Source organism: Solea solea, chromosome 20, assembly GCF_958295425.1.
Source record: "Solea solea chromosome 20, fSolSol10.1, whole genome shotgun sequence".
NCBI lineage: Eukaryota > Metazoa > Chordata > Actinopteri > Pleuronectiformes > Soleidae > Solea > Solea solea.
The window spans coordinates 11,789,199-11,933,377 of record NC_081153.1 but is presented as its reverse complement, the minus strand read 5'-3'; the positions used below and the strand labels follow the sequence as shown (position 1 = coordinate 11,933,377).

The 144,179-nt window shown below is 40.9% G+C and overlaps 9 protein-coding genes and 4 long non-coding RNA genes across 23 annotated transcripts; 3 read left to right on the top strand and 10 right to left on the bottom strand.

Moving 5' to 3' along the window:
- Positions 1–18,172: 18,172 nt before the first annotated feature.
- LOC131447580 (uncharacterized) lies at positions 18,173–21,967 on the bottom strand. Its single transcript, XR_009234056.1, has 5 exons — positions 21,392–21,967; positions 19,727–19,762; positions 19,438–19,599; positions 19,240–19,329; positions 18,173–18,523 (listed from the first exon to the last, which is right to left on the bottom strand). It is a non-coding gene; the product is annotated as an uncharacterized LOC131447580 (long non-coding RNA).
- A 39,687-nt stretch (positions 21,968–61,654) lies between these two features.
- Positions 61,655–65,451, top strand: LOC131447579 (uncharacterized). Its single transcript, XR_009234055.1, has 5 exons — positions 61,655–62,232; positions 63,862–63,897; positions 64,025–64,186; positions 64,295–64,384; positions 65,101–65,451. It is a non-coding gene; the product is annotated as an uncharacterized LOC131447579 (long non-coding RNA).
- A 6,935-nt stretch (positions 65,452–72,386) lies between these two features.
- On the bottom strand, positions 72,387–74,605 carry hoxa1a (homeobox A1a). Its single transcript, XM_058619981.1, has 2 exons — positions 73,999–74,605; positions 72,387–73,711 (listed from the first exon to the last, which is right to left on the bottom strand). The coding sequence occupies exons 1-2, from the start codon at positions 74,603–74,605 to the stop codon at positions 73,332–73,334; spliced, it is 987 nt and encodes a 328-aa protein (XP_058475964.1). The 3' UTR covers positions 72,387–73,331.
- Positions 74,606–78,158: 3,553 nt separating this feature from the next.
- Positions 78,159–82,698, bottom strand: LOC131447893 (homeobox protein Hox-A2a). Its single transcript, XM_058619980.1, has 2 exons — positions 79,828–82,698; positions 78,159–79,215 (listed from the first exon to the last, which is right to left on the bottom strand). Exons 1-2 carry the CDS (start codon positions 80,189–80,191, stop codon positions 78,491–78,493), a joined length of 1,089 nt encoding a protein of 362 aa, XP_058475963.1. The 5' UTR covers positions 80,192–82,698; the 3' UTR covers positions 78,159–78,490.
- Positions 82,699–83,495: 797 nt separating this feature from the next.
- Positions 83,496–114,134, bottom strand: hoxa3a (homeobox A3a). 9 transcript variants are annotated; one of them, XM_058619970.1, is made up of 6 exons: positions 113,059–114,134; positions 106,801–106,886; positions 101,229–101,348; positions 91,491–91,551; positions 87,213–87,792; positions 83,496–85,245 (listed from the first exon to the last, which is right to left on the bottom strand). In XM_058619970.1, exons 5-6 carry the CDS (start codon positions 87,673–87,675, stop codon positions 84,458–84,460), a joined length of 1,251 nt encoding a protein of 416 aa, XP_058475953.1. In that variant the 5' UTR covers positions 87,676–87,792; positions 91,491–91,551; positions 101,229–101,348; positions 106,801–106,886; positions 113,059–114,134; the 3' UTR covers positions 83,496–84,457. The 9 variants fall into 9 exon arrangements, with proteins under 9 accessions (XP_058475953.1, XP_058475949.1, XP_058475952.1 ...); XM_058619966.1 differs by lacking the exon at positions 101,229–101,348; XM_058619969.1 differs by lacking the exons at positions 101,229–101,348; positions 113,059–114,134 and adding an exon at positions 106,979–107,168.
- LOC131447902 (uncharacterized) lies at positions 94,196–95,039 on the top strand. Its single transcript, XR_009234092.1, has 2 exons — positions 94,196–94,572; positions 94,707–95,039. It is a non-coding gene; the product is annotated as an uncharacterized LOC131447902 (long non-coding RNA).
- hoxa4a (homeobox A4a) lies at positions 97,707–101,218 on the bottom strand. Its single transcript, XM_058619986.1, has 2 exons — positions 99,421–101,218; positions 97,707–98,893 (listed from the first exon to the last, which is right to left on the bottom strand). The coding sequence occupies exons 1-2, from the start codon at positions 99,836–99,838 to the stop codon at positions 98,547–98,549; spliced, it is 765 nt and encodes a 254-aa protein (XP_058475969.1). The 5' UTR covers positions 99,839–101,218; the 3' UTR covers positions 97,707–98,546.
- hoxa5a (homeobox A5a) lies at positions 107,466–111,127 on the bottom strand. The gene is made up of 2 exons (XM_058619984.1): positions 109,303–111,127; positions 107,466–108,693 (listed from the first exon to the last, which is right to left on the bottom strand). The coding sequence occupies exons 1-2, from the start codon at positions 109,883–109,885 to the stop codon at positions 108,443–108,445; spliced, it is 834 nt and encodes a 277-aa protein (XP_058475967.1). The 5' UTR covers positions 109,886–111,127; the 3' UTR covers positions 107,466–108,442.
- A 631-nt stretch (positions 114,135–114,765) lies between the features above and the next one.
- On the bottom strand, positions 114,766–117,671 carry LOC131447901 (homeobox protein Hox-A7-like). Its single transcript, XM_058619988.1, has 2 exons — positions 116,117–117,671; positions 114,766–115,245 (listed from the first exon to the last, which is right to left on the bottom strand). Exons 1-2 carry the CDS (start codon positions 116,481–116,483, stop codon positions 114,923–114,925), a joined length of 690 nt encoding a protein of 229 aa, XP_058475971.1. The 5' UTR covers positions 116,484–117,671; the 3' UTR covers positions 114,766–114,922.
- Positions 117,672–119,337: 1,666 nt separating this feature from the next.
- On the bottom strand, positions 119,338–121,868 carry hoxa9a (homeobox A9a). Its single transcript, XM_058619985.1, has 2 exons — positions 120,791–121,868; positions 119,338–120,419 (listed from the first exon to the last, which is right to left on the bottom strand). Exons 1-2 carry the CDS (start codon positions 121,341–121,343, stop codon positions 120,178–120,180), a joined length of 795 nt encoding a protein of 264 aa, XP_058475968.1. The 5' UTR covers positions 121,344–121,868; the 3' UTR covers positions 119,338–120,177.
- A 91-nt stretch (positions 121,869–121,959) lies between these two features.
- Positions 121,960–139,405, bottom strand: LOC131447891 (homeobox protein Hox-A10). Of its 3 annotated transcripts, none has more exons than XM_058619978.1 (3): positions 139,313–139,405; positions 126,994–128,022; positions 121,960–126,071 (listed from the first exon to the last, which is right to left on the bottom strand). In XM_058619978.1, exons 2-3 carry the CDS (start codon positions 127,877–127,879, stop codon positions 125,794–125,796), a joined length of 1,164 nt encoding a protein of 387 aa, XP_058475961.1. In that variant the 5' UTR covers positions 127,880–128,022; positions 139,313–139,405; the 3' UTR covers positions 121,960–125,793. The 3 variants fall into 3 exon arrangements, with proteins under 3 accessions (XP_058475961.1, XP_058475959.1, XP_058475960.1); XM_058619976.1 differs by lacking the exon at positions 139,313–139,405 and adding an exon at positions 131,118–131,996; XM_058619977.1 differs by lacking the exon at positions 139,313–139,405 and having other exon boundaries at positions 126,994–128,801.
- hoxa11a (homeobox A11a) lies at positions 132,479–135,481 on the bottom strand. The gene is made up of 2 exons (XM_058619983.1): positions 134,582–135,481; positions 132,479–133,758 (listed from the first exon to the last, which is right to left on the bottom strand). The coding sequence occupies exons 1-2, from the start codon at positions 135,252–135,254 to the stop codon at positions 133,526–133,528; spliced, it is 906 nt and encodes a 301-aa protein (XP_058475966.1). The 5' UTR covers positions 135,255–135,481; the 3' UTR covers positions 132,479–133,525.
- Positions 135,490–143,796, top strand: LOC131447903 (uncharacterized). Its single transcript, XR_009234093.1, has 2 exons — positions 135,490–137,605; positions 139,399–143,796. It is a non-coding gene; the product is annotated as an uncharacterized LOC131447903 (long non-coding RNA).
- Positions 143,797–144,179: the final 383 nt, after the last annotated feature.

Genomic DNA, 144,179 nt, shown 5'->3' with positions numbered 1-144,179 from the left:
TAACTCTAGTGATTAATGCCCTAGGAAATGAAAGTGTTGCCAGGGACGATGTGGGAAACATTGTAACTTCCTGTGTTCCGCCGGGGCTGGGATGCTATGTTGTCCAACATCGAGCCTTTAGCTAATTAGCTAAATCAGCTCGCTGGGGCTTAATTAGAGGCAGCTCGCAGACACACCTGTGTCCAGGGGGTCTTTAATTACCACCAGGTTCGTTAGGAGAGAAGGGCCTTGAGCTCTAATTAACTGGGTCTGTGCACGTGTGTGTGTGTGTGTGTGTGTGAGTCGGTGCTTTCATCACGAAAACGATAATGTTTATCATCTCAGGAAATACTAATATTGTAAATGGAGAACAACATTGTACATAGTGATAGAGATTTTTGCAGCTACTGAGTGACATTTTTGGAGAGGTGAAGAAACAAGAGTGAGGGAGAGTAACAGACTGTGTGAGAGGGGGTTGATGAAGATGGAAGTGAAGCGACTGTGCCAGTGCTGTGTAAAAGAGGAGTGCGTTATCTGTCCTTTCATGGTGGTTGTCAGCCATTAAGGTCAAATGCCTTTATGTTGCCTCACCATGGACAAACAGGAGTAATTAGAGGGACTGGGTGATGGAGTGAATGCACGCTTACACTACAGCGAGCAGCACTACTCTACGACTGTGAGCTGCAACAGCGTGCTTTCGTTATTTCATTACCATGCATTTTTTGATTATAGAATTAGTACACAATTCTATTCTATAGTTCTAATTAGTACAAACATAGATTTTAGTCAGACTAAGACAATAGTTTGGTTTTCTTAATGTCATGTAAACATGTGAGTCTGACTAAAATCGAGCTAGTCTTAGTCGAACTAACATACCTGGATAATTTGATTCATAGTCTGTTTAGTCCTGCGTGTATTTCTTTAGACAACAGAGCAACCACAAGAGCCATGCTTGATCTAATTTGTATCACGAGTAACATGTGCAGCAGGTACGAAACATACAGAACCACAACACCATCCATCTCGCCATTTGCTGTTTGTTTTTCTGCGACATAAAGGTCAACAGGAAACTGATTCAATACGCACTAGTTTATAGAGAGATACAGTGCCACCTACAGAGGCGGAGTCAGACATACACAGTCAATAAAATGCTTTTCTCCTCCGCATGTATACTCAGATTCTGAAAGTTGTCCGATTGTCTGTCTTAGTCGGACTATGGCCTTAGCCTGAGTATGTGTGTGAGGCAGCATGCACAGTACCAGGACACCCTAAATGGAATTCAGCCATGATGAGTTTTATCATTAATACCTGTACTGTATCTACAGTTAAAAAATAGAGATAGTTACTATACTCAAAATAACTTAGTAGTAAAATGGTTCCATGTCTGATAAAAAACTAAAAAATAAAGTGGCTCAGCTGTTCTATATTTAAACAAAGTGGGAAGGAACTGGCAGGTTGTTGTCATACTGAGCCGTGAAAAACAATGTGTGTACACCCATGTTTCTCTGCTGGTAAAATTTCTGTTGTTTATCGTCCTTCACTAAATCACAATTACATTTGTAGCCACCAGGTCTCAGCATGCTTCCCTTGTCACACAGAATGGGAAACTGCTCTCCCTTCAAACCTCCCCCACCCAGGGATTTGGGTGATTGTTACTGCCAGACGAATCTTTCAGTAACTTATACGACCGCCACGTCCACTCCAAGCAGCATTTGTTTGGGTGTGAAGAGGTGAGAAACTAAGCAGGAAGTTTGAGTCATGTCAACCATTAAATAAACTGTAAATTCACCAGACACAACACCACGGTGTCTTTTCTGTGAAATTTAAAACATTCTAGTGTAGGGATGAACCACATAAAATGCCTACCTACTGCAGCTTCTACCACACTGCAGTCTCTTCCCCAAGGACACATCGGCATTTAGACTAGTGGTGCCAGGAATCAAACTCATGACCTTCCAGTGGAAAGACAACTTTATCTACCACTGTCAAACGGGTTCTCACAAAGCAGATTAAGACTATTAGCGTCTCTCTGTGTTTCTGAGTGTAGCCGTGTTTATACCTCATGGTGTCCAGGGACATTCCCACACTGCACAAAGGAAGTGATTTGATTTATGTCGACACAGACGGCGGCAACAGCAACATTGCTCTAGTAAGGCTGCAGGTTAGAGTACGAGGTGCCCAGGAAATGTTTAAGAAGTTAATTCTACCGCTACACAAAAGAATATAAATATAAAAGAGGATAAATGTTTCTTGCCCCTGTGCCCACCCCTGCATTTCTCCTGTGTACACACAAATACTCCCTCAGTCAGGTTTGATAGTATTGCTTGGCAAGGCCAGTTTTCACATGAACGACGGAAGATGAAATAGCAATATTGCAGTACCCTTTCAATTTGTGCCTGTTTATTTGTTTGTTTGTTTGTTTTTGTTTTTTTACCCACATCTCTTGTATTTCTAATCCAAACATTGTCAAAGTTGCCACTGCACACACTGGTGTCTTTAGTAACTCACCTGCCAAGTTTGAAGCCTGTGGAGTGACCTGTTTGTAAGTTGCGGGGGTGGGGAGTGCACACTGTGCACTTTAAGCAATTTCTACTTATCTCATCCATGGGCAACTCAAAAGCCCATCGCAGACCTACAGAGTGTTCAGTTAACCTCTATATGATTTTGGGCAGTGAGGCAACAGTGCTCACACTGGTGCCTTCAGTAAGTCCCCTGCCAGTTTTGCAGCCCGTCAAATCATTGGAAAGTTATGCAATTAACAGATTAACAGATGTTCCCTGCATTTAACTTACCCATCTAACCCATTTATGGATAGATGTATATTCTCTTTCCTGTTCACAAAAACTAAACACAGGCAGTGTAAATGACCTTTAATATGCCACAGTGTATTTTCATGTTTCGTTTCCATAGTTATTTATTTTATAAGTAATCTCCTTGAAAGATTGACTTGTTTTCTTTATTTTACCGTCATTTCCTGTTTTTAGGTTGGTGCTTTTATTTTGATACAGTGCGTAACCGGAAATCAGAAAAAAAAAGACGAATCTGCAGATCTGCAGCGTTTGCACGGCACAAACGAGTCAATTAAAAGTTCAAAAACGCTAAGAAAATGTCTACTAATAATTTCGTTTAGCACCTGGCTGATAAGGGCACAAGCTCTTACGGTGTGTTCAAGGTGTGTTTTATTGGAGCAACGTTAACGTTAATAAACCTATGAACCATCAGTTAAGGAGTTCGACCATCATTCAGCCGGGGACGCTACAGTAAGAGCTTCACCTCATCAGTCCCACCACACTCATGTCCAAGGATGACTGCGGAGAGACTCGATGTGATGGTCTAAGGTTGTGGCACCCACTCATAAAATGAAAGCATCTCTAGACAGTAGCGACTCAGACCAGCAAATGGATATCTGCAAAGACAGCGAAGAGGAGACGCTTCGCCGCTCTGGTCGCCAGAAGAACCCCACGGAGAAGATGCTTGCATTTCAGAGAGAGGAGGCTCACAAAAAGGAGAAAAGGCTCACTCACTTTTATGAACTATGGAAGACCCAAGCACGTAAGACTAGAGAGCAATTAAAGTCAAACATTCCTGAAAATGAGATTGCAGCTCTTATAGACACACTAGAAGAAGGAATGTCGGATGTTATTCGCATCTATATGGAAATCAGAGATCACCTCACTCCATCCAGTGAGACAAGACGTCGGATTGATGCCTGTGAAGCAGTGACGAGGGACATTGTTAGAATTGCATATGAAAGGATAACAGGCATAGATGGAGAATTTGACAGTGAAGCAGTAAAACAACGACTGTGTGAGCTGCTTAACAGAGACTATGCTCGCTCTATCTATGGATCCACAGCCTCACCTTCAAGTCGACACTCCAGCCAAAACTCTGTGAGCTCCATTGTAACTGCTAAAAGGGCAGATGCGGCGGCAGACTTAGCAGCAAAGGAAGCAGAGTATGAAGGTTTATTGGAGGAGGAAAGACAAAAGGAAAAAATTCAACTCCTAGAGGAAAAGCAGAGAAAAGAACTTGAAACTCAGAAACGTGAGTTGGAAAGACTAAAGGCAGAGAAGGATATAAGAGCTGCCCGAGCTAGGTTGATAACCTATAACAAAGAAGTAATGCAGGAAGCTAGTGTCCTTTCCACTGATCACAGCATTGGTGAACAACGGTACATGTCCCTACAGCAACCTGTGTCTTCAGCTCCCATCCAGCAGCCTGCATATGTCACAACGACATCATCACCTCCACAGACAGATGTGACCTACCTGGCTCAAGCAGTCCAAGATAGCATAACTCTGAACAGGCTCCCGATGCCAGAACCATCTTTATTCACTGGTGACCCAATCCAGTTTATCGAGTGGAAAGCCTCATTCATATCGCTCATAGACAAAAGGAATATTTCCTCAGCTGACAAACTGCATTATCTGAGAAAGTATGTGGGAGGTCCAGCTCGAAAGACACTCGATGGTATCTTTTATAGAAGTGATGACAATGCTTATAAAGATGCATGGAACCGTCTCAACGGAAGGTATGGTCAGCCCTTCATTATTCAGAGAGCTTTTAGAGAAAAACTGGCAAAGTGGCCAAGGATTCAGCCAAAGGATGCCGAAGGACTGAGAACATTTGCTGATTTCCTACACTCATGTCAAGAAGCCATACCTCATGTTAAAGGGCTTGATATTTTGAATGACTGTGAAGAAAATCAAAAACTGATTCAAAAACTTCCAGATTGGGCAGCATCGCAGTGGAACCGAAAAGTCACACAATCCTTGAAAGACAGGCAGGAGTTTCCTAACTTCCAGGACTTTGTCGGCTTCATGTTAATGGAGGCAGAGATCGCCTGTAATCCTATCACCTCATTCCAAGCCCTCCACTCATCACAGCCCAGTGTAGATAAACATTATCTGAAGGAAAGGAAGTCTAAATCCAGTGTTTTCCATACACAGACAGTTACAGAGGCTGAAACTCCAGAGCAGTTAAAAACAGATTTAAAGCCACCATGCATGTTCTGTCAAGACTGTAAACATCGCCTGCACTGCTGTCCTGGGTTCAAAAGAAAATCTCTGGATGAAAGAAGAAAATATGTAAAAGAAAAGAGACTATGCTTTGGTTGTCTGAAGCCAGGACATAACGCAAAAGACTGTCGTCACCGACACTCATGTGACAGCTGCAAAGGAAGACATCCTACACTCCTACATGACGACGGCTACACTAAAACCAAAACCATACCAGTTCCAAATCAGATCAGCGGAGACGAAGCAGCAACCACATTGTCTCTCAGCGTGGAAACAGAGGAACCATCGGCTAACACTTCAATGATCGTGCCAGTGTGGGTTTCCTCCATCAGTAATCCAGGTATGGAAAGGCTTGTTTATGCTCTTCTGGACACTCAGAGTGATACAGTTTTCATTGAACAGGAAGTTAACAACAGCTTACAAACTGAGACACATCCTGTGAGACTGAAGCTAACTACAATGATTGGTAAAGATGCACTAATACACAGTCAAAGGGTCTCAGGTCTCAGAGTGAGAGGTTACTACTCCAACATCCTCATTGATCTCCCTCCTACATACACAAAGGACTGCATACCAGTGAACAGAACACACATTCCTACCTGTGAAACGGCAAGGCACTGGAATCATCTCACCACAATAGCAGATGAAATCCCACCACAGCTAGAATGTGAAGTTGGTCTTTTGATAGGCTACAATTGCTCAAGGGCACTGGCACCACGGCAGGTAATACATGGAGGAGATGGTGAACCCTACGCAGTTCGCACAGACTTAGGATGGAGTATTGTAGGTTGTTCATCACCACACCATGACTCACCAAGCATCACCAACATGTGCCACAGAGTAGTTATAAAAGAGTTTCCTCCAGTGACTCCAGCTGATGCAATCAGAGTTCTGGAGTCTGACTTTAAGGATACCAGTAAGGATGGAAAGGCTGTGTCTCAGGATGACATCCTCTTTCTGAATGTGCTAAAGGAAGGAATTCAGATGAACACCCAAGGTCACTATGAGATGCCACTCCCCTTTAAAGAAAGACCCTACCTCCCTGACAATAAACAACTAGCCGTTGTCCGGCTCAGTCATGTTAAAAGAAAGCTGCTGAGAGATGAAAAGTACAAGGAACATTATGTGAAGTTCATGAACGAGGTGATTGAAAAGGGTGAGGCAGCGGAAGTATGTGAGCAAGGAAAGAAAGGAGAGAAGTGGTATATTCCCCATCATGGAGTCTATCACTCCAAAAAACCTGACAAACTTCGTGTGGTTTTTGATTGCTCCGCTAAATACAAGGGAACAAGCCTGAATGACCATCTTCTGTCAGGCCCAGACTTACTGAATAGCCTAATCGGTGTACTCATCAGATTCAGACAGCACCATGTAGCACTGATGTGCGATATTGAAAAAATGTTTCATCAGTTCCATGTGTGTGAAGCTGACAGAGACTATCTACGTTTCCTCTGGTGGAAAAATGGCGACCTGCATGCGGACCCACAGGAGTTCCACATGAAGGTTCATCTGTTTGGTGCTGCATCCTCACCAGGATGCGCCAACTATGGACTGAAACAACTTGCTAAAGATCATGAGACCCAATTTCCCCTTGGCTCTGAGTTCATCATGAAAGACTTTTACGTTGATGACGGTGTCACCAGCACAGCAAGCGTAGATGAAGCTATTCAGCTTGCAAAGGAAGCTCAGGAGCTCTGTTCTATGGGTGGGTTGAGGCTGCATAAGTTTGTGTGCAACAACAGATCAGTACTGGATAGTATTCCGTCAACGGAGCATGCTACTGAAGTGAAGGCTCCAAACCTGGCCTTCAACGATTCAACGCTTGAGAGGGCCTTAGGTATCCACTGGCACATTGAATCGGATACTTTCAGATTTCGTGTCTGCCTTAAAGACCAGCCAGCAACACGACGTGGCATACTATCAACAGTAGCCTCCCTCTATGATCCACTGGGCTTTGTTGCCCCTTTTCTGCTCACCGGGAAAAAGGTGCTTCAGGAAATGTGCAGGCATGGCACAAGCTGGGATGACCCCCTCCCCAGTGAACTGCAACCAGTATGGGAGCGCTGGAAGAATGATCTTGCAAATTTGGAGGAAATCACCATACCGCGCTGCTATGTGCCCGTCGGCTTTGGAAAAGTCATTAAAAAAGAGCTACATCACTTTTCCGATGCAAGCACATATGGTTATGGCCAGTGTTCTTACTTGAGATATGTAAATGAAGATGAAGGTGTTCACTGTGCTCTGGTTATGGGAAAGTCCAGAGTAGCTCCTATTAAAGTCACGACTATCCCCAGGCTGGAGCTGACAGCTGCTGTTGTGTCGGTCGCAGCAAGCAACACCCTAAAGGAGGAGCTTGGTTTGGCCGATATTGATGAATACTTCTGGACGGACTCCAAAGTGGTCTTGGGGTACATCAATAACGAGGCACGTCGTTTCCATACATTCGTATCAAACCGAGTACAGAAAATACACCTCAGCACAGCACCCCAGCAGTGGAGATACGTCTCTACCAACAATAACCCAGCAGATCTTGCCTCTAGAGGTTCAAATGCAAGTGAGATTCTCACATCAAGGTGGCTCTCAGGACCTCACTTCCTATGGGAGAAGGAGATTCCCCCAGCTGTAGATGTCGTCACTGAAGTACAGATTGGAGATCCTGAAGTCAAAAGGATTCAGACACTACACACATGGACATCTGAACAAGTGAGTCTTTCTGATCGCTTGTCAAGGTTTTCTACGTGGTCAAGAGCAACTCAAGCCATTGCTCGTCTCATCCGTCGTGCTAGGGGTGATAAATCAACAGATCACAGCACTGTACAGGAACGAGAGGACGCATGGTGCATCATCATAAAGGACCTTCAGACACAAGTATACCCAGAAGAGATAAAGTTGCTCAGTAAGACTACTCAAGTTTCTTCTCAGAGCAAACTGCATAAGTTAGATGCCTTTCTGGATCAAGATGGACTCCTCAAGGTGGGAGGAAGGTTAAAAAATGCATCCCTCCCTTCTTCAGTAAAGCATCCAGTGATCATACCAAAGGATCATCCCATCACCAAGATGATAATTGCACATTGTCACGAAAATGTTCGACATCAAGGAAAATGTATGACCATCAATGAGGTCAGATCAAATGGATACTGGATCCCAGGAATCAATAGAGCAGTGGCAGCTCACCTGCATCAATGTGTTACATGTCGGAAACTCAGGAGAGTCACAGAAGAACAACGGATGGCGGATCTGCCTTCAGAGCGTGTAGACCCATCACCACCCTTCACATACTGTGGAATGGATTGCTTCGGTCCGTTCCTCACGAAACACGGACGCAAAGTGCAAAAGCGATACGGCCTCCTTTTCACCTGCCTGTGCTGTCGAGCTATCCACATTGAAATGTTAGACGACATGTCAACAGATGCCTTCATTAACGGACTCCGTTGTTTCATTGCCATAAGAGGAGCAGTTCGCCAGTTAAAATCTGATCAAGGATCTAATTTCATTGGGGCTAAAAACGAGCTAAATGAGGCTCTTAAGCAAGTGGATACAAATCGTCTGACCACATTTTTGGCTGACAGGCAGTGTGATTTCAGCATGAACGCCCCTCATTCAAGCCATGTGGGAGGTGTATGGGAGAGGCAAATCAGAACAGTGAAGAATGTTCTTCGTTCCACTCTCTCGCTCTCACCAGGCAGGCTGGATGATTCCTCGCTGCGGACATTTTTCTATGAGGCCATGGCTATAGTGAACAGTCGTCCTCTGACAGTCGACAATCTAAGTGATCCAAAGAGTCCAGAGCCACTAACACCCAATCACCTGCTCACAATGAAATCTATCACAGCCTTACCACCTCCTGGCAGATTCATAAGAGAGGACATGTATGCTCGTAAGAGGTGGCGTCACGTTCAATATCTCTCAGAGCAATTCTGGAGTCGCTGGAGAAAGGAGTACCTCTTTAATATTGCTACTAGACAGCGCTGGCATACTCCTAGAAGAAACCTCAAGGTCGGCGATATTGTCATGGAGAAGGCAGATGATCTGCCACGGAATGAGTGGAAGTTGGCCAAAGTTATAGAAACAGTGACTGATACAGATGGACTTGTGAGAAAGGTAAAGATTCGTGTTGGAGATCAAAAGATGGGAAAGGAGGGACATCGTTCTGGCAAGCCATCCATCGTCGACGTCCTGTGCAGAAGCTGATCCTGCTTTTAGAGACTGTTTAACCACCCTCTTCACTCCACAGATATATCCTTTACAGTATGAAGAGTTTTTCACGGGCATTATCATTGACTAAGGTTTTAAGGGTCAAAGGTCAGATTGAGTCATAAAATTATTCATGCTTTGTACCCCATATTGTTTTGAAAAGCACTCATAATTTGGTGGGAGTGTAAATGACCTTTAATATGCCACAGTGTATTTTCATGTTTCGTTTCCATAGTTATTTATTTTATAAGTAATCTCCTTGAAAGATTGACTTGTTTTCTTTATTTTACCGTCATTTCCTGTTTTTAGGTTGGTGCTTTTATTTTGATACAGTGCGTAACCGGAAATCAGAAAAAAAAGACGAATCTGCAGATCTGCAGCGTTTGCACGGCACAAACGAGTCAATTAAAAGTTCAAAAACGCTAAGAAAATGTCTACTAATAATTTCGTTTAGCACCTGGCTGATAAGGGCACAAGCTCTTACGGTGTGTTCAAGGTGTGTTTTATTGGAGCAACGTTAACGTTAATAAACCTATGAACCATCAGTTAAGGAGTTCGACCATCATTCAGCCGGGGACGCTACAGGCAGAACAACAACAATAATCACTAAAAGATATATATATATATATATATATATATATATATATATATATATATATATATATATATATATATATATATATACATATATTATAAATATATACATATGTATATATGCTTTGATGTTTGAGAACTTTTTCAAACTTGCAGACTCGTGGTCAGATTGCTGCCACATCACATGTGTACATGTCGCACGCATGTCTTTCCGTGCTCTTCACAAAGTGCTGTGCCAGACTGTGTCAGGCCTCGCTGAGACAAGCTTCGTATGGATTCATTGATTGACAGGACGACTGGAAGCTGCCAGGCTTGAAGCATTGAGCCGGTTGAGTCGATTTGTCCTTGGCCGACAGCGAGGACTGTGATGACACACAGAAAGAGCTATCAAAACACCGAGTCAGTGTAATAGAGTGGAGGCCTGATGATGATGACGATGACAGTGGTGAGGTTAATCACCATGATTTAAAATGTAACCTTAGTTTCATCAGATAATCTCATTGAGATTGTGTTCATCGTTGTTTTTTGTTACTACTATTATACTATATTGGTAATTAAAGAACAGCTTATATAGTTTAAAGTTTAAAGTAGTAATTTGATAATGATAATGACATTGGAATTGTGCTATTTTCAGAAACATTTGGCATTTCCATTCAGTCGTTGTGTATCTTTATCTAACAGATAATATCGCTTGTAGAAAACAGTTATCATGTGTGCAGTCAGGGGTTTCTGTAACAGCAGTGAAAGGATGAATGGAACAGGAATTTTTTTGATCACCAGCCGCAAATAAGATGGGAATGTGGATGCAACGCACAGACTTTTGTCCTCCGAGGAACATTTGAATTTGAAGGAGCTCGTTTTATTTTGTTGAAAATAAACCTTCAGAAGATCATCCAATAGAGATGCAGTTATGCTATGAAATGCCAGTAAAACGTCCAAGGCTACGTCAGCAGCCTCAGATAAAACCACAGCTAATTAGTGTCTGAGTTGGTGTCACAAGTTACGGTTGGTAAAGTTGTGGAAGTAAAACCAGATATCTATCAATTCATTATTTTTAGGTATCTAACTAGCTCCGTTTTACAGCTATTTGGAGAAAACAAACATCGCAAGTGCCACACATTAACAGGAAGTCGCACCCTTATTTTGTTCCACGTTCAAAAATAAGGTCTATACTACATGCTGAAAATGAATTTATGCTACCTTTACATACAAAAAGAGAGATATGTCCATTTCTAATGACATTACTGTCACTGCCCACATAGCCCCATGTACCCTTTACGTTGGCAGTACACAAGCGGAAAAATGGCCGCGATGTTGTTGTGTTTTACCATAGTGCCCGAAATATCATCTCACTTAAACTACAAACCTACACTGATCCAAACAAGATATCTGTATCAGCAAATTCTTAGCAGACGTATATAGAGACAGAACAAGTGCAGAGTGAAGACAAAGGGTTCCATCTGTTTCCGTATAATGATGAATGAGCCTTCATGTGACGACTATGATGACACATACATACGTACATGCAGCGTATACAGTATACAGTACGCAGAATGTAGAGGTCTTTTTGTGGCAAGGATTTAGAGATTAACATTGAAAATCACAATAGTGTTTGCGTTGAACGCAACTGAAGAACAAAGACAATGATTAAGTTGACACCGCTGCTAAAAATGATGAAATGCGGGTGATGTATTAATGATGTATATCATAATGACTATGTGGAAACAATGTATGAGGTAAATTAAGCCGTAAATTGAACAGTAATTTTGATGATGAGGTTGATGCAGTTAATGATGACAATGAAGATAAGTGTTTTCAGGTTCAAGCATGCACCTGCTTTGTACTCGAGGAGTAGTAATTACATATTTAGCACTAATCTACTGTACACGACGACTGTGTGATGGAACGGATTCTTTGAGTGTGGCTGATTTCTCTCTATCCCTGACACACACTGCACAACATCGCAGCCTGACAGTCCTCCTTCTCCCACGGAACGCACCTTTAGCCATTCATCAGTGTCATCTTGTCGCCATCGGTTACGGCCTGGGGCCTGTCGCATCTTCATTACGGTCCGAATAAATCTGAAATAAAACCACAGATGATTTATTAGCTTCCGATGCCGTCGTGCCGGTTAGCATGGTCTGCCGCCACTTGGGCATGGGGAGACAGTTCCCCGACATGAACAGCAGAAATCTGGTGTGACAGGGAGACGTTTGTGTGATGATATCAGTCTGTGATCACAAGATCTCCCTGATGAGAGGAGGACAGCATCCGGGAAACTGTCACACACCAGCAGAGTTCATTTGCTGCGTGTGAGCGTGTGATATTTGTCAGTTACACTCAGGCCACAAGGTGCCTTTCGGTGCAAAGCTGTCAAATCTTTTATGTAATCTCTTATGTATCCACTTTATGTATCTAACCCATAGATGTTGTTTTCGAAAGTCATTTGGGACAAAAGTGGTGCTATTTTCCAGCCGATTTTTGATTTAATACATTTAGTTCACATTATGTAGAGGGAGCATGGTCTTATGAGTTAATATAGTGTCTAGACTGAGAATTGTGATAACAAATTAGATGATTTAGATTTTCACTTCAGGATTATTTGGGTATTGAGATTGCAAAGACATTGATAGAAAACTGTCTATCTATATAAATCCCTCCATTTAACTTCAGCTGACTAAATGACATCAGTATGAAATATGAAGGTGAAAGGTGAATAAAATCCACACCATCTATGGTTATATTGGTTTCGTATCAGTCGCGTTCTCATGGTGTTGTTCCCACCATGTTTCACCAAGAATCGCAATACCAATTCCAATACAGCCAAATTAATAAAAAAAAGTCTCAACCTTGCAAGAGCAAAACAATCCCATTGACTGAGAGACAAAAGCAGGAGAAGGAGAGTGATAGAAAAAGCATTAAACTAGAGTAAACCTGAATATGTACGAGGATTAATTAGGTGTGGAGGCTTCTCAAACGACATGCAGTTCACCTGCTTTCTTCTGCATCAGTTAGTAACGTAACTAGCAATGCATCCATGCTGTCACATTCTTTCCTGGGCAAGACACTTACTCCTACAGCTGCATGTCCATGTGAATGTGCATGAAAGAAAGTGACACTGAATGTGTGGGTGGATGGGTGAATGTCAAAACTGTGGAAAAATGTGCTGTATAAATACAAACCATGTACCATTTTGTTCAAGTTGGGGGTTTTACCAGTTGTTTCCTGCTTTGTACAGCATGCTGCTGGCATTAAGTTAGCCACAGTGCTAACTCTGGGACTGGAAATCAACGATTGAGCTATGTTGGAAGAAGCAGGACATGATGAAGACATAACAAAATATTCCTCTTTTTGGGCCCAAAAAAACACCAACAGCACTGCAAAGGTTTGTTGGCAAACCAACAGCCCTTTGTGCAAAGCAGTGTTTTTTCCAAACTGTAATTTTTATCCGATGCACATTTCATAGTTTCCGCTTGTTAACAAATCAATTCATGAATAACATTGTAAAAAGGTTAGTTTACCTCTTCTTCTCTGCTTCTTGTGTTTCCTCCATTATCTCCAGAGCGCTGTTGATGCCTCCTCATTAGCAAAGAGTCAGCGTCTGTACCAGCATCCAGCCACTGCTGCATCTTCACAACAGAGACCACACCAAAGTACAACTAAAACTACAAACTACAAGACACAAAAGAGGGAGCTTGGTGATGTTGTTTCTAAGAACATAGCAGTCGCCACTACTGCACTCCAGCTTTCCCAGGTAGGCTACCCTTCATTGTTAATCTGTGAGGAGGGTTTTATCACAATCCACTGATGTCTCCTCCTCCTCCTCCTCCTCTGCAAATATGATAATGAAACATGATTTTAAAATCAAACAAACATTGAGTATTTTTATGGTGAAAAGCATTATTTCTTTCAGACACTTTTTGGCAAAGGCCAGGCACGTATCACAAAGGGGATATCATGAAATTGACAGGCACTGATTAAAATGACTGACCTCTCATCTTTATTTGTGTGCTTTATAACGGAGGCGCACAAATCAAGACAATTCATAATATAGCTGGTTTTGGACATTTTAATGCAGAGAGGTTACCTTTAAGGTTGATGGTGTAAAATGAAGTGCACTAAAGGCTTTTCCCTTAATCCTTTGCACAGCCTTAGTCCTCACTGTAATATTCTAAGATGGATGTCATGTAATCTCTTTGTCTCTTGTTGCTTCTGTCAAGCTAAAAGACAAAAGGTTAGGATTTAGAATGATATTTGTGCTGTGCCCGGTGGAGCCTCTAACCCTGGATCTGGTCCCAGAATGACCATCCCTGGCCGAGGCGAGTCCGGATGACAGAGCTCCAGCTGACTCCAGGCCAGTTTAGCAGGGACAGGCCCAGCTGAGACCTGCAGGTGTCACATTGTCCTGGTTGTCTCTAACCCAATTACACCCGGACCGCTGGGGACAGACTCACTCCGGCAAGCAAGTGACATGTCACCACACACATACATACACAAACAGGTAATAAACACATGCACATATGGAAAAAGAAAAAAAGAAAAGAAAAATGAACGTGCACTAAAGGTGCAGATGAGGTAAGCCTACAAAAAGAATACCCATGACATCCAGGATATTAATTTCTTACTTGTCGTTAATTAATTATGCATTAGAAAACGCAAATAGAGTGGATGATAGCAAGAGAAATGAGACATTAAAGCAAAAGTGGATTTTCAACGCCCTTCTACCCTCGGTCTATGTCCCATTCCTCCTTTTTTCATCATTCTTTCTTTGTGAAGTTCTCCAGTCTTATTGCTCTTTTCCCTTCAGCTTCAGCCAATACGTCTGGCAGACACTCTCCACCACTCACAACGGTGTGTGTGTGTGTGTGTGTGTGTGTGTGTGTGTGCATGCATGCATTCAGCTACACATTCATACATATATTTGATACTTCTCTCTCTCTCTCTCTCTCTCTCTCTCTCTCTCTCTCTCACACACACACTCTGTGTGTGTGTGTGTGTGTGTGTGCACTCTAATGGTGTTTAATGCCCAGACTAATGGTTTCAGCAGGGAATCCTTGTGAGGAGCTTGAGTCCAGGCTTGGGCTGATCGCTGGCAGGACCATCCCTCATCCTGATACCACATGGAGACACACACACACACCACTTTTTACTAGTTTGCTTGCTCACACAAACAGATTTTCCTCCTTTGTTAACGACCGAGGATATTATTTTCTGTTTCTGTTCTGTAGCTAAAGATACCGAGATACCTCTGATAGAGTTTGTTATCAAAGAACTATGGAAATCAGCAGCGCAGTTGCAACATCGCAGCATGGACATTGTTGTTTATTTTCAGCCAGTCTCTGTGTATAGAATATAGGTGATCTGTGAAGGAACTACACCCCTCCAATTACTCTGTCAACTCCTTGTCGAGTTGATAGTGTATTTACTAAAACCTGCAGTGCTGAGCAGTCAACCGGCTTTTGTTTAAAATGACACATGTTCATGGAACCTGTGGTCTTGTGGACAGGCTCTTTAAAGCAGAACTATGCAGGATTTTTACCCTAATTTAACAGCTTCGGAGTCATTGTGATGGTGAAATGGCTTGGGGGGATTGAGGGCTGTATCCACTTCCCCCACCGTTTGTTAACCCGGAGAAAAATCAGAAGGTCTTGCAAGAAACACAATTTGTTTAATGTCACTATACACACACAGCCAAGTACCGGCTATAAGATCAAGGTAGCGATAGCATTATTTTAATCGTTCATTGTGGCAGAGCGGGCGAAAAAGAAACAGAATAAAACGCTGTCAGAGGAAGAGGAAACGACTGTCTGACCGAGCGAGGGGCCACACACTGGTTAACATCGCACCGGCTTTTTCCGAATGGCAAGAATTGATAAACACAGACGCATGCAAACCGGATGCTGACCGGCATGGACATGGCTCCACACACAGCTTGAGTTTGTTGGTTCTGTTGAGAAAAAAATGTACGTGGCTAAGAGGCCTCAGCGATGGGTTTTTACAACAGTGAGGATAAAGTGGTAGACAGCGGAATGGAACAAAGGCAATGAAGTGACCAGACTTGCAATGTTCCACTTTAAGTAGATGTGTTGTAGATGTTACTAATGGTGTTTTGCTTGCATTTACTGACAGATGATTGTCTTTTCATTTATTGTTTGTGTTCAGCAGTGTTTTGGTTTCATCGTTTCAAGTGCAATGTTCAAAAATGTAAAAATTAATATTTCGTTTTTTGAGTTCTTTGCTCAGTTTGCTAGTGCAGGTCTTTTTTGGACCTTGCGTTTGCCTGTTTCCAGGATTAAATGCTGTTTTGGGCCATGGAGACCTGACATTTGCCAGCAGGTGGAAGTGGAAGTATGCTGTGTATGTTTTGTTGACGTACCATACAGGGTTAATGTGTGTACATTAGGAAATGAAGAACTCATTCTATGTACATATGTTGTGCTTTTACTGTTTGACATAATCCTTAGGGGATAAAATGCAGACAGTTGGTGGTGTTGGAGTCTGTTGCAAGGACCAGCATATGGCAAGTATGACAGAAAAACACAGTATTTTAGGTCTATGTTTTTGGGTGTTTGTACACATAATCTTATAGGGAATAGCGCTTAGGGGCAAAGGGTGCAAAGCTGCAAGGATAGGATCAAAACAGGGAGTCTTTGGTTAACATGGAGCTGTGGGCTTCGCAGAAATGGCCTCAAAAGGAAAGGTTACAGAAGTGAAGTGAGATGAGGCAGTGCAGAGGTGGAGAGAGCAGAGCACTAAAAATACAGTGGGGGATACTAGACCATGAGAAAGGGGGACTAAAGTGAGAGGGTGGGCTAAAATAAAGCAGGAGGCAGTGAAGTAAGGGAGTCAGGACCTGTGTGGAGGGAGAGGAAATAGTAAAGAGTGTTAGAGGCAAGAGAAGGGCACAAGGTAATGGACCACTGGGGAGGGAGTGAGGTGGACGCATGTGGGTGTGAGTGGGTGTGTGTATAGGGGGTGTAGGTGGTATGTGGGTACATTGGAGCAGGGCTGTGGGGCTAGGGGGGTGTGTCAGTACAGATGCTCTGTGACCGGGTGTCACAACTCGGGCCAGGAAGCTGAATCCGACGATTAATCACCGGGCCCCTCCGCTTGCAATCAAACAGGCTCTGGCTATGATGTATGAGCCATGTCACAATTACTGACTCACTCGCGCACACGCACACGCGCACACACACTGCACTCAGAGTTGATCATGTGCACACATGCATTCACAGATCTGTGAGGATGAATAGGCACACACACACACACACACACACACACAGAACGCTGAGCAACCTCTGGCGGCTCACTAGAATTATGGCTGTCTTCCAAGAGGCCACTGGGGCAGACTTCAAAGACACAAACATAAACATCCTACAAAGCCAACACATTATAATCTTAGTCAGCAAACACGGTGGAAGCAGAGGAGAGAGTGTCAGCATAGCGATATACAGGGAGAGAAAGAGCTAGAGGAAAAGAGAGAGTCAGTGGGAGTTCAGGACTAATGAGGAAGACAGATATACTGAATAATGGGACTAGAAGAAAGACAGATGAAAAGATGGGAGAGGTGAGGTAGACTCAAAAGTGGGAGTGAGGCCGAGCGAGGCTGCAAATGAATGGATCAGGGATGAGATAATGAGAGAGAGGGAGAGAGGAGGAAGTGAGGGCTGAGGAGGGGATGAAGAGGTGAATCCGTGGGGACGGGAGTAAAGCTTTTGGTCAGCAGGTTTCCACAGCGATGCTGGACAGAGCAGTTGACAGGATGAATAATTTAGGATGAGGTGTGGACTTCGATCCCACGCTGCACTACTGCCTGACCACTGTCCCGGGCACATATTCTCAGACAGACACACATTTTGGTTAGAGGCACAGTTCTTCAAACACACACACACACACACACGCACACACACACACTTAACACCCAGTATTCATTCTCATTCATGCACTGTAAGACATTTTTAGGCTGTTCAACTTGCAAACGGAAGTTCACCTGCTGCCTTAGAATTGCAATTCAACTCAACTTAAGCATTATCCTTGTTTTGACTAGTAAACTCAAGTTAATAAAGTTGAGTAAAGTGCAGTGGTATAGTTATCTCAACATTCTTCTATTAGTTATAAAGTTGATTCAACTTTCAATCGCTTTGTGGTTCAACTCGTTACAGCAAGTTCAAACAAATAAATATCCTGTATTTACAGAGATGTAAAAGTCACTTTCTGCATTATAATAAATTACAATTTCAAGTTGATACAACTATTTTATATTATATTGACAACAATCAAGTTAATAAAATTTAAATTTCATATTTGTTTTAATTTGAATGTCTATTTTATTTTGACTAATGCTATCAAGCTTAATGATTTGAAATAATCACAATCGACTCTTGCAGCTCATGCAGTCATTTATTTGAACCACGTTAAACAGCAGCTTAAAAAACAGCTGTGCTAACAAAACCAGCCAAAATGTCTAAACCACACCAAAGACAAGTTGTTAAGTATCATACATTTCCACATTATAATTTGGCCCAATGTGGTGTGGGTACTGGAGGTTCAGGCAGTATGTTGCTCCCATCAGCATGGCGAAGCCTGTGGGCACATCCTGTAGGTCATGAAGAATGATTGTCTCTTATACCACCACAGCCACGTTGAAGACTTTGAGAGCAAATGCACCGTGCAGAGACTCCTCATGTCCAATTAACAGTCCAACCTGCATTCCTCTCATCAAGGGTTTCTCCATGAGCCTGATGACGAAGATAAAGACAATTAAAGTCTCATAAAGGAAAACATGTTTTTTTTTCATTTTTATGAACGTCAAAATATACTGATAGAACAGTTGTGACATCTCATTATTTTATCAATACTTAAACATTTTACAGACATAAACCCCTTTAATACAGCCTATTGAGGGCCAGGTTGCTGTATCTTTCTTAAATTGTACTGTTTTGTATAACATGTACCGATGCTGAACAGTGGTTGAACCTTTATTCTGACAAGGTCTGCACTAATACCCAATCTCAAATAAGATTGAGATACAGTATGACATTAGCAAAGTTTATTACTGTAAATTCTGTGTAGAAGATTTTGTTAAATATGTTAAAGACTGACAGTTTCAGATTAGTCCTTGGTAGTTGGAATATTGTAGATATTTTAATTATGGCAAAAAAAAAATCTGTATAAAAGACTAGGGCTGCAAATAACAACTATTTTCAAAATTCTTGATTAGTCGTTGTTTCATCAATAAAATGTCAGTAAACATTGAAAATGTTGATCAGTGTTCTTCAAACCTGGAAATTATATTCCCAGTGAATATTCACATTTAAGAAGCTGAAAAATCAGAAAACTTATTTTTTCTTATTTAAAGAAAAATACTCAAACCGATTAATCAATTATCAAAGTAGATGAAGATTAATTTATTAATCGAGTAATTTCTCCAGCCCTAGTAAATACATTGACTTACATCACACATCCTTATTACATCTGACGAATCCTCAGCCAGATAGTGCAAACGACCAAGTAAGGCAGCTGTTCTTTTGTGTTGGTTTGTGTCCTACACAAAAAAGGCAAGAGTATGTAAATGCAATAGAATCCTCTATAATCATCTTATTTTGGTACATACTTATAAGAAATTAGATTTGTTTTCCTGAACAGTCCATACCTCCTGTTGAAGACACTGTAGAACACTGCTCAGGTTTGACCTCCTCTTTGATGCCACCCCAGCTTTGTAGATCTCCAACAGACTTGCCATTGTGGCATCTAGTCCTTCCAGAAATGACTCCAGCAGGTTTTTGGTGACAACTCTGTCGAACTCGGCACTCAGCTGAAACAAATGACAAAATACAGAAAAGGGGGCATGAGAGAAAGAAATTGGAGCTGCATAAAGCTTTATAAAGACAATGAAAATACATTAAAGGCTCCTTGCGCACTGAAGAATGGACAAAACTTACATTTCCACTTCATTAAATGCCCATTCTTGCAGATATCTGAAAATTGGGAAAAACATATATTAATTGTTTATCTGTAGGCATATTACACAAAATTATCAACACATTTACTTTTGTTTTATGCAGTGTTGCTGTTGGTGACGGAGACAATAGACTGATTATAGATAGACTATAATAGACTTAACTATATCATGAGTGTGACTACCAGTCCCACAGCATCACTGACCCTCTTTCTGCTGGCTAAGACACACGTCAACAGACGGAACCAGTTTAGTCTACAGCAACATTCGTTTTAATTCAATAGTGACTGACGGAAACATCAGGTGATTACTAGTGTTGTCAAAATAAAAATATTTAATTGCGATTAATCACATTAATGTCATTGTTAACTCGCAATTAATCACACATTTTTATCTATTCTAAATGTCCCTTGATTTCTTTTTGTCCCATTATTTTTCTCATTTCAAAGCTCTTATCAACATAGAAAAGTGGATCAGCTTACTTTCTGCAAATGTTTTTTTTTATTTTTAAACAATATTGGCATATACTGTAGTGTAGGGCTGAACAATTAATACAAATGTTATTGAAATAGCAATACAGCTTACTGCAATTTCAAATTGCAGGAGACGCAATATTTGTTCAAGCCAAAATGTGTCAAAATATTATTTTAGATTAATTATTATTACACATCTTATTCTACGAAGAGACATTACATAGCACATATACATACATGATATCAGACATACATTAGCCAGCCGCAGGTTAATATCTCTGTCACCTTGCATATTTTTGAGTTATTCCTCTTATTGTGAGAGCCGCACAATAATAAGAGAGGCTGTGTATCACCCTGCAGTGCTGTGAACAAAGTGCAGTTCTTCAACGCAGACAAAGTCCCACGATTTAGTGTGTTGTTGCCGTAACGAGCTAACCCGAGCTAAAGGAGCTAGCGGTCTTTGGACGTATCCTTACTACGGTTTGGGGGGGTCTGCCAGCTTAGTTGATAACACTGCATACATCATTACTTGGATGTAGGGAGTGCGGCGAGAAATGATCCAGGCTGTGTTGGATACGCAGAGCCCGCTTGGAGACGGAGGAGCGCTGTCATCCACTCAAAGCGTAACGTTCACCTACTACTCTTTCCGGTCTAGCTATATCCGGTGTGGTGTTGTAGTTTTTTTTAACGTTACTAGTTGTTGCAACAGTAGGTGAAAAAACTACAAATTTTGCTCGGCCAAAAGGAACGTTGATCTCGCGATAAAAAAAAATTGCCGCCGTTAAAATGAGGTTTGCTTTTACTCCGCTAATAACGTGTTTAACTGACAACACAGGTTTACATTGGAAAAAAAAAAAATGAAAAAAAATTAAACGAAGGTCTGACGCAAATGAATATCTCCTCTCTCCGTCTAGCTAAAAACCAGGCATATTAAATATATATAAAAACGGACCTAATTGGTTAATGTTTTTGAATTATGTAGTTTTTTAGAAAAGGCGCGGTTAAGGAAATTTGCCCACAATGAGTCTAACAAGGTCACGGTAGTTAGCTTATTATCGACTTCAATTAAGTTTTCAGCTACAGTTAAAAACTAAAATCTACATTCAAACATCATTTTACACAACATTAAGATTGATTTACACATACTTAATCAAAAGATATATATAAAAACTCACCTTCGGTAAGGTAAATCAGTAGGAAAGTTCCTCTCCTTTAGGGGTCCTGCTGCTCCAACTCGATGAGAAAATGAGTCCGCCTCTATTCACAGGTTGTTATCAGGTAGCGCTGCATATTATCCATCCGCCATGGAAAGTAGTCCTCTTTTGTTTACCACTTTTTTTCTATATTTATAGATTATAGATTCATAATTGTGAACACAAAACTTAGCTGTATGTGCAGACAGGTTATTTTATATACCTTTAAACTTTGCCACGGTTTAAAGACGATTTTCTTTCAAGATTAAAAGTAATAGCTGCTTTTTTTTCCATCTTGCCACCTGCCATCCCCCCTCACCCCTGCTCAATGAAAGCCCGCCCTTTTCACCACCCACGCACAATTTAATCATAACTCAGAAATTCTAGTTAAGTGAACACATCAAGATCAGCCTAAGGTGTCAAATTGTCAACACAACATAGAACTTAAAGTTTAAATTCAGAAAACGTGCACACTTAAGTTTAAAATCCAAAACTTGTCAGAGCTCTTTGAGTTAAATAGAAGTATTAATTTGACATAACTAAAAGGGGCTGTAGCGTTTTACAGTGTGGAAGTTAAAGGCACAGTGTGTAAAGTTTGGGAACATTCACTAGTAAAGTTGCATGAATATCCCTCACCTCACCTCACCCTTCCAACAATAAGAAAACCTATGTAGCCTTAAGTTAGCACACTCAAAATATGCTTAGTGTGTCTGTTGTGTGCTATTGTAAAAAAATAAAAAATATAAAATAAAGGGATTTTATATTTTTACACAAAAGTATGATAATCTTTCATTACATTTCTGCCAAATGAAAATAACGTAAATACTCAATTCTACACACTAGACCTTTCAAAACAAAATAAATAAATATTAATGAAATAATGTTTTTTCAATATTAAAGCACAAATACGGATCAGTATCATAACAAAAGAAGGACAAACACTATTCTCTCTCACACACACACATCACATGCAGACAGTGCTGACAAACACTGATGGCTGCGAATGCTGCTGACTTTCAGTAGCCTCCTCTGCGTTAAGTCCTTCCTGTTTTCTCAACTAACTTCCTGTCTACTGCAACCTGATACTTCCTGGTTGAGTCAGATGCCTTTGACCCCGCAGGTCTGCCGTCCAAACCAAACACTGCCACTTCCACCTCTCCTCTCCTGTAGGAAAAAAAAAAAAAAGAACGGCTCATAATGGGAGAGGAACATTTTTTTTTTTTGATACGACATTTACTTGCAAAATATCTCACTGTGCAAATCAGCGCAATCAAATTGGTGATTTAAATATTTTATTAGTTTATTACGTTGTTGGAATTTATATTAAACATTGGATATGATTAACACCCGCTGAAATAGCAGCTTTACATTTTTTAGCGACATTTCCTCAGCCCCTGGCACAACACAAGACCATTTTTAACCCTGTGGAACAATGTTTCTCCCAAATCTCCCCAGCTTTGCAGGCACCTCTCTTCTTCATTCATCATGCAGCCTGAACAAGTGACCGGGGAATGACCTCACTTGCACACAGACGCACGTACACACACACACACACACACACATCCACAAACACGGTATCAACTCACACAATAACATGATCCATTTATCACCAACGATGGATACCTTGGAACGCACACTCAAACATGCGTGTGCATACACCTACACACAGACGCACGCACACTCACACGTAGCGTTTCCTATCACATCCGTTACAGATGGGCTCTCCTCCTCCTCAGTCCTAAATGAATATAAATGTGTCTGTTTGACATCATTCATCTGCCGGAGAGGAACGCATTTACCGTTTCCAGCCGAAAGAGGCAGTGTTACCCTCTCCTCTGCTGCGATGTGGAGAAAGGGAAACTGGAAAGTGGAATGGGAGCAAGGATTAAAATAAAAGGACTCGCAGAGATAAGGATGATTCAAGGGCATCTAATAAGACTGGTGCAAATCCTTAAATGAAAGTAAATACACTTTTTCTCACACTCACAGACGTGCGGAGAAACAAATAACATTCTCTCCCCTATTTAAACACATTTGATTCCACGGCTGCAGTTGTGTACTAATCAAATCTCCCCCGATCTCCCCGCTCTTGACAGGTTGCATTCACAATAAAGCATTTGAAAGCCCTTTAGCTCCACTTCCTCGCGCCGCACATGCCAGCAGCAGTCTGATATCATCAGTAACAGTCCACGGGAAGATGACATCCAGACAAGTGAGATGTGGACGGACTGAAAGGGCTGAGAGGAGGAAGCGATATCTGTGATGGGAACAAATTGAAACAAAATGGCGGGTGATATACCGCTGGGAGATGCTTAGGGAGATGTCGTTTGGGCCAGTGGCAAGAATTTACAGAAGAGGGCATATCATCATCATGTGGTGTCATTGACGGGAATAGAGTTAAGAAGTTATCCTGTGCATTTCACTTGAAACTGAAAAAAAGAAAAGAAAAGGAAAGTATTACACCTGCTGACAGCTGTTTACATTCAGATGCTAAGACATGTCCAGGCCACAAAAAGACTATCATCTGAAAGCCATTACAGTTCACCAGCTCTGACCTGTGTCCTGACTCACCATGTTTTCCTAATGTACTGCTTGCAAAGCCCTGAGGGAGGCGACAGTGGTTTCAAAGTGAGCCGGCTCCTGCTGCAATCTGTGCTCCATATGTCATTAAGCCCATTAAGGAAACTCTAGGTTAGCATTACTGCCACAGTAACAGACTTTGCCATGGGAGCAGCCATGGGTCCACATAAAAAGCAGAGTCTCACGTTGTCTCTTGTCCTCTCTCTTCCTGTCTTTGTCTGGCTGCTTGTATTAATAAGCCATTGTCTATTTCTCACCACTATGCTTTCTGAACTGCATCCTCAATTTCCCTGCCTTGAGTCATTTCTCTTTCACTCAGCCCGGTCTCCTCTTCTTGCCATTTCACCTTCACTGGCCTCAAACTTGGCCACTGGGGGCAGTAGAGGAGAAGATGTTGCCTTTTAAGAAAGCATTTATGCAGTAGTGTCTGTCAGCATGGAGTAATGAGAGAACACCACTCAGAGATGATGTATGATACAATAGCAGGGGAAGAGCTGATGATGTGCAAAAAAAAATGAATGGTTGCTAAATTTAAATAAAATAAATGTATTTGTCTGATTCTTCAGTCACGGAACGGGCCTCGTCTTTGTTTCATCAAAAACAACCAATCGTATTTTTTAACTCCAGGAAAGCAGGAAACCAGCATGGCATGTTCACCTAGAGGTCAGGTGGAGGTCAGTGTGGCGTGTCATGCCTCCACTCACCATCTCACCCTTCCTTTCCTTCCCCATTCCTCTGACAAAGAGATCCAGTTTGGTTGCCAAGGAAACAAGCTTTTTCCACAGCGATGTTGGAACACGTGGGAAGGGCAGGGCGGCTTTGTTTCGCCTGTGATGAAGGATTCTCCCCATGCATGTTTAATCGCCAGACTTATAGTCCCAAACCCAAGAGCTGAGCCCATCTACCACAGCCTGATTATGTTCAATGGAGCTTCTGACACCATCATTCTGCCAGTTTTATCACGCTGTGCAGCTCCCACCGCGGGCACCTTAGCTATTGTTGCGCTGCGCTCCTGATGAGTACAGCTGAGACCACAGATAGTCAGACCAAACAAGGACGGTACACACGTGTCTCTTCTGCTGTAATTGAAATACGCCTGATCAAATAAACACACTCACTTCACCTACGTGCACTCTGAAACACACACATAAGACAGTGCACACAATCCTTTTTGTCCTTTTTTTTTTGTATCTCGACACCCACCCACCACTGTTTGGCTTAGAACAGCAGGGGGAAAAAATGGCCGATCGCCATGGTAACGGTGTGTGCCGTTCTGCTACAGCTGTGATGTATGTGGTGACACTTTTGACCCTCCTGTGAACTCTGTAATGCAGGAGCTGCATGCAGAATCCAGATTGACTCCAGCTTTCCTGGCTTGTCCCTGCGAAGTGCACCATACACTGTTGTCCATTGGTCGTGTTGGATTTACATATCCAGCGCACAATGACAACAGATACTGATCCAATCACAGAGGATGAGGACTGCATGCCTATGTCATGTAAGGTAAATAAAGAGTTACTCGACACCATTTTGCTGTGGCAACAAGAATATCTAGTATTACATAGAGGTGAGGTTTCGTCATGGTGATTTATAAAAAAATCTGTTGCATCTGATCAATGAGCAGTGCCTTGAATGGATTTAAACATTTCATTTCAGCAGAAAAAAAGGCGTCAAATGTTGACGTCAAATACAAATGAGTGTCTGCCGAGCTGTCTGTCTTCACGTGTATTGACAGGGTAAAGGCTGTCAGTTTGGGAAGTGTGATAAGATTCAGGGTTTGTTGGGCCCTCATGTGTTTGCGTGTGACTCACCTGTCATTTGTGTATGTCCTTTATTGTCACACAACACGACACAACAGTCGAGGACCTCTGTTGGCATGCCATTTCCACTGACATTTACAAAATTATGCACGGCGTCTCAGACATAGTGTAGAAAGGGTCAAACGCACGCAGACGGTGCGCACACGTGCAAGTGTACACAAAGTGCCGCCGTTGTTTCTAGTGATGCACAAAGACACGTCCGTGAGCACGTGCATTGTTGTGTGATGAGACAAACAGATACTGAAAAGTCACACCGCCCTTTGCCACCACACAGAGTATACACAAACACAACACATGTCACTGCCATTGCAAAAACACAACACACAAAATCAAGATTCCAAATAGAACAATATTCATGCACTCAATCTCCCTCTCTCCCTCTCTCTTTCTCTCTCTCTCTCATTCAGCACTAGCCCCTCTTCTTTCCACGTTTCCACCACTAGGAGTGCTGCAGCTTTGCACAAAACCAGCGCTCCTAAATCTGCCTCAGCTGCTCCTGCTGCTGCTGCTGCTGCTGCTGCTGCTGCCTCACACTGAGCCGCTGTGGACCAGAGGAAGGGGAGCTGACACACAGTAAATGCACACAAGCAGATACCTTCTTTATCACTCACATTTTTTATTAAAAAACAATCAGTTCCATATGGTACCAGACCCACAGTGAGCATATGTAATATATGTGACGTGCAGATAATGCAGACAAGTGAGTGCGCTCACTCCTAAAATATGTCCTGCTCAGGAAGACAACAATCACATGATAAAATAAAAAATAAAATAAAATGTAGCTTTCTCTGTTGCAACACAGACAAACTGCATGAGCTTTTGTGATTTTTTTTTAACTGTCACATAATGTTTCTTGTGTAAACGCCGCCTCATTTGTTGCCAAGAAAATGTTTCCTTCGCTCTGGCAAGTGAAGAAGGAGGAATTTTCCACCTTTTCAACCAACAAAAAAAAAGTGAAACAAAACAAAAGCTAAAAAGGACATTCCATGTGCGACTGCAGCTCCTCGGTCCTGTTTGTCCATCTCACAGTCTGTGGGGGGGTCATGACCTCGTAAGATACACTGAGACCTGTCATTCTGAGAAGCCAACCTGCAGGTTGAGAAAGAGAGAGAGAGAGAGGTCAATGCAGCACAACATGAAGTAAAACTCAGTATAAAAAAATGCATGTTCTGAATATGTAGTCCTGTAGTTCAGCAGATAGTAGAAGAGGCTACATGTGAGATTATTCCTGCATTAATCTCTTCATTAACAGCAGTGAACAAAAGGATCATGAAGTGACCTAAAGAAAGATGTGTTGTGCTTACAGTGGCCTATAGACTTATATGAATTGGAGTCGGGGTCAGATTTTCCACAAAAATCTAAAGGATGTGACGTCATGCAGTGATTAGAGAGCAGCAAGTGACTTGCCGTTTATGGGGTAATGGTGTTTGCAAATATCAATAAATGAGCAGCACCCAGTAAAACACACAAAAACTACACAAAAACTGAAAAAAAACAAACAAACAAAAAAAACACTTTTCAGGCCAAACAGGAAGTGGATGGATAGATGGACAGAGAAACAGAAAGACCTATAACTAGATAAATAGATAAAATAACCATTGAAATAAAATAAAGCACAGAATAAAAGCTATATGTGAGTATGAGTAACAAATATTTATATTAAAATACACCCTTTAGAGCAGGACTCTCAAAATTCAAATGTTGTCCGCTTAGTTCAGTTAAAAGTCAAACTTTTGAGAAAAAGACATCTAAATAATAATATGTATGATGATATTTCAAGTGTTTGTTTTGATATGGAACAATAATTAGATCACAATATAAACATAAATGATGGTGTACAATGAATCTATTCATGCAGAAATAGAGATTTGCATTTGTTGTGCGAGTTTAGTAAAAATAATACATCTTTTGTGTTCACTGGATACTCCCTCGTGGCCGTCCTTAGTGTGAGTGTGAGTATATAGCAAAGAGGCTGCAGTTCAGTTACGGTCACACATGTCACTGCAGAAAACTGTTGTAACCCCTTTACTCTTAATCATGGATCTGAGGACAAAGGATCTTTTGCTGTTGCCTGTTTCACAGATATTGTTTTTTAATCAGTGTTACCACCACTATTTGGAACAAACTGGAACAATCCTTGAAGCAATATTTGCTTTGCTATATTTCTCCATATCCATAATTTGTCCGAGTGGTTGTCATGCTTGGGGACAGTCCTGTCACACGGCCACCCCTCCCCTCCCCTCCACTCCCCGCCTGTGGTCCTGCCACTGATGTTGAGCGGGTGACCTTTTATCTCAGCTAATCCACACCAAAAAGCCCTAATTACTGTTGCCGCTCCACCAACCTCCCCTAGCCCAATAATCAATACACCCCCATCAGCCACCAGCGCTTTGCATGTAACTCAGTGTCTACATGTGTGTGATACAATCATATAGTAATGGCGTTATTCATAATAAAATGGGATCAGAGCGGGGGGGGGGGGGGGGGGGGGGAATACAACCAGAGACAGAATAAGCAGGATTTGTAGTGACTGCAAAAGCAACAGACAGACATACGGAGCATGACTGCAAAGTAGCCATACACACACACACACACACACGCGTTCCTCCCTCAAGTCTGAATGTTTTGACACCAGTTGACCTTATTGAGCTGCTGTTGTGTAAAGAGTCCCTGATTAGAATATCTTCCCTTTAACCTTTAGCAGAGTGACGCGTCTCTTGAAATCAAAGAAATAAGCCATCGGTTTATGCAGAGAGGTAAATGTATTCTGTCGCTATTTCATTAAGCTGTGGCATTTCAGCAAACCTCCTGATTACATTACTTTTCACGACGATACCTTTCTCTTTCTCTCACTCTTTATGTTTCTTTTTTTTTTCATGGACATGCAGGTGTGCGCCTCTTGAGATGTACTATATGATGATCTGACAGAGTAGAATGTACGCTGCCCAGAGCACTCGCGCTTTTATCACCACTCGTTCTCACCTGCGTGTGTTTATGTGATACATCTGTGCATGTGGAACACCCGAGGACATCTCAAGAGCAACAAAGAGACCGGCGAAATGTTATCAGAAAGGGAAAAAGGAAGTTTAGATGCAGCTCTAAGGGCTGAGACATACAGTAGCGATATGACAAGAAGTGGGCAATCTCTCTCTCTCTCTCTTTCCCTCTCTTTTTTTCTTCCCTCTCTCTCTCTCCTTCTGTCACTCTCGCTGACAGTCTTTGATTGTATTAGACAAGTTAATGAAAAGCAACACAGAAGAGACGACTGGCAGCCCTTCATGCAGCCTGCACCTGCCATAGGCCCATGTCTGTGAGTGCATATCTGCAAGTGTCTGTGTCTGGCTGTCTCGTGTCCTCCGGCGTGCCAGCCAGTCAACACCATGATGAGACAGTAAGAGAGTGATGAGAAGCTCATCCATGCCTGCGGGGTGGGGTCCTGTTCTGCAGACATGAAATGGTGATGAATATCAACTACACCAGACACTAGCTGCAGTACATGAAAGCTTTGAGGGGGGGCGAGTGATACTTAAATGCGACACCGTCATAAAAAGCCCATTAAAACAAAGTGACAATACTTAATACATTTTACGGAGTCTTTACATTAGAGGAATGATTCAATCCAGTGTGTCATAATGGTGCATGTCACTCCATCAGGAAAGGGTATACTTAAAATAGTTTGTTTATTTCATGGAGCCTCAGATACATTCTTGCACTTCTGTATTGTTTCATGACTGCCTCCTCCAGCCTTTACCCTTAACCCTTCACTTTTTACCCTCTTTCTCACAAAATGTACCCATTACTTCTTCTCTCAGGGGAGTCTGTTTGTTTGTTTGTTCTTGGTGTTTTAGGGCATTTTGCGTCCTTCTGCGATCTAATATAACTTCCTTCTTCTTCTCTCATCTCCTTCTTCGACGTTACTTGGCAAATCAAATGAAATTGGGCTGCTTCGGTTGGATCTCTTTAATGTGGAGTCACAATGAGCACGAAGAGTGTGTGATTTCATGCATGCTTGTTCACGACATGAGTCATAGGGCCGTATGGCAAAGTGGAAGGGATTCCACCTCACAATTTATGGTCCAGTGTCAGGAGGGAGTGTGTGCTTAATGTCGGAAGGTCAGAGTGATGTTTCGGGTGTGCACTACTGTATATTCATGGTATCACACACCTGCAACTTCCCTTAGACTTCATTCATTGAAAAAAACAGTATTACTCAAGGGGTTTGATGATGAAATTATTATTGTGTCGGAAAATATCTTTCAGGAAAAAAAAACACAAAGCAGGCACAACTATCCTGTCCAATTTAATTTTATTTTTTATCGTTCATCAAAAAGTGATTGCATGCCATGTTTCCATGGGCTCCATCTCAATAACCAACATCTACGCTGTGTTCGTCCATCACCATGGGTTGCTGAGATGACACCTTCACTGTGATATGTGGTCAACTGTGGTTAATCTGTCAGCTGTGGCCGGCGACCAGGTCAGGGTGAGTCAATAACACATGAGTGAATCCACTGTTATGACACTCTGTAGCCTATTTTAAAAGCACATTGATGTTTTTACAGTGTGTCTGCTGTTGTATGGTCATACAGTCTGCTATAACCAGAGAGTAGTCATCGATGATGAAATGGGAAACTCTTTCCTTTTCAACTTCTTGGCTTGAAATTAGTACTTTACTTGTTAAAGATGCAATAAATACAATGTTTACTGTCTCACAGCAGTAATGTAAAGTTAATAGAATCAATAGCAACCTCTGAACATTTGTTCTGTAGATACTAATTTCTGTCTTTCAGTTCATTGTGCTATATCTAACATAACATAAATTCTAAATAAGTGGATTTTGCAGGTCAATGTAGAGGCTTCTAGGGTTTAAAGTGGAACTATGCAGGGTTTTTACCCTAATTTAACAGCTTGAGAATCATTGTGATGGTGTGGAAAACCAGCATTGCAAGATCGGGGCTCCCGACCCGGAGTCCCAAGAATCAGGAGGTCTCGCAAAATCTTGGGTCTCAAAAGAAACACACATTTATTTACGGCACTGCACACACACACACACACACACACACAATAGCCAGGTACCAGTTCTAAGATTAAGGCAGCAGAGCCGAGAGGCCACACACGAGTAAACATCTGACTGGCTTTTCTCAAATGACGTGAAGCATGCAAAATGCAAGGCTCCGTGGCTTGTGTTCGCTGGCTCCGTGCACAGTGCACATATGTAGCACAACAGTGAGGATAAAGCAGTAGACAGTGGGTGGATGGATGGATATTTAGTGTGGTGTCATAAAAATTTGTGGTCCAAAAGTGTAGGGGGAGCTCCATCTCGACTAGACTTGCAAAGTTCTGCTTTAACAGCACAACTTAAACATTACACAAGTGTAAACTAGTGTCTCACAAACAAAAAAAGAATAGATGGATGGATGTATGGATGGAGTACAGACAGACAAACAGACGTCACTGAAAAAGCTTTTAAGTTGTAAGGAAGTATGGTAGGCCACTCCAGGAACCTGAAAAAACAAAGAACCTCAGACCTTGATATTACAGATAGTCTTTCATGTCCAGGGTCATGTTCTTTTGCCTGAAGTAGACGTCTTTGTCTAGTGGTGGTGTCCACATGTGAGAAATCCTTACAGTCAAGTCAGTGAATAACGCGTTTTCACGATTGTCATGCATGATAGCAACTGGAAAAACAAGCCTCAGTATGACGAAAACTGGAAACTTCCTTCTCGCTCAAATACTCCAACGTTTCCATGGCAGCATAGGCACACACTGTACATGTGTCCCTGTGCATATACTGTAGGTGTAGCTATGTGCACATGTGTGCATATGATGGTCGACTGAAGACATGCAGCTCCACAGAGAGCTGCCCCAGTCAGCCTGGCCTGCTGAGTGAAACCCTGCGGTAATGTTTAGCTTAAAGGGTGAGAAAGAAGGTGATGGGGGGTTGGGGGTGTGGGGTGGAGGGGCCGACAGAGTTGGGGTTCTGTTAGCAGACAGCAAGTGAGGAGAGTGAAGAGGGTTTGCGGTCGAAGGGAAGGGAGGGATGGGTCATGGGGGAGTGATGGGGAGAGGGGGGGGAAGGAAGGATGAAAGGTCCAACCGGGACGGAGCAGGAGAGGTCCCGCTTGGTCTTGTCAGTCAGTCGTCTCTCTCTGACACCTGAACCTCCGCTGACCGGGTCGTGACTGCCTCTCTGGCATAGGAGATATCACTGGGGGGGCTGACCTTTGACCCCTCACCTCCTCATCACCACCACTGCTTTGGCCACGCCTTCTTGAGAAGCCCCTCATACGCTTCTCAACCTTCAATTTCTTTTCAGCCCTTTCTCCTGCGCCCCTTTCACTAACAACGTGGTTTACCCAAAGAGCGACACGTTACTGATCACTGTGCGCGTTCTGGTCCTCGCTTAACTTTGATTCGTCTTTAAAATTAAAAACAGAATTCAAAAGCATTTTTTTAATTATCCTTGACTAAATGTTTTATTGACACAATATGATTTCACACAAAGAAAACTTGAGACCATGTTCAGACAGGCGTAAACCACAGGCATTGATTTCATGCACGATAGAGAGCTCATGAATCCACAGGCAGTTGTGATGATACGTAATGGAGAATAAGCAAAGCAGAGTCTTAAAGTGGTATTTTGACATTGTGGGAAAGCAGCTTTTTTAGAAGTGTCTTGCTGTGAATTAGCTCAGATCATTACCACCAATAATAAAGAAACGAAGAAGTTATTTTGCTTGAATCTGCAGTGCGTAACGCTTGGTGATTTTTGTTATTGATGTCATTCTGCCTCTGTTTGGTCTTTGTGATTGGAAACATAGTAGCATTATTTGTATGCCGCTCTGTCAAGCAAAACTATCCTGAATGAGGAAGCATCTATTGGTGCAGGGGCAGCAGGGGACGAGAAGCATTTATCCTGTCAAACTGCTGAGCAACCTGTTCTTTGAGCAGTTTAATTCTCTTCTGAAACTTTTAATTGGTTCGTGTTTTTGTAACCTTTTTTTTTTCTGACGCCATCTCGCTTTACTGGCAAAATGTTGCTGTTGCCTCTGTCTGTCTTGACATGAAACAAATCACTTCCTGTGTGCAACACGGGGCTGTCGCCGCGTGACACAAACTCTAAACACCGCTAGTTTTTTTGACAATGGTTTTCATTGTAACAGACATGTGATCTCACACTTCTGAACCAAAAAAACACTGCTATTTATTTCCATTTCCATATGAATGTTATAGTGTTTGATACCACTTGTGATGCTTTTGGCTAAATTAGGGAGTTAATAACCGTTAATAACAAAAAAACAACAATAAAATAAAATTCTGCATTCAAGCTTTTTTTTTGGTCTGTACAGAATGTACAACATTTCCCATGGTTTGCAGAAAATAAAATAGTTTTTCTGGAAGACCGGGCTGGGAGATCTCTCACGTGGCTTTGTCAAAAGCATTGACTTTGTCCATAAATTGATATTTTGGTTGTTTCTTCAAAAACAAATGCACAGAGGAATATTTCTAGCCTGGCAGACACACCAGTGATTCAGCAATTTAAAAACACAGAACAATACTTCCTGGATTATAAACCGCTGTGTTCTGTTGTCAGATACAGTTTCAAACTAATGGATTAATTTGTCAGATTAGCCTCCAGGATAGAATTTCATTGTCTCACCAGTTTTTGAAGTGTGATGCCTTTTGACATTTTTATAGATGTGAATAATATGTCTGCATATTTATACACAGACATGTTCACAGACGGCAACCTTTTTAAATGGTGAGCTTACTCACTTTGGACAACACACACACACACACACACACATCCCCAGAGAGTTTGATCTAATCCCAGGTTTACATTGTTAGGACAGCAGGGATAATCCTGCTAACAGGGTGTTTATTCTGAAACTGCGACCACTGAATCCCCAACACACACAGTATTGACCCGGAGAGAAAAGTGGCAAGGGGGGTAAGACGGCAACAGATAGAGGGTGAGTAAGACAGGACAGACATTAGAAGTGAATAAAGAAAAATAAAGAAAAAGTCAATAGGAAATAAAAGTAAATGTCAATAAAATGGGAAAAGAAGTGGAGAACAGGTGAGAACAGAGAGGGAGGGAGGAGAGACGAAGGCAGGAGAAGGTCTGTGCTGTCAGGTATGCAGATGAAAGTGTGCATGGTGACACGGATAATCAGAGCAGGAGTGGACACAGTCAGTCCCTCAGGACGACACGCACACACACACACACGATAGGAGAGCAAAGAGCATATAAGCTTGCATTAGAAACAGCAAACACGGATGCATAAACAGAACACATGTCAATACAATAAGCTAATAAGGGTTGGGACTTAGTCTGTCTATGGTCAAACCCTCATGAACCTATAACACAAAACCTGCACATCACATTTAATGGGAAATGTGTGTGTTAGTTGTTGTTTTTTTTCATTAATTGTCTTTACTGCTAAGTGTTTAGTGATGTTCTAATTTTGTATCTGTGCAATCTGGTGACTTGTACTGGCTTACCCCACCCCGAGCATGCTGGGATGGGATCCAGCGTTAGAAGTAGATAGTGCTAAACATGGAATTTACATAAAAGACAAATAAATGAGTGCTCGAGCACTAATGCAAGAGTATCACCTTCACCCCAAAGTCCCAGTGTGTCGCTGCTGTTTGACAACAACGTGTTTTGAGCCGCTGCTTCATTTGTTATATATCAAAATATCCAGGACTTTGTATTACCTGCAAATATAGTAGAGTAGTTGTATGTGGCAGAATGGGCTCAGCTCCTGAGGGTGCTCATTAATTAATGCAATCAGACCAGGGATTTAGCGAGTGTGCTGTACGGCCTGTACCAGAACAAAGACACATGCAGTGTCACTCCAATCGTGAACACACACACACACACACACACACACACAGACAAAAGCTCAAGGCATGAGATGCTATTAGCATAATAACAAACTAAAACAGGAGAAGTAACAGTGGAGGAAATACTCAAGTAACATTAATGGTCATTTGGAGTCAAATTTAAAGTTGTGTAAGCAGGTTAAAAGGAAAATAAAACTCACAATTGAAAAAGACACTTTTGGCTTTTCTTTATTATTTATTTATTTATTTAATGTATAATTAAACAAAGTGTAATGGCAAATAAATGACACCATTCCTGTTAATGTTGGTCATCTATAAGCCTTTCTTTCACTTTTCTATTCCCGTTTAACCCAAGCTGGTGTTTTTATATACAATTCTGAGGAGTGGTATTAAGGTCTTGCCACTGCTACATCTTTACCACTGGGAGCAAACGATATAATAGACTAGGAAATAGTGTAACAAAAAGGTCTTTGTTGCCATTTTAAATTCAAATTGGTTGGAAAAACATCTAACACTGGATGTTGCTTGTGTTCTTTTGAAATAGAGTCGGGGCTGGGTTTCTTACAAACTTACAGGAGTGTACTTGTTGTAGGTGGCACAAATGTGTGTATGAGATAAGATAAGATAAGATAAGATAATCCTTTATTAGTCCCACAATGGGGACATTTACAGTGTTACAACACCAAAGACATTAAAAGTATAAACGTGTATGTCTACATCTATTAATGTAGACAATAGAAAGATATAGACTATTAAGATTATAAAATAGAATATAATTTACAGTGTAAACATTAGATAAACAGTATGAGCTTAATATTTACAGTGTAACCCAGGATTGCACATGCGGTCTACTGACTGCAATACTGAGGATACTTGTCATATGACATCTTGTGATGTAGTCCTTCAGGGGGGTGGGAGAGAATGTCCATCATAGATCATCCTCCTCTTTCCCAACACCTCCACTGGGTCAAGGGGGCATCAAAGGACCAGTCTTTTTTCTTTTTTCTTTTTTTATCAGTCAGTCCAGAATCTTCCTGTCTGCTGTTGAGATGTCACTGCTCCAGTCGACCCCTGCAAGACAGAGGGCTGATACCACTACACAGTCACAGAAGGTCTGAAGGAGCTTCTCTTGTACTGTAAAATACCTGAGTCTCCTCTACAAATAGAGTCAGCTCCGATTCTTCCTGTAGAGAGCAGCATGCTCAGTCCATGGTGCAATTTAATGACGTCAATTAAGAGTGCCAATAGCTGTTAACAATTGCTGCTGAGCGCTATTTGCTTGTGCCCTAAGTCGAGGAATGTTGTGGTTTCCTCATCAGTCCACACATTTCCCCTCATGTTCTCTGTGTCCACTACTTTTCCAGTGCAGCGGAAGCAGGAGGGACATTTCAGTCTTAACTCACTGAATCTGTTTCCATTGCACTCTTTCATAATATAATATGATATGATGTTTTTTAATGATTATACTATATCATTAAAAAGTATACTATATTATACTATAGTATGACATTTTTGGCCGATTTTGGACGACATACTATACTATGCCTTTTTTGACCGATTTTGTACGACATACTATACTATGACTTTTTTTAGTGATTTTGGACGACATACTATACTATGCCTTTTTTGACCAATTTTGGACGACATACTATACTATGACTTTTTTGACCAATTTTGGACGACATCCAATACTATGACTTTTTTGGGCAATTTTGGACGAAATACTATACTATGACGTTTTTGACCGATTTTGGACGACATCCAATACTATGACATTTTTGGGCAATTTTGGACGACATACTATAGTATGACATTTTTGACCGATTTTGGACAACATACTATACTATGACTTTTTTGGGCAATTTGGCACGAAATACTATGCTATGACGTTTTTGACCGATTTTGGACGACATCCTATACTATGACGTTTTTGACCGATTTTGGACGACATACTATACTATGACTTTTTTAACCGATTTTGGACAACATACTATACTATGATTTTTTTGACCAATTATGAACGACAAACTATACTATGACTTTTTTGGACAATTTGGACGACATACTATACTATGACTTCTTTGGGCAATTTAGGACGACATACTATACTATGACTTTTTTGGCCGATTTTGGAAGACATACTATACTATGAAGTTTTTGACAGATTTTGGACAACATACTATACTATGACGTTTTTAGACAATTTTGGACGAAATACTATACTATGAAGTTTTTGACCGATTTTGGACGACATACTATACTATGACTTTTTAGACTGATTTTGTATGACATACTATACTATGCCGTTTTTGACCGATTTTGGACGACATACTATACTATGACTCTTTTGACCGATTTTGTATGACATACTATACTATGACGTTTTTGACCGATTTTGGAGGACTTAATATACTATGACGTTTTTGACCGATTTTGGAGGACTTAATATACTATGACTTTTTTGACCAATTTTAGACGACATGCTATACTATGCCGTTTTTGACCGATTTTGGACGACATGCTATATACTATGCCGTTTTTAGAAAATTTTGGAAGACATACTATACTATGACTCTTTTGACCGATTTTGTATGACATACTATACTATGACGTTTTTGACCGATTTTGGACGTCATACTATACTATGATGTTTTTGACCGATTTTGGGCGACATACTATACTATGACGTTTTTGTCAGATTTTGGACGACATACTAAACTATGACTTTTTTGACCAATTTTGGACGACATACTATACAATGACTTTTTTGGGCAATTTTGGACGTCATACTATACTATGACGTTTTTGACCGATTTTGGACGACATACTATACTATGACGTTTTTGATCGATTTTGGACGACATACTTTACTATGATGTTTTTGACCCATTTTGGACAACATACTATACTATGACGTTTTTGACCGATTTTGGACGTCATACTATACTATGACGTTTTTGACCGATTTTGGACGACATACTATACTATGACGTTTTTGACCGATTTTGGACGACATACTATACTATGACTTTTTTGGGCAATTTTGGACGACATACTATAGTATGACATTTTTGACCGATTTTGGACGACATACTATACTATGACGTTTTTGACCGATTTTGGACGACATACTATACTATGATGTTTTTGACCGATTTTGGACAACATACTATACTATGACGTTTTTAGACAATTTTGGACGACATACTATACTATGACGTTTTTGACCGATTTTGGACGACATACTATACTATGACGTTTTTGACCGATTTTGGACGACATACTATACTATGACGTTTTTGACCGATTTTGGACGACATACTATACTATGATGTTTTTGACCGATTTTGGACAACATACTATACTATGACGTTTTTAGACAATTTTGGACGACATACTATACTATGACGTTTTTGACCGATTTTGGACGACATACTATACTATGACGTTTTTGACCGATTTTGGACGACATACTATACTATGAAGTTTTTGACCGATTTTGGACGACATACTATACTATGACGTTTTCGACTGATTTTGGACTTCATACTATACTATGACTTTTTTGGGCAATTTTGGACGACATACTATAATATGACATTTTTGACCGATTTTGGACGACATATTATACTATGACGTTTTTGACCGATTTTGGACGACATACTATAGTATGACATTTTTGACCGATTTTGGACGACATACTTTACTATGACGCTTTTGACCGATTTTGGACGACATACTATACTATGCCTTTTTTGACCGATTTTGGACGACATACTATACTATGATGTTTTTGACCGATTTTGGACGACATACTAAACTATGACGTTTTTGACCGATTTTGGACGACATACTATACTATGACGTTTTTGCGCAATTTTGGACGTCATACTATACTATGACGTTTTTGACCGATTTTGGACGACATACTATACTTTGATGTTTTTGACCGATTTTGGACAACAAACTATATTATGACGTTTTTAGACAATTTTGGACGACATACTATACTATGACGTTTTTGACCGATTTTGGACGACATACTTTACTATGACGTTTTTGACCGATTTTGGACGACATACTATACTATGAAGTTTTTGACCGATTTTGGACGACATACTATACTATGACGTTTTCGACTGATTTTGGACTTCATACTATACTATGACTTTTTTGGGCAATTTTGGACGACATACTATAATATGACATTTTTGACCGATTTTGGACGACATATTATACTATGACGTTTTTGACCGATTTTGGACGACATACTATAGTATGACATTTTTGACCGATTTTGGACGACATACTTTACTATGACGCTTTTGACCGATTTTGGACGACATACTATACTATGCCTTTTTTGACCGATTTTGGACGACATACTATACTGTGATGTTTTTGACCGATTTTGGACAACATACTATACTATGACGTTTTTAGACAATTTTGGACGACATACTATACTATGACATTTTTGGGCGATTTTGGACAACATACTATACTATGACGTTTTTGACTGATTTTGGACTTCATACTATACTATGACTTTTTTGGGCAATTTTGGACGACATACTATAATATGACATTTTTGACCGATTTTGGACGACATATTATACTATGACGTTTTTGACCGATTTTGGACGACATACTATAGTATGACATTTTTGACCGATTTTGGACGACATACTATACTATGACGTTTTTGACCGATTTTGGACGACATACTATACTATGACTTTTTTGGGCAATTTTGGACGTCATACTATACTATGACGTTTTTGACCGATTTTGGACGACATACTATACTATGACTTTTTTGGGCAATTTTGGACGTCATACTATACTATGACGTTTTTGACCGATTTTGGACGACATACTATACTATGACGTTTTTGACCGATTTTGGACGACATACTATACTATGACGTTTTTGACCGATTTTGGACGACATACTATACTGTGATGTTTTTGACCGATTTTGGACAACATACTATACTATGACGTTTTTAGACAATTTTGGACGACATACTATACTATGACATTTTTGGGCGATTTTGGACAACATACTATACTATGACTTTTTTGGGCAATTTTGGACGTCATACTATATTATGACGTTTTTGACCGATTTTGGACGACATACTATACTATGACGTTTTTGACCGATTTTGGACGACATACTATACTATGACGTTTTTGACCGATTTTGGACGACATACTATACTATGACGTTTTTGGGCAATTTTGGACGACATACTATAGTATGACATTTTTGACCGATTTTGGACGACATACTATACTATGATGTTTTTGACTGATTTTGGACAACATACTATATTATGACGTTTTTAGACAATTTTGGACGACATACTATACTATGACGTTTTTGACCGATTTTGGGCGACATACTATACTATGACGTTTTTGACCGATTTTGGACAACATACTATACTATGCCTTTTTTGACCGATTTTGGACGACATACTATACTATGACGTTTTTGGGCAATTTTGGACGACATACTATAGTATGACATTTTTGACCGATTTTGGACGACATACTATACTATGACATTTTTGGGCGATTTTGGACAACATACTATACTATGACTTTTTTGGGCAATTTTGGACGTCATACTATATTATGACGTTTTTGACCGATTTTGGACGACATACTATACTATGACGTTTTTGACCGATTTTGGACGACATACTATACTATGACGTTTTTGACCGATTTTGGACGACATACTATACTATGACTTTTTTGGGCAATTTTGGACGACATACTATAGTATGACATTTTTGACCGATTTTGGACGACATACTATACTCTGACGTTTTTGCGCAATTTTGGACGTCATACTATACTATGACGTTTTTGACCGATTTTGGACGACATACTATACTATGATGTTTTTGACCGATTTTGGACAACATACTATACTATGCCTTTTTTGACCGATTTTGGACGACATACTATACTATGACGTTTTTGGGCAATTTTGGACGACATACTATAGTATGACATTTTTGACCGATTTTGGACGACATACTATACTATGATTTTTAGTTCATAGTTTTTTTTTTCTTTCTTTTTAAGAGTTCAACATTGGTGATTCTGTATATACAATCAACAAAAGACTGATTGATCGTTTGGTCTAGTGGTCTATGACTTGGACCTTTTCTTGGAGCCAGCCACTCCCCAGGGCAAGAGTTCAAATCCCACCCTTGACAGAAACTAACATGTTTTTGGTGTCATTCTGGACGACATACTATACTATGATGTTTTTGACCGATTTTGGACGACATACTATACTATGAAGTTTTTGACCGATTTTGGACGACATACTATACTATGACTTTTTTGGGCAATTTTGGACGACATACTATACTATGAAGTTTTTGACCGATTTTGGACGACATACTATACTATGACGTTTTTGACCGATTTTGGACGACATACTATACTTTGACTTTTTTGACCGATTTTGGACGACATACTATACTATGACGTTTTTGACCGATTTTGGACGACATACTATACTATGACGTTTTTGACCGATTTTGGACGACATACTATACTATGAATTTTTTGACCGATTTTGGACGACATACTATACTATGACGTTTTCGACTGATTTTGGACTTCATACTATACTATGACTTTTTTGGGCAATTTTGGACGACATACTATAATATGACATTTTTGACCGATTTTGGACGACATATTATACTATGACGTTTTTGACCGATTTTGGACGACATACTATAGTATGACATTTTTGACCGATTTTGGACGACATACTATACTATGACATTTTTGGGCAATTTTGGACGACATACTATACTGTGATGTTTTTGACCGATTTTGGACAACATACTATACTATGACGTTTTTAGACAATTTTGGACGACATACTATACTATGACATTTTTGGGCGATTTTGGACGACAAACTATACTATGACTTTTTTGGGCAATTTTGGACGTCATACTATATTATGACGTTTTTGACCGATTTTGGACGACATACTATACTATGACGTTTTTGACCGATTTTGGACGACATACTATACTATGACGTTTTTGACCGATTTTGGACGACATACTATACTATGACTTTTTTGGGCAATTTTGGACGACATACTATAGTATGACATTTTTGACCGATTTTGGACGACATACTATACTCTGACGTTTTTGCGCAATTTTGGACGTCATACTATACTATGACGTTTTTGACCGATTTTGGACGACATACTATACTATGATGTTTTTGACCGATTTTGGACAACATACTATATTATGACGTTTTTAGACAATTTTGGACGACATACTATACTATGACGTTTTTGACCGATTTTGGGCGACATACTATACTATGACGTTTTTGACCGATTTTGGACAACATACTATACTATGCCTTTTTTGACCGATTTTGGACGACATACTATACTATGACGTTTTTGGGCAATTTTGGACGACATACTATAGTATGACATTTTTGACCGATTTTGGACGACATACTATACTATGATTTTTAGTTCATAGTTTTTTTTTTCTTTCTTTTTAAGAGTTCAACATTGGTGATTCTGTATATACAATCAACAAAAGACTGGTTGATCGTTTGGTCTAGTGGTCTATGACTTGGACCTTTTCTTGGAGCCAGCCACTCCCCAGGGCAAGAGTTCAAATCCCACCCTTGACAGAAACTAACATGTTTTTGGTGTCATTCTGGACGACATACTATACTATGATGTTTTTGACCGATATTGGACGACATACTATACTATGACTTTTTTGGGCAATTTTGGACGTCATACTATACTATGACGTTTTTGACCGATTTTGGACGACATACTATACTATGACTTTTTTGGGCAATTTTGGACGTCATACTATACTATGACGTTTTTGACCGATTTTGGACGACATACTATACTATGACGTTTTTGACCGATTTTGGACGACATACTATACTATGACGTTTTTGACCGATTTTGGACGACATACTATACTATGACTTTTTTGGGCAATTTTGGACGACATACTATACTATGACTTTTTTGGGCAATTTTGGACGACATACTATACTATGACGTTTTTGACCGATTTTGGACGACATACTATACTATGAAGTTTTTGACCGATTTTGGACGACATACTATACTTTGACGTTTTTGACCGATTTTGGACGACATACTATACTATGACGTTTTTGACCGATTTTGGACGACATACTATACTATGACGTTTTTGACCGATTTTGGACGACATACTATACTATGACGTTTTTGACCGATTTTGGACGACATACTATACTATGATGTTTTTGACCGATTTTGGACGACATACTAAACTATGACGTTTTTGACCGATTTTGGACGACATACTATACTGTGACGTTTTTGACCGATTTTGGACGACATACTATACTATGACTTTTTTGGGCAATTTTGGACGACATACTATAGTATGACATTTTTGACCGATTTTGGACGACATACTATACTATGACGTTTTTGGGCAATTTTGGACGACATACTATACTATGAAGTTTTTGACCGATTTTGGACGACATACTATACTATGACGTTTTTAGACAATTTTGGACGACATACTATACTATGACATTTTTGGGCAATTTTGGACGACATACTATAGTATGACATTTTTGACCGATTTTGGACGACATACTATACTATGACGTTTTTGACCGATTTTGGACGACATACTATACTGTGATGTTTTTGATTGATTTTGGACAACATACTATACTATGACGTTTTTAGACAATTTTGGACGACAAACTATACTATGACGTTTTTGACCGATTTTGGACGACATACTATACTATGACGTTTTTGACCGATTTTGGACGACATACTATACTATGACGTTTTTGACCGATTTTGGACGACATACTATACTGTGACGTTTTTGACCGATTTTGGACGACATACTATACTATGACTTTTTTGGGCAATTTTGGACGACATACTATAGTATGACATTTTTGACCGATTTTGGACGACATACTATACTCTGACGTTTTTGCGCAATTTTGGACGTCATACTATACTATGACGTTTTTGACCGATTTTGGACGACATACTATACTATGATGTTTTTGACCGATTTTGGACAACATACTATATTATGACGTTTTTAGACAATTTTGGACGACATACTATACTATGACGTTTTTGACCGATTTTGGGCGACATACTATACTATGACGTTTTTGACCGATTTTGGACAACATACTATACTATGCCTTTTTTGACCGATTTTGGACGACATACTATACTATGACGTTTTTGGGCAATTTTGGACGACATACTATAGTATGACATTTTTGACCGATTTTGGACGACATACTATACTATGATTTTTAGTTCATAGTTTTTTTTTTCTTTCTTTTTAAGAGTTCAACATTGGTGATTCTATATATACAATCAACAAAAGACTGGTTGATCGTTTGGTCTAGTGGTCTATGACTTGGACCTTTTCTTGGAGCCAGCCACTCCCCAGGGCAAGAGTTCAAATCCCACCCTTGACAGAAACTAACATGTTTTTGGTGTCATTCTGGACGACATACTATACTATGATGTTTTTGACCGATATTGGACGACATACTATACTATGACTTTTTTGGGCAATTTTGGACGTCATACTATACTATGACGTTTTTGACCGATTTTGGACGACATACTATACTATGACTTTTTTGGGCGATTTTGGACGACATACTATACTATGACTTTTTTGACCGATTTTGGACGACATACTATACTATGAAGTTTTTGACCGATTTTGGACGACATACTATACTATGACGTTTTTGACCGATTTTGGACGACATACTATACTTTGACGTTTTTGACCGATTTTGGACGACATACTATACTATGACGTTTTTGACCGATTTTGGACGACATACTATACTATGATGTTTTTGACCGATTTTGGACGACATACTAAACTATGACGTTTTTGACCGATTTTGGACGACATACTATACTGTGACGTTTTTGACCGATTTTGGACGACATACTATACTATGACTTTTTTGGGATATTTTGGACGACATACTATAGTATGACATTTTTGACCGATTTTGGACGACATACTATACTATGACGTTTTTGGGCAATTTTGGACGACATACTATACTATGAAGTTTTTGACCGATTTTGGACGACATACTATACTATGACGTTTTTAGACAATTTTGGACGACATACTATACTATGACATTTTTGGGCAATTTTGGACGACATACTATAGTATGACATTTTTGACCGATTTTGGACGACATACTATACTATGACGTTTTTGACCGATTTTGGACGACATACTATACTGTGATGTTTTTGATTGATTTTGGACAACATACTATACTATGACGTTTTTAGACAATTTTGGACGACAAACTATACTATGACATTTTTGGGCGATTTTGGACAACATACTATACTATGACTTTTTTGGGCAATTTTGGACGTCATACTATACTATGACGTTTTTGACCGATTTTGGACGACATACTATACTATGACGTTTTTGACCGATTTTGGACGACATACTATACTATGACGTTTTTGACCGATTTTGGACGACATACTATACTATGAAGTTTTTGACCGATTTTGGACGACAAACTATACTATGATGTTTTTGACCGATTTTGGACGACATACTATACTATGATGTTTTTGACTGATTTTGTAAGACATCTTTACTATGATGTTTTTGACCGATTTTGGACGACATACTATACTATGATGTTTTTGACCGATTTTGGACGACATACTAAACTATGACGTTTTTGACCGATTTTGGACGACATACTATACTATGACTTTTTTGGCAAATTTTGACGACATACTATACTATGACGTTTTTGACCGATTTTGGACGACATACTATACTATGAAGTTTTTGACCGATTTTGGACGACATACTATACTATGACGTTTTTGACCGATTTTGGACGACATACTATACTATGAAGTTTTTGACCGATTTTGGACGACGTACTATACTATGATGTTTTTGACCGATTTTGGACGACATACTATACTATGATGTTTTTGACTGATTTTGTAAGACATCTTTACTATGATGTTTTTGACCGATTTTGGACGACATACTATACTATGATGTTTTTGACCGATTTTGGAAGACATACTAAACTATGACGTTTTTGACCGATTTTGGACGACATACTATACTATGACTTTTTTGGGCAATTTTGGACGACATACTATACTATGACTTTTTTGACTGATTTTGGACGACATACTATACTATGACTTTTTTGACTGATTTTGTATGACATACTATACTATGCCTTCTTTGACCGATTTTGGACAACATACTATACTATGCCTTTTTTGACCGATTTTGGACGACATACTATATACTATGACGTTTTTGACCGATTTTGGACGACATACTATGCTATGACGTTTTTGACCGATTTTGGACGACATACTATACTATGATGTTTTTGACCGATTTTGGACGACATACTATACTATGCAGTTTTTGACCGATTTTGGACGACATACTATACTATGATGTTTTTGACCGATTTTGGACGACATACTATACTATGATGTTTTTGACCGATTTTGGACGACATACTATACTATGCCATTTTTGACCGATTTTGGACGACATACTATACTATGATGTTTTTGACCGATTTTGGACGACATACTATACTATGACGTTTTTGACCGATTTTGGACAACATACTATACTATGACGTTTTTGACCGATTTTGGACGACATACTATACTATGCCTTTTTTGACCGATTTTGGACGACATACTATACTATGACGTTTTTGGGCAATTTTGGACGACATACTATAGTATGACATTTTTGACCGATTTTGGACGACATACTATACTATGACGTTTTTGACCGATTTTGGACGACATACTATACTATGAAGTTTTTGACCGATTTTGGACGACATACTATACTATGACGTTTTTGACCGATTTTGGACGACATACTATACTATGAAGTTTTTGACCGATTTTGGACGACAAACTATACTATGATGTTTTTGACCGATTTTGGACGACATACTATACTATGATGTTTTTGACCGATTTTGGACGACATACTAAACTATGACGTTTTTGACCGATTTTGGACGACATACTATACTATGACTTTTTTGGGCAATTTTGGACGACATACTATACTATGACGTTTTTGACCGATTTTGGACGACATACTATACTATGAAGTTTTTGACCGATTTTGGACGACATACTATACTATGACGTTTTTGACCGATTTTGGACGACATACTATACTATGAAGTTTTTGACCGATTTTGGACGACATACTATACTATGATGTTTTTGACCGATTTTGGACGACATACTATACTATGATGTTTTTGACTGATTTTGTAAGACATCTTTACTATGATGTTTTTGACCGATTTTGGACGACATACTATACTATGATGTTTTTGACCGATTTTGGACGACATACTAAACTATGACGTTTTTGACCGATTTTGGACGACATACTATACTATGACTTTTTTGGGCAATTTTGGACGACATACTATACTATGACTTTTTTGACTGATTTTGGACGACATACTAAACTATGACGTTTTTGACCGATTTTGGACGACATACTATACTATGATGTTTTTGACCGATTTTGGACGACATACTAAACTATGACGTTTTTGACCGATTTTGGACGACATACTATACTGTGACGTTTTTGACCGATTTTGGACGACATACTATACTATGACTTTTTTGGGCAATTTTGGACGACATACTATAGTATGACATTTTTGACCGATTTTGGACGACATACTATACTATGACGTTTTTGGGCAATTTTGGACGACATACTATACTATGAAGTTTTTGACCGATTTTGGACGACATACTATACTATGACGTTTTTAGACAATTTTGGACGACATACTATACTATGACATTTTTGGGCAATTTTGGACGACATACTATAGTATGACATTTTTGACCGATTTTGGACGACATACTATACTATGACGTTTTTGACCGATTTTGGACGACATACTATACTGTGATGTTTTTGATTGATTTTGGACAACATACTATACTATGACGTTTTTAGACAATTTTGGACGACAAACTATACTATGACATTTTTGGGCGATTTTGGACAACATACTATACTATGACTTTTTTGGGCAATTTTGGACGTCATACTATACTATGACGTTTTTGACCGATTTTGGACGACATACTATACTATGACGTTTTTGACCGATTTTGGACGACATACTATACTATGACGTTTTTGACCGATTTTGGACGACATACTATACTATGAAGTTTTTGACCGATTTTGGACGACAAACTATACTATGATGTTTTTGACCGATTTTGGACGACATACTATACTATGATGTTTTTGACTGATTTTGTAAGACATCTTTACTATGATGTTTTTGACCGATTTTGGACGACATACTATACTATGATGTTTTTGACCGATTTTGGACGACATACTATACTATGCAGTTTTTGACCGATTTTGGACGACATACTATACTATGATGTTTTTGACCGATTTTGGACGACATACTATACTATGATGTTTTTGACCGATTTTGGACGACATACTATACTATGCCATTTTTGACCGATTTTGGACGACATACTATACTATGATGTTTTTGACCGATTTTGGACGACATACTATACTATGACGTTTTTGACCGATTTTGGACAACATACTATACTATGACGTTTTTGACCGATTTTGGACGACATACTATACTATGCCTTTTTTGACCGATTTTGGACGACATACTATACTATGACGTTTTTGGGCAATTTTGGACGACATACTATAGTATGACATTTTTGACCGATTTTGGACGACATACTATACTATGACGTTTTTGACCGATTTTGGACGACATACTATACTATGAAGTTTTTGACCGATTTTGGACGACATACTATACTATGACGTTTTTGACCGATTTTGGACGACATACTATACTATGAAGTTTTTGACCGATTTTGGACGACAAACTATACTATGATGTTTTTGACCGATTTTGGACGACATACTATACTATGATGTTTTTGACCGATTTTGGACGACATACTATACTATGATGTTTTTGACCGATTTTGGACGACATACTATACTATGACGTTTTTGACCGATTTTGGACGACATACTATACTATGAAGTTTTTGACCGATTTTGGACGACAAACTATACTATGATGTTTTTGACCGATTTTGGACGACATACTATACTATGATGTTTTTGACCGATTTTGGACGACATACTAAACTATGACGTTTTTGACCGATTTTGGACGACATACTATACTATGACTTTTTTGGGCAATTTTGGACGACATACTATACTATGACGTTTTTGACCGATTTTGGACGACATACTATACTATGAAGTTTTTGACCGATTTTGGACGACATACTATACTATGACGTTTTTGACCGATTTTGGACGACATACTATACTATGAAGTTTTTGACCGATTTTGGACGACATACTATACTATGATGTTTTTGACCGATTTTGGACGACATACTATACTATGAAGTTTTTGACCGATTTTGGACGACATACTATACTATGATGTTTTTGACCGATTTTGGACGACATACTATACTATGATGTTTTTGACTGATTTTGTAAGACATCTTTACTATGATGTTTTTGACCGATTTTGGACGACATACTATACTATGATGTTTTTGACCGATTTTGGACGACATACTAAACTATGACGTTTTTGACCGATTTTGGACGACATACTATACTATGACTTTTTTGGGCAATTTTGGACGACATACTATACTATGACTTTTTTGACTGATTTTGGACGACATACTAAACTATGACGTTTTTGACCGATTTTGGACGACATACTATACTATGAAGTTTTTGACCGATTTTGGACGACATACTATACTATGACGTTTTTAGACAATTTTGGACGACATACTATACTATGACATTTTTGGGCAATTTTGGACGACATACTATAGTATGACATTTTTGACCGATTTTGGACGACATACTATACTATGACGTTTTTGACCGATTTTGGACGACATACTATACTGTGATGTTTTTGATTGATTTTGGACAACATACTATACTATGACGTTTTTAGACAATTTTGGACGACAAACTATACTATGACATTTTTGGGCGATTTTGGACAACATACTATACTATGACTTTTTTGGGCAATTTTGGACGTCATACTATACTATGACGTTTTTGACCGATTTTGGACGACATACTATACTATGACGTTTTTGACCGATTTTGGACGACATACTATACTATGACGTTTTTGACCGATTTTGGACGACATACTATACTATGAAGTTTTTGACCGATTTTGGACGACAAACTATACTATGATGTTTTTGACCGATTTTGGACGACATACTATACTATGATGTTTTTGACTGATTTTGTAAGACATCTTTACTATGATGTTTTTGACCGATTTTGGACGACATACTATACTATGATGTTTTTGACCGATTTTGGACGACATACTAAACTATGACGTTTTTGACCGATTTTGGACGACATACTATACTATGACTTTTTTGGCAAATTTTGACGACATACTATACTATGACGTTTTTGACCGATTTTGGACGACATACTATACTATGAAGTTTTTGACCGATTTTGGACGACATACTATACTATGACGTTTTTGACCGATTTTGGACGACATACTATACTATGAAGTTTTTGACCGATTTTGGACGACGTACTATACTATGATGTTTTTGACCGATTTTGGACGACATACTATACTATGATGTTTTTGACTGATTTTGTAAGACATCTTTACTATGATGTTTTTGACCGATTTTGGACGACATACTATACTATGATGTTTTTGACCGATTTTGGAAGACATACTAAACTATGACGTTTTTGACCGATTTTGGACGACATACTATACTATGACTTTTTTGGGCAATTTTGGACGACATACTATACTATGACTTTTTTGACTGATTTTGGACGACATACTATACTATGACTTTTTTGACTGATTTTGTATGACATACTATACTATGCCTTTTTTGACCGATTTTGGACAACATACTATACTATGCCTTTTTTGACCGATTTTGGACGACATACTATATACTATGACGTTTTTGACCGATTTTGGACGACATACTATGCTATGACGTTTTTGACCGATTTTGGACGACATACTATACTATGATGTTTTTGACCGTTTATGGACGACATACTATACTATGCAGTTTTTGACCGATTTTGGACGACATACTATACTATGATGTTTTTGACCGATTTTGGACGACATACTATACTATGATGTTTTTGACCGATTTTGGACGACATACTATACTATGCCATTTTTGACCGATTTTGGACGACATACTATACTATGATGTTTTTGACCGATTTTGGACGACATACTATACTATGACGTTTTTGACCGATTTTGGACAACATACTATACTATGACGTTTTTGACCGATTTTGGACGACATACTATACTATGCCTTTTTTGACCGATTTTGGACGACATACTATACTATGACGTTTTTGGGCAATTTTGGACGACATACTATAGTATGACATTTTTGACCGATTTTGGACGACATACTATACTATGACGTTTTTGACCGATTTTGGACGACATACTATACTATGAAGTTTTTGACCGATTTTGGACGACATACTATACTATGACGTTTTTGACCGATTTTGGACGACATACTATACTATGAAGTTTTTGACCGATTTTGGACGACAAACTATACTATGATGTTTTTGACCGATTTTGGACGACATACTATACTATGATGTTTTTGACCGATTTTGGACGACATACTAAACTATGACGTTTTTGACCGATTTTGGACGACATACTATACTATGAAGTTTTTGACCGATTTTGGACGACATACTATACTATGATGTTTTTGACCGATTTTGGACGACATACTATACTATGATGTTTTTGACTGATTTTGTAAGACATCTTTACTATGATGTTTTTGACCGATTTTGGACGACATACTATACTATGACTTTTTTGACTGATTTTGGACGACATACTATACTATGACTTTTTTGACTGATTTTGTATGACATACTATACTATGCCTTTTTTGACCGATTTTGGACAACATACTATACTATGCCTTTTTTGACCGATTTTGGACGACATACTATACTATGACGTTTTTGACCGATTTTGGACGACATACTATACTATGACGTTTTTGACCGATTTTGGACGACATACTATACTATGCCATTTTTAACCGATTTTGGACGACATACTATACTATGACTTTTTTGGGCAATTTTGGACGACATACTATACTATGACTTTTTTGGGCAATTTTGGACGACATACTATACTATGACGTTTTTGACCGATTTTGGACGACATACTATACTATGAAGTTTTTGACCGATTTTGGACGACATACTATACGATGACTTTTTTGGGCAATTTTGGACGTCATACTATACTATGACGTTTTTGACCGATTTTGGACGACATACTATGCTATGACGTTTTTGACCGATTTTGGACGACATACTATACTATGCCATTTTTGACCGATTTTGGACGACATACTATACTATGACTTTTTTGGGCAATTTTGGACGACATACTATACTATGACTTTTTTGGCAATTTTGGACGACATACTATACTATGACGTTTTTGACCGATTTTGGACGACATACTATACTATGACGTTTTTGACCGATTTTGGACGACATACTATACTATGATGTTTTTGACCGATTTTGGACGACATACTATACTATGCCATTTTTGACCGATTTTGGACGACTTACTATACTATGATGTTTTTGACCGATTTTGGACGACATACTATACCATGACGTTTTTGACCGATTTTCGACAACATACTATACTATGCCTTTTTTGACCGATTTTGGACGACATACTATACTATGACGTTTTTGGGCAATTTTGGACGACATACTATAGTATGACATTTTTGACCGATTTTGGACGACATACTATACTATGACGTTTTTGACCGATTTTGGACGACATACTATACTATGAAGTTTTTGACCGATTTTGGACGACATACTATACTATGACGTTTTTGACCGATTTTGGACAACATACTATACTATGCCTTTTTTGACCGATTTTGGACGACATACTATACTATGACGTTTTTGGGCAATTTTGGACGACATACTATAGTATGACATTTTTGACCGATTTTGGACGACATACTATACTATGACGTTTTTGACCGATTTTGGACGTCATACTATACTATGACGTTTTTGACCGATTTTGGACGACATACTATACTATGCCTTTTTTGACCGATTTTGGACGACATACTATATACTATGACGTTTTTGACCGATTTTGGACGACATACTATGCTATGACGTTTTTGACCGATTTTGGACGACATACTATACTATGATGTTTTTGACCGATTTTGGACGACATACTATACTATGCCGTTTTTGACCGATTTTGGACGACATACTATACTATGCCTTTTTTGACCGATTTTGGACAACATACTATACTATGCCTTTTTTGACCGATTTTGGACGACATACTATATACTATGACGTTTTTGACCGATTTTGGACGACATACTATGCTATGACGTTTTTGACCGATTTTGGACGACATACTATACTATGATGTTTTTGACCGATTTTGGACGACATACTATACTATGCCGTTTTTGACCGATTTTGGACGACATACTATACTATGATGTTTTTGACCAATTTTGGACGACATACTATACTATGATGTTTTTGACCGATTTTGGACGACATACTATACTATGCCATTTTTGACCGATTTTGGACGACATACTATACTATGATGTTTTTGACCGATTTTGGACGACATACTATACTATGACGTTTTTGACCGATTTTGGACAACATACTATACTATGACGTTTTTGGGCAATTTTGGACGACATACTATACTATGCCTTTTTTGACCGATTTTGGACGACATACTATACTATGACGTTTTTGGGCAATTTTGGACGACATACTATACTATGACGTTTTTGACCGATTTTGGACGACATACTATACTATGAAGTTTTTGACCGATTTTGGACGACATACTATACTATGACGTTTTTGACCGATTTTGGACGACATACTATACTATGAAGTTTTTGACCGATTTTGGACGACAAACTATACTATGATGTTTTTGACCGATTTTGGACGACATACTATACTATGATGTTTTTGACCGATTTTGGACGACATACTAAACTATGACGTTTTTGACCGATTTTGGACGACATACTATACTATGACTTTTTTGGGCAATTTTGGACGACATACTATACTATGACGTTTTTGACCGATTTTGGACGACATACTATACTATGAAGTTTTTGACCGATTTTGGACGACATACTATACTATGACGTTTTTGACCGATTTTGGACGACATACTATACTATGAAGTTTTTGACCGATTTTGGACGACATACTATACTATGATGTTTTTGACCGATTTTGGACGACATACTATACTATGATGTTTTTGACTGATTTTGTAAGACATCTTTACTATGATGTTTTTGACCGATTTTGGACGACATACTATACTATGATGTTTTTGACCGATTTTGGACGACATACTAAACTATGACGTTTTTGACCGATTTTGGACGACATACTATACTATGACTTTTTTGGGCAATTTTGGACGACATACTATACTATGACTTTTTTGACTGATTTTGGACGACATACTATACTATGACTTTTTTGACTGATTTTGTATGACATACTATACTATGCCTTTTTTGACCGATTTTGGACAACATACTATACTATGCCTTTTTTGACCGATTTTGGACGACATACTATACTATGATGTTTTTGACCGATTTTGGACAACATACTATACTATGACGTTTTTAGACAATTTTGGCCGACATACTATACTATGACGTTTTTGACCGATTTTGGACGACATACTATACTATAACGTTTTTGACTGATTTTGGACGACATACTATACTATGACGTTTTTGACCGATTTTGGACGACATACTATACTGTGATGTTTTTGACCAATTTTGGACAACATACTATACTATGACGTTTTTAGACAATTTTGGCCGACATATTATACTATGACGTTTTTGACCGATTTTGGACGACATACTATACTATGACGTTTTTGACCGATTTTGGACGACATACTATACTATAACGTTTTTGACTGATTTTGGACGACATACTATACTATGACGTTTTTGACCGATTTTGGACGACATACTATAGTATGAAGTTTTTGACCGATTTTGGACGACATACTATACTATGACGTTTTTGACCTATTTTGGACGACATACTATACTATGACGTTTTTGACCGATTTTGGACGACATACTATACTATGACTTTTTTGACTGATTTTGGACGACATACTATACTATGACGTTTTTGACCGATTTTGGACGACATACTATACTATAATTTTTAGTTCATAGTTTTTTTTTTTCTTTCTTTTTAAGAGTTCAACATTGGTGATTCTGTATATACAATCAAAAAGAGACTGATCGATAGTTTGGTCTAGTGGTCTATGACTTATACTTTTTCTTGGAGCCAGCCACTCCCCAGGGCAAGAGTTCAAATCCCACCCTTGACAGAAACTATCATGTTTTTGGTGTCCTTTTGGACGACATACTATACTATGACGTTTTTGACCGATTTTGGACGACATACTATACTATGATGTTTTTGACCGATTTTGGACAACATACTATACTATGACGTTGTTAGACAATTTTGGACGACATACTATACTATGACATGTTTGGGCAATTTTGGACGACATACTATACTATGACTTTTTTGGCCAATTTTGGACGACATACTATACTGTGATGTTTTTGACCGATTTTGGACAACATACTATACTATGACGTTTTTAGACAATTTTGGACGACATACTATACTATGACGTTTTTGACCGATTTTGGACGACATACTATACTATGATGTTTTTGACCGATTTTGGACGACATACTAAACTATGACGTTTTTGACCGATTTTGGACAACATACTATACTATAACTTTTTTCGGCAATTTTGGACGACATACTATACTATGACTTTTTTGACTGATTTTGTATGACATACTATACTATGACGTTTTTGACCGATTTTGGACGACATACTATACTATGAAGTTTTTGACCGATTTTGGACGACATACTATACTATGACGTTTTTGACCGATTTTGGACGACATACTATACTATGAAGTTTTTGACCGATTTTGGACGACATACTATACTATGACGTTTTTGACCGATTTTGGACGACATACTATACTATGAAGTTTTTGACCGATTTTGGACGACATACTATACTATGATGTTTTTGACCGATTTTGGACGACATACTATACTATGATGTTTTTGACTGATTTTGTAAGACATCTTTACTATGATGTTTTTGACCGATTTTGGACGACATACTATACTATGATGTTTTTGACCGATTTTGGACGACATACTAAACTATGACGTTTTTGACCGATTTTGGACGACATACTATACTATGACTTTTTTGGGCAATTTTGGACGACATACTATACTATGACTTTTTTGACTGATTTTGGACGACATACTATACTATGACTTTTTTGACTGATTTTGTATGACATACTATACTATGCCTTTTTTGACCGATTTTGGACAACATACTATACTATGCCTTTTTTGACCGATTTTGGACGACATACTATACTATGATGTTTTTGACCGATTTTGGACAACATACTATACTATGACGTTTTTAGACAATTTTGGCCGACATACTATACTATGACGTTTTTGACCGATTTTGGACGACATACTATACTATAACGTTTTTGACTGATTTTGGACGACATACTATACTATGACGTTTTTGACCGATTTTGGACGACATACTATACTGTGATGTTTTTGACCAATTTTGGACAACATACTATACTATGACGTTTTTAGACAATTTTGGCCGACATATTATACTATGACGTTTTTGACCGATTTTGGACGACATACTATACTATGACGTTTTTGACCGATTTTGGACGACATACTATACTATAACGTTTTTGACTGATTTTGGACGACATACTATACTATGACGTTTTTGACCGATTTTGGACGACATACTATAGTATGAAGTTTTTGACCGATTTTGGACGACATACTATACTATGACGTTTTTGACCTATTTTGGACGACATACTATACTATGACGTTTTTGACCGATTTTGGACGACATACTATACTATGACTTTTTTGACTGATTTTGGACGACATACTATACTATGACGTTTTTGACCGATTTTGGACGACATACTATACTATAATTTTTAGTTCATAGTTTTTTTTTTTCTTTCTTTTTAAGAGTTCAACATTGGTGATTCTGTATATACAATCAAAAAGAGACTGATCGATAGTTTGGTCTAGTGGTCTATGACTTATACTTTTTCTTGGAGCCAGCCACTCCCCAGGGCAAGAGTTCAAATCCCACCCTTGACAGAAACTATCATGTTTTTGGTGTCCTTTTGGACGACATACTATACTATGACGTTTTTGACCGATTTTGGACGACATACTATACTATGATGTTTTTGACCGATTTTGGACAACATACTATACTATGACGTTGTTAGACAATTTTGGACGACATACTATACTATGACATGTTTGGGCAATTTTGGACGACATACTATACTATGACTTTTTTGGCCAATTTTGGACGACATACTATACTGTGATGTTTTTGACCGATTTTGGACAACATACTATACTATGACGTTTTTAGACAATTTTGGACGACATACTATACTATGACGTTTTTGACCGATTTTGGACGACATACTATACTATGATGTTTTTGACCGATTTTGGACGACATACTAAACTATGACGTTTTTGACCGATTTTGGACGACATACTATACTATAACTTTTTTCGGCAATTTTGGACGACATACTATACTATGACTTTTTTGACTGATTTTGTATGACATACTATACTATGACGTTTTTGACCGATTTTGGACGACATACTATACTATGAAGTTTTTGACCGATTTTGGACGACATACTATACTATGACGTTTTCGACTGATTTTGGACTTCATACTATACTATGACCTTTTTTGGGCAATTTTGGACGACATACTATACTATGGCTTTTTTGGGCAATTTTGGACGACATACTATACTATGACATTTTTGACTGATTTTGGAAGACATACTATACTATGACTTTTTTGTCCGATTTTGAAAGACATACTATACTATGACTTTTTGGGTGATTTTAGATGTCATACTATACTATGACGTTTTGCTCACATTTTGAAAGGCATACTAAACCATCACTTTTTTGTCACAATTTGGATGCCTTTGCACCCCGGTCGCTCATTTCCACTAGTGTTTTTTTTTTTTTGATGTTGTTGTGTTTTCTGATTGTCTTGTCTTCTGTAATGTTGTGTTTTCTGTAATGTTGAAATGTCATTACGTTTTTTGTAATGTTGTTGTGTTTTGTGAAATGTTCTTGTGTTTTCTGTAACGTCATTGTGTTTTCTGAAACGTTGTGTTTTTTGAAATGTCGTTTTGTTTTTGTAAACCGTTTTTGTGTTTTGACCTTCAGGGCCACCGTACTACACCCAATTTTGTTTTAATCTGTAAATCAAAAAATGACATTGCACATTGTAACAGGCTGATGTAAACATTGTCGTTGTTTAAAATGTAACAGTTTAAAAAATTGTAATATCTTTGTCAATCCGTGTGTGCACAAAAACCTCAGGCTTTAAGTCCTTTGGATGGTGTTAACTAATGCTGTGGGATATTGGCAAGATGGCGGCATGCTTTAGCATGCGTGTCAGGGCCGGGGGACGCTCCCTGAGCCAAATGCCAGTCTATAGATCGCAGAGGAGACTAAAGATCACATCATCGTCCACCCGGACACGGGTGACACCAGACAGCAGAGGTGGGAGAGAGGGAGGACCAAATGATCCCTGCCAGGACGAGCTGTTATAGACAGCCGCTGTCATTACAGGGCAAACGTGCACAAGTTTTAGTGCGCAAGCATACACAGGGTAGCACACACACCCAAGGCGTGACAACGAAGTTATAGACAAGTGCTGTCATTAGAGGAGTCTCTGTGGAGCTTAGATTATAAGGAGCAAAAGGGAGGAGGTGAAGAGAGAGGGTGAATGTCCAGCTGCCTGCAGGTGAGCATGTGGTGTTGGAGAGGTCAGTGCACACACACACACAATGGACACGTGTCTCTGTTACGATTTGTGCTCGTCTACTGATGTTAGATGTTTTTCCAGTTCACTGGATCAAGGCTAAGATACTTGAAATTAAATTAAAACTATTTCTTAGAATGTCACATTTACTTTTATGACCACCAACATGTTTCTACACTTTTCTAGATCCCACCAGTGAAAGTTTTGCTTAGATCACTTCTGCTGCGACTTGACAAACGTGTTACCCTAAAGCACAAAGTGAGAACTGGCCTGAGACTCTGACTGCTGACAGTCCATATTGGCTTCTTAAATAAGTGAGTGGCATCTGCATTTCATGCAGGTGCTGTCTCTGTCATTACATTAACGCTCCTTAATGAGTTCTGTCAGGAATGAGAAATTCTTCATCACGAGAGTATAGCGTAGCACTCGGCTGCTATAAAAATGATACGCAAACTGGCAAAATGTCCAAGTCAAATGACCTCAGAGAAGGTACACACACAAAAGAAACTATTCATGCTTGGCCTGGATTCAAGGGCAAAATGTTGAATAAGGATAGTGCAAATGGATAGAATGTAGTCAACAAAATAACTGCAGTGAGCTTCTCTGTTTCAAAGTGTTGTACAGTCATGCTTCCTGGCAGAGCTGATGAACAGCTGGGGGAATTAAAAAGATAGGAATGGTAAGAGAGTTTTTTTTTTGGGATGACGCAGTGGGTGCATAAGTAGCTCATGTAAAAGTAGTTTTAAGTTTTAAGTTTTAATTGCTGCAAAGTCAATAGTGAAGCAATTTAAACAAAGAAACTGCACATAAGCACTTCAAATCCTCAACAACTGAAGTGAATAAAACACAATATGAGAGAAAGACAGGAATAAGTTAAAAAACAACGCTAATTCTGCAAATCAACAATTTAAATCCTGATTGTATGAGTCCTGTCAGTATTTGCAAAACAACTGCATTCATTCTCAATCCACATTTTTTTTTAAATTGTATTGTAATTGTAATTCTTTGTGTGCTTTCTTAAATAATGCATTATGCACTCAAAAGCTTATTTTACAGCATAGCATCAAAAACAGAAAAACACAACAAAATCTCCAAATGTTGGTGTTTAAGGCCACCTCTGACAATCACAGTACAGTAACTATGACAGGAATATAGAAGAAAACAAACCTTTACAACATTATGATTTATGTCAGGTGATGTTTTACGATGGTTACCGATGCTCTGTCAGCATCTCAACACCAACAGTGTGATAAGACGTTTTTATCTATCTGTGTTTACACAGCCGTAAAAGCCAGGGTATCTCACAGATTTAAACTAGAATCAATTTGTCTCACTAAGCCTTTTTGTTACGAGTGTTGCAGATTGAAATCTAGACTGCTTCTTGCCTAAAGGGGACAGGCAGCCTATGAGTGCATAGTTTCACTCTGCCTCTGAGACTCCCACAGTGTGATGGGCTCCAGGGCGTGTACAACAGCGAGGCGTAGAGTTACACCAAGCCTTATATCTGTCACTGAAACATCTCTGTCATTTTTTACAATAACAAGCTGCTCTATTAACGCTGTCTATCTTAACATGCATGCTGGCTTTGCAACTGTGTGTGTTCTATGTGTCACTGGAGCAGTCGCATGCAATTTGGCATCTGTAAATGTGACTTGGTAACACTTTTACAGCTCCGTAACAACATGGAAATAGTATGATAATGCATTTGCAAGAGAGAGCTAATATTATATCATTTATAATGCAACTTCTAACTTGCTAATAGTGAGATAATAAAGAGATAATATTACAGTAATACATGTTATTCTTGGTAATGTGAATTAGTATAGGTTATCACCATACTATTCAGTTGGAATGTATTCTCCCATATGTGCAGACAAATTTTTCTTATTATTATTGCTACACCTTTTCAAAAGTCATTACCATACACATGTCATATCATACAGTAACTATTACAGTTACTGTACTGTAATGTTGTTACAGTGTTACAACAGAATATGATATTATTTAAATAGAGACAATACACAGTTAACACAGTTCAAAACGTTGCTGGAAATGACCTAAACTTCCTCATGTGACCTTGTCAGCTAATCTACTGTATGTCAGTTTCCATCAAAGAGGTCGAGCGCACCATTTTGTGTCAGTTAGCACACAAATTGCTCTCTAATTCCTCCCAGGTTGTGTTTCGGCCGGTCCTGTGTCACAACGCACGTGAGTGCCGTTTCTTTTCCGATGAGAAAAGCTGACAGGTGGTTATCAGGTAAAATAGCATCGGGTGAGCTCAAACATCCCGACAAACGTTGCACGTCGCCCCCAGCAGAATCCACTGCTCACAAATGTCTGCACCCTTCCTGCAGATGTTCAATCTGAGGTGCTGAAACCTTTCTTCTGCCCCAGAGCGGCATGTGGGGGTGTGCATCTGTGTGAAAAAGAAGGAAATGTGGTTCTGTGGTTCTTCTTTTGTGACATAATGGCAATTATCTCCTGCAGGCCATTCTAACACGTGCTACTTCGCCTGTCGAGTTATGCATGAGACCAAAGGCTCAGAGTCTGTGATATCAAAGGTTTGGCTCAGGCCTAATCATCACTTATCGATGAGCACTCAAGACTGTACACTGTAAAACGCTACAGCCCCTTTTAGTTATGTCAAATTAATACTTCTATTTAACTCAAAGAGCTCTGACAAGTTTTGGATTTTAAACTTAAGTGTGCACGTTTTCTGAATTTAAACTTTAAGTTCTATGTTGTGTTGACAATTTGACACCTTAGGCTGATCTTGATGTGTTCACTTAACTAGAATTTCTGAGTTATGATTAAATTGTGCGTGGGTGGTGAAAAGGGCGGGCTTTCATTGAGCAGGGGTGAGGGGGGATGGCAGGTGGCAAGATGGAAAAAAAAGCAGCTATTACTTTTAATCTTGAAAGAAAATCGTCTTTAAACCGTGGCAAAGTTTAAAGGTATATAAAATAACCTGTCTGCACATACAGCTAAGTTTTGTGTTCACAATTATGAATCTATAATCTATAAATATAGAAAAAAAGTGGTAAACAAAAGAGGACTACTTTCCATGGCGGATGGATAATATGCAGCGCTACCTGATAACAACCTGTGAATAGAGGCGGACTCATTTTCTCATCGAGTTGGAGCAGCAGGACCCCTAAAGGAGAGGAACTTTCCTACTGATTTACCTTACCGAAGGTGAGTTTTTATATATATCTTTTGATTAAGTATGTGTAAATCAATCTTAATGTTGTGTAAAATGATGTTTGAATGTAGATTTTAGTTTTTAACTGTAGCTGAAAACTTAATTGAAGTCGATAATAAGCTAACTACCGTGACCTTGTTAGACTCATTGTGGGCAAATTTCCTTAACCGCGCCTTTTCTAAAAAACTACATAATTCAAAAACATTAACCAATTAGGTCCGTTTTTATATATATTTAATATGCCTGGTTTTTAGCTAGACGGAGAGAGGAGATATTCATTTGCGTCAGACCTTCGTTTAATTTTTTTTCATTTTTTTTTTTTCCAATGTAAACCTGTGTTGTCAGTTAAACACGTTATTAGCGGAGTAAAAGCAAACCTCATTTTAACGGCGGCAATTTTTTTTTATCGCGAGATCAACGTTCCTTTTGGCCGAGCAAAATTTGTAGTTTTTTCACCTACTGTTGCAACAACTAGTAACGTTAAAAAAAACTACAACACCACACCGGATATAGCTAGACCGGAAAGAGTAGTAGGTGAACGTTACGCTTTGAGTGGATGACAGCGCTCCTCCGTCTCCAAGCGGGCTCTGCGTATCCAACACAGCCTGGATCATTTCTCGCCGCACTCCCTACATCCAAGTAATGATGTATGCAGTGTTATCAACTAAGCTGGCAGACCCCCCCAAACCGTAGTAAGGATACGTCCAAAGACCGCTAGCTCCTTTAGCTCGGGTTAGCTCGTTACGGCAACAACACACTAAATCGTGGGACTTTGTCTGCGTTGAAGAACTGCACTTTGTTCACAGCACTGCAGGGTGATACACAGCCTCTCTTATTATTGTGCGGCTCTCACAATAAGAGGAATAACTCAAAAATATGCAAGGTGACAGAGATATTAACCTGCGGCTGGCTAATGTATGTCTGATATCATGTATGTATATGTGCTATGTAATGTCTCTTCGTAGAATAAGATGTGTAATAATAATTAATCTAAAATAATATTTTGACACATTTTGGCTTGAACAAATATTGCGTCTCCTGCAATTTGAAATTGCAGTAAGCTGTATTGCTATTTCAATAACATTTGTATTAATTGTTCAGCCCTACACTACAGTATATGCCAATATTGTTTAAAAATAAAAAAAAACATTTGCAGAAAGTAAGCTGATCCACTTTTCTATGTTGATAAGAGCTTTGAAATGAGAAAAATAATGGGACAAAAAGAAATCAAGGGACATTTAGAATAGATAAAAATGTGTGATTAATTGCGAGTTAACAATGACATTAATGTGATTAATCGCAATTAAATATTTTTATTTTGACAACACTAGTAATCACCTGATGTTTCCGTCAGTCACTATTGAATTAAAACGAATGTTGCTGTAGACTAAACTGGTTCCGTCTGTTGACGTGTGTCTTAGCCAGCAGAAAGAGGGTCAGTGATGCTGTGGGACTGGTAGTCACACTCATGATATAGTTAAGTCTATTATAGTCTATCTATAATCAGTCTATTGTCTCCGTCACCAACAGCAACACTGCATAAAACAAAAGTAAATGTGTTGATAATTTTGTGTAATATGCCTACAGATAAACAATTAATATATGTTTTTCCCAATTTTCAGATATCTGCAAGAATGGGCATTTAATGAAGTGGAAATGTAAGTTTTGTCCATTCTTCAGTGCGCAAGGAGCCTTTAATGTATTTTCATTGTCTTTATAAAGCTTTATGCAGCTCCAATTTCTTTCTCTCATGCCCCCTTTTCTGTATTTTGTCATTTGTTTCAGCTGAGTGCCGAGTTCGACAGAGTTGTCACCAAAAACCTGCTGGAGTCATTTCTGGAAGGACTAGATGCCACAATGGCAAGTCTGTTGGAGATCTACAAAGCTGGGGTGGCATCAAAGAGGAGGTCAAACCTGAGCAGTGTTCTACAGTGTCTTCAACAGGAGGTATGGACTGTTCAGGAAAACAAATCTAATTTCTTATAAGTATGTACCAAAATAAGATGATTATAGAGGATTCTATTGCATTTACATACTCTTGCCTTTTTTGTGTAGGACACAAACCAACACAAAAGAACAGCTGCCTTACTTGGTCGTTTGCACTATCTGGCTGAGGATTCGTCAGATGTAATAAGGATGTGTGATGTAAGTCAATGTATTTACTAGGGCTGGAGAAATTACTCGATTAATAAATTAATCTTCATCTACTTTGATAATTGATTAATCGGTTTGAGTATTTTTCTTTAAATAAGAAAAAATAAGTTTTCTGATTTTTCAGCTTCTTAAATGTGAATATTCACTGGGAATATAATTTCCAGGTTTGAAGAACACTGATCAACATTTTCAATGTTTACTGACATTTTATTGATGAAACAACGACTAATCAAGAATTTTGAAAATAGTTGTTATTTGCAGCCCTAGTCTTTTATACAGATTTTTTTTTTGCCATAATTAAAATATCTACAATATTCCAACTACCAAGGACTAATCTGAAACTGTCAGTCTTTAACATATTTAACAAAATCTTCTACACAGAATTTACAGTAATAAACTTTGCTAATGTCATACTGTATCTCAATCTTATTTGAGATTGGGTATTAGTGCAGACCTTGTCAGAATAAAGGTTCAACCACTGTTCAGCATCGGTACATGTTATACAAAACAGTACAATTTAAGAAAGATACAGCAACCTGGCCCTCAATAGGCTGTATTAAAGGGGTTTATGTCTGTAAAATGTTTAAGTATTGATAAAATAATGAGATGTCACAACTGTTCTATCAGTATATTTTGACGTTCATAAAAATGAAAAAAAAACATGTTTTCCTTTATGAGACTTTAATTGTCTTTATCTTCGTCATCAGGCTCATGGAGAAACCCTTGATGAGAGGAATGCAGGTTGGACTGTTAATTGGACATGAGGAGTCTCTGCACGGTGCATTTGCTCTCAAAGTCTTCAACGTGGCTGTGGTGGTATAAGAGACAATCATTCTTCATGACCTACAGGATGTGCCCACAGGCTTCGCCATGCTGATGGGAGCAACATACTGCCTGAACCTCCAGTACCCACACCACATTGGGCCAAATTATAATGTGGAAATGTATGATACTTAACAACTTGTCTTTGGTGTGGTTTAGACATTTTGGCTGGTTTTGTTAGCACAGCTGTTTTTTAAGCTGCTGTTTAACGTGGTTCAAATAAATGACTGCATGAGCTGCAAGAGTCGATTGTGATTATTTCAAATCATTAAGCTTGATAGCATTAGTCAAAATAAAATAGACATTCAAATTAAAACAAATATGAAATTTAAATTTTATTAACTTGATTGTTGTCAATATAATATAAAATAGTTGTATCAACTTGAAATTGTAATTTATTATAATGCAGAAAGTGACTTTTACATCTCTGTAAATACAGGATATTTATTTGTTTGAACTTGCTGTAACGAGTTGAACCACAAAGCGATTGAAAGTTGAATCAACTTTATAACTAATAGAAGAATGTTGAGATAACTATACCACTGCACTTTACTCAACTTTATTAACTTGAGTTTACTAGTCAAAACAAGGATAATGCTTAAGTTGAGTTGAATTGCAATTCTAAGGCAGCAGGTGAACTTCCGTTTGCAAGTTGAACAGCCTAAAAATGTCTTACAGTGTAGCTCCCGGGTGTTTTGCTGGCTGTGCAGTTTAGGGTTTGGGATAATGTTTTGGATTAGTGCGTTAATCTCACTTGTTTGGCCCAATAACAACATTACAAGCAGGCTTAACAAAAGGATTGCTGAATACATTGTGTATATGTGACTCAATGAAGAGTACAGTAAATACAGATTGTTTACATATCATTTGTCAAAGTAGTCACAGAGGCTAAGGGAATGATAGTCTTTCATGGTCAGTTATCTACTCTTTTTTTTATTACCTATCATGACCTGTTTTTCTTGTTTTTGCATCAGGGAGAATATGTTCCTGACACACCTGTGTAACAAAAGGTTCACAGATTGGTGACTGCTCATGTCACATTAGTAAAAGCACTGGGTCAGAATACCACATGGTATAGTGCAACTTGTTTTTTTTGCTGTTGTGCTAATGAATATTTTAAATACAGACCATCTTACAAGGGTATCACACCAGACAAGTAAGATAGAGACATGCCAAAGTGTTGAAAACCACCTTCAACCACACAGGACACTTACAGACTAAACAAAGCATTATACATAACCTTAACCATAACCACAATTCAAATCTTAGCCCGAAACCTAACCAGTTTCTCAAAAATTAGGTTATGTCTCATTCGGACCAGTAATTGGTCTCCATGTGGACAACTGGTCCTGACAAAGTTATTGTTGTGGCTGGTAATAACTTGCCCAGCACTGTTGTTATATGCTGCAAAAAGACATAGATTTCCTCATTTTTTATTATTACTGATTTGACCCCAATGTCTGAACTTGTCTAAAATGACTGAATCTGTGAAATAACAACTGAAAGGCAGAAGCTTTTATTTGTCATTAACGAGGGAAATTCTTATTTTATTCTGTCTATGAGACCTTATCCCATGCATAAAATATGTTAAACATTATTTATTTTGCACCACTTAGACACTGAGTTGCAGCTGTTTTGGTCTCCAATTTCACTAATTATCGCTTCAAATCATTCCACTGAAAATTCTGAACTTTAGTGTTTACTTTTTACTCATATAACATGTTTCGTACACCCTTTGTCTCCAATCCTGTTCTGTCTCATTTAGTCATTGAAAGCAGCTCAAACTTGGAAACAGGATGTTCCTTAGTGGTTTTTCCTGTCAGGTGTGTGTGTATGTGTGTGCATGTGTGTGTGTGTGTCTGAGAGAGAGAGCGAGAGAGAGAGAGAGAGAGAGAGAGAGAGAGTGAGAGAGAGAGAGAGAGAGAGAGAGAGAGAGAGAGAGAGAGAGGATGAACAGCCTGTCTGTCAGGTGTTGGTACTCACATTAGTCATGTAAAGACAAAGGATTCTGGGAACCAACAATGGCCGACACAAAGACCATCCAGACTCCTCTTGGTGTCACCCGATCTCTTCTCTTCTGTGTGTGCGTGTGTGTGTGTAGATAAGTGCGTGTGTGTGTGTGTGTACACGTGGGGGGCTTCTTTCTTAAAGGGGGTTCGGGCGCCTCATTGGCTGCCATGCGAAGGTCAAGCAGAGGTCAGGACATGTGTGATGGATGGATCTCTGTCTCCAGACTACTGCCCCTCTCCCAGTGCTCTCTCCTCCTCTGGGCCTCAGACCTGCTAAAGTGTCCTTGCCGTGCTTTCCTGTTCCCTTGTCTGTGTGTGTTTTCTGTGCGTTTTTTGCTCCAGTTGGCCGAGTACGACTACTTCAGCAGACAAAAGGAGCTGAAAAGAAAACTGCAGACAACACTCTGAGGTGAGTTCTGTAGTGTAGCCGCAGACTCTCCGGTCGGCCTTTAACCCTCCACTTAATCCCAGATTCTCCTTTGGTTAACTCTCTCATATCGCAGTCTAACCAGTATCACAGACATATGCAGAAGCAGCAGGGCAGACTTCCATTGACCACATGATGTCATCTCTCCTCCGGTTCCCCTCTTTCTCTCCCTCCATCATACTGTCAATCGCTCCATCGGCACCGTCCTTTTATCGGCACATGGAGACGCACATCTGTCGATGGAGGAATTCATTTTGGCTGCCAATCACACCAGGGGAGTGGTCAGTGAGTGCAGACGTGCCAATACCTCGACTACCATGATGAGTGACTTCTGTCCGTCTGCCTTTGTGACCGTGGTTGTGGTTTAGCTAAAAGACAGAGTCATTTTAGCAATCTGAGAGTGGGAAACTTTCTAAAGTTCTGATTTTACTGTGGTCAAGTAAGTCTGAGTACTGCAGCTGACTATATACAACATACTATGTACTGCAGCTGACTACAACATACTGCGTACTGCAGCTGACTATATACAACATACTGTGTACTGCAGCTGACTATATACAACATACTGTGTACTGCAGCTGACTATATACAACATACTATATACTGCAGCTGACTACAACATACTATGTACTGCAGCTGACTATATACAACATACTATGTACTGCAGCTGACTACAACATACTGCGTACTGCAGCTGACTATATACAACATACTCTATACTGCAGCTAACTATATACAACATACTATGTACTGCAGCTGACTATACAACATACTATGTACTGCAGCTGACTATATACAACATACTATGTACTGCAGCTGACTATATACAACATACTGTGTACTGCAGCTGACTATACAACATACTATGTACAGGAGCTGACTATATACAACATATATGTACAGGAGCTGACTATATACAACATATATGTACAGGAGCTGACTATATACAACATATATGTACAGGAGCTGACTATATACAACATACTATGTACTGCAGCTGACTGTATGCAAACCACAGCCAAGATTTAAGTGCAAAGGCTCAGTCTGATCCATGCAGGTGTCACTGCAGACGACTCCAGAGCACACTGACTATATCTGTGTTCATATTTTTGCAGCCCTCATTTGCATAATGTTCTATCGGATTTCTCTATTATAATAAGGAAATGAGGCTTAACCATGAAAGCTTTGGTCAATGAGGTTTATTGGCAATGCCAAATGGATATTTACTGTGGGTGGTGTAATGATGTGGTCTTCGGAAACACACGCTTCCTGTGTTCTTTTTTTTTATAATTGTGCCTCAGCTTCATCAAGTTTCCCTTTGTCTTTTGCACAAAGACAAAAATACATACACAAGGTGAAATGTCAGGGGCTGAGTACACAGTGTGGCACCACAGGGGGTGACAGCTCATGAAAAGTAGTTTCTCTGTCTATGTCCCTTTCTTTTTTTCTCTGTGCATGCATGTGCCACCATGTCCTTGGGACATTTAAGCGCAGGTATGTATATGCATTTCTTCATAGCAGCCTCAGTACAAACACTGTGTTGCTACAACATAGTACCGGGTCTCTGTGTGTCAAGGTGAGCTATGTGGTTCATAGATAAATACCTCTGCTCTTTTAAGTGGTGGCCCCGTGAATCCTGTTGTCAATTTTACTTCCTTTTGCTGTCCTACAAATCACTGTGCTGCATCCTCACTGTTGGAGAAAGTTGGTCATTGTTTAAATCCTTGCATTCATCTATAAATTGTGTTTTGTGTGTGTGTGTGTGTGTGTGTGTGTGTGTGTGTGTGTGTGTGTGTGTGTGTGTGATATAGGTATCTATGAACATAAAAAACTAAGAAGTATGACTTTTGTAGAGAAGAAAAGCAAACACACTTGAGGAAGTAAAATGTTTCCTTGTATGCCTTCCATAACAAAATTATATTTACAATATTTCTATTATTGTTCTATTTAGTAATATTATAACTTTTTTTATAATGGCTAAAATTTGAACTATATTGAAGTTAGTCGTATTATTGTTGTTGTTATTATATAATAGTTGTTATATTTAAATATATATCTATACATATATAGTGTATTGTATTTTTAACACAAAAATACAATATACAACATCTAATACATTTTTTAAATATAAAGTAAACTATATGTGAATAATTTTTATCTCCTGTTTTTCGGGGAAATAAAATATAGGTCATTGTTAATATTTACTCCATTTATGAAATGCGCTGTAAAAAAAAAATAGAATTTACCAGAATAGCAATGATATAAAATCAATGTCAAAAAGTAATTTTTTCCATATGTAACAGGCCTGTTCCAAAAAAAAAATAAGTCTAGTGCACGTCTATTTTAGGCCACATCAAGGACGCACGGATGAATTCTTCATCCAATTTCTGCGTCACCTTCTTAAGTCAAGAGCTTCAAATGTCTGCCCTTCTTTTCGCGGAACCTTAATGGTTTGTGTCAAACATCTGTCATCGTGCGCGTGTTTATTTGAGGGCCTTAATGGGAACCATCAGCCTCGCAGGACCAGATTCGGGCGGTGGGACAACGTCCAAAAATTTCAATGGAGTGAACCAGTGAGGTCGTTTCTGTGCTTTGCGACGAGTCTGGACGTCTTTTGATCAAACAGAGTGTTGGAGCTGGACTGTGACCGCGTTGTTGAGATGCTTGTTTGCCCAGTGCCGTGTGTAAACTGTTGTTTAGGTTTGTGCGGCGCTGAGACAACAAGCTCTAACTGTGACCGATGGTTGACCCCGGGGTTTCTTTTGAGGATCAGCTGCATTTCTAATCCAGTCTGTGAGGCTCCTGCAGAGCGAACAGCACAAGGGCCTGAATTCACGGAGAAACGCCGAGCTTAAACTTTTCAAAAAGATATAAGGAGAACGAGGCCGCTCAAGAAATAACAGATTACGCTTTGAATTTCACTGATTTATCCAAATCACGCAAAAATGCATCACTGAGCACAATGTAAATTAAACTGTTAAATGTTACAACTTTTTTTTTTTATTTCAATTTAAATGGACAGACCATTAATATTTTTTTCAGGTTTAGAAATACAAGTAATATTTTAGTCGATCCCTACAGACACAACTTGATTAGTAGCTAAATAAAAGGACGCCAGATGTGGTTTTAGAGGGACAGCTGTAGAAAAACGATATCATTGGGGCTTCTTGTTTACGTTTTTGTGTCATTGTTTTGCTTTTTAATAACGTTTCGTCCAATATAACGATGCAGAAAAGCAACTTGTGTATTTATTTATATTTATTGTGTTCAAGATTGTTCGTGCTTTAACAATGCGTTTAGATTTTTTTGACGAGTTTTGTGGCAACTACTTTGTCCGAAAGAATAATAAAAGCTCGAGGTCTTGCCACGAAATGACAAGATACAAACATAAACACTGAATTTGAATTTTGAAACAGCATAATCACATTTCAAAACATTCATTAATTCATTGTCTACCACTTTATCCTCCACATGAGGGTATTTTAAAACACATGTTGTAATAATAAAGATTCTTAACAATTGAATTATTCTGATGCAGCCTGAAAGCAGATATTGTTTCTCGTCTAAACTTTATCAGAATGTCTGTCTATAATAATTATCTTTATCATATGTTAAATAATTTAACAAAAGACGCTCGGATTTAATCGAATGAAGCAAATTTGTTTTTGTCTTAAACGTCTCAAACATTATAATATCTACAATCCACTTAAAAATGTTCCCCATCAAATTTTGAATTTGGAAGAAAACCAAATGAAGCCGGCCTTAAAACTGACAAAAAATTGTTTCGTAAAATAAAACAAAACTTTTCTTTTTCATAAAATATATTTAAACAAATTCGCAATCTCTAAAAAATAATTTTCCTTTCACCTCATTCACATCCAGATCTTCCTGACAAACACAAACACTCTTCTGAGCAACAAGTTCCTGGAACCGAAACTAACCGTGTTACAGGTGTGGCCTTTGTCCTGAGAGTAGAAAACAAACTCTTAAACAGCATCGAAAATGAAGTGGTAAAGGTTTATAAAAGACAAACTGCCAGCACAACTTACTCTCCTTTATTCCAGTGACTGAGGCAGAGTAGCCTGCGCTGCAGCCTCGTGACGCCGCAGCTCCAACAGAGCAGCTCCTGCAGGTAAATATAAGGTAAAGGTGAACGTCGCTCATTAATCATAGCTCTTTGTGCCCATTTATGGGAGGATGGACTCGCATCATGCACACCAGGAATTAAAATAGCAACAAAACCGGGGAATCTCCTTTTTTTTTTCTTTGTATTTTTTAGTTTGAAAATGGGACAGAGGAGATGGGCTTCACTGAAAATGACAAATACATTAGAATAAATAAATAAAGAACTGTATATTTTGAAGTTTAAACTATAGGAACAATTAAAACATGATTATACAGATTTACAAATCAGACGTAATTATATGACAGGCAGAGCTGCAAGTTTTCACATCTTGTCATCAGGTGGTGGTGATGACACCTCCGTGTAACTTGGGGAACTGATGAGTCGACGCTGACAGGGCCAGTGGGGCCCCATCCTTGTCGATAGCATAACCTCGATGTTTAATCAATACGAGTTTCTTTTTTTGTGCCTTCAAGAATCCGAGAGCTCGATGAGGTTGTCATCACAAATGACGCGCGCACAAATCCCATCGCCTCCACGGATAAACACGCTGTTTTTTTTTTTTTTTATGCCAATAATAATTTACCCGGGGGACGAGAGCGCGCACGGACGCATACATTGAGCGGACAACGCGTGGCTTTCTCCAGCGGTGAGAAAACGGACCCGGCTCTTCTCTCTGCAGAGCTTCAAATCAAGGTCTGATGGGTGGATTTACGTGGAAGATATAGGTTAAAATAAAAAGTCTCTCTAAACACAGGAAGAGTTTTTTTGAGATAAACGCACTTTAATATTGATGACTGACCCGTAAACGTCTCTCTGGACAAAACCACTTTTGCTTGTGCTGCACTGGATTAAATAGATAACAGATTAAAGCCTGTGACACATACTGTACATGACCAGTGTTCCTGGTTTCCCCAACTGATAAAACTCAGCCTACCAGCGTCCAGTTGACAATACATGAAAGCATCATGCAAACCTCACACAACAGACTCACAGGCCTGAAACACAGAATGGCCTGTGATTAAGGAGCTACTATAACAATGAACTCTGAAAGGATTCATTCACGAGGTCCCCTCGTTGATTGTGTGATGCCTAATTGACAACATCCAGTGTAACCAACCTGGCCGCACATCTTTGGCACATTTGAGGTATTTCTTTGTGTGGGTGTGTGTGTGCATGTGTGTGTAGGTGTGTGTGTGTGTGTGTGTGTGTGTGTGTTCATTCAGCTCAGAGGCTGGATGAACACACACCATATCATTCGCACCATCATAGTCGATTATTCAATGATACATTTCAAAATAATGTGGACACATTTCAAACATGAAACTACATTTCTTTGTATAGCAATCGTCTCGTTGATGAACACAACATGGTCACAATATAAAACAAATCTATAACCCAGAAATAGTCCATATCATTGTCCACAATCCACATAGTGCACTCACTCATTCTGAATGTCCACACAAGAACTTTGGCTTTGACACACATAACGTGGACACGAGCTTTGGTTTGCACAGGCCGTCTGTGGCCCAGGGAGGCACAGAGGCAGCTGATTTCTTAATTGGATGAATAAGGATCAGCTCCCGTGGAGGACGGCGTGGAGGGTGGGGGAGAAGGAGAGGATGGGGCTGAAATAGACTTCTCAGATGTGGCATCGTCCGTTTTTTCGTCAACGCCCTCTCCCGGGTCGGAGGCTGAAGCTTTGGCTGGAAGCAGCCCCTCCTTCTCCCGCTTCTTCTGCTTCATCCTCCGGTTCTGGAACCAGATTTTGACCTGAGTCTCATTCAGCTGCAGCGCAGCCGCGATCTCTACGCGCCGCGCACGAGTCAGGTACTTGTTGAAGTGGAACTCCTTCTCCAACTCCGTCAGCTGTTTAGTGGTGAAGTTGGTCCTGACCGTGTTCGGCTGACCTCCATAACCGTACTCTCCTGACCTGCCTGTAGAAAGAGCAAAGAATATGGGGAAGTTATACGTAGCATTGTCAACTATAGTTTCTAAAATTATAAACTGACAGACAACTCCTGATAGTACACATGGCTGTGCAATATGCTTTTCCCAACCTCCTACTTTATGCAGGAGAGCACAACAAAGTTTGCACAATAAGCACAATAAGTGTCACATATGAACTCAGAAACTTGTCAAGTTGCTTTTTGACTCACTCATGAACCAGTACAGACATGCCACTGTGCGCCTGTGCCATGTGAGCACCACTCTAGGCACCTACCTGTCTTTGGTGGGTTCCTCTTCACTTTCATCCAGTCGAAGGTCTGTGCCGAAGAAGCAGCTTCAGACAGAGGTGAACAACAAGCCTCCAGGTGAGCTGCGTGCAGAGGTGACAGCGGGTTCGAGCAGCCGGGAAAGGGGGTTGCCTGCTCGTGCCCACCGCCGTAGGCAGCGTGGGCATACTGCAGCTGGCCCAGGGGGGCGCCACTGTAACTTTGGCGATGCTGGGACACCATGGGGGAGGAAATGTTACCCGAGTACATCAATGGGCCGCACTGAGGAAATCCAGCTGTTGAGTCCACTTCCTGGTTGAGCCCGTAAGGGTTATAGGCAGCACAGAAACTTTGGGGTCCATAGCTGGAGCTGCAGGCCGGATGGGCCCCATAGGTGAGACCCAAAGAGCCCACAGTGGATTGGTATGAGCCCGGCTGGTGGGGGACGCCGTCAGGGGAAGACCTGCTCGCCATGAAACGGTCATCCGCGCCGCAGTTGTTTACTGTCACCGCACAGGACTGGAAAGTTGTCAACCCGTGGTCCGAGTGGAAAGCCCTGACAGAGCATGAGCCACCTTCACCGCTCATCACCGTGTAGTCTAGAAAACCGCTCATTGTAGCATTGTAACCAGTACTGAGGGGCAGACACCCTCTGATCTCTTATCCTCTTACCCTGAGTGACCGTGCCAACCTTTACCTATACTCTGTCCTGATCAGAGGGAGGACAGGGGCGCACCGACCGATATCAATGAACGGGTGCTGTCACGTGGGCCCAGGTCAGCCAGTGAGGCACTTGTCTTTATCCCTGTAGCCTGTGACAGATTGGTGTTTGAGTGGCTATTTAAATTCCAGGCGCTCGTCGATCAAGGTGACGCGCGTCGCCACTAATGTATTGGCCGAGCAAACAATGAGCTGTGGGGCAAACGACGGTGGACAGCTCCGGGGTCGCACGAAGCGCAGGGAGCAGAGAACACGCGGTGTACTCCAACACCTGCTGTGCTCGGCCACCCGCGGAAAGATTAACGCGTTTCACCTTCAGTAACCTCTTCAAGTGGACGACCTGACTCTCTGACCTCAGGTATATGTGCTATTTTTGGACTACTGGACTTACAGAGGTTTGTGTGTGTGTGTATGTGTGTGTGTGTATGTGTATGTGTATGTGTGTGTATATGTGTGTGGTGCGCGCGTGCCAGCAGTCGGCAGCTTCACGCCCTCGTCCGCGCGTAACAGCGGTGCTGTCAAATATAATAGTTTCATTCTCTCCTGGATGGATCGGTCATTGTGTGCGTGCGTGCGTGCGTGTGTGTGTAAGTGTGTATGTGTGTGTATCGGTGGACATTTTCCTTAAGAGGCAACAGATACAAAACACTGACCTTGTCTGGACCAGTAGTCCTCATGGAGACCAAAACCTGGTCCTTAATGAGACAGAACCTCATTTCCGAGGATCTGGTTGGGCTTAAGGTTAAGATTTGAATGTTCATTAACTGGTTAGGGTTAAGGTTGGGGATAGTGCTTTGTTATAGGCTGTACAAAAGAATGGAATTCAGTGCAGTGACATAAGAAGAATAGCTGATGGCATGTGTGTGCCTGCGTGTGCGTATGTGCCACGGGCTATCTGGGAGCTGTCTGTGTGTCCCATTCCCCACGCCAAGTGTTTCACGCTTTGACACTGCGAGGGATTTGCTGCACAAACATTGTCACAGTTTGACAGTGAGGGAGAGGCGGTATGGGGTTTCTCTCCTGACACAGATAAAAAGAACTTCACTTCAGTCAAAGCGATATAACTTTGCATCCCCCCTATAAAGGTCGCATTAGGAATGCTTGGCTGCTTTTCATTATACTCGCTTTAAGGTCGCAGGTGATGATGTAACAAGACAACATATTGATCATTAAGATGATGTATTAATCTTTGTCTCTCCCAGGGTCATGTAGGCTACTCTGATTTTACTCCCACATATATTCATTATGAATGTATGCTGATCAAATGATCTGATAATGCGAGGTAGTCGTGGCGCTAATGCGCACATATAGCCCGAGGTGCGAGTGAGGGCTGATTATCCTGTTAAGATCATCAAATCAAGCTGTTAGAGAAATGAATGGCCACGAGAAAGTGGCGACTGCGAGGAGGAGGAGGAGGAGGAGGAGGAGAGGCGAGGCTGTGCGCCGGAGAAATGCTGCAGAGATCCAGAGGCAACCTCTCACTGAGGAAGGAAAAGAGAGGGGAGGGGAGGAAGAGGGAAGGAGGGAGGGAAGCAGGAAGTATCACATGGAGAGATCAGCGCCCCCTTTGGTGATATGTGGAAAATACTGCCAGAAATGTTCCCACTGTTTATTGATTAGATGCATGGATAGCATAGCAAGATGGATAGCTAGATAGATAGATAGATAGATAGATAGATAGATAGATAGATAGATATTTGCGCACTGGTTGGATGTTACATATAGTAAAGTAGTGGCGCAAAGTTCCCATTAGTTTAAAAAACGCATTGGGGTCAATACAACTCCTCCACTCCTCAACCCCCTCCCTCTCTTCTCCAGCTGCCTCTGCGGCCATAGTGAGTGAGTGGGTGGGTGCAGTGCTGCCTGCCTGCCTGTTCCTTGCCTGCCTGTGGAAACTTCGCCAGGCCCTGCAGCTTTCTTTCTTGGCTCTTTGTGTGAACACATGTGCGCAGAATAGGCGCGCTGTCTCGGAATGATTTGGTTACACATGGCCCTTGTGGTTAGTCAGAGAGTGCAGGAACAACCCCTCCTTTTACCCCTACAGGCAAAAGCCTACTCCTTAAACACACACACACACACACACTTATGGACGCACAGAACCCACTTTCCCAGCAGACTGTTCAACCCAGTCGATGGGCTCCTTATGTCTTCCAGATTATTCGATAAACGGCTAAATGTTGGCGCTTATGAATTCCGCACGTATGGATGAGTTTCTAAATCGATCCGCACAGTCCAGTGTTGCAACCGGTGTTTTTTTTTCTTTAACTATTTTCACTTACAACGCTGTGAAAGTGAAACTTCCTATTGAATCAAACTGATAACTAATAACTGATTCCTATACATCAACTCAAGCGCAATACAATAGAGCAAGAGCGGTCATCATGCTTATATTGAACTCGAAGACCTACAGTGCAACACTAACTAATGCTCCAATAATGCTGCAAAAACAGGATAACCACTGCTGATAAAGTAATCCAATCACTGCCTAATGATGTGCTGTGTAAGATATACGTGAGCTATTCTTAGTAAACATAATCTAGTCCACAAGTAGTCTGTTAAGAGCTGAGTCTACTTTTATCACACTGGGAAAGAGTTGCAGCCTCCATAACCTGAGCGGGCTGCTACTGTTGCTGCTGTCGGTGAGCCAGAGTCGCGTTTAAACAAGCTATAAAAATGAATTATTACCAAACGCACGCAGAGACTCGGCCCCTTTTAGCACAGGAATTGGGGAGTCCCATATGAAAATGTAAGTGGGGTTTTATTTGTGCACATTACGCCACAATTGGTCTCCCTAATGTCCGCCTCATTCATGCCACGGAGTGATTTATGAGCTCCTGAAGGCAAACATGGCTCGCTTATTTGCCTGCAACATGCACACAATGTGAAAAAGCCCTGTCATGCTTTGAGAACTGTGCTTTTTTTTTTGTTGCTTTAAAAAATAAGTATACAAAGTTTGAGGGTGAACACAAATAATTCACAAGTGTTTTAGTGCAGCATTAAGCGACCCCGCGGCGTTTGTGTGCACATTTAACAAGTAATTTCACTAAATTAATTTAATTAATAATTTGTAAATTACGAGTTAATTTTCAGATATTTTTCTGGGATTTTAAAAATAATTATTGTACTAATATTTAAAATGGTACAGCCGTTACTGTCCGTTTGTAAAGACACACACACACTTTTTATCCCCCACTAAAGTGATTTGGATAATGTGGAAATTAAGTTGTATAATAAAAGTTAAATTCAAACATGTGGTGCCTTCCGAACACGGTGCGCGTTAAAGTAGTTATACTCATTGCCAACCTGTTGGTATAATTTGCATAATCCGTCTCTATCTTTAGATGCCCTACTTATTTTTATTGTATACAGTTTTTTCTAGATAAATAATTCAAGCGAAAACTGTTCAGCCTGCAAAATAAAGAAAAATAAAGCACTCACAACACGAGGAAACAGATTGTAGCAAGATAATTGTATTCTAACAAAAATATCCAAGACGCTGGAAGCTATACAAAAATAAAAATGACCTGGTTCCTTAGGCCTAATATTGTATAATATTCACATACACTCATAATTTCCATTCCAAGAGATCAATTTGTTATGGTAATTACAAGCCACGTTTGAGCAGAGCTACTTCAGTGATTCATTTTCATCCTTACCTTGAATTTACCGTCAAGTCAAATATCAACAGAATAAATGTGCCGAATATACAAACAACATCAGAGTTAACACCGTCGTAGCTTGATATTTAATGTCCCCAAAAGTTTCTGTCGTTGGCTTTTCTTAATAGTTCAGATGCTGCAGGTCGATTGTAGTTAGTGACTCCGAGAAGAAATAGAAAGTGTCCGCGGAAATGTCCACGGGGCTGTCCAGAGACTCTGACAAACTCGGCGAAGCAGCGTCGGAGAGCTGAAGGCAGGAATCCGAGGAGAAAGGCTGAAAGTCGTGTATAGAAACATCCAGGGTCGGGGGACTGTCGCCATTGTCCGGGCCAGATGCCGAGCCGGGGCCCATTGTTGACATGCAGCCCGGAACAGTGGGTGACGGGTTGGGAAAATGTTTCAGATTTTTGTCATTGCTGTTCAGCGGCGCAGCAGCAAAGCTCATGGACTCTCCATTGTGAAGCTGCTGTGTGGAGCCCAGAGAGTTGTTTTGAAAGGAGCAGGTATCTCTCTCCAGCAGGGCCCCACTCCGCTCGTACAGGGGGGCCTCGTCCTCCTCGTCGCTGTGGATGCTGCCATCGGCACTCGGACCTTTCCCCTCCCCGTTATGGTTCTCCTTGCTCTGAGTCTGACGCTTGTGCTTCATGCGCCGGTTCTGGAACCAGACTTTGACCTGCCGCTCGGTCAAATCCAGGAGAGCCGCTATTTCCACTCTCCTCGGCCGACAAAGATACTTGTTGAAGTGGAATTCCTTCTCCAGCTCCAGCAGCTGAGTGTTGGTGTATGCTGTCCTCAGCCGGCGAGAGCCCCCTCCCCCCCCACTGCTCTCCTCGATCTCAGGCGAGCCTGGAAAAGAAGAAGCATAACGGCCCGCGTGAGGGATTAAAAACGCAGGACACCACCGTTACATAACCCCGCTGCCTGCGAATGTAACACCGAGGCTATCACAGCCCACGACAGAGCGGCTCACAACATGCTGCAGCAAAATGGCCGCTGGAGCTATACTGACCCACTCTCATAGCCTGTTTACCCATTTATTTAAAAATCACCACTGCGTAAAGCTACCCATCAGATCGTTTTACGCATAAATATGTTCAGTTTGGATGTGAGGCAAACACAGTGCCGTGTAAAAGCAGTGAGGTCCAGATATCCTGGTGTGGGATAGTTAATGAATGCTCCAGCTGCCCTCCTCGGCAACGGCACTCCATCACTCTTCATTACTGTCACACATCAAAACTCTGCTACGGCTAGAGGAATAAATCATCTCCCATCACCAAACTTTACCCAAACTTTTCTTTTTACTTCATCACAGCCAAACAATAAACATGAGTCGATTCAAACAGAAAGAACATACGCTCTTTTTTTGTTTGTCCCTTTCGCCTTAAAATAAAAGGCCTGTGTATTATGGGCTTAAATTTAGCAACAGATCGCTGAAAGTGCTGTATATAAATCACGCACCTTTTGGGGAAAAGCACACGGGTCCATTGTTGATGGTGGTGGCAGTGGAGGTTGGCAGGTGGTTCCTCTTGGCGGCTTTCTTCTCCCTCATCCAGGGATACTCCGGAGGTAAGGAGGCGGTAGGCAGCTGGCTGCATCCGTCGGGGCTGTGTCTAGGCCGGCCGTGCCGCGGATGGCTGCCCGGGTTCAGGCTGGGAATGGTCTGCTCAAAGGGAGGAGGAATCAGTGTCGGGCGTGAAAGCGTCGAGCTCTTGATTGATGAACTTTGAAATGAATCAGCGACAGGGGGGAAAGATGTCAGGCACTCAGCAAGCGACGGCTGACTATTGATAAAACCGCTCTCTCGCTCGAATTCGTAATTCATCTCCGCTCCCTGAGAGCCGAGGAAAGTTTGCACGCGTATTTTTATAAATGTTGCGGCTCAGTGAGGACGAGGAAGAAAAAAAATCATTTAAAAATCTCGTGGTGGTTTTTTTTCTATGTCACTGATTACGGCCGTATGGGGACCGAGCTACTATTAAACTATTGAATTCATGGAGACAAGGTTGAAATTGGACCGAATTGCCTGTCACATGATTACCTCTGCCCAATGACAATTTGGGGTTTAATCAAAAGAAGCCACTGCCTGTCTGATTGATCCAAAAAGTCAGATGAAGAACGCCTCGCTCAGCTGGGGGACGACTGTTTTTATTTACATCTTTGTCCGCTCAGTTTATCCTCCTCTCGCCCTCCAGTCGAGTCCACTAAGCAACAAAATGTGTTTTTTAAGAATGGCTGACGCTCACTATTACAGGGAAGGAGCCCAGCCTGGGGTGCGCGCGGATTCGTGCACTCCTCTTTCTCGTATTGTTTGAGGATGTCAGTCGAGAACGCCCCCACCCCACACCCACCCACCCGCACACACACACACAAATACACATACACACACGCCAGTAGCTATTCATGAAAGCAAGAGTCAGGCTTCAGATGTGAAAAAGAAACAAACCCCAAAAAACTGATACGGTGACTTCTCGACAGACACAAACCCCAACAAGGGCCCAGCAGTTTGCTCTGTGAGTGTGCAAGTGTTGTCTACAGAGGAGACGGGATTCCTCTAAGGTACATATTAATGAAATATGCAGCGCATCCATCGACATGTGTTGCAATAAAACGCCCATCCATTAAGTTAATACTGAGGGATATGACACGCTCACGCCATTTCATCCAACATAACAGCAATTTAAGATTAACACACAGTGCAGGAACTTATCAGTGCACATACCCACGCATATGCGCACCCACAGCCACCACTGTTATATTACAGGCTGCTTATGCAGCTGTATAGGGGATGCTATTAAAATAGTATTTCGTTTATTCCATAAAAAAGGGCAGTTTTATGACGAGGTCATGCGCGCCCGTGTGCGTGTACATACCCAGAATGACACACACACACGCACCCTTTGATTGGTAAAATAGTTACATTTAAAACTACAATATGTTTCAAATATTTTAAAATGATTTTCTATTTGTTTTGAAAAAAACAACAACAAAAAAAACAACAGTGACCAGGCTTTGCTGAAAGGACAGTACCTATAATGCTGAGGGAGCCTTTCCACTGTATTTGCAGTTATCAGTTCTACTCTCTAAATTGCGATGAAGCAAGCACCAGCACGGGAATGATCGACCATGTACAACGAGTCCATTTGCAGCGTTATTATGTATATGGAATTGTTATTGAATGGCATTTCCCTGCAGCGTTTGGGGTTTTTATAGCTCCTCCAGAAGAATCTGTGAAAGCCACATTTGGGATGTTTTTCGTCAAGCAGTACATGTTGTATTTCCAAAAGGAAAGAAAAGAAAATATGACTTAGTGTGTAGGAGAGAGGAAGAGGAGAAGTGGTAGGCCTCTCTCAGTTTGTTGCTTATACACCAAACAAAGAGTCCTGGAAGCCTGTGCGCGATCAATCTTACTCGCCAAAAGGTCTGACAGCTCGGTGCCCTCACAACACATTTAAGGCTTCTAACTCTCCCTCGGATCAAATGCAGCCAGGAAGCGGCGAGAAACACTGGCCACTCACATTAAAACCAGTTTCTGTTCACAGTTAGAGCCGGACTGTCGCTGGAGGGATGTTTTAATAGATAAATAAGCTGCACAAGATGCGACCATTTCCCTTTTGAGGAGGCAGTATAATGCGCCATCGGTGATTATAGGGCGAAGCTTCTCCACCTGGCTTTTATCTTCGGTTTGGGAATGTGATTTTACACTACGACATGTTATTTGTCGTTTTTTTGGGGGACATGCAGGCTTGTGCGTGGAGCAGACCGTGTGTTGAAGGACAGAGTTGCTAGGGGAAGAGATGGATGGCTTTTTTTTGGAAATACGCACAGGCTTTGTGTGTAAGGAAAGGAGTGGGTGGCGGCATTTAGTGGACTCCAGCCTGTCTTACACACTTGTCTTTACTGCAGGAGTGATTTAAGAGAACGTTCCCACGGATGGAAGTAAAATGAGAGAAATACAAATCCCTGCTTTGGTTAAAACGCTGTGCATGTGCTACCTGTGTATATGGTGCATATGGGCCAAATCAGTGCCTTGCTGTGTATGCGTGTGCATGTGTGCGCGTGTGTTTTCTCAGTGTGTGCGTCCGTGTTGGATGCAGAAAAACTGTGCATCAGTTTTTTTTTTCTGCTTTGACACACCATGGTTCAATTGTTCTAGGTTTTCCCTGCTAACCATATGTCATGCTTAGTATGTCCATGTCCTCTTGTGTTCATCAGCTTAGTCTGAAATGCATTGTTGGTGCAGAGAACAAATGCACACATCATCATTTTGTATTTTCGAATTTAAGAAAATTAACAAAAAGATGTGAGCACACTTAAAAAAAAATGCTTTGCTTTTTTTTTTCTTTGCTGGACTGTAAATTTATGATTCGGTCTGCTAGGAGACACAAAATGAAAACGAATTCTCGTTTTAAAATGTGTGACAATCTCTCATTTTCCAAAAAAAATACACCGAGGAATACATTTTATTTCCAGCTATCGTCTGTTCATTTCTGTTTTTGCTCGAACCATCCTCACAGCCGAGGCGTTTGCTGTTGTAAACGCTGCCATGTGCAAATCTATAGCAGTAATGAGACAAATAAGCCCGTGATGATTACACTTCAGCCTGTATCCTTCTCTGACCGCATGTGACTGACTCAACATAAATAAATGGTTTTATAGGGAAATATTCTTCAAACGAGTTCTCATTTGGCTTGTTGTCTTCTTGCAGATTCTCCAGGATGGCTCGGGTGACATTTTATGTATTATTATTATTGTTATTATTATGAATGTCCCCGCGCAGATGAGGAGGAGAGAGGGCCACCCGAGTTTTCTTCACATCGAATGAAGAGGAGCAAGGGGAGGGAAAATAATGCGTTTTTTATTCGTGGCCATTTCCTTTTATTTTATTGATTGTAAATTATGTTGAATGATTTGTTTTCACTGCGTAAATTATTGCTGTTATTAATGTATTACTATCGTGCTTGTGTTCTAAAATGTTGTTTTTGTTATGTTGTTTCCTACAGTATGGAATGTGTGCAATAATAAAAATTTAATTTAAAAAAAAAATTATTATTTGGGAAACTATTTATTTTGAGATCGTGTGGAATGATTCGGATGAGTCTAATTTGAAACTGAAGGATGTGCTACAGTTATATTTCAATTCTTTTATTCATCTCTTCGAACTGGAGCAGCATGGAATGTATGACATCGAAAAAAAATGATGATCTGTCCCGGGTTGTTTTTTTTCTTCAATAAAGAAACTGCTAATGTATGTCCCTCTTTCCACTCTTATTGCATGGCTGATTGATTTTACATTGGCTGGGAAAACAGAATACCTCCTCGAAGAAGAAGAAGAAGAAGAAGAAGAGGAAGAAAACATAGAAACATTGGCTTAAATGGCAAACACGGTGTGCTGCTGCTGCTGCTGCTGCTGCTGCAGGCTACATGAATATGGGGTACAAAAGGGCCGAGACGCGAATATCCATCAACCTTCTCCCCACAAAAAAGATCGCAGGGTGTCAAATAATACTAAAGGACTCTTATCTTTACACCAAACAAAAAAATAAATAACATTAGAAAGTCCAATAAAACAAAACACAAGCAAGGGAAGCTGCATTTAAACTCATGACCCCTGTTTCTTTTTTTCTGAAAATGCATTTCCCTCAAATACCAAGCTGGTGGCTCTTGGAGGATTCTTTCACAAGTGCAACAAAATGCAAAACACAATTCTTCAACTGCGGATAAATAAAATACGGACAAATTCACATTAAAATGAATAACATAACGTTCATAATACCCTGTTTGAGTTTCAGCTTTAAAACAAGATTAAAAAAAAAGATTAAATAGACCTATGCATATACTGTGCCCCCCCTCCCTCCCGCTCTACAGTCCTACAGCCCAGATAAAGGTCTTTGTGAGACAATGACACAAGCAAATAGAGAAAAAATCCGAGCAAGTCGTGATTATTTAGCCTACGCTACTTCACACATCAAACTATAGAAAACATAAACAAAGGCAGAGAAGGTGGAAGCCGTGAAGAGGCGCAGAAACAAAGCAGTGATGTGTAGGTGGGTAAGACAATGGGCGGAGTGATCCGAGTACAGCGCCACCGCTACAGATGCGTCAGTTTGGGCGCTTCCTGGATTCTTCCCTGAGAGTAGTGCGGCGTTAGGTCTGTGTACGTCGGTGTCGGATCACACACTCCGTGATGCTGACTGTTGCCCATTGTGATTGCTCCATTGTAGTCCATGTTTGTGGACGGCGGGTGCGGGAGATGGGTCAGACCGAAAACAGAGGCCCCGGAATTGGGCATAGACTCGATGTAACCTCCGCCGACATAAACGGGGCTGCCCTGCATGTGCGTCCCGTAGTTGCCATTGCCTTGGAGAGGATGCGCGTCATACTCGGGCGTGGCCGAGTCGGTCACGGAATACCTCTTCTGGGAGGGCGGGCAGTTGTTGAGGGAGCTGTTCAAAGGCGGGGGATATGACGTAGCCATACCGTATGCATTTTGATGTGGTTTATTGTAAGACGTCGGCGACTGGGATTCATAAGGTACACTGTTTACAAGAGAATGCATAGAGTTGAGGTATCCTCCCGCACCGCCACTGGAGGCAGGGCCCACGGGGCTCCGCGGGGACTGTCCGCCGGGGGAAGGCATCATTCCGACGCCCTTCTGATCCTTCTTGTACTTCATCCTGCGGTTCTGGAACCAGATTTTAATTTGTCTCTCGGTAAGGTTGAGCAGGTTAGCCATCTCCACTCTCCGGGGTCTGCAGAGGTACCGGTTGAAGTGGAACTCCTTCTCCAGCTCCACGAGCTGGGCGCTGGTGTAGGCTGTCCTGGCCCTCTTCGATGCTGCTGACCCTGGAGGACTCTTGTCTCCGGGGCAACTCTCCACTGTCAGGGAGGAGGAGAGGAGACTGTCAATCAGTAATCCATTACAGACAGTGAGAGAGATACAGAGGGAGGTGCAGAGATAGGAAAGTGAGAGTGAAAGCAAAACCGTGTGACGACACACACACATACACAGCTGATAACAACATTTCACCATCAAGAAGGGTGGGGAGCACACTACTAGATACATATGCACTACAACACAACTGCGCATGTGCAGGTACGTGCATGTACACGTTGCAAACACCTCAATATTTTTGATAAATCTGCTTCCTACTGCGAAGCACAGGGGTTATCATCAAAGCTCGGCGAGACAATTAACAATCAATTTGTAGACACTGCGCCTGTGTGTACCCCACTACACTGAGTGCAAAGTAGATGGGGGTTTATCCGCTATAGAAGCCAAGCAACCTTAGATCCCTTACTACAACATATTGACCCCCACCTGCCCCTGTACAGTCACAAATCAAGCATATGCGTAATGCAGAGCATTACTCCTCGGGGTGCACACAGCAGCTTCCATTGCCCTCACTGATAAGTCTCCCCTTCCAAGAGGCTGCAGTTCGCTGCAGAATATCAAGGTGTTGGTCTACTTACTGCTGTGGCAGACGGCCAACACTTAATACATTTCACTACCTGCCGCCTAGACCTGGAAAGGAATGCAGCCCTGGCCCAGTAGAACGCTTTCATCTCTGTGGAAAGCGTTAGCACGTGGCTAAGGAGGAATGCCCATACATGCAGGGCAATCACTCATGATAATGATGATTATTACATCCATTTTATGATAGACACTGACGTGTGTTCACTGCAGGATGAGGCCTCGTAAATGTTAGCACCTCAGCACGTGTTGTTCAAACTAATAAAACACCCTTTCTGACGTTTAGACGCAGCAGAAATGTGTGCGTAAAGCGTGCGTTCAGCGTCTCCCTCTGCAAATAGCATTTCTATCACCATTAAAAACAAACGTACACGCCTTCCAGTTATAAATCACAAGAGCGCCATTTTGCGACACATTTGTAGTTTTTACTGGAGGACGCCACGTGTATGGACTGGGGGGAAAAAATGGAATGTGCGTAAAAAGGTTTCTATACATTTTACCAACTCAAGTTTACCATCTGGCTTGCGTACACGCGTAAAAACGTGCGATAACGCTCTTTCACAAATGTGCGCACTTCTACGGGCTGTAAAAACGAATGGAAACGCTCCACGAAGCATAAATGAAAATTAAGCCACGTGTCTTTGCATTGTACTGCGTAGGCCTAACTATTATATTAGCATATCATGAATTAGAATATCATTCACAAAAATTCCCAAAAGGTGAAGTTTTGGAAAATTACCATCTTTTTAAATGTTTATTCTACCAAAAATAAAGTCACAAACCCCCCCCCCCCCCCCCCCCCCCCACGCTCTGGCCCAACAACTCCCCCTCTAATAAAAACAGCAGGACAAACTGAACAACTGTTGTGTGCGTGTTTGTTTGTTGTCTCTCTGGGAACATTATGTGATCAGTGAAGATGCGTGTTTACAGTAGGGGCAGGTCAGCTGCAGGGCACAAGGGATAACAAATGGTGGAACATACTCCCAGTGCTGGGGCACGTGGGTTTTCCACAACCTTGTAGTATGTTTAGGGTGTTTAGTGTTTCTGGCAGCGTTTTTGAAACTATCAGGCTTGAAGAAACCATAATATAAAGGCAACATTTTATTCTCCTGAATAATATTGTAAAGCTACAGAGAGATGCAGCAGATTTTCATAAATATAGCACTATTTATAATATTTTTACACACTTCTGACACGTAAAGAATAAAAAAAAACAAAAGTGGACATTGTCCTTTTGGGCTTTGCCTTTCTCCTAAACCTTTACCTGGCCACCCAACCACCCACATCCTGAGCTAAACGTGTGCAACTCTGTGGTTAGAGGATATGAAACTGTGTGTTTATGTCAGCAACATCGTGTTTATGTGTTGAGTACCTGAACTGGCGCTACTGGTGGGTTTCTGCTTGGTGTTCTGACGAGACTCCTTCATCCAGGGGAAGATGTGTTTGCTGCGAGCGTTAGAGGTCGGGGAATCGTTCTTGGCACTGGGCTGGTTGGACCCGTTGCTTGCGCTTTGGCTGATAGCACCCGGGGATTGCGAGGGAGGGGGTGGACCTGACACCGGCACCTGCGGTTGATTGCTTTCGGGATGAACCTGGGACTGCGCCACCTGAATGGATGTGGTCCTGTCGCAGCCCTCCGCCATCTCCCCCGGCTTCTGCAAAGCCACGGTGCCGTCAGGAGACTGCAGGGAGCAGGCAGGTCGATGGTACTCACTTTCCACATGAGAGGCCCGGGGATATTGGACCTGATTGGCATCATAACTGAAGCCATTTGCGCTTTGATATGGGTAGCCACTGTAAATTGCGGAGCTGTCGTAGTAGGTTGCCTTTTGCATCTCGCCGTTTCCCAATATTTATTTCAGAAACTGACAGGGTCTTGACACCCTTGTAGAATAACATTGGCACCCCGTGGTCACGTGACGCCTCTCCGCCAATGGCCTCCTCGGGTGAACCTAGGGTTACAAGAAACACTGTGAGGAGAAGAAATGGTGGCGATCCATCTTACTTTTCAATACAAGCCTGACACGGCAGACTATGGAGGCAAGATAGGGCCAACAGTCCTGTAGACTATTACCGTTTACCTTATGGCTTACACAGGGCACAAAGGCACGAACTAACCTTGTATTACCATTTGTGCCAAACAACATAAAAAAAAACCTTTTCAAAAGCATTTCAGATTGCTAAATCAATTTTAGGACCTAACAAGAAACTGCATGACATTTTAAACCTTTGAGTCTATTAACAATGGAAGTGAATACACAGTTACAGGGCAACAAATGGAGAAAAATGCTGTAGGTTTAATAATAAAAAAAAGAAAAAAAGATGGGGCTACAGGAAAGGCTTATTAGTGGGTTACCACACAGGAAAATAATATTTCTGTTACATTGTTATTCTACCAACAGGGCTGTCAACAGTGGATCTGATTTCCTTGTAGCAGCTGGAGACATTCCCCCACTCCCACAAACGTTTCATCTTATTTTTCGACATTAGTTAGAAAATACTCTCCTTCTGTAAAAGCCACCGGGCACAAAAACATAAACATTCGCCTTTCCTCTCTTTTTTTTCTTCATTTTTTTTTCTTTGTTTTCGCTTTTCTTCTTTGCGTGCTGCAAGATAAATGGAAGGGCCACGAGGAAACCTGAAAAACCGGGCGGGCATCCGTGCATCTCCATGACCACAGCGTGAACTTTTCCTTGCAGGCCCATAATAATGGTTGCTGTCGGTGCTGCCTGCTCGGCGGCCCGTCGCGGTGATATATGAGGGTCAGTGGGCCGGCACGGTTTGCACGAAGTGAGCGACCAAGCCCGGGAATGCAGGCGGACAGAAAACTCGGGCATGGCAAACCCACATCCTGCTGCTAAAACCATAATTCACGCAGGTAACCATGGGGATCCGCCTCAAAAAGATTATTGGGGAAACTGCAGTCGACACAGCAGGTCACATTGATGTTACAAATGAAATTGCTGAATGTTAATTGTGGACACCGAGTGTTTTTACCTATTTGAAATAGAAAATATATTATAATTATAATAATAATTATGATAATAATAATATCAATAATAATAATAATAATAATAATAATAACGATGATTAATTCTTTAAAAAAAAATAGGCAACGATTCCCTCTAAAAAGTATTGGATCCTACAATAAAAAATAAATAAGAAAAATAAACAAACAAACTGCAACGCATTTGAATGTTATAAAATCTAAGCTTCATATTTTATCAGCTGAGAATAAAAGGCCCCGGTGTATCTGACAGTAAAACCTGAGTTTGTATAGGTTGCTATAAACAAATAAGGTATTTCACAGTATATATACATATATATGTATACATATATATGTATATATATATATATATATATATATATGTATATATACTTTGCCAGACATGGACTGTGTATACATTTTCACAAATTAGTGGAAGGAAAATGTCCCAACAGCAGTCGGTTTGTGCAGGCGAGCAAAACGCGAAATAGCAAATGAGTCTAAAATGAAGGTTGAGCGCAGCTCAACCACAGACTGAAAGAGTGAATCTTCGCCGTATCTGCTCTCACGATGACCTGGAAAAGATACGAGGGAAAACTCTGTGGTGGATATCTCCAGACTGACGAGCCATGGTGATAGTCAGAAAAGGCAGCGAAAGAGAGACAAAAGACAGACTAAAGCTGAGTGCGTCGCCCTCTGCTCCACGTTCGAGAAATCTGGCTGCCTGACTGTGTGTGTGTGAACTCTTCCTGAACCGAGATCTAAGTCATACGGTGATAAATCACCGCACGACACACAAACTCCGCCATTTACAACCGAGGGGAGCCTATTTCTGGCCTGCTTACCTTATCCTCTGACGACGAATGCAGAGCACCGAGCAATATTTTCTCATTCAGCGATGAAATCGATCAAAGCAGTAATCCAGAGAAAAAGTTTAAAGCCAGGACTGGCTGGGTGAGGCGGCAGCAGCAGACTGCGCCCTGCCATACACCAGGCATTAGCAGCCACAACAAAAAAGGAAGCGCAGAGAGAAACCCCTTTCCTTTTTTCCTGCTCTTTTTTTTTCTCTCCCTACTCGATGTGGATGGGTAAACTGAGATTACGAAAGCAGGCGTGAGCACTCGGGTCAGCGAGATAAGAGTTATCTGGACCCAAGATTTAATTTATCGTCATATAGAGCAGTGGTCAGGACTTCATACCAATATTAAAGCTCAGCCAAGGCTGTGCTGACTGTGTGATCCTTCACCAGTACCACGCAGACACCAGTGAACTGCCCCGAACCAGAGCGTCACCATAGACAAGAAAAATTATGCAAATGAAGTAGCGCCTTGGAGAGCCAGTTCACATCAAGTGGCTGCCTCTCCTCCTCCCCCAACCAAATGAGGTGGTGAGTCTAGAAAAAAACATATATCGTTACAAATAGCATGCAAGTCCATTCCTACAGTGTTTTCATTTTTTTTCTTTTTTTAGTTATTATTTACCCCGCGTCCTGCAGTGGAATTATGAGCCCAATGGATGAGACGTTGGAGAGAGGGGGAATACAAAGGAATAATCAGGCGCTGATCGTGCTGCATTTCCATTTGCATGGAACATAAAGGGCTTGTGTCCACAGCTTAATCATTAGCCCGCATTTTCTGCACTTATGCCTTAATCGTTTGGCACAAGTCGGATTCATTTCTTAGCCAGTGCTTCTGCATGGAAGTCCCTTTCTCTCTAAATACTACAAAACAAAAACAACACCAGATCATGTCTATTTAGTTTTAAGTGTATCAAGAGAAAACCTGACCAGGAGCAGGGTGTGGAAAAATGGGAAGAAGTTTCATCACCAGAAGGCAAAGTGGAGAGGACATGCAGCCAGGAGCAGGGCTGAAGAGAGGCGGCAGCAGGGGGAATCCCTCTGCATGGTGAGGCCAAAAAGAAATGATGAAGGAAAGAAAGAAAAAAACAGATTTATGTCCTCTCAGCTAAACCCGGGGCTACAAACGTGTCCAAGGCTGCAGCTTCTCGCTTGGTGTCAGGACAAAATCCAATGGCACAATTAAAAAAAGGGGGTACAAAACGCGGACGGCGTGGGAGGGTGAGTGGGACAAAAATTCACGCGTGAGGATTTTTTTTAGCTAACTCGGCCTTTTTCTTTCTTATACCAAAGTAGCCACATTGTATAATTATTAACTTCTTTGTGGCAAAATGCTGATTCGTCTCTTTCTTTAATTTGGCCCTGGGTGGAGGGTTAAATGTCAGTGACGGTGTTCGGCTTCTACTGCCGCGCATAATACAAATGTGGGAGACACAAACAAAATCTATGAAAGAGAGAAAGAAAAGAAAAACATTGTTAAAAACTTGCAGTGCAGTAAAGTGTAACACCCAACACGCAGTGGCTTTCACTGAAAGTAGGTTTTGAAAAGAACGAGGCACTTCTCCAAGAGCTGCGATTCCCCTCGTCACTTTTATAGTGACAAATTACACCACAAAGACAAGTGGAAGAGAAGGAATTATTGCTCACGGGTCGCTCATGTTGCTGCTACAAGGAAACACACAGGCCAGGAGCTGCTTCTCTGTCCCAGTGAGTGCTTTGGTGGGCGTGTGTGGTACTTATTAGAAATTGAATAAGGATATCACCATTGAGCATTCATAACACAAATCAATAAAGATATATAGACTCACCGAAGGCAGTTCAGGATGTCTCGGGGACCTTGCGATGGCCTGAATTTAGTTGGCTGGATTTCTGCAAGGAGGAGTGGAATATTTATTTTTTTGAAAATGCATCATGTTTTGTAAATTGCACTGTTGTGAATTCAGTTTTCTAGTAGGTGCTCCTTGTGCAGCTATAGTGCGGTAATAAAAGCATTGGTATATGTTATGCGTTAAATCCTTTTTAAAATGGCGCACACATAACTGGGATCTGTTTTGTTTTTTACTAAATGTGCATATTTTCAAAAAACAATACTAAGGTATATTTTTTATTAACAACATGCTGATGTATTTGTAAAAAACAGCTATAAAACCAATTTTTATAGCTTCGAAATGTGAAATTTAAATTGCGTTTTAGACATTTCGCAATAATATATGAACAAATATCATTAAAAAAAAGACGAGACTTTAGTGAATAGGAATAAACACAGAAATAAAACAAGACGATAGTGCAAATATTATGTTGGGACAAAAACATCACAGCCATGCACAGCAGAAATGCTATATGAAAATAAAATAAAATAAATAATTATAAAGGGCCTATGCAAATAACGAGTTTGTTGTTTCCCTGCTGACCGGTGAGCATTTTCTCCACAAACGGATCGAATAGTCATTAGCTCGTGCGCACCGTCTTCCCCAAGTCCCCGTGCCCATAAATCAAGCAGGAGCGCCGTGACCTCAGCGCGGCCGCGCGGTCCTGGATGGCACTCTGTCTTCCATTATATCCTCGTTTCCCTGGCGGAGCGACACAACCCCACCGCTTTCCCCTACATTTCATGGAGCTCATCTTAATGCACCATTTGCGCACAGAAACCCGGGTAAACACACGAGATGTTGGTTTTTATAGCGCAGGTTGTTCCTTGGAGCGGCCGCGCGCTTTGTTTGGGCTTGGTGTTTTGTTTTTCCGTGGGCGCCGGTATACAAATGGCTGCTTTATTTACAAACAATAAAACAGGCCACTGTATTCCAATTGCAGCTCATGATATTTAATATTTGGTAAACGCGATTGTGAAAATACTAATATTGAGCAAAGGAAACAAAATGGAAGAAAGGTCCCCATGTTATTAGCGAAATGTATTTTTATTATTATTTTTTTGCTACCTATTTCGTATTTTGTAGAAAAACCCGAGACCCGTCTGACCTCTGTCTCGCGCAGCAATAACTCACGACAGTAATGAACAATCGGCGGAAATACCTCGAAATAAAATCCATCCTTCCCAAAGCTCGGACTGTGACTCTGTCCGCGTGGAAAAACATATCCGTCCGTAACAGCAGTATTATACATCCACAGACGCGGGATCCTCTGTGTTTCACTTCGCCTCTCTTCTCATTTTTTTTCTCCCCTCGATAAACAATCTACACGACCCGGTCTCCCCTCACGGAAAGTGGGGGTAACCCGCATATAATCAGCATCATATGGCCAGACCGGGGCTCCGGTTTTCTTCCCCGTGCCATTACATCGCGCAGTATTATGCGCTGCGCTCACGTGACGCAACGTCAACTTAAATCCCTTTTATTTGAGCCCGTGAATCATTAATGGAGGCAGTCATTGCCCCTGAGGAGAAACGGATCAGTTTGGAGGGAGAAAAAAGAGGACTATGTGACACTGCAATGGATCTGGCAGAGGAGCAAGTCTCTTGCAGAGAAGCAGCTTTTCCACGTGTCGCCCATTCACAGGGAAAAAAGGCTGTTGTGTCACTTTTAAAGTGCCATATATTTGGAGCCTGTTAGCGGCTGAAAGAGCTAATCTTGCTGTATTATGGTCAGTTTCAAGTGCAGCCACAGCTCTGAGTGAGCCAGGCTGAAAGTGGAGTGTGTTTTTTTTTTTGCACTGCAGCGTGACAATTCGCACTATGTATGAATGAGAAGACCTTCCCGACAAAACACAATTTAACAGTGACATCATGATTACTCATTGCACTAATAAACCTCTCCTCATGTCTCTCTGTAGCACAGGCGGGCTTGTAAAGTGCATTACAGACAACTCAACTCAATATCGCCCCCCTCCCCGCTCTCGTTGTCAGTCTCCGGCTGTAGTATCGCTTAGTGAACATCATGCTTCTCCATCAGCACAAACCTGCACACTGCTGACTTCACTGACACAAAACGTTTACCTGTCCTACATTATGAGACTGTGTGTTCCGGTGGTCATGAGGGGTGCGTGTCAGTCAGCAGCGAGCGGGAAGTGGAGGTGAAGTAACCAAAGAGTGGCTGCTCGACCTGCTGGTCGAAACGCAGATCCCCCATTAGACTTACATGCACTTGTGCGTTTCCTATGAGCGACTGAGTGATGGTGGAAATTACACGTTTGTGTAAAGAAGAGTTTGGGGAGCTTCTGGAGAGGGGAGGGTCTGAGGGAGTTGGCAAAATAACCCATTTAACCCACAAATCCAGTTTTGGCTTGCTATCGAAATTATAATCCAACGCATATGCAAATAATGTGCCACGCGTTTGCTGTGGAAGAAATCTGGCTCAGCCACTGCTAATATTGACAAAAGTTATTGTCCGGAAGGAGCCTCTCTCTTTTGGGTAACATTTGGCGCTTGTTTTCCATCGTCACCGAGCAGCGGGCGTGGAAAAATCCCACCACAACTATTAATCATTTGGGGCGGACATGGACAGCATCCCCACTCCCACATCAGCCTTTGTCTTCTCAAACTACAACTTGAGCGGTAAACTTATTAAAGACAGCAACAGAAGCAGACCAGCTCTCATTAATTCACCTTCAGCACTACTGACACTGAAAAGGAGGAATGTTAATGTTGAGGGTTAAAAGTTGACATTTTTACGCACAGATTTTAGACGCACGGCATTGGAAAAAGAGGACAGTTTTTTTTTTACTTGTTTAACAGAATGTTGGAGTTTGTCCTGTGCTATTCCGTGCTCTCTTTGTTTTCATACAGATGGAAAAGCTGTTGCCAGGACGATATGACTCGACATGACCGTGCACTGGAGGCTGCTCCAATCTTGCCTTTCTCAAACACACCTGAACTCTTCCTTGACCCGGGGACACAGTCTACAGGGAGCAGGATGTAAAGCAAAAGGCCCTCGGCAGGTATTATCCTTATTATCATTATTTTTATTACTATTATAAGCCATGTTTTAAGACTTTCTCTTTGCACAGAATAAGTAAACGTTGATGTATTGTGTTTAAATCTCAACTGCTCTAACATAAAACACATCTTTCAGAGTTATTTACACAAATCAAGGCTCCTTATCACTGTCAGCAAAGAGGAGTTAGAGGCGCACACCTCTGGACGATGGCCAGTCGGCGGTCCATATCTTCCCACAATGTTGACACTCGGAGCTCTTAACAGCAAGGCTTGGGTTACCGATATACTCAGCCGAAGATAAGTCTTTCTGCTAGGTTTACACCGGCCAACATCAAGGCTAATGCGAAATTCAACGCCTTCAGCCGATTGGAACCATCTCTCATGGACGCTCACCAGCACCAGGGCCGATTAGGACTGGAGATTTATGCCAACATACTGTAGGTGGTTGTAATAAAGCAGTTTGAATTTCCATGCTGGCTCTCTGAACATTTTTTCCAGGACATATAATAGGCTTTAAATGCTAAGCCGTGAAATTAAGGTTTTGGAGGTAAGTGCAAAAATAGATACTATATACTACAACAAAAAGAACGATATCAACAACATGAGTAATAATAGCACACTTTAAAGTCACATAAAGACTTTGTTAATATTTAACTTGTGGGTGAATTGCCCATTGCGTTCGCTCCCATTGAGAGGCTCTTTGAATCCGAGTTGTCCTGACAACTTTTTGAAGCAACAGATAAAACCCTCTGCATTGTCACTGTCACTTTAAACACATTTTCTGCTATTTATGACGAGATTAAGTGGGAAATAATCACAGTCGCTGTTATAATTCACTCAAGACAGCTATTGATCTTGTTGTTACATCCTTACCAACAGTCATTCTTACAGTAATTTCTGCTTTATTTTGATTAATTAGGTCACTTTTCAGTATTAATCCACAAAAAGAATGATTCGACTGATATCATATTTAACACTTAAGCCACATCCCTTTCATTTTAAACACATTTGCACATTTCTTTAAGATGCATTTTTTTTGTCATCTTCATTGTGGTCTTTAGTTAGATGTTCAGAGTTGATCAATAAGACCTGCTGCATGTATCATGTTCTTTGAAAAGTTCAATACAACACAGTGTTTTAGCTCAAAATACGTTCTCATATTATATTGTATTGTAGTGTAATTCAATGTAATAAAATGGCAGTTTAAAATGTTTGGCAATAAAACAGAAATCTGATAATCAGGTGTGGTCTAATAATGATTTCTGCAACCGCAGAGACACAAAGTACAGATCCTATTTCAGTACATTTTTATAATCTACATAACTGTGTGGCCAGAGAGAATAGAACAACTTTTCCCTATTGAATTTCCCATAAAACCTCCAGCAAAATACAGAAAAACAAACAGCCGAGTTTACTCACAAGTCATGGCGGTCTGTGTGCAGCAGACGGAGCGAGCTGTGTCAGGGGAGAAGAGATCTGACTCGCACCCTGCGGAAGATCACTCCAAAATGGAAAATAAGGCAGATTTTCACATCTATTTCTGACCCCCCGGGGGTATTCATTATTCAACAAGTCACGTGGACAGGCGAATTAAAATTTCAGTGCATTGAAAGTGACCTCTATTCTCGAATCAAATGACTTGAAATCTGTAATTTGAAGTTGGATTTGTCGGCGTCTGCGGTGCCAATCAGCTTCAACGCCATCTTCTGCACAGCCTCCATGTCTGCAGCCTGTGCTGCACGTGCTGGCTGAGCCGAGGAGCCTTTGCAGACGCACGCAAAGACATTTTTGCAAATGTTTTAACGTCGTGTATGTATGCAGACGTGCAGTTAGGAAATAGTAAACGTGAAAAAAAAACAATCTACAAAATGCAATTTAATGCGCAGATTTAATTTGAATTTCACTTTTAAATTAATTGACTAATAATTTAATTACCAGTTGCTTTAGTTACTACACTATATACAGTCACTACCATTGTTATTGAGGAGACATTTTGCCAAAGTATAATTTTAAAAAAATCACACCAGGTTATACGCCCTCAGCATATCAGTTTGTTTCTGATCATATCGGCGCTCAGTGTGAGACCTTAACGCTGGTGTCTCTGTGATGAATTGCAGAGGAGCTGTCTCTAAGAATAATTTTGGGAGAATTCATGGCTCGACATCACACCTAGAACACCGTTTTTTGTTTTCGCGCTGTCTCTGTCTAAATCTGAAATAAGAAAGGGGGAAAAAAACTGGCTGAGGTCTCAGCACTGATGTATGGTCTGAACATTGTGAGTGTCGAGAGGTCAGGGGTTAGAAGAAGTGCTCCGAGACGGTGATTGGCCAGAACTGGCCGTGTCCCCTGGTTGAACTCTCCATTGTTTGGATGTAGCAGGTAGTGACCAACACTCACACTCTGGTGCATTAGGGTTGGCTGAAATCTCCCTATAATGGTCAGTAAGAACAATATGTGTGGCCGGATACATTTGCCGATTTGGGTTTGGTCAAATTCTCCTCATAGAAACAAAGCATGTAACATTTGGAGACAACACCTAAAGGCTCAGAGATTTCCAAAACTCGAGGTTTAAATGCAAGACAACGCACAAAGACATCCAGTGCACACGTGTATGGATTAGAATTTCAGATATTTAAGCAATGAAATTCTAAATAAAAAACAATGATTTGGCCTTTAAAACTGCTCTGACCATGTGGAAACATGTCCACCGTACATATCTAGTGTACATGTACAACTTTGCGCAATGATTTACATATTGGTTCTCTCTGAAAGTACCATAAAATACTACATATTGTATTTATTTCTAGTCAGATGGAGATACATTTTAGCATTTTCAAAGTATAGCGCAGCAGATTATCCAGTGTTCTGACACGCTATCCCAGTTTTACGCACGCAACTCTAAATACTGGATGTGTGAAATTATTCTTTAGATATAAGTAAAAAAAAAAAAATGAAATCAAAGTTCACGCACTAACATAGAAATAAAAAACAAAAAAAATACATTTGATTAAATTAATACAATTGCTACAAAAATCTTACATTGAAAGCAGCTAATATCCCATTATTACGCATGGCTTTGACAAGGCATCGAATCGAATATTAGTATTTGCAGTGACAAAATATCCAAAGCCATATCAGCCTTGCAAGTGAAGTACATATTTATTTCACAAGGACAAATTGATCCTACACTAGCCCACATCACAACGGCCATTACTGAGACAACACATACAAATATTCACAGTTTAGAACACAGCACGACATGGGACGCACTAAGACAAATAAAACTGGACCTTACAACAACGACAACAACAACAAACAAACAAAATTCGACTTGAAGAAATGCTTTCCTTATTGTGCCGTCATTATGATTTGTTTATATGTACATTAAATGTGAAAGTCACCTGGACTACATTCAACAGTAAAATCAACCCACTCAAACGCACAAACTACACTGTTACTCTGGCTGATGCCTTTCCTCTAAAACAGCCGCCTGGTTTTCTAAACAGGCATCTATAGATTCTCGCTAAATATCTTTCAAGTATATTAGAACTTTCCATGAGCAAAAATACAAAACGTGAAAATAAAAATAAAAATAAAAAACAATAGTCAAAAATAACATAGAAAAAATGATCTCAAAACTTACTTTTACCTCAATTATAACTGTCATGATAAAATTTGATCCATGTCCTATATGTCTGAGTGTGCGTAATCCTTCTTTCATAATAATAAACAATATATAAACACTTCAGTCGCCACCGTGGCCGTTAAAGGTCAATTTCAAGCTTATATGAAGAGGGAGAGGACAAGCGGAGAGGGAAAGGGTACAAAGGACGTGACAGGGGCCCAATGGCAGAGGCAGAGTGAAAGAGATAACACCATGAGTGTAAAATACTGAGAATTGGTCCAACAAATCCAACTTGTGTTATTTGCCATCTCAGTCTGGACTGGGTTTTTATGGGTCTGGTTCGTTCATGCACTATAGACCTGCGGTGCACGGCGTGGGGACAAGCTGCTGGCCTGTTTTGATCTGCTGCTGTTGCTGCTGCTGTTGTTGCTGGGGCCCCGAGGATGAGGAGGAGGCCGAGCTGGAGGAGCGGATCTTGGTGTTGGGGAGCTTGTGCTCCTTCTTCCACTTCATCCTCCGGTTCTGAAACCAGATCTTGACCTGGCGCTCGGACAGACACATAGTGTGCGCAATCTCCACCCGTCTGCGCCGGGTCAAGTACCGGTTGAAGTGGAACTCCTTTTCCAGTTCCAGAGCCTGCTGGCGGGTGTAGGCAGTGCGGGACCTCTTGGGCACTCCTCCATTGTAACTGGCATTGACTGGAGGAGGGGGGGAAAACAGCCATAGAAGCAAGCAGGTGTTATATGCAGGCTGAAGACGTGTATTCCAAAAGCAAATATTTCCTCCACGGGATGCATTACTGGGGTAGAAAAACTATAAAACATTTATGGGAATTGTGTGGAAATGCAGCCGATCTGTTTGTTTTATTCTCTATCTTGTTTCAGTTTACGGACATGACCTTACTGTGGAGATGCCGAGTGAACAAGCATTCGCATCCAGGGACAGATCAAGCTTAGAAATGATTAACAAAACAGCGGGGTTAGATATTACAGTTTGGCTCGGCTCCAGTGGTGGAGGTAGTTTGGGTTAAAAAGCAACAAAGGCACATGGCCCCGACAGACGAACATAAGCAATAACATTTACGAGGGTCCTTAATTACCGACCCTGCTGCTCGATAGTCGTAAATTGCTGTATGGGCTGCTACCACTGCTGCCTCAATAAGCGTGCGTGTGTTGCAGTGGTTGTTCCTCACTGGTTATGGTATTTAACCATGACGATTACTCACCGGTGGTTGCGTGGACCTTTTTCATCCAAGGATACACCACCGGCTCCTTGCCCTTCGCTACGCCGGGATACACCTCAGTGGCAAGGCTGCAGTCTTTGCTTGCGTTTGCTCCTGCGCCACCGTCTGGGGCCGCGGCGAGGCGAGGACCGTGGCTCTGTGGAACCGGCTGCGGCTGTGCGTGATGCCCGTCGCCGAAATCATCGAGTCCGTTGGCGGGAACGTTACCGTAATCGTATCCCGATTCTGTGTAGTTTGACCTCGGATAGGATGGCTCGTCGTGATGGGGGAAACCCGTATCTTTTGGCCGCTCGTAGTAATCTCCGGGGTTAGGGATGTATCCGCTCTGCTGATATTCGTCGCATGGAGGAAAGGAAGGCTCGATATAGTTGGAGTTTATCAAGTAGGAACTCATGGTCATTAATTTGTGAAGTGCAACAATACTAATTTTTATCGCGCTGTCGTTTTTCTGATCTCCACAAAACCCTCCTACTCCCTGTCAAATGTACAAAGTTGCCTGGTCACGTGTGAAGCGCCACCAATCACCGCGTGTCCTGTGGGCATCATGTAAACAGGAACCAATGGAAAGCATGGCACTGGTACCACCAACGCTGCTCGGACTGGCTTACGTTTGTGTTTTCCTTATTAAATCACAGTATATAAAGCAAAAGCAATCAACTAACTTGTTTACTGCATGAGGCCAAACTTATGTGGGTGAGGTTTTTACTGCATGTGGGGAAAAAAGGAAGGAAAGAAAAATCCACCTCTGAAAGAGAGAGTGAAAATGAGGATCCAGCTCCACAGAAAACACAGTCTGCTGACAAACAAAAGACTGTTTCTGGCAGTCAGTGGCAAAACACGCAGTATAGGAGAAGTATTTGCAGTTTAAAACGCCGTGCATTCGAATCAAAAAAAAAGCACGACGGAATCAAATAAAGCAGCTTCACGCGATCATACAAAGTGTAGGATTGCATACAAGATAATTAAATCACATGTGAAGGAGAAGAGTTAGTGCACAAGCTTCCTGACCAAGCAGCGAGGAGCCGCTGCTGCATATGGACATTACATCCCGCATCGACAACATGATCTGTGCATCAGATAAACCTGGTTATGACGAGCTTATGACATACGTGAACAAAAGAAACTGAAGATGCACCACCGTGCAAAGGCAACGAGCAACATGTATGTGTTCATTTTGTGGTTCGAATTGCAAGGACATTTCTTTTCTGCAATTTACCAGGATATGTCAACAGTTCCAGGCCATTTTCAACCTCTGGTTTTATCTGACACTGACCACATAGTCGTCCCGTATTACTCAGATGTCCTGTACTGACAAGCTCGTCCAAACACTGGACAACACACTCGCAGACATGTGTCGTGCGTTTAAAGCCACAGGCAAAAACAACAAAACGGTGCAGAGCGTTTACAGTCAGATGCCACAGTGCACAGCACAGAGAATAAAATATTCAAAGCTGAATGTTTTTTTTAAAACGCACAAAAATATTTCTCACAAACTATTTTTTTAACCTTTTCAATAAAAGTCTGCAACAGAGGTTTTGCCTTGCAGCAGTATACGTTCATGTCAACATCATGTTAACGTGCATGATGTGCAACCAGTTCCTCGTGTGCCACAGCAGGCACAACACTAAAGTAATATTATAATAACAAAAATAAATCTTATATTTTAGGGTATAATTATAAAACACTCTTAATCCTCGTGGATCCTGTTGGCTCACACATATTTACGCAGTATTCTTTTAATTAAAGCTACACTATTTGCATCTATAGTGGAAAATTAAATATTCTCTGACCGTGCACTTCGCCTCCAGCCATCACGTCCAAGTCCTGTTTCCTCCCCATGTTACACTGTATCTGTGTCCCTCAAAGATGCGGCAGCTGATCCACACTGTCCACGTCAACAAGGCCTCTCTCTGCGTGGAGAAACGAGAGGCCAAACTTCGGAAATATTGAAAGCTTTCTTTTCTCCTCGGGTTTTTTTTTCTTCTTTCCACCGGCCCTCTCTATTCTATTCGCTCCCCTAAACAGAGATAACTTCTGCCTGACCCCAAAGTGACACCGTTTCCATTTTGTTTCTGATTAATCTTGCCCATTGACAGTCTTTGTTAAACAACAAGGCGTGCCCCCCCTCTCCTTTTTCCAAAGAGGCGACATTTTCATATCTGTTAGACGCAGTGACCTGGGATTCACCCCGGACTTGGACTTCAGTATTGCAGGGTGTGTTGGGGAGCACTTAGTGCGGGGTCAGCACCCGGAGGGTCCCTGCAGGAGGTTTTTTTATACACATATATATGCGTAAAAGACGCACAAGTATACAAGGAAATCCCACTTGGAAGTTTGAGGGAGAATCTGTAGAGGGTAGTGGTCTCATCTCCACAGGCAGAGTAAACATTACAAGTTTTTTACTTCTCTTTTTGTTAAAATACTTTTCCATGTTAGTTTTTTTTCATGTAGTATGACATATACCCAGCAGTCATACAGAAGGCCCACCGTTTTTGCTCTTAAAAAAGCTGTAAATACTGTTGCTGAAGGCAGAGCTGCTGCTGCTTCTGTCCCGTGTAACTCATTGTAAATGGCAGCTGATGTACTTTCTACCATATATCCACTGTATCCTATGGCTGAGAGACCACCTGAGAGGCAATATGTCAACATAATGTCAGCGGTAAGACGTCTTCACATGATATCTAAATTTACAGTGTGCTGCTATTCTATTATATATATATATATATATATGTGTGTGTGTGTGTATATAGTCTTTTAGAAATACGGGGCAGGTCATCTGCGCTATTATCCACTTAGTGTAAGAGTTATCCATGTGTGAATAACACTCCTCTTTTCACAGGTCCTTCTACTTGTTGCTGTGTGGACTATTTTTTTTGTCTTTAATCTTGGGCTGAATTTGAAAATATACGAATTTCCAAAAAAAAAAAAGATAACAAGCCTCATACTTGTGTTATCACACACAGGCCTGCAAGGTGCTGCTGCTATAAAACATCTGGAAATCGCCCTAACAGTGTAGCGTATAGCAAAATATAATAGGACGACAACTATGCAACCGACCGTTGGACAAAAAGGCAGCATCTGGAAACACACATTTATCCACATTTATCTATTTTCAGTCATTACGCATAAAAAGCTTTAGGACCCATTTTGAGCCAAAAAGCATTAAAAACTCTGTTCAATTTTTAAAAAAAATATTATTTTTATTTTAGGGCAAAAGGAGCAAACCAGCATACACCGGATAAGTGAAGGTCTATTTAAGCAATATACATCATGCTGACAGTTTACTGTAAATTTAGATTATCAGAGAAGTGCTTTGACGATAGTGACAGATTGCAGGTTGCAGCTCTCACAAGGTCTCTTGTCTGTGCGGATCCCCGCGTGACGGGCGGCATAAAGAATTCTCTCTGCATCAGAGATGTGCCAAGGATTCGGCCTAGAAAACACCCTTTCATATCTTTATGGAAATATTTATGATATGACTAAACACTGGGTGATAAAATATGTTTTGCCTCTCTCTCTTTCTCTTTCTCTCCCTGTCTGTTACAGTGTGTCACACACTGGCTGTGCTCTGCTCCACTTGTTTACTGCTGCAAAGGCTGCCAGAGGAAAAAAGGACCATGTGCAGTAGAAATGGTCACTAAAGCTGATAACGTTAATTAAATTTATAAAACAGTGACATTCAGTGCAGCCACGAGAACGAAGGTGAGAACTAAAAAACAGATTCATCCTTAAGACATGACGCGTGTGTATTGGACATCTTCATGGTCTCACTGAGGGAAGGAGCTGCTGCAGCTACAATAATCTGAATTTTAAGGTTTGCAGACAATAACCGTGACAGTCCTGTTCCAAAAAACGGAAGTCTAAAATTGTGTTTTCTACATAAACTGTGTTGAAATAATCATAATTAGATTGGGCGACTAAGAATCAAAGTTAAATAATGCAAAACATCAGAAATATTGAAGATTGCAGAACCTGGTCATAGCTATTTATAAGCGTATTATTAAAATAAGATTTTAAATTGGTTTTTTTCAACTAATTTAAACTTTATGGAGCAAGTGTGTGATATACGTTTATTTTTTCTTGTTCGGCTGTTTGATTTTTGTGTATAGTTTTCAAAGCGAGGACGTGAACGCCACACGGACGAGACTGTGAGCCGAGTTTATACAAAAGGTCTCGATTTTTTTAAAGATCTGGGACAAAACATTGTGCATTTGTCTAATAGTTTAATTTTAACGTGAGATAAATAAAGTTCATGAAATCGAAAGTGACAATATGATTATTATTTCTATTTGACTTTTGTTTATCAGACCAATTGTAGCAATTCAGTGTGGTTGTAAGTAAAATAAAAAATATTACACTTTATCCTCTGTGAAGCGTTTCTGTTGTGTTACTATTTGCATTTAATGTGTGAACATTTATTTCATACAGTTTTACTTTAAGTTTCTTGAAGATAAATTCAAATAAAACGTTTTCTTACGTTATGAGTCATGTTTTCTAATTTGAATGTATGTTTGCTTGTTTTATTTTATTGTTCTTTTACGCCAACAACAATCCAACTGGTCGCTGGACTAAAAGGCAGCAAATGTTTGACCTTTTTAATTTGCTTTTTAAAAAACAACATATTTTACATATAGCTTACAGGTTCAAAATATATATTTTTAGAGCTTTCTCTGTATGAGTCACAAAAAAACATCTGTGCCATTTCTGTTTTCTTTAAAGACTTCTATTCAGCTTATCAGGAAAAGAGGGGCTAAATGTTTTTTAAGGGGTCCGGGGGCACAACGTGGGGGCCCTGGGCCTTCCCATTACCCTGTGACCGGGTCGAGAGTATCAATCCTCCGAATGCAAATTTTGCCCTCGTCCCCAAACATATCAAATGCAATTTATTCAAAGGAAATTCACCAATCAACCGCCCTAATAAAACGCCAGCCACTCAATCTTGTTGCCGGGGAAGGGTGGATGCATGGTGGTGCTGGAGGTTTGTCCCCCTCCCCCGGTTCCAAACGCGAGGTCACTGCGCTTCCAGGGTTCACCTGGAGTGCACCGTGCAACATATGTAATTCAAAGCTATTCTCTCTTTTGTGTGGAGAGTCAAGATCGCTATTATAAGGCTGGCATCAGGCTCCGAGTGAACAGATGACGGAGACTTGTTCAGCGCGTAAACTTTTGACCCCAATTTTTCCTCCTCTCCTGCAGCTATGCCTCCCTCATCAGTCCCCGCAGCCCGCAGAGACATATCTGCATCTCCCGAAAATGAAAAATTAATTTCACCAAACGCGCATATACCTCTCGCCACTGACACAATCACTTTCACAAATTCCACAATTAAGTGACGATGTCAGAGCTAGGCCTGGAATGCAATTGTAGCTTTGTGATGCTTCCAACGAGGGAAGTGAAATGATCAGTCCAATGGGATCCCACTTAAGACTAATAGGGCCGTAAAATATGCAAATCATTCATTAGCGTTAGAGAGCAACCAGAGCTGCAGAAAAAGTCTTTGTTGGAGGCAACACTTGAAGTTAGAGACTTCCCACTGTCTATGTCACTCCTTGTTAAAGCGAGCAGCATTTTCCTCCAGTGCAGGATGTTTCCACAGGCGCTGCACTCCTTTGGTAAATTCATTTTTACGCATTATGCTTATAGGCAATGCCAAGCCAACGTGTCATTAACGCGAGGGCTCGTGTGTGATTGTGCTGTGTGAGTGTGTGTGTGTGTGTGAGTGGTTTTCCTCTGCATACAGCAGGGTGACAGTGAACTTGGCCTAAAGCGAGCTCTGCTGGTGGCTCTGAGAGGATGCAGATTTATCTTGGTGCTGTGGCTGACCTCCAGATGAACCTACAGCGCTGCTCTCCCTCTCGCTGCCTGGCAGTACGCCGCACATGGGGCCTGTCCAAATATCTCCGTTTGAATTATTGGCAAAATGGGTTTTGATTTTCCAAATAGCTGCGTTCTCTGGAAGCAATGTGAGGCCGTGTTTCGTTAAACTGGTGACTCCTTTACATAGCAATGTATACAATTAGCAGAGCAGAAAAACCGAGGGGGTTTATCATCAACTCCAGATTCTCTGATAGTCAGTGCAAATCTGAGGCTGCTGATTAAAAAAAATAGAATTTAAAAATGTGCTTTCCCAGAATTTATTCTCAGAGGTAATCACATTTTTAATGACTGTTCTAATGACTCTAGCTGTGATAGAAAACGCGTTACACGTTTTGAGGTCTGCAGTTCTGTGTCAGTTAGTTAGTACTTTAAAAAAGTACAATCACTGTTTGATGCGGGCCTTGTAAAATAAAAAATACAATTAAAGGTTACTATATTTAGGTTACAAGTACATGCAATAACAGTCAGTTGAAATTGAAAATGTGTTGAAATCGTCCTGATTATTGGCTGCTTAAACTCACGAGGCAAATAATCGCAGTTTAATATTTATATTTTCAAACATTATTCAGTCTGATTTTTTTGTAATAAACTGGCACGGTTATATTACAAAAACATCGCCATAACCCTACTTCACATCACCAGAAGCAAAATGACACAGAAACACAGAAAAGTAAAAGAAAAAGTGCATCGAAACAAAGTTTTCTGCGATCATTACTCGGTAGGCAGAAGTGACCGCTCCTCTGTCCGGACAAGAGGTCACAACAAAGCGAGAGTGACTTTTGAGGGGTCATCTGAACTTTTCAACCCTAAACACAAAACGACTCGGCTGACACAAAACGGAATTCCCTTTCAGAGTCTCCCCGCTGCTGTTTGTTCCCATGTTGTGTTTACTTGACACTATTTGCAGCCTCTCCTAAAGCCATACATGGTGCCAACATGTGCGGTGCAAACGCAGCGCAAAGAAGGAGGGGGAAATTGCAACTTTTCCCGTAACATGACCACACAACTTTGAAAAAGCCATCAGCACACACAGAAGCCAAATCGAACTGATCTAACTGTAGAATAATAGGCCTTCATTGGTGTTTAACCTTATCAAGTAAATCTACACACTCCACACACACACACACACAGCACTGGAAAGTTTCTGGCTCGCGGTCTGTGAATTCTCCAATGCAATAAAACGACAGCAACTATAAGTTTGTGGGGGTGGAAATGGACACAGATAATTATCCAACATGTAAAAACGGATTATGAGTTACACCACAGATGGAGGGAAACAAGTTACACGGGGAAGGAAGCAATTAAATAGCCATGAGCCGGACCCAACCCTGCGCAACATCTGCCGAGACCAGTATTCAGCACTGCACAACTGACAAATTAGTGTAATGGACTAATAGGGACGGACAGAGGGAGCGAATACAATAATAAGACTGTTTAACACAGGCTGCTTGTTCTCATGCTACCGGCTAGTCAACAGAAACTTACCAAGAGAAGCGGTCCTCATCCTGGGGAGCGTCCGGTCCATACTGAGCAATAGAGACGGACTGTACCGGTCAAGTAACACTTACAGCCTGCAAAGAGAGAGTCAGACGAAGGCTCGCCGTCACTGCGAATATATGTTATGTGCAATATACTGTCAACTCCCCAAAACCATAAAACTTACTTTAATGGCCACCACGTGACCGTTTATGGCCAGTGAGCCTATCTGGCCGCGCTCTGGATGATTTTTACGATCTAATTCATAGACAAACCCCCCCATTCATTTAGCACCCAAATGTCAGAGAGCCAGAATCGGCCCTAATAAAGTTTACAGCCTGAAAAGTCGAGCTGATTCTCCTGGAAAGGCTCAGGAGTCAGTGCGCATATAGGGCGCCCCGACCCCTGGAGCATGTTAGTGGCCAAGGACCCAAAATCCCCCCCCCCCAAGCTGCACAGAAAAGGTGAGTAAAACTGAGATGCTTTCATTAAAGTGGACCTGTTGAGCTCGAGCAGGATTGACTTGAGGAAACTTTAATTTTTGACAGCTCGTACAAGTGACTTTAAAGATTCTGGAGGAAACAGGAAACACTTCTCTCCAATGCGTAAAAGCGCAAATGGCTCTTACTTTTTGGGTTGTTTTTTTTACAAAAAAAGTACACTCGCTGTTGCCGTTGAAGTTGCCGTTCCAGTAAAAAGTTTATTATAATGGCCATCATCATTATCACCACCATCTTTATTAATATTATAGTATATTCTTGACTTCCAGTCTTTGAAAAACATTTACAAAAAGCTTTATCACGATGGAGTTTATACACAGAGGCAATGGAATTTATCGTGGAACCCTCCACATAAAAACAACTATAGAAAACAAAGACAAAAAAACACGTTTTACTAAGATGGTGCGACCAGGTAAACAATACTAACAGCAGCTCCTGCAAAAAAAAAAAAAACTGAACAAAAGAAAACTAAAATACAAGGCACGTCTACTGTACATACAAGACTGAGTCGGCACCTCTGTCCATACATGTGTTCACAACGCACACAATGATCACACAAGGCTTACGCACTCTGCTGGCTCTACTTTTGGAAGCAAGTTATCTGACAAGATGGTACAATACACCAAACATATAAATACATACATATACAAGTACATACATAGAAATCTGAAGGCTAAACACAAAAGGCAGCTCAACCTCATCCTCTTTGTTCATTAGGCTGTTGTCGATCTGAGTGCATTCTCACACAACTTTTACTGGATTTATTTGCGGTGTATGTAGGTAGCATTTCCAGCTTTGACGTTTTTTTCTTTTTTTTCGTCTAAACAAGAAATAATTTAAACAAACATTTATTGGCTCTTTTTTTGTAACTCTATATCTAGACAGAACTGTACATAATGCATTTCTTTTAACTCACAGAAACATTATACCACGGTGGAAATTAAAAGGGAAATAATAATATTAAGGAATATAATGGGACTGGTGTTGGACATACAGTGGGGCTGCGTGGGGTTGTCCCGTGTCCCACACACTGCCCGTCAACAAGTCTCTGCGCTGTTTTTCTTTTTTTTTTGAAGTAGGGGGAGAAGTTGATATGACAATCTTTGTTTTTATTTTCATAGTGCTCGTTATCAGGGCTGCAGGAGTGAATATCAAGGCCTGTAGACTCCCCCGCCTGCTGCCGCCATGCTCATGCTCTTCAGCTTGTTGTCCTTCTTCCACTTCATCCTGCGGTTTTGAAACCAGATTTTGATCTGTCTCTCTGAGAGGCAGAGGGCATGGGCTATCTCGATCCTCCGCCTGCGGGTCAGGTAGCGGTTGAAGTGGAACTCCTTCTCCAGCTCCAGGGTCTGATATCGAGTGTATGCAGTCCTGGCTCTCTTCCCCTCTGGTCCAGCCAAATCTTGTACAAAAACAAAGAGGGAGGAAACGCGTGAGATATTGCAGATATTTTGTTATTTTTTTACAACGTTCTGCATTTTGCATAATATGTTGGCTGCATGATATCTAAGGAAAAAATTTGAAAAGCGAATTAAAAGTTACCGCCAACTATGTTTTAAAGGGTGCTTAACAGAATCCAAAGTAAACTAAAATAAGTTAAATACACACATTTTCCACTGCGTAAAAGATGAAGAAGAACACACTTAAAAAAAAGTCAAATATGTACTATTTGGTCTTAAAAGATATAACAATTAAAATACGTACATCCTGTAATTATTTATATAATATTACTAGCACTTTGACATCCTATTTGTGACAAAATGACCCAGTATACCTGGTCTAAGTTGACACTAACCTACCAAACAGGTGAGACGCGCATGGCGCTGCTTGTCACTTAAAGCAATGCATATTTATTTTTGTTGTTGTAAGAATAAAAATATCGTCAAATTTAGCTTTGTTCCATGCAAACATGTCACAGAATAACATAAGGACGTAAATACTCGCTATTCAAACATTTACACGATGTCAGGTAAATATTATCGATACAAGATCGTTAAAAACAGCACTTTACCGTGACTTATGTGTATTTTCCTCATCCACGGATATATCTGCGGCTGTGACGAGTCGGTGACATTCTGAGGAGTTGTCGGTCCACTTCCCGTAGCCTTCTCGTCGTCCAGAGGGGAAGCTTTGGACACACAGTCCCGGCCAAGCAGCAGCGTGCCTGCGTTGGAGCTCGAGCACGGGCTCGTTATGGAGTTTTTCATGGGTCTCTGTTGAGAGTGAGTCTCGTGGACCGGGGACGCGCTGGCGACCGAGGAGCACGGCAGCGGGTCAGGTGGTGGCGACAGAGACGAGGTCCCGTTGCTGCTGGCGGACTGGGTGTACCTGACCGGCTCCACCGACGGTGTGGTCGCCGCTGAGTGACTCGGGGAGTAGCCCGATGTGCGCTCGTCTCCCCCAAAGTGTCCGGCACCGGCGCGTCCGACTGTTAGGTCCATCCCGTTGTATCCATAGCCGTACCTGCTGGAGTGCATGGCCGTGGAGTCTCTGTATTGCTCGTTTGCCGAACTATGGTCTCCATAATTATGTAACTGGAAGTCCGCGCCATTGGGATAGCGACCGCAGAATGAGTTCACAAAATAGGAGCTCATTTGTTGACAATTCCACCGTGTGCTCGTTGTAGATGTTGTTGTTGTTGGTTTATTATATTTGGAGGTAAAACAGCATAAACCTGTGTGCTTGATTTGTGGCTCTTATGGTTTAGCGCGTCCTATAGCACCCTTGCACAATTTATGATGAATTATGGAAATGAGTGGGACATGGACTTGATTCTCTCTTACGTAGGCACCCAAATATGGGGTACGGCGAAGAATCACGTGCTTTTGTTGACCAGTCGTAAATCCTGCTTGGTGACCTCGAGAGGTAAACTCGTGCACGTAGGAAATACTGGGTGGGATGTAAAGGGTGCGCGCCTCCGTGCGCTCGTGTCTCGGGCAAACTCGGAGTCAGTGCTTGGCTGTTTTGGATTGTCGTGGTGCGCCATCCTCTGGCGCAATGGCTGTACTGCGCTTCTGCGGCGCTTTGTGAGGCGTGGGCTCCAAACGGGGTCATTCAGAGGTTAACGACCATTGCGGCAAAAACCAACTGGCTCCTAAACAATACAACAAGTGACACGCTGCGAGTGCAATCTCTGCGAGGACAGTGTGCAGAAATAATTCGATAAGAATGTGTTATGCACGTTATGAAAGGCGAGGAGTGCGAATAGTCTGTGCAGTTAATAGTATAAAAGCTCATCCGAGTTGTTTTATTTCGCTCATAATATTCTTTTTTAAAAAACCATAAACCAACTAAAGCACATGTGGGAATAATGAATAAATGCGTTTTAGTTTTTTGCGTCAAGATAAACACTAAACATCACATCATCGAATGAAGCCACAGAGACGTTTAAGGCCTGTGCGCCGACGCCATTTCTAAAAATGAATATATGTGAATATATGAACGAACTCTCTCTCCCGCTTTACTGTCTGCACATGATTGTTAAAATTCAACGATGCCAAACACCAGGCATTTAGACGATATTGCAGAACCTTTGCCACGTAAACTGACGCTATTTCGTTTTGATTTAACGACGACGCTTCGGTCGTGCTGTCTTTAAAATAGTCACTCTAACCAAGTTCCACATTCTTGTATTGTGTTTGTTTATGAGACATCAACTCAGCCTCGTGAATAACCACTGGTCTGTTATTTCTTTTCGTGGGACGCTGTGCTATATAAAGTAAAAATATCTTTTTAAAAGAAACTGGTTGAAATGTATCAAATGTGTTTAAAATCCATCATGTAAATATAAAATGTTTTGTTAGATTTGCATACACTTGCCTATCAGTTACATGCTTATTTTTCATATTGCAGTGAATCTGCGTCCGTTTTTTTTCTTTAATTTTCTACTAGAATCGGTCGTATACATATCAACAAAGCATAAAAGGTAAAACACGTTGATCCTGACATCAACAGTCACGTCAAAATCAACTCTTTCAATAATGATAGCGTTACTACATCCAAAAAAACGCCGCCAGGCATCTGGCCAACTGTGCGTAATTTTGCGTAATACACGTTTCATTCAAGTGTAAATCAGCCATCCTCTGCTCTATCAGATCAGAAAAAAATAGCTTTAAACAGAAGCCTCCTCTATCGCTTTCCGTTTGCTTTTCTTCCTGTGGAATTTTTATGGCACCTTTGTCTCTCGGAGGCAGTGACTTGTCCTCCCGTTTCCCCCTCACACAAATTCACCAGAGCCGCACCTTTACCCCGACACAAGCCCAATCCTGTATTACTGACAAAAACACTGAGCTACAGATTATTTATTCTGCTCCAGGTATGTGCGCCCTTTGCGGTAACAGACCCCCAGAAGGCACGGAGAGAGAAACCCGGGCTCCTGCATCCAGTGGGCCCATGCACAGTTAGGGGAGACTTAAATAAGAAGTGTCTGCTCATTTAACAGTCACGCTCCAACAGCTGATTTATGGCTGGCCAATGGCAACAAAGTTCCCACGAAAGTTATTTCACTGAGCTGAGGCAGGAACACACCCAGGAAACTGAACAAGAACCAAAGGAAAGGGGGCAGGAAAGAAGTGAGTTCACGCTGCTGTCATTTAAGTCGTGCCAAAAAGCGAGGGGTCGATGTTGCGAGGGGGGAAAAGGAGGGTAGTGCACTCTGCAGGCCTCTGCGCACACTTGCACTCGCGAGCATTTAAATACACAAATTAAATCTAATCCGTTTGGTTTGCATTTTTCAAGCCACTTTCCATTCCATTTCCAATTTCCTAGACAATTTCCAAGCACACGGTTGCAGTAAGACTCACTGCAGGCTCCATAAAACATTTCATGTTGCACAAGCAAATTCAGCAAAGTATCAGCCTCATAACAACAGACATAGCATATGATTTGTACACAAAATACGGGCAAGGGAAAAAAAGTAAAGGAAAATAACAAACATTGCCAGATGTGTGCAAAAACAAAAAGGGAATATAAATGTTATAGTGACTGTAGCTTATATAGAGTCACTTGTACATTACATTGATATATTGCGAACGAAAAGCTGCTCATTCTTAACATTTTAAGGTCCTCACAGGACGTGTTTGCATGAAGGACTTCAGAATTTATTGCACGAAACAAATCACTGCAGTGTCACAGTAGCAGGCTCGCTGAGGGTCACAAGCACAAATATGCAGAAATGTTGAATTCCACTTTCAGTCACATTCCCTCGAACAGCAGCCACGCTGTTATCACTGTCGCTCCAACAAACATCCACAAACATTATTTTAGCTCGATCGATGAAGCTCAAAAGCATAACGCGTGGCCACAAGGCGAGGGGAAAACAAAATGTAACCCCCGACACGCACCGCAGACATTTGCAGCCAAAACGGGCGGAGATGCAACCACCACATACCCCCAGTGTCTCCACGGGAGGGCGTCAAAGAGCACATGACTTGGCCACCATCCACCCAATGAATGTTGCAGCCGAAAGCCCTTCCCCATTCAAACACAACAACAAACAAATGCAGCGTTGACGCCATGCGTGAAGCAACAGAAGGATCAACATTTTAAAAGATTAAAAAGATGCGTTTAATATCCAAATGATTATTTAGCTCAGCTGTTTAATATCAAGCAATGCATACCGTAATATGAAGCATCGCATTGAGAACGATTAACAAATTGAATCAGGGAAAACGTGAACATAATAAGCAGATTATTATGCATCCAACTATGGAATTTAATACAAGAGTATTAATCAAACGTGCATTGGATGTTAAGTTCCATGTCTTACCTTGTGATGGTTTCTGGTCGTTAACGGATGAGGAGAGGGGAGGGAGCCGGCAGGTGCAGACGTGCAGTGACGGAGGGAAGTCTCCAGCTGAGTCCCAGGACGGGAACCGGGGCTCCCGGGGGCCAGTAACGCACCGGGGCGCATTCCACTCATCCTGCCAAAACGTGTCAGGGCATCGACAGTCGTCTAACACAAAAGATCCAGTCATTTGAATAAGACGTGAAGCTCCTGTGCGTCGACCAAAGAGAAAGAAGAAGAAAAAAATCCCCAAATTCCCAAAAAGGGAGAAGAGTGGGCTTTAAATTGTGGAAGGTCGCTGGTGAAAAGAGCCGCGTGGAAGCTCGAGACCGTTAAATGAAAGGCTCCTCTATTCTGCTATTGGAAATTATATATAAAAAAGTTCATGTTCATGGCTCCCCGCCACGTGACCAGCTGCGGCCAATGAGAGGCCGCGTCGCGTCGTAAAGTTGTATAGCTATGTTGTAAATTTTCATAAACAACGGCGGATTTATGACCCAGCGCGGACAGGGAGATGGGGGACTGAGAAGGAGGGAGGGAGGGGAGGAAAAGGGGGCAGGTCACCGTCAGGCGCCATTTTACCGAGGGAAGAGGGAACGCAGAGTTCAACAGTCATTTCCCTTCATCTGCAGCCTGCCCCTTCTCGCATCCTCATAGCGGACATTCCTCAGCGCCACAGTTTACCCTGAACCATCACAATGGACCGCAGCATCTTTCATTACATGCAACATAATACCCAATACAGCCAGTGCGCACATCGCACTTTTATTGCTCACACCACCACGTATATTATACGGCGATTATTACCAAACGTGTGGAGGCTGCAGCACAAATTGGGCAGATCAAATCTAATCTTAATTCAATTACTATATATCCACGTATATATTTAAAACATTCCAAGATGATTCATATTAATTTGCTCATTTGTGGCTTGTTCTTCACCGTGAAAATACCCTCATTGATTCTAATTATATCACAGTATTCGCACGTTGCGGCGTAAACGCGCTCTCTCGCTTCACGCTGTCAAAATAAAGAACCTGATACTGCAACGCGACGCCGTCCAAATAAGAGCGCGAGCATTTTTTCTTGTGCCAATTAGTATTCACAAGTACGCATGAAATCTTGGACCTAAAATTCTTTAAGCTTAAAAAAGGGGGGGGGGGGGGGGGGGCAATAGCTCATGTCAACATTTCACAGTGGAGATTTACACTCGTGCATTCCTGTTTACAGCACAGTAAGAGTTTGGACGTTGTGGGAATGTGAGGTAGGTTACATAAGATCAAACTGGCGGGGTCAATGCAGGCTTATCGCTATTCTATATGGAATGAAGTGGCTTTTAAAAAAAACAATTATTAAGCCTTAATTACCTTTTGGTGCATTTACCTAACAAAACATTCACTTTTAATCATGGTATTTTCAAAATAATGCATATTTACGCTTTACAAATGCAACCGCCCGTGGAGAAGGACTAAATACTTGAATTTATTTATTCAAAATGATTTTCCATACATGTTGAATTCGTCGCACCGGTGTTTTTCATATTAGTATTTTTTGTGTAAAGGGATGTTGGTTCAGTAGCATCATCAGGTTAAATTACAGATCATAGAAAAATAGAGTTTATATATATATATATAGATAGGTAGTTAATGTCGCCCTTTCATGCAGAGCCTTCCAAGTTTAAATATGAAATGCTGTGAAATGCTTTTACATACAGTAGATGTCTTCAGCTGTCATTCAATTAATCAGGCTCTAAGCTAGTGCATGAATGGTGTCTCTGTTATGTCCCTCACTCAGAGGAACAACAGTGTGTTTCTTTCATTAACGGTCTCGTTCTGTCTCTTTCTCGTCACTTCGCAGACGCGTCCGTCTCCAAACCGGAGCCACCGGTGTCGTCAGCTTTACCGGGGCTTCCCACGGGGGTCTCGGACACAGCCAGGACGCCGCTGCCCCTTTCCACGGGGCTGGACGCAGATTCAACCTTGTGGTCTTTCTTCCACTTCATCCTGCGGTTCTGAAACCAGATCTTGATCTGTCTCTCTGAGAGACACAGGCTGTGGGAGATCTCGACCCTGCGTCTGCGGGTCAGGTACCGGTTGTAGTGGAACTCCTTCTCCAGCTCCAGGGTCTGATACCGGGAGTAGGTCTGCCGACCCCGCTTCCGATTTGGATCTGTGGGAGAGAAAGCGAGATAGCGTGAGCTATGTGTAAATAACGTGCAAAGAAATATCAATGTGATCATAAACCATTAAATAAAGTGGTCTTTAAATGGGGATACGAATACAATCCATGTAGACAACACGGTGTCTTGTTAATTTATTTGTGGTTTGCGCAATTAATTGTGGTTCATATTTTTACGCACTTAGTAATCAGTAGGGGAGATAAGATTTTTTTTTTTTGGTTCATGCATCTGTTTAAAGTAGTCCTGCTGGGGGTGTTGGGCTCATTCCTCCTTTGATACTCTGCATGCCTTTCCAATTAAAAGCCAGTAATTTGCTGCAGAACCGAAGGAGCCATAAGTAAATAAATTACATCCCCAAAAATGTCCTGCTTCAAAAATTCATTCAAGACTATGTGTTTCAAAGTGTTTCGATTTTAAAAACCGCCTGATTTCTTTATACGACCGATCATATCATCACATACGAAGAAAAAAATAAATAAGAAAAACACCAGATCTGAGCCTCTGCAGTGCTGATCCAATTAGTAAGAAGCTGCAGACTGCAAGGGAGCTGATTTACACAACAGGCCGGTCTTTTTTACAACCACAAAGGGGAGAAGAGGCTGTAAGAGTAATAGGAGTGCAGAGAAACCCCCAGCGGCAAGGTCTCTGCGCACTGAACACACAGAAGCGCTGGCCAAATGAATTTATGGCTGCAGAACTCATTAGTTGCGCAGTAAAAGTTTTACGATTCTTTCCATGCAACACCAATGGCTTCACAAAATTAATTGAACCACTAACGGCCAATGTGAGCATCACAATGTTTTCTGAAAGCATTGACCCGAGGGCTTGGAAAATAGCACTAAAGTCAGGATCGGCACATACCTGATGCTTTCATCCAGGGATACATCCGGTACTGTTTGTCCGGCGGCGAGGTGAGGGGCCCCGGCCCGGCATGGCAGCAGCTGTCTGCGAACCGGCGGCTCTGGACAAACGGGCTGCAGGGCAGTGTGTGGTGTGCGTCGTGCACCTGGCTGTAGCCCGAGGTGAGGATGGCGTGGCTCGGGTATACTGCATTATTGACGCTATAAACTCCAGACAGTGAGGGTGCAAACGCAATGGCCGAAGCATTCCGAGTCGAGCCACAGTCCTCTCCACTGGGTCTAATGCTGCAAGAAGCACGATCCACGTTTGGAAACAGAGTAGCCGGCGTATATGTGCTAAGAAGACCATCCACATAATAAGAACTCATTTTTTTTTCTCTGATTTGTTGGCCCAGAATCCTCAGTGTCGTTTTTACGAGGTAGCGTGATATATGACAGCAATACACACTAGATTTACACCAAACCCCATTTTACTCTGGACCAGAGAACATACCACGTGACTCAGGCCTGGGCGCTTCCAGCCAATCAGCAGGCAGGACTGGATTTCATGATGGCGCTGGACTGCAGTGGAATTAACACTTTACGAACACACACACGAGAGAAATTCACACAGTCTCACTGATCAAAGGGAAATTGGCGTAATTTAAGGTCGTGTTTCATATCAACTTCCTCACCACTACTTTGAAAATAAACATCCATTTAAAAGCTGCAATCTTCTAATTTAATGCACTTTTAAGATGGATGATAATGTGCATTCACAAAATATAAAACAGCCGACACGAACATCAAATTATTTTCCACAATATCTGTAATTGTATTTAAAATCGTTCAATTTGAATTGAAAAAAGGTTTTCCCTAGTTTTCATTAAACCAATTGAATACTTCTCGTATTTGAAAAAGTTTACACATGTCCCAGTATTTAGTCTTATATATGTACATACATATTATATTGTTTCATATTATACTATATTATATCATAATGGGTATGTAATTGCCAAAAGTGTAAATAATCCACGGGTTTTACAAACATTATTTCGTAAACAATTAAACAGGATTTTTTTATTATTATTATTTGCACTGCACTATCACATTGTTTCCGTAAAAGTTTTTAAATGACACAATCAAATAATATCTATAATAATTATAACCATTAAAATATTAAAGTATCGACAATACTAGTTCCCTATATTAACAATACTAAATAGTGTTGTTCCTAAATGCATGGCCTGCATTTCATTATTGTTATTATTATTATTATTATTATGATTATGATTATTATTATTGTTATTATTGTAGTTGTGTTTATGGAAAACCGTTATTTTTATCATCGTACAGTGACCATAGTGAAAAGTCGCATTAGACAACATGGGAATTTATTTTAACATATTAATAAACAATTTACATATTAAGGTATTTAGAATGAAAATAGACATGATGCACGCGTTTGATCTGCTGTGGGAAAGTGTTAATATGTGTGTATTACTATGGAAGTTATGAGTTTAAAAAAATTAACATCTTTAGAATCGTAGTGTGTGGTGTGTGTGTGTGTGTGGGGGGGGGGGGGGGTGAGAGAGAGAGATACTTTCTTTGATGTAGAGCCGCAGGCTGAAAGAACACATTTAGCTGAAGGACTTCACAAAAGTATGTGTAAAAATATTTCTCTGGACTTTTAAAATATTACTACCGTTTGTTCTCATGAGCAGGTTCATCAGAGAGAATGGTGCTTTAATGTGTGTGTGATGTTGTGGAACAGTGTCGCCACTCGCTGGTCACTGGCAGGAACTGCATGGTGAGGAGGAATCACTGCTCGGCTGTTTTGAATTTCTGTTGCGGTCTGAGAGATAATAGTGAATGAAAACATCACTAAACTCCTGATGTGTTCACCACCTTTGCAAGCCATATTTCGATATGAGCATCTATGCAAGTCAAGTTACTGTGTTTGAATCGGGCTGCTATAGCTTTATTGCTCATTCTCCTTAAGAATCGGAGGAGCAGAGGGCGGAAGGTTCCCAGGTAGGAACAAAGGATCGCTCCAAATGACCGTGAGTCCTGCGCGTCCCCGTCGGGGAGAATCCAATAAAGCTGATCATTTCCGCTCGGCCTTTTGTCCAGAGCGCAGTCCCACAGAAAGAGAAGAAAAAAACAAATGGGTGCCATTCTGGAAACGGCCTAATTGTGTCTGGACGGCCATAAAGCCATTAAAAGTGGAATGCCAGACAGTAGAGCAGACCAGGCGTTTTATTGCACTGTCTCTGGACGAGTCTTTGAAGTTTGGGTCCATCTGCGTCCTCTAACGCGTCACAACAACACTCCAAGTTGTAGCAGAGTCCGACATACCTGCTAAATAATATATGCGTCTATGTCGGTCTCTGTCTGTGGCTTTAATGAGAACTTAATGAGCTGTAGTATCTGACAGAGCTGTGACTTTGCAGGAGACTTTGCAGCTCGCGAAAGCAAGGTCACATCAGACCTTGTAGCCTACATGCTCCATCTCTTTGTGCCAAATATTTCCCTGCAAACATGCACAGACAAGAGCCATCCTTTACGCACCATACTACAAAAGCAGAGCTAAAACATGACTGTTCATTTCATGTCATCTTAAAATAAAAAAAAAAAGGTAAACCCGTTAATTGTGCTCCACCATACTCTGCTGTCATACTGGGCTTGTTGGGTTTGTTTAAAATGTAATCCAGGTTGAGAGGCCTCGTCATATCTTAGGTGAGTAGAGACGCATCCGCTGCATTATTTTTGGGCTTCAGCTGTCGCAGTCATCGAGGTCTTTTTTTGTTTCGTGTCCTCTCGCCTCGCAGCGCTTTGCACCCCATAAAAGGTTATAGCGGTAATTGTCTTTTATGGCTGTATACAGCTAACAACATCCGCTGCCAAGACGCAGCGTTGTCCCCAATTCAGAAACACACACACACACACTAATATTCACTTAAAGGTGTGTGCATTTATGATTCGAGCTTGAGTGCCTGCCACACATTTAAATAACATGATTTAAAATAAAAAAAACTATATTATAAAATCAAAATATCCTTTTCTAAATTGTGTGTGTTCTGATTTTGTTTGTGTTTACAACAACGACCTTGATATTTGGTTTCAATTACAAATGAACTGCAGTGACGACTTTTACGCAGAAAATATTCGTGAACTTAACCCACAATTAACACCGTTTCACAGAGAACGTAAATAAAAAAATAAGAATAGTTAGTGCATGTATTCGCAGATATAATTTGTTTTATTTAATAAATAAAGTACAAATTACATTTGTGAACCAAAAGTCAGACGGCCTGCAAACCGTGAGGTATTCAATAAGTAGCCTACAGTGTTTTAATTCCATTTCCTCTCACTAACAAACAGTATGTTTCTCTCAAAATGTTACTCCCTGAAATTCAGACATAGATCAGTATCTAACGCAAGCAACTCTACTTTAATTCGCAGTCGGGAAAATCAAAATCATTGTAGGTAGTTGAAAGACACATAGGTAGTCAATAATATCGTGTAATTTAGCTTCTAGAGCATCTTTTAATTCACTACGCATTTTCAAGAGGTCTGTGAGGTTTATGCACCCACTTCAAAACGCAATGAGTGTTTCCTACGGTTCCAATGTTAAGATTCACGGTCACCAGTCATAGTTCTATAGCAGTAAAGGGAGAAACAATAAAATAAACACATTTTACAAACTATACGCTAAAGTGACTCAGAGATAGACAACAAATATAGCATATAGCTACAAACCAGACAACTAGAAACATCCATACACAAACAAGCACAGGGACCAGTTCAACTAATACACTTTACCGAGGTATTAATAAAAATATTAACATAAAAAAAGAACAAATAAAAAAACGAGTGGGCACTGTTAAAATTGTGCAATATAAAGGTAGTCGCAGCAAAATGAAGCCCATCATGCTTTTTTAATAAGACAGTTATGCCTAATAGCCTCTGTTATATAGAACAATAAGACAATGAAGTTTAAAAACAAGATCCAGCAGAGTTAAGAGCTTCCAGAGACAAAGCTCGCCATCAGCCAATATTCTCTTTATCTATACGACACAGTCAGTCGTCTTTTGGGGCGCCGTCTTTATTAAACTTCTTCATCTTCATCCTGCGGTTCTGGAACCAGATTTTAACCTGTCTCTCGGTGAGGTTTAAGAGCCTCGCCACCTCGTACCTACGGTCCCTGGTCAGGTAGGTGTTAAAGAGGAACTCTTTCTCCAGCTCCAGGATCTGGTGCTTGGTGTACGGACAGCGTTTTTTTCTCGTGGCACTCGCGTGGAGCCAGTTGGACACTGGGTTATCTGAAAAGAGTGGGGTGCGACATTGGTGTGAGGGCCCGGAACTGAATGGCCAAATGTAAAACAAAACATCACTCATACTTTTGATTGGCGCAGACCAAAATAAAAACATGTCCTCCTGTATACTCTTCAGAAAATGACTGTGCAAACGCAGCTACACCCAAACTTAAACTCCCTCTTCTGTCACGCTCTCTCCTTCTGTCCGTGTCCACTTCAAAGCTGCTAAAGGTTAATCTATTCATTAAGCAGAGCTGGGTCATTAACAGTCCCCATAAGGAAATAGCACGTTCATACGCGCACCCCCATCACGCACTCATCCCCACTGCTTTATGTGGTACAAGTAACATAAAGGGACTGCATGCGCAGGGACTTACTTGGATCAAGAGCGGGTTTTTCCTCAGGTTCCGCGCTCATGTCCCCCGTTTGGCCGGAGAGTGTGTCCTTTTCAACGGGCGATGTCGTCGCCACATTCCCGTTGGCGTAATCGGAGAGCAGCAGCGCGGTGTGTGAACCCGGCAGCGCTCCTTCCGCCCGCGTCCCCAGACCCTCCGGCTTGATTCCGTAGTGATGAGTCGTCGGTAATCCGGTCATGGGCAGAGAACCGGACATGGGCTCCAGCAGCCACGACTGATACCGACCGTCTGTGTCTGCGCCCACTGGGCCTTGAGGATGCCCATAGTGGTGGTGGTAAACGGAGGATACGGTGCCGGGGAACTGAGCCGGAACGTGGCTCCACGACGGCCCGAAAACCGCTGACTTAGACGGAAAGGTGCAAGTCCCGAGCTCGCTGTGGTCGCTGATGGAGGCGGGTTGTCTGCCATGCTGGAGCCCGGGACCAGAGGAGTATCTCGGCACAGACACCTCGTCGCTCTCGGGCAGAATGAGGGAATCGACGTAGTAACTAGTCAGTGTTCCAGATGTCGACATGGCAGAAAAATTAGACTTTCACATACGCAGTCATTCAACCTCAGATACATGCAAAAAGTAAAAACACACGCGCACATACATACGCCACACACATACACACGCAGTAAACCCAGCCTCACAAAATAACAATGTGGAGAAATCAAGTAGCAACTTGGCCCCACGGAGAACTACAGTGGGGCTAGTAATGGGGAGACAGGCTGCCATGCCATTGGGTAGCAGACACACGTGATCATAAAGGCTGAACAATAAAGGATAAATCAATCCCTTTGGTCATTAAATACTCACCCGCTCTCCTATAACAACCTCCATTTTTTTAAAGATAAGAATTATCAAGATATGAGCAAGATCTGCTGTTTGTGAGATGGAAATTTTGAACTATAAAAACTAAATAAAATCTCTTCTTTTAACAGTCTCTTAACCATTTTCTGTGAGAATTCCCTCCAGGTTTTTTTCTATAACGATACATTGCGTATTTTGGGAGCCTTATTTTACGAGCTGCTTTATAAGCCACGTAAGCACCCAAACACTGCTGCTCACCGAATACGCGCTTTAAACGCCGGTATATTGTATATATATTAAAAACTTTGCAACATTAAGCTCCAACAACGCCTGGATCTCAAATCAGGAGCAGACAAATTACATCTTTATTTACTTTTTCTGCTTCGGCTTCACCAGACTTCTCGCAGTGTGTGCGCACGTCTGCTCGAAATATGGAATTTAATTTACAAAAAAAAGAAATATCACAGATCATATTAAATAGAGCATTTGATATTTAACCAGGAAACATATTTACACGCGTGCAAAATACAGAAACTAAGCATAGGTTAATGCTTATATCATATGGTAATGTTTTATTACAAAAAATATGTTTTGTTCATGATTTTACACATTGCGTAAACTGGGAGTATATCTGTAAGAGTTGATTGCACATTACAGGATATATACATTATAAAGTCAATAATATACAGGACTAGTGTGGTGGGAGGGGTTTAGAAAAAGGTCTTCGAAAAATGAAAAAAATATTACATTTTAACATTTTCAATTCAACTTAATAAACATGAAAAAAATGGCAGGATTGTTTTATTTACAGCAACTCTTTTGTTGCAGTTTCGTCAAATCAAACAATATTATATGCAACATACGGTGGAATCATTGGTTAATAAAACATGTATTAAAGAAGAAAATATAAGGTCGTGTGTGAGACAAAGTGGACACTACATAAACAAATATTGACTATCTTCATTTACAGAGGAAGAATTTAAAAAAAATACAGTGCGCCTATGAACTACAGAAACACTAGCATTAAACACAAGAGCATCATTTTTATTATAATATATAATAAGATATTTAGTGTGTCTATATCAATGGCGGATGCGGGTTTGACGTCGGTTAAGCCGTGAGTCATTTAAGCCGCCGTTATCACTTGTGTATGTTGGTGTCGCCACTGTCATTAACAAACAAAGTGTAACAGCCGTTAGCAGCCATTGCTTCGGTATAACCTTACACCTAAACACAACTAACGCGTAATGTGGTGTTTGTGGGTTTTAGTTCCTTTTAAAAATGGACTAAATGAGTGCGACGGTTTGTAAACAGCAGGCGTTTCCGTATAAATATACTGTGTGGAATGTAGTGCTGCTTTAGAGGAGGAAAATATTAAAGAAATTAAATCAAGAAAGAGCGAGAAAGCTGCCCGCTGGTGTGCAACGAGATTAAATTAAATTGTATAAAATGATATGCATGTTGTTAACTTTAAAGTTTAAAGTGTCATAAAATGCATTCAGACAAAAAAGGTGCTAAAATTGCTCAACAAAAGAAATGTAACAAACTATACTACAGTCTAATAAAATAAGAGTTAATCTGCATTACAGGGGAAATACTTCATGTGAATGTGAATTTTTTTTTTTGTTTTGTTTTATCAGGAGGGCGTCTGCGTGCGCATAAATGCACATTCTAATCTAAACCAAAGTCCACATTGCAGATATACAATACGACAAGCTTGCGTTCTCACATATAAACCCCGCGTGTTTTATTTATTACCAGCAAATAAACGGAGAGCTTGGCCAACACCCCCACAAGGCCACAGGCAATTCAACACGCAGGAATTCACGCCACTCTTGTGTTGCTGTTGCGTTTTAGCAGAGGTGCACTGAAGGAGTCCACACTACAAGGTGTCCATAATGTGCATTCTAGTTTGAGACTCTCACCTCACATGTACGACCTGCATATTACTTGACCAGCAGACATCAAACAAGCCGACTGGGTAAAATAGCCTGTTTGTGCACTAAAACTTAGAACAGTCAAACACCTTTGGAGCAGGAAAAGACGCCATAGTGCAAATGGCTTTTGGGCTGTAAACCTAAACCAGGGTGTTTTTTTCGCCCAGTTTACCGCAGGGGCTATTTACTTCTTTTGCCTCTGCAGATAACAGCCTGTCTGGCGAATCTAAATGTCGCCATAAAGCCCTTCCCCTCCTTTTGTCTGAGCCACTATATTGCGCAGCGGAAGCATCCGGTCTCATTGCCCACGGAGGTCGCTGTTGCCCCATTCACCTTCCCCTTCCCCTCCACTGCAGTGGTCGTAACCGAGGCCTTGTCTGGCGTGTCTGCGTCACTACTACTCACGGAAAACACTCACGGCTTTACTCTTAATCCCAAATCCGCCATGTAGACTGCAGCTGAGCTTTGATCACGCTTAAATTCAGCACACATGGGCCCGTTTTGACGACAAGACGAGTGGAGAACACTGAAGAAAACACTGCAGGAGACAGGTTAGGAATATACACAGCAGCCATGCAGCCAGCCCCCCTCCCCGATTTATCAGCCGTGCAGCTTTTCAACACATAGTCCCAAATCACCTCTGCACAAATGTTCCACAAACCCAATCATCTTTATGTCCCCGGTTTGCTTCCCCGTTCATGTCTCGATGCTTGTAACTGGGGCAATTAAGACAGTTTCATGTTGCAGAGTTTAGAAATGGACCCCAACAACATGAAACTACCTAAACCACACGACAGTCGATCCGGGCCCTCAAGTGAAACCCAATCAGCCAATTCGCAATGCACCGAGGTCGTCGGTTCCGTCATCAAGTGTCCACAAATTCGTCTGCACTGAGAAAGCACAAGTGTGTTGCACACACACTGAAGGTGAATCCTCTGCAACAAGGCGCACAAAGAGACAATTCCTCAATGAAGAACTGACTTACTCGATCCCAGAAACATTAATCCCAGTATTCCAAAACAAAGCCGGTGGTATGTTTTATCCACAAAAAAACGTGCGTACACAGTTCGGGTTTCTAGCTGAGAGCCGGGCCTCCTCTCCGTCTGAAAGGCTCTCCCACGACTGAAGCTGCTCTTAGAGGAGAGGGAGAAACCTCATATACCAGCCAGTCATAAAACTCTACAATAGCCGGCTGGGCATGCAGCTAGACGGCTTACAGCCTAATATCTTAATTATTTCCGATGGCCATTACACATTAGCCCCTACCAACATTTCTAAAAGGGTTCACAGCAATAGGTGATCTCCAGAAGGAGGACCATGTATTATTTTTGGACTTTGTCATTTCAAAACATTTTTTTTTTCTGTGCAACAAACTCTGACCAGAAAATATAAACACAGCAAAGGAAAAATACAAAGTTACTCCTTAATGCGAGCTGATAATTTATTAAGCATTACACAAAAAAAAAACACAATGTCATATTTACACAGAAATATACAATAAAAACAGTCCTCCTTCACTTTGCGCACCGCTTTCGTGTAAACGTCCTTAGCGTGATTAAAGATTCAGTTTATACATTTAGCTCGTACATAGATCTACTGTATATCATTGTGGACTACATTTAATGGCCATAGATGAGTTACTCTTCCCTTGGTGATACATGGGTATTATATTCCAGGGTGGTTTCAAATCGATTTAAAAATGTAGGGAAAAAAAACTTAAGGCTATACCATGCAATTCCAATTAAAATGAAGGAAATTCATAATTATTTTTTATTAAATTTAGATAAAGGTTATTGTTCGTCGGTTAATAAAAGTGGACGATTTTAACCCGTTTTTAGGGCATAAGGTGTGTGTGTGTGTGTGTGTGTGTGTGTGTGTGTGTGTGTGTGTGTGTGTGTGTGTGTGTGTGTGTGTGTGTGTGTGTAAACTGCATTGACTGAACGCCACTGACGACACCATCCCAACATACGACAGAAGTGACAGAAACGTGTCGACAACACAAAAAGACATCAGGGAAAAAAAAACTATCAGCAGAACCTCATGACATTTCTCTCGCTTTCCTCTTTCCTCAGAGATGACGGTGAACTGATATTATTATAACCTCGTCTTGAAATGAAAAAGGAAGTTGTATGTCCCCAACACTGTCAACTGAGTCATGTGGACAAAATGGTGAGGTGTATTTGATTTCACCTATTTTCCCCCTGTGTTTTCACTGTAATCATGAGGTTTGTTCATCATGAAAATCCATAGTTGGACGTGAGCTCCCGGATCCGGTTTTCCCGCGTCATCTTCTTCAGTTTCATCCTGCGGTTCTGGAACCAGATTTTAACCTGTCTGTCCGTCAGGTGGACGCTTTTACTGATCTCTAGGCGGCGCTCTCGGGTAAGGTACATGTTGAAGAGGAACTCCTTCTCCAGCTCCAGTGTCTGATGCTTGGTGTATGGACAGCGCTTCTTCCGGCCGCTTTTCGCCGTCAGCCAGTTGGCCATGTTTTCATCCCTTTTTGTGTCTCCTAAAAAAAAAAAAAGGCAGATTGATGGTTATACGCATTGCAATATGAGGCACTGTGGTGTGTGTGTGTGTTGGGGGTATCTGGGGGGGCTATGTGTGTATACATCTCTGAATTGTGCAGATATCACGGTAACACAACACTAGACTATCTTTAAGTATGTGTGTATGTATATATGTATATATATGTGTGTGTGTGTGTATGTGTGTGTGTATATGTGTGTGTGTGTATATACAGTATGTGTGTGTGTGTGTGTGTTATGCGTGTACTTGTACAAATATAGTGTGTGTGTGTGTGTTATGCGTAAAGTGTGCCTTCTTTGTTAGACCCGCCATACTTAAATGGGCAAAAATTAATGCAAATGTAAATATTACACACAAATAACAATGCATACAACATTTCACATCGGCAGTATAGTGAAGCAAAAAATATTGAGCAAAATTAGTGAGATTATGGAAGCATTGGCCTCTGTGTAAAACACGTACAGTATAAGCCAATGCATTAGTACGTTTTACGCAGCGGTCAAAAGTGACACTGGGCTATAATATATTTAAGTATTATATTACATCAGTATTACATATATATACACATAAATGTACATATATGCACATTTCACAGTGCATGACTGGATAACTGAAATTTAGCTTTCAAGCCCACTCGATTTTAAATGTTACGCACCGTTAATGCCCCATGCACAAATGTACTATTTGTATGCATTGAAATCATATATACTTGTTTAATTTAAAAACTAAACATAATAAAGAGCACATATTAATGACATTTTTTGACCTGCCTTGACTTGTCGCTGCAGCCTACACAGTAATATAAAACCTGGCAGGTGCAATTAAAAAGCTGCCTATACCTGCTCTACCTGCATGTAAACACAACATAGTGCAGAACCACACCTATGCTGAACTATAATTACCTTTAGTGGTCTTTGCTGGTCTGTCTTTGTCATTCTCCTCCGGCTCCTCTTCTGAGGACGCTTCTGCATCCGAGGACACCCTCGCCTCTTCGGCCCCCGGTGTAACGTGAGGCTGTACGTTTGTTTTCGCCGAGGACACGGGCTCCTCGGTGCTCCGCTCCTCCAGCCCCGAAGCTGGAGCAGAAGCCGAGGTTGGTGGCGTGTGGAAACGAGCAGAAACAGTGGGGTGTAGGCCAAAATGAGAATGGGAAGGGTTCGGTTGGGGGCCGTTGGTGTTGTAAAGTTTATGAGAATGTGCGTGCGTCTGAGACAAGCGGAAGTAGCACGGCACAGGCACTGAGCCCCCGCCGCCACCGCCTCCTCCACCACCACCACCACCATCGGTCACTGTGCAAGACGTGGAGCCGAGGCCAGCTGTAGTTAACCTCGAATACGTTAGATCTTCAGCGGTGGAGGCTTTAGGACACTTCGGCTGCTCATACAGGCAGTAGGTGCTCTCTTCCTTAATGTTCTGCGGGAACGAGCAGGGCGCGACCTGAGGACCTACCGGGTGCTCTTGATCCATTCGACATGACCTCTGCGCGTCCATCCACATCTCCATGCTGGACATGTACGCACCAGAAGCTGAAACCATGTTCTGGGCGCCCACCTCGTTCCGCTTACCCATACCTGGGAAGTATCCATAGTTGTGTAGTCCGTAAGGCACTTCTGTAGCGGTGCTATGAGGCACGCACACCGCGCTCCCCGCGTAGTGACCTCCGCCGCTCTCCGTGCGGCCACTGATCAAAGAATCCACTAAAAACGCATTTCCTGACGGGCTGTCCGAACATGACATTATTGTGGTGTATTTTGGCGAAGGGAGAAGATAGCCCTTTCTGGCTGACATTTCTTGTACAAAACATGTTGGATATGATTAGCGGCACCCCCCTCTCCGCCGTGCGAACTGTAAAACCAATGGAAATGCTGGAAGAGGGGCAGTCCCTCCCACTCCAAGGCTACGTAGCAGTCGGAGCGATATCCATCATGGAGCTGAGGCAGAGAAAGGAGACAGCACAGCAATCAGTGTGTTCCCTCACCTCGCCATTACAACGCACAAGGGGCGAGGTCTAACACGATGCTTAGTTTAAATTTACATTGTGATAAAAAATCTAAAGAATTCTTTCAACAACCTTCCCAAATACTTATAATACAACTGCTCTCATCTCCGAACGATATCCGCAGCACTGTACCTTTAAAATCATGCAAATCAAATGTAACCACAGAAGGTTTAGATAAGTAGAATCACCGCATTAAAAAAAAAATAGTAACCAGTGTGCCAACATACAAGTTACTGCCATTTGGGAGGAATAATATAACACCAGTAAAGTCTTCGCTGTGAGAAGTAAAATCCTGCTGTATACTTGTGAGAGAAATGTGGCCTTATGGTGGCAAATGACGTTTAAAAGTACAGGGAGGATAAGGCCCACCAACAAAAACATAAAATAATAAAGTTGTAGGACTTAGTGGCAATAAAGTGTTTTGAACTGCAGGGAAATTTCGCCTTTGGCACTATCACTGAAGACAGTCAGGCTTCTTCCGCACTAAAAAGCAAATTAAGACTAATGCTACCTGGAGGTAGTGGGCAGCTAAAAGCACACAAGATGCTTCTTTCAGATGTGCCTTTATTGTGCACAGGTATCGTCATCATCATCGCCGTCCGCAAATAGCAACTTTAAACTATTTGTGCACTGCCACATTGAGAATTACGCCAAAACAGAACTCCTTAGAGCAAATATTTGTTTATTCCAAAATATTTTTTGACTAATATTTAAACATGAGTCATGCCATACGCAAACAAACTGAACAGGTTTTCTTGTTTTTTTTTGTTTTGGTATTTGCACGAGTGAAATATATTAAATTTGCAAAGACAAATATGAAATATGCTAAATATATATTTATTCATCATAACCACATCATACACTATAAGTTCTTTATTTGTTGTGTATTAATGTTTTATTTACATATGTGTATTAGTTGTGGGTGTATTTCTGTGCATTTTTGCAAATTCATTATCTGGGACAATTGTATCTCTTGCCGCACCGTCGTTACGCATAATACGAAACCAGATTAAACGTGCACGTTCTTTATTTCAAACCAAATTAGAGCAAACATTTAATTTCGTTTAGCTTCAGCGTTCATTTTTATTCCATATTAACATCATAGGGAACGCTGTGCTCAAATTTACTTTTGTGAAACTACTAAAATATTGATCACCGTGTTGTGAGGGGCGGTCACTGCATGAGACGGGGCAAAGCGGACATAAAGCTTGCACACACAAGTCACACTGTCGGTCCAATTTGGGGCAATAAGGGCCACAATAAAACTCTCCTTCCATCTCGTAGTGTCCTTGGACATGTGCACTCTATTGCGCTCTCCAGGTTGAAGTTAATCTCGGCCAGCTTTGCCATTACCAGGCCCAGGTGGCCACTAGCCCCCCGGGTGTATTTGCAGCCGGTTGTACTGAAATGAGCAAATTTGGGAGAAATTCATAAATTGAGCCCATTTAGGTTTTAAAACGCTCTGCCACTGACAGCTCATTTATGTACACTGGCTTAGACCGCTGCGCGTTGACGGTGGACATTTGTCAATCGCTGCTGCTCAAAAATTCACATATTTCAAATGACTTAAATGACCGGTTGCTTGTAGGGTTATTTATGTGTGTATGGATATAGTACAATAACCTGTTTCAAAAGCATAATGATATATTAAAAGAAATGTTTAAAAAAAAAAAGGAAAGAAAAGCACAAACCCGTGTTCCGCTGTGCGGGGGATTTAAAGACAAACGCCGCGCGCCAAGCATTTGTGCTAGTTTATCAAATTTCCTCCCCAAAACCATAAAATAATTAACTGCAGTGTTAGCCCACTAACAACAGACATACTAACAGCAATTGGTCCAAAGTGTGTGTACACTTCCCCACAGTGACGCGTTCCTTAAGGGACATTTGAGCTAGTATGGAAACCAAATACATCAATTAATTATGTGCGCGGAAGATTAAGATGTTTTTGGCCTGCACACTTCGTGGTGTTGCACTGACATGGAGGTCCATCGATATCTTTGTGTTACAGTTATTAATTGTAGCTATTAAATCTTCATTTTCACAGCTGCCCGGCTATAATATCCTAAAACAGTTTACTCTGACCACTGGCTTTGATCAGGCCCATATAATCGTGGCCGAAAAGGCCGTTTGAGTCGTATCATGTTCGTCCCGAGTGCAGTTATGAACAATAATGCGGCGTTTTATTACATCCAGCGGATGTGTTTATTTTTCACGAGAGACAAAGGAGAAAGAAACTCGGTGTGAACGCATTAGGGTCCAGAATTTAGTCACTGGCCACTTGGACTGACACCGAATAGCCTCATTGCGCAGATCTGTGTCTGCGACAGGAAGGAAAAGGGAGAAGCGATTGTTGCCGCGTATCACAATCAACTCGACTTTTCCCTAATATCTGATGTTACACACTTGGCACGCACAGACACTAATGTGTTTTGGAAGCACGTCAAAGGATGTTAGCGGATTCTTTGAAGAGGGGGGAGAAGATGGAGCATACAGGCCAGCTGCCGTGATTTAAGATGAGCTGCATTAGAACGAGAGCCAGCAGAAAACATGAAATCATTTGTTTTGTGTCCAGCACCCACTGCTTACTGTTGTGCCGTTAACATGCTAACTGTTGCTGTGTTTTTTTCCTCCCTTTTTTTTTGAAAATCATTAAGACTGACTTTCCCAAATCCAAAACATTTGTGGTTAGGCTGGAAGGGGCCGTGGATCTCCGCAGGTACAAGGCGGCCATGCTATACTTCACCCATTAAAAAGCCCAAGCTCAGCAAAATGAATAGCACATGCAGCATGAAGGCTTGGCACAGATGTGTTGCCTTATTAGGGCCCCCAGGAAGACTTTCTCCAGCACACAACCCAGTGAGCACAACACAGAAATGTGCAAAGGGAACACAAAGCGGCTCCCATCTCAAACCAGCAGGCCTCGCGTTTCAAAGAAGAGTCTCACGGGCGAACATAAAGCAGCTTTGTTGTTAAAGCAGAGCAAAACTATGCGAGCTCCAGGCTGTGTTGACAACAGCTTTTTTTTACCTGCGTGCATTCGAGGTGAGTGTGGAGACGAAAAGATCCACGGCCGTGACATTGGTCCCAATAGCGCCGCCCAGTGGCAGAGAAGAGTCTGATCCGTGGTGCAGTAGTTGCCACTATACACTGATGTCGAGGTGGACAAACTAGACGAGGGGGAAAAGCCTCACAAATGGAGTCGGTGCAGCCAACAAGCTGAAGCTTTCCCTATCCGTCCTCTCCCTGTCGTTGCTCTCGCCTCCTTGGTAACACAGTTAATAACCTTGGGTCTCAGACGGTTTATTGCACTGCACTCCAATTGTACAAATGCTCCAGACTCTCAGACAGCTTTTATGGCCGCGTTGCTGCGGCAACGGGGAGGATGTCCCGTAATTAGGGACGGAATTCCAGCGCGCAGTAAAGGATGCGCAAGGCAAGGCCGGACTATGGCAGAGAGAGGCAACCATAAACTTCAGCCTCTCTCCCCGCGTTTATGGCCCTTTTGACTGTCATATATGAACGCCAATGCGCTGCGGCTAGCTCCCATAAACACAGTGATAACAACAGCAAATATGGCGATCCTCGCCAAAGGAGAAGGCTGTTGGAAAAGGGTTTCCAAAGCCAATCAGCAAAATGACAGCACGCACGCACACAGACACACACGCACGCACGCATGCACGCACACAAAGACTACAAAGAGAGAGAAACGAATAGAAAGCAAAGTGTACAAGGTGCAATGCTGAATGTTTGGCAACTGCAAATGTTATGGAGATAGATAAGTGTGGAGCCATGAGTTTTCCACACTGGCTCAAAAACAAAGATTTCTTTCAGACCTAATGCAAGAGTTGTACAATTATGTGAAACCTCGTTCAAAAATAATGTAGCACTAATGTAATAAAGTAGAATAAAACAGGAGAATTACAACGGACTATGACTTGTTTGTTGATGTTCATCTCTATTTATATGTCCATGTTCCATAATTAAATATCTGAGATTATGTGGCATTAATTATTTAAATTAACTCCAGGCTCTGAATTCAATTTGCTTGAATCTTAATAATTACACATATTTTTAATTTAAATGAGTGTAATTAATGTGAGCGCCTGTGTGAGGTCGGACTGCAGATGCTGCTCTGAAGCGTCTTCATCGTTTTCACGGACACGAAATGCGACAACGGTAAGCCTGTGTGATTATAATTTCTTGTGCGTATATTTATCTTAAAAGGAAAGCAATGACCAAACATGAGTTGATTTTTTTTTTTTTTTTAATAATAATTGTTTCATTAGATTTTATTTTTATTTGGAAATAGAGTATAATACACAATAGTTTGGGCATACCAAGCAGTTGATTCAATGCAATGACCCTGACCAGCTTTGCCCTGACAGCACACTTACGTAAAATGTAGATTTTCTTTTCCTTTTTTAAAACATTGTTGACTGCAAGTACCAAAGGATCAGGAGTCAAGAAAAAATATTCTGCTATTCACATCTGTATTAAACCGGAGAGGCCCGATGCATAGGCTGTGTATACCTGTGTGAAAATGTTGGGTGTGTACCTCAGTGCAACTCCACACGGATCCAGTGGACGAGCTTATATCTCTGGTTTGGCCTGCATTGTCAGTACTTGCCTGATAGTCTCCCAAAAAAAATAAAAAATCAAAAGGACATCATGGATTTGGGTATTTGAAAGATACTCAAAATATAAATACTCAGCCTTCACTCTGCAGGTAAACAGGAAAAGACGACAAAAGCTTGTTTTGAGGTCAACAAAGACTCAACGAGTCCCAAAAGCCTGTCTGTAATAATGACTTGGTATAAGCCGTGGCATTAAACAACATAGTAAACGAGTGGCTACAAAATAAATAAGCAGACAAAACAGAAACACATTACATTCTCATCCATTTGGATTCATTTTTTGGTCACACCAATATAGATTCAGTTATTAAAGTCATACGTTCGCCATCATTTTTAATCCACCAGCTTTCTGATTTTAAAAACAGGAGAAAAAAAAAGTAAAATATTGTTTTTGATTATAAAATACACTGGCTCAGTCAGTGAGACTGTTATTTTTATTTTATTTCATTTTTTGCCCTCGTGAAAAGAAAATAATCAAGGCGTGTGAGAGGCACAGTCAAGTTAAGATGGGCCTTCGCACGCCACAGTTCTTGGCGAGGACAATTACACTTTTTCCCAAAACAGAGTCGGAAGGTCCAAAAACTGTCTTAATTTCATGCTCACTCTTTAGGTTGTTCACATCATAGGATACTGTTGTCCTCGAACTTGAAATGAACCATTGAGCAATGTCGCTGCTGATGCTATTGCTGGAGCGGCCATTGTGGTGCACAGCGTACACTGGTGAGAGTCACAGCCCGCGGGGGTCAGTGTGTAAACGCAGTCAGTCCCAACAGCAGAGGACTGTTTGGGCTGTTTGGACTCCTAAAGCAGAGGGTTGGACGTATAATACTGTAATCTGTCTCTGTTCAATTTCTTCTCCTTCATGCGGCGATTCTGAAACCAAATTTTCACTTGTCGGTCGGTGAGATTGAGCATCCGAGACAGTTGCAGGCGTTTCTCCTTGTTAATGTACACACTGAAAAAGAATTCTCTCTCAAGTTCTCTGATTTGATATTTGGAATAAGGACACCTTTTCTTGCGGATCCGCTGTCCATCTGGAAAACACACACAAAGAAAAGGAAACTGTGTATCGGTCACAGGAATAATAAACATTTCCTATAAGCCATGACTATGTTTCAAAAATAAAATAAAAAAAGATTTATACGCCCTGGACGTTACCCAGATTACGCACGAGCGGATTTCCCCCACATAACGCATTAATAACATATTTCCCATTTCCACACAAGTGTCACATATACAGATATTATATTACACTGGAAACCCATTTCCTGCTGGTTCACTGGACAATATACTTGGGCTATGACCTTTTAAGTGAAAAGCTCACATTCAAATGTAAGAGACTGGACTGTACTTCAACAAAAAGGGACAGTTTAAATGGAAAAGGGGACCAATAGGTTTTATAGAACACGTTAAGTTAAAAAAAAATACACAAGTGGGAGCACAAACTACATGATAGCTTTAACATCAGAGCCCATGTGTGCTAAACCTTAAAGCAGAGGCACCACCCTCATTACATGCAAATGTTCTCTTAACGCTAAGAAACCGTGAAACAAGCACGTTAATAACACATGGAATGAACACGGGTCTGTATGGGATTTATATTTAAAACGGGGTGCTTTTTGGAATCGTCTGGGAGTGTTAGAATACAGAAAAATTACCGGCCTGTTGTCTTTCACGGCCAATTTCAATTCCAAACACGTGATCCTGCAGTTTATAACAAAGTTTTGTTGGGGGTGGGGGGTCTACAGGCCCTCTATAAACCTTATATGCTTATAAAACAGCATATAAAATTTTTAACAGCAGCGCGCAACATTGCAAACTTTCTCTCATAACCAAGGCGTTGACTTTAATACGTACTGCTGCTGCTGGATTTCTCATCATTGTTGCCGGAAGATAACTCCGGGCTACTTGTCTCATCCCGGGGATCCTTTGCTTCGGTGTCCCGGCACGAAGGTGCGTCCTCCGGCGCAGAGCTGGGCTGCTTGCTCGCCGTTTTGTCCCCTGAGTAGGCGTTTGTGGAGGAGCTCTCCGACGCGTTCCCGTACGCCGTCTCGTAAAACTGATCGAAGGCTTGTGGCAGCACGCCATTTCTGCCCACGTTCCCGTAGAAATTGGCGGCGGAGGACCCGGTGCTCGCATGGTGGTGGTGATGGTGGTGGTGATACGCGGCGGCTGCAGCGGCGGCGGCGGGGCTGTTTTTACCGAACATGTCCCCTACAACTGCGGTTTGCGCCGACAGACAGTCCCGGTGCACCATGTCCTCCGCGCTGGGGTAGCACTGAGGCAAGTTCCCCCGGTGCGGCCATTTACTGGACGGGTCAATGGCTGCATAGTCCCTGAACGTCACTTCTCTGACGGGTTGGACCTGCGGCAGGTTAGAGGAGTAAGAGTATGTCATGGGGCGGGTGGACGGGGTCTGGGATAAAAACGAGGGAAGACCGGAGAAATCAGCCCCCGCCGACACGTAATAAGTGCAACTGGGCAAATACATGTTCGATCCGACGGGGACCCTCTCGTCAAAATCCATCATCGTAGTTCACCCTCTACTATAACTCTATGTTGGGGTTTGAATCCTCTATAACCGCCCTGAACATGGCTCTGAAGCGCCGTGCCTCTTGCCTCTTTGAAGCAGGTTCGCTAAACAGAAATTTGGAGACGTAAGCTGACGTGGAGAGCCATCTCCATCCACTCCACGGAGGAGGAGGTCACGTGACTACGCGGCAGAAATTGACAGATTTTCAGGCTGTGTGTGTGTAGGGGTGTGTGTGTGTGTGTGTGTGCGCGCGCGTGTGTGCGTGTGGCGCGCGCGCGCCTGCCAGTGTGCCAGTGTGTGCGTAAGAAAGTAAGAGACATGACTTCTGCGTGTCCTAAAGCTTGACATTGGTAGTTCATCGCCGTGTCTGATGACAAAAAGAATTTCTTCACATGCAACTAAGTTAGAAGAGGAGAACTTTAAGCAGATGCTGCCTGTTCAAAATAGAGACGGATTTCAATTGTAGTTTTGGTCAAAATGTCAACAACAATTTTCCAGATGCTTGTGTTTCTGTCCTAGGAAAAAAACATTTGTGTGGATTTAAACTCGTTTCATTTGCACAACAGAGAGGGAATCAAACTATTCCACATGGAAACTTGAAAGAAGCGTAACTCTTAATAACATTAACTAAAATTGTATGTATATTTTATTGACCTAATTTTGGAGTAAGGGAACACCTTGTCTCTAAAGCCATTTTTAGACATGTCTTAGTCCTCTTTTGGTGGTTTTACAACATGGCAGAGCCTGAAAACCAAATGCTCAGTGGGCATTTGGTTATCAGGGTCATGTTCAAAGTAGGAGCTAATGTTTCATCAGGTGTCAGCCTTGTGTTTGAAACCGCTTTTGCAAAGACAAAATTTATTCTTTTTTCCAAAAATAATAATGGGTAAAAATCTTAAAATGTGTAAACAGAGTCGCAACTTTATAGAACCACAGTCGAATGGACTTTAACCCACTCTTTATTAAAGTGTTGTAAAACTTATTTATGAGGATTTTTATTTTATCATTGTAACATTTTCCGTCAGTCACAGCAACAGTGAAGCTGACGGCTACATACTGGAAAAAAACAAAGGTTTATTGGGAAAAGCGCATGAATTAAGAGGTAAACACTGACACCAATAATCATTAAAACAGTCTGCTCTATAGTAAAATGTTACAGCCTCTTAAGAAAAACCAAAAAATATTCTATTTTTAAATGATACTTCTTATTGCTTTGTTTTTTTTCCCTCATATTAACATTTAATAGCTACACTAACCTCCAAAAAAGCGCAACAACCATTACGCACGGCTGTTTCTTTGTGTTTTGGGGCAGGTATTAATTCAAATGTGCGTATTCGGAAAAAAATACAATTCCAGAAATAAAAATGATCAATGTAACGTTCTGTTGAATAATATAACACTTTTCGTATTTAAAACAATTTTCCCACAAGGATAGACATTAAAATCACAGGGTAAAGATGTTTTAAAAGATAATGTTACGCATCAAATTAAAATACCTGCAGCTTTATTTTGCTTTTTGCTAAATCTGTATTATATGAATGAATAATCAGTTTTTCAATTAAAAACCATCTAAACCCTGAATGTAACTATCCCAAATAGCAAACTGAGCACAGACAGGCAAACGCAGATAGTTTGTAAAACCAAATGTTCACTCTAGACAGAGAAAGACTGAGTAAGTTCGGGTCAGAAAATGGACAAAAGCAGGATTTATTTCTGTTTGAATTGCTAACCATGTCACAGAGAACACTCCCTGGCTCTCTGCTTTTAGGCCACCGTGGATCTTGTTTTGAAGAGAGCTGCAACCTGACTCTAATGTGCTGTGAATGGGAGACCTGATCGCGGATTAAGACCGCTGCGGCTGGCCTGGCCTCACAGCCCGATGTGCATATGAGGACCTGAGGGGCTCCATGATGGCTCATGTGAAACACGACCTCAAAATATCACACACACTAAGACACCACAAATGCCAACTAACGCGCTGCGAGTGTACGAAAACAGGGGGGGAATGCATGCAGTTTGTGTACTATTTGGTGAAATTGCAGGGACACAAGCGACTGCAGTGTCTTTTTGGGACCACACGCTCCGCCTCTCACTCAATCCAGACAAATTCTATGAGTTGTGCTGAAGCTTTTAAGCTGTAATTGAGCACAGGATGCCCAGGAAAACCAAAGCCAGCTCTGCACAGACGTGCGTTTTTATAGCTGCTATAGTATTCTACTGCGCTTTTTTTTCTCCCCGGCCAGACAGACACCACAAAACTGGCCAAGCGTGATAGGAAGTCGCCACCTAAACGGAGTCAAAGTCAGCAGCTGTGGATTTTCAACAGCACAGAGAGAAAAATGGACAAGGTAAGATGTATTATATCTATAATCATCTGATTAAATCACGTCCAACTTGGTTGTGGTTTTGTTTTTCAAATGTCCTTAAAATATAAATAAGTATCTTAAAAAGTAAGATTACTGAGGTTATTTGCGTTTTGTATTCTGAGGTAATTCAGCTGTTCCTCGACCATCCTCGTTATGCGTTTTTCTTCATCATAACCACAGTCTGGCGCCGAGTAATAAAAAAAAAAGCCCTCAAAGCCAAAGCTTTTTGTCTGAATACGGTCGACTTCAAGTTCGGGGGAGGGATCGACTGTTTCCACTGAGAGTAAAGGGCCCTCATCGTGCCCCGGATGGAGTTCCTTTAATTACTGATGCATTTACGCAGGCTTTGGTTACAGGAGTGGTCGATCTGTGAGTTTGCAAATGTAGACCAAAAACTAAAGTGAAATGGATTCCATCTTCTTCTCGTTATAATGGGAGCCGCAGGACCTTGTTTTGAGTCTGGTGTGTGTCATGATTTAACTCGAAATAAAAGTAAAACACACTCATGGTTGTCACCAAACCTTAAACCAGCTGGACGACAAACTCATCTCACACGTTTGGTCAACATTCACGTCAGATTGTGGACAAATATAATAAACATATGACCAGAGACAGGAATATTAACATAGTGCATATTGTAAATAAAGTAAAACGAACGTCCATCTCACTGTCACTCATTTAGAATGCAGGCAGTGATTTTACTGAGGGACAGGTTTCCTCCTATACCCCAAATCAAACACACACACACACCACATGACATTACTTGAACCACTTTCAACCAAAATGACTGATCCTAAACTAAACTACAGCCGGACCATCACGTATTTTTTCCCCCCTGTAAGGTCAACGTGTAAACACAAGATCAACGCATCATACGAGGGCATAACATATATTAACACTATACACAGTAGTTTAGGCCAAAAGGAAGAATGACTGAAGGGCAGTGACTGTGTCAGGAAGAGAATGCGACAAATAGGCTGGATTGCCCCGTCTTGTGCCATAAAACCTTGTTAGACAACAAGTAAACAAGCCAGCCTGGGGAGGATCTGAAAGTACAGTTTAACACCACGTCAGGTAGGCCTATAGGCTGTAAAGGAGCCTAAATAGGCGCATCCAGTGTCTTGCAAAGACACCTCCTGTAGTTTAAGCATTTAAGTGGAATTACCCAGAGTTTTAGTACAGGCGGTTTTGTTTTCATTTTATGTTAGAAAGAAGAAAAAGAAGCAGCCACCACACTGAAAGCACCTATTCTTAATCTCAACATGAATCCAGCGTGTTTAGTTTACAGTGTGCAGAGCAGAGCAGGCGGCAGAGAGGATGCACAGGCGCAGTCCGAGACCTGCAGGCCCATCCTGCGACCTTTTAAATGCACAGAACTCCATACATGCAGTCAAACGTCACTGTAGATGCACGTTTTACTTGGGTATAGGTTAATACGAGGCTGGGCTACAGGGAAACGAGCCAACGACAATTCTGGATGCACACCCTGCGCCTATTGTTGCGTCATATTTCACTGCACATTCAGAGATTATGATTGTCTTAATGTGTTTTTGAACTTGAATGTTTCATGGTCTTGGCTGAGCCGCTGTTATGTTGCATGTATGTGGCTAAGCTGATAGGAGCCTGCAGTGGCAGCAGGACTGTAAAACCATCACACTGAAGCATGGAACAAACACAGCTTGCACTTACCTCGAGCACAAAAGCAGCGAGCAGGATTAGTTTCTGAGGAAAATGTGAACCTGATTTCCGCGTCCAACTTGTTGATTTATCCACAGGGGACACAACCGTGGGCACGACAGCGATGGCGACGACAGACGGACCACACAAGAGCCACACACACACACACGCACGCACGAAGGAGAAGCTGATCAACTCCACGGTCAACGGGAGCAGTGGAGACGCACAAAGCTGGATTAGCCTGCAGAGGGTATATCCTGGGAAACGAGGCGTGGAGTAGCGGGCCTAAACAAAAGGACATAAAATGACATTTGTTGTAATCACGAGAACAAAGAAGAAATACATGAAAATGTATGACAGGAGGAAATAATTTGAAATATAAGCATAGAGAAACCAAATGCTCAAACTAAACCATTGCGTCAAAACATTAGTGGCGTCGTAAGTGAACAAAAAAACTCAGAATTCAATTTAAATTCACAAATGGTGCATACTAAGAAAATAACATATCTAATAATAGTTCTAACCGAAACTAATCGGACTGGGCCTGTAGCGAACAGTACAGATGTGTATTGTGTTATCCTTTATTTAACCAGGAAAACCCCATTGAGGTTAAGAACCTCTTTTTCAAAAGGGAGTCCTGGCCAAGACACACAAGAGCAAATACGAAACACTCAACGGTTACAAATTGACACAGTTAAACACAAGCAGAATAGAAATTTAAAAAAAAGATTAAATTTACAAGCACATGATCAAAAACAAGTGCATGTTGTCGAGTATGAGCCTCAAGAACCCAGTTTGGATTTGAAGCGTTCAATGAAATTAACTCAGTTTCCAGTATTCCATGCAAAAGGTGAAGATATAACCAAAACAAAAAACTGACATAAGCCATGTTACCCAGTTCAGCACGGACATAAGTAATAGAAAGCAACAAATGATCTTGTGAACGGAAATTGAGGTACAAATGTAGATGCAATAGTCGGAGTATATATATATATATATATATATATATACACATACACACATACATACATACACTGGACAGTATACTAGTGACTGATCCTGCGGGTGATTATGGATTAATTACATAGTGTTTCGCGACATGTACATGTTTGCATTATAGTTTAACATCTCCTGTTGTATTTGGCATCATGTGTTATCCAACAGTGGCGGTGTTGAGGAAATGTTGACATCAAACACGCGCAGGGTTTGGAAGCAATTTCGAAATAACACAAATCACTTAGCGCCTCTGATGCGCCGGTGTTTTCTGCACGTATAAGAATCCCGTCTGATTTCCACAGATATATAAATGTACACTCTGCGTTTTCAGATTCGTGTTTATTCGACAGGACGACATTTCACAACAAACCTCGCCACTAAATAAGATCGTGTGCACCCTCTGAACATTATAACATATTTTATGGACATTCTGAACAATTTGTTTTATCCGAAATCAGGTCATATTACGACTCGATTTAAAGATTTGATTTAAATATCTTTTTTACCGCACGTATTTTTTGCGCTCTCGCTTCGGCAAATCAACACACGCAGCTGATTTACTATAACAAGAAAAAGACGAAAAACCAAATTAAAGATATTTATCTTCCAGTGGGTTTATTTTGATTAAAACTGTAATGTCAGACACTTGTCTTTACGCATGAAAGGATGTGAATGACAGCAGCTTTCAAAAAAGCAGGTTATTATACTTTTACTTCGGAGACTAGTATTTTTTTTAATGTCAAAGGGGTTTTTAAAAAATGGTCACAAAAAAAATTAGACAAAAAGACTTTGACCTACATTGATCTGCGTTTCGACTTTGGGTTAGGGAATTTGTGCAAAAACAAAGGTCACGCATTCGAGGCAAACATCGTCCACATATGTACTCACTGCACATGGACATATGTTTTTTTTTTTCTTCTAAAACATCACTATTATATTGTAAATTATGTGGCACTTGATACTTGAAATCAAAGAAGGTTATATACAAATCAAAGAAGGTTATATACGTGGGCACATAGGGACAAGAAGAAAAATCCCTATGTGGATGAATAAGTCACCGCCTGGGACATGGATATAAGGCCTTCACATAATCTCGGTCAAGTGCTTCTATTTGACCACTGCCACGGTCCTGGATAAGATCGTGTCTGCTCAGGTCGATGGGTTATCGCCAGATTAACTTCAAAACCAGACGGGTCTATTTTTTCCTTTTTTAAAAAAGAAAAAAAAAAACTGACCAAAGCTGTGTTGCTCAGTGACCGAAGGTTGCAGGCCTCGCCTCCATTACGCACGGAGAGAGAGCGAAGGTCAATGTAAAGAGCAAAGCCGAGTGGCTGGTCTCGTCTGCGTCTGGCAAAGCAGATCACAGACATTCAGGGACCAGGAGACACCACAGAAAAAAGACAGGTCATGGTTTTTTTTCTTTTTAGCGCTTTGGTTAATCCCACATCTGCCCAAAAGTGTGAGATTATTCAGTCATGCGGAGTAATACAGACATTTATCATGGAGGATGTGAAATCGATGGAAAAAATAGGTCAGCTTTTATATTTATTCTCATGAAAATAACCATATGATCGTTTACATTTCCGGTGCAACATGATTTAACACAGACACAAAATGGCACCTATAGAAAAATATGTTATTTCAAAACGCCCGATACTACAAATGTTCTACAATTACGCCAAGCGTTTGCGGTTTACATGCATATAAATGCTGCAAGAAGTGTGAATTTTATTTTTTTGTATTGTCAAAAAAAAAAAAAAGGTTATTTATGTTCCTTTAAGGATTTGAATTAACGGTAACTCTGCGTTTGTCCTGAGTGTGGCAGCAGAACTCAATTCTTGAACAGTGCAGCCTCCTGTGATCCCGCTATAGGAGAGGAGAAGGAGAGAGGGGGCGGGGCTTTGAGCTTTGGATTCTCACGTCATGCGTGAGGTTGGAGGCGGGACTTGTGTGCTTGTTTTGGTCTCAGTGAACCAATAAGAAGCTGCTGTGTGTTTTCTCTCTCTCTCTGCCTGCCCCAAAGGAGCTGCCGCTCGGATTCACGTCTCCACAGTAAACTTCCGCTCCAAAGCTTCCGCTCCTGTTTTTTTTTTTTTCTTTTCTTTTTTGGGACAGTCAGACGTCACCACTCTTCCTCTCCCATCTCCGAGCTCCCTGTGTAGCACGTGACGTGCACGCTCCGCGGTGCCTTCGTCACAAGGACGTGCCATCAAGGACACAGCATTGCGTGCGCGCGGACATATACTGAGCCAATTACCAGCTGGTCACGTGCGCCTCATATTTGCAACATATCTCAGTGCTCAGTATTCACTAATAATCCACAATCAGACCTTCACAATCAGATTAATATTGTGTTAATCCCGGGGGCAAGTATGTAGAAGACTACGAATAATCCTGAGGAGGATGCATGTTGATGATTTCAAACTAAAAACATGCTCTGAAATTAAAACCACCATTGAAAAAATAAAATAAAATCAGTATCCATATGTAGACTTAGTTCAAGTAATAATATCAAAATCATTTAATTGTAGTTATTATCATTGATCACTTGTCATTTGGTGATGCTTGCTCCAGATTATATTAAAGAAAGAAACGAATGATTCGAATTAACACGTGAACTAAACTGTGAGCAAATGCGATCTTTAAAAAACAAAGAAAGAAAAATGTGTTTACAAAATGTATAGCCGGTACGTGTAGGGTCAGTCCTATATGTATATTTATATATAATAATGGTCTCGTAATTTTTCTGAGAGAAGATATAAAATAAACTCATATTTATGTAAAACAGTTTTGCCTTTTAAGGAAAGTCAGTTCAAATACAGGAGCTGGATCTCTGGACAAGGACGGATTAGGTTTCATGTCGGACTGAATCCCATTCATCACAAACAGCTAGTCCGATTATATACTGCATTGTCAGTGGTGAGGAGGAACGGAATACGCGTTACTGTTTATTAGAGCCACTTTGAATAGGAATATAGTTATTATGCGATTACATGAGAATGATTGTGTATTCTGGCAACTCTACGTTATACCATTCTAAGATTTAAAAGTCCTGCGTTTGTCGTTACGTATTTCATTTGTTTTAGAGAGTGTGTGTGTGTGTGTGTGTGTGTACACTTCATCGCCATGCAACTAAGTTAAGTTGCATGGCGTCTGTTAGCGTCTGCTAAATGACATGTAATGTAATGTAATGTAATGAGAAGAGAGCTTTAAGCAGATGCTGCCTGTTCAAAATAAAGACGGATTTCAATTGTAGTTTTGGCCAACAACAAATGTCAACAACAATTTTCCAGATGCTTGTGTTTGTCCTTGGAAAAAGAAATATTTGTGGATAAAAACTCGTTTCATTTGCTTTGTTGATTCATCACATACACAACAGAGGGGAAATCACTACCTCTCTACAACCTCTCACATGAGAGCCAAAGGGAACATGATTTAAGCGGGTGACTAAGCATGGTAATAACATGACAACCTTTTATTAATAAAAGTGTCAATGATTATTGTTTTTACTGTTGTGTACTGGTTTTCATTCGGACAAACTGCTGCATTAATATAAACCAATAGGAAAAACTGTGATCTGATCCTTAAGGTCAGCATTTCACCATCACAGACTCCTGCGTTTAGTTATTGTGACAATAATTCCACAGCAATCCAGCGTCGTCGGCAATGCAACAATGTCATCCGTCCAATTTAAATCACGGCACACAAACTCAAATTAAATACGTCAAATAACGTTTAAAGTCCATTTTAAAAGCTACGCTCTTGTGGCTTTTTGTTCATTTGCCGTTTTTTTTTTTGTTTAAAACGACAATCTAATCTAACACACTGCCAACACATCAATGACGCGACAGCTGGTTTTTTTCTAATGGGAATTTTAAAAGCA

Coding starts and splice junctions, on each gene's coding strand:
- hoxa1a (XM_058619981.1), bottom strand. CDS start 74,605: ATGAGCGGTTTTCTAGACTACACGGTGATGAGCGGTGAAGGTGGCTCA. Junction 73,712..73,998: donor GAGGAACCCACCAAAGACAG/GTAGGTGCCTAG, acceptor CTCTTTCTACAG/GCAGGTCAGGAGAGTACGGT.
- LOC131447893 (XM_058619980.1), bottom strand. CDS start 80,191: ATGAATTACGAATTCGAGCGAGAGAGCGGTTTTATCAATAGTCAGCCG. Junction 79,216..79,827: donor CGTGTGCTTTTCCCCAAAAG/GTGCGTGATTTA, acceptor CTTCTTTTCCAG/GCTCGCCTGAGATCGAGGAG.
- hoxa3a (XM_058619970.1), bottom strand. CDS start 87,675: ATGCAAAAGGCAACCTACTACGACAGCTCCGCAATTTACAGTGGCTAC. Junction 85,246..87,212: donor CACCAGTAGCGCCAGTTCAG/GTACTCAACACA, acceptor CCTCCCTGACAG/TGGAGAGTTGCCCCGGAGAC.
- hoxa4a (XM_058619986.1), bottom strand. CDS start 99,838: ATGACCATGAGTTCCTACTTGATAAACTCCAACTATATCGAGCCTTCC. Junction 98,894..99,420: donor AAAGGTCCACGCAACCACCG/GTGAGTAATCGT, acceptor CCCCTCCTCCAG/TCAATGCCAGTTACAATGGA.
- hoxa5a (XM_058619984.1), bottom strand. CDS start 109,885: ATGAGCTCCTATTTTGTGAACTCATTCTGCGGTCGCTATCCCAATGGC. Junction 108,694..109,302: donor GAAAATACACATAAGTCACG/GTAAAGTGCTGT, acceptor TTTTTGTACAAG/ATTTGGCTGGACCAGAGGGG.
- LOC131447901 (XM_058619988.1), bottom strand. CDS start 116,483: ATGAGTTCTTATTATGTGGATGGTCTTCTTAGCACATATACGCCGGCT. Junction 115,246..116,116: donor TCCCTGGATGAAAGCATCAG/GTATGTGCCGAT, acceptor TCTCTCCCACAG/ATCCAAATCGGAAGCGGGGT.
- hoxa9a (XM_058619985.1), bottom strand. CDS start 121,343: ATGTCGACATCTGGAACACTGACTAGTTACTACGTCGATTCCCTCATT. Junction 120,420..120,790: donor AAAACCCGCTCTTGATCCAA/GTAAGTCCCTGC, acceptor CACTCTTTTCAG/ATAACCCAGTGTCCAACTGG.
- LOC131447891 (XM_058619978.1), bottom strand. CDS start 127,879: ATGTCAGCCAGAAAGGGCTATCTTCTCCCTTCGCCAAAATACACCACA. Junction 126,072..126,993: donor ACCAGCAAAGACCACTAAAG/GTAATTATAGTT, acceptor TTTTTTTTTTAG/GAGACACAAAAAGGGATGAA.
- hoxa11a (XM_058619983.1), bottom strand. CDS start 135,254: ATGATGGATTTTGACGAGAGGGTCCCCGTCGGATCGAACATGTATTTG. Junction 133,759..134,581: donor TGAGAAATCCAGCAGCAGCA/GTACGTATTAAA, acceptor TGTGTTTTCCAG/ATGGACAGCGGATCCGCAAG.